The sequence below is a fragment of the Panthera pardus genome, unplaced genomic scaffold, assembly GCF_024362965.1.
Source record: "Panthera pardus isolate Hobbes unplaced genomic scaffold, ASM2436296v1 HiC_scaffold_21, whole genome shotgun sequence".
Lineage (NCBI taxonomy): Eukaryota > Metazoa > Chordata > Mammalia > Carnivora > Felidae > Panthera > Panthera pardus.
The window spans coordinates 12,110,098-12,215,858 of record NW_026526777.1 but is presented as its reverse complement, the minus strand read 5'-3'; the positions used below and the strand labels follow the sequence as shown (position 1 = coordinate 12,215,858).

Here is a 105,761-nt window from a genome sequence, read left to right as displayed (position 1 = left end):
GGCAAAGGGACAGAGACAGAGATGGGAAATGGCGCATTGTTCACAAGAAACCCCAAATGGTTAGGTTGCAAAGGACTTTGCTGGATTGGTTGAAGAGGAGAGACTGGTCAGATAGGCTGAACCAGACTTGGCTATAGCATTAATATTTTATTCTGTTACTGATGGTGAGCCCTGAAAAGCCTTTTAAGGGGAAGAGAGACATCTTGGTACGTTGTACATTAAGGAAGAAAACACCTGTGGCAATGTGGGGCCCGCCTGAGACAAAACTCCGGAGGCCAGTGTAAGTAACTGATGTCAGAGGTTAACAGACATGAGGCAGTAGAGGCATCTGCGAAAGGGGAGACCCAGGAGACACGAGTGGGAATGGCGGGATGTTGTGCTGGCCAAATGAACACAGCAGACGGTGTGTTGGAGAGGCTAAGATGACTCCGGTTCTGGTTTAGGTTACCAGGTACATTTTGGAAATGTGAAGCCCTTTAGCAGGAAATACTATAGGAAGAGCAGGTCTGGGAGTGGACGGTGAAACGAGGGTTTTGGGACAAATAGCCTGAAAATATGATGGGAACATTCGAGAGGCCTGAGGATGCAGTTGGAATAAGGTCTAGAGCTCAGACCTAGAGAACGAATGTTGGCTGGAGTCATCCTGTTCGTGTTCTCTGAAACCATGGGATTAGAGGAGGTAGACTAGGCAGCACCAGAAAAGGTCCAGGTACAGAAGTTTAGCCTAGGAATGCCTAGGGAAGAACGAAGAAGAAGAATCAGAGTGGGAGGCCAAGTCATAGGAGTAATTTAGTAAAAAAAAGAAATGTTTTATAGCAGCAGAAACGCAGCAGAGTGATATGGGAAGACAAGAAACTGAGACGTTAGCTTGGGTCAGAAGTGGCATTAGGGGTCGCAGGGAAAATGGCGGTGGGGCGGAGGCAGGGCGGGCGCAGACAGGTGCAAAACAAACAGCGGAAGTGAGGGGGTTATGCCTCCTTCAGAAACCATGGCCTGTTGGTGAAGACCCCACAGAAACCAGCAGTAACGAGAGGGAGGAAGAAGCTCACGGGAAAGGTATGGGGTTTCTTTGGTTTTCGGTCCATTTGTGGTTTTGTTTTGTCTTCTAAACAGAAAGATTTAGGACAATTTTAGATTCAGGAGAAGGAGTGTAGGAAGAGAAGGACTTCAACATACAAGAAACGAGAGGACTGCTCGTTCGAGGTCTGAAACATGAGGGAGACTGGGTTCCCAATTTTCTTCATCTCTTTGTAAGGACGTCCTGTGGTACATAAATCATGTATTTCAGAAATAAATGAATACATAAAACAGTATTAATTCATGATATTTATTACTGGGGTTGTTTACAGAAAAGCCTTTTTCCCACTGTTAATTTAGGCCTAAGAAGAAGGGGTCTGTGTCTCATGTGACCTCCTATTAGAACTTTTATTTTAAAAAATCATAAAACTGTCTATATCTGGGAAGATATTAATATCAATTTTTTTAAAAAGTAGGGAGGGTTGGAGATAGGAGTTTTGCTTTATCCCTTAGTAACTACGACCAAACAAGGTATAGAACTTGGCAGGGTTCTTGCCACAGACGCATCTGGCTCCCGGCTGCAGCTCACAGAGCGGTGTGAAGGGGATGCAAAGGCTTTTAGCTCCCATGGATGGAGCCCCAGGTTCAAGATCTTGATCTCTGAAATTAAAAACAAATTAAGAATTCCACTCATTTATGCTCTAAATTCCCATTCTTTTTCACTGCAATGCTCACAAGTTCTGTTAACTACATTTACCTAGCAGTGGTCTTTTTGATCCAGTCTTCACAGTCAATTTCCCCACAGAATGGAATCTGAGCAATCTAATAGAAAAGAAAAAATATTCTGGGTTTAGAATTCCCTTCCGTAAAAGGAATACCTGAGTTGAAGCAAAAAGGACACGTCTCCCATGGTAGCTGTTTCAGGCCACGGTACCTTTCCAAACCTGCAAGAAACTCTGCTCAGAGGTGTAAGGGATGGGAAAATGTTTTTGTCCCTCTATCCAAAACCCATACACCGTAAAGCAACACGACAAAACATCTTTGCCATACACGTCAGTGTCCAAATAAACTGGCTACAACACAGTGCCTGAAGAGAGGAAAGGAAGGATCGGTAGATCTGAGCCCAGCCTCTCACTGTACTGCTCTCATTTCACATCCGGACACTACCCGCTCTGCCTAGGTGACCAGCTGCAAGTAGGACAGAGGAGAGATGACGAATAATAAACTGATTTTTAAACTGCCGTTAACGATAACAATGAACAATCAGGTAAACCTCGCTTTATGCCATAATGCGATAGGCAAGTGAATCACTTTTAAAGTCCAAGGGTACTCAAAGTCAAAAATAATTTGTATCAGAAAAAAATAACTTCTCAAATTTTCTTTTCTAGATCATACAGAATAACGGGCAGAATCAAGAGAGCTGGGATTTTACCCTAATTTTGAAATTCATTGCATATTTGAAACTCTCTAGCTCTGAATCTTCTTTTGTAAAATGCGTGTTGGACTAGACAAGAATTAAGAGTTCTCTCAGCTGTAAACCCTAAACTTTTCATAGCATGTCTACTTCAAAGTGAGGTTTGTATGCAAGAACAATTATGTAACAATCCTACAGAAAGTTCCTGGAGATCAAGATTAGCAGCGGGGAGATCAAAGATGGGGACAATCCCCAGACATTAGTTTAAAAACAGAAAGTTATCCAGCTCCCTCATCAACTTTTTTTTTAATGTTTATTTTTGAGACAGAGACAGAGACAGAGACAGAGAGAGAGACAGAGGGAGCGTGTGTGTGTGTGACCAGGGGAGGGGCAGAGAGAGAGTAGGGGACAGAGGATCTGAAGAGGGCTCTGCAATAACAGCAATGAGCCCAAGCTCAATGCAGGGCTTGAACTCACGAACCGCGAGATTATGACCTGAGCCAAAGTCGGACACTCAACCAACTGAGCCACCGAGGCGCACCCCCTCATCAATTTCTGATCAACTACTTTGAGCCACACATTCCATACTCAAATCATGACCCTCTTGCAAACCCCTTATAAGGCACTGGGAATTTAGTTAAACATACTTTAAAAGGTTTCTCTAAGAAGTAAAGTGAAAGTAACAGTAGGAAATTATAAAAAGAACAAGTAATTCATCAGGTGAACATTCTGCAGGATAAGGAATAGTTAGTTATCTGTCTCTTATTCAACAAAATGTGTTAGCCTAATTCCCAAAATTGATCAACTGTTATTTTGATAATCTGCCTTAAGACAATAAAGAAGTGATAACTTGCTAGGAAAATCCCGGCAGGGTAGTGGGGGGGTGGGAGGGAATGAGTGGGTGAAGAGAAGGTGTAAGGAATGGTATTAGTAAGAATTTTGAAACATTTTAATAAAAATTGTTTATGCGATGAAAGTGGAAGCAAAATAAACTTAGATATATAAGGGCTGAAATAACCCAAAGTTACCCCCCTGTATTGAAATTTGGTAAATCATTAGCATTTGTACAAACAGAAAGCATGAAAAGAATGTACATTCATAAAAGTATTGTTTAAAATTCATTACAAAAAACAGAATGGGAGGAAAACTTGGAACCACTGTCACTGTGCAATGATAAAAATATTAAGACTTAATTACAAAGAGGGTCTTTGGATTATAAATTTAAATTTGGTCTCTTAGAAAATTTTGCTTTTATTTTTAACCCACAACACAACTATATTTTCATTACTTTAACAAATTCTACAGTAAGTGGTCTTATTTTCTTTTTCCCTAAGAAAAAATTACTGAGCCTTGAGAAGGGATTTCTAAAATAATTTTTAAAATTTAAAAATGCCATAGTATGGAAAAATTCAACTGAAGTTATTTAAACCCATAAATGGTAATTTTGTAAAAATGCATGTTTTAATTCTTTGTAGCTTCAAAGTAAAGTGTAGGTGGTAAGACGTGAAATTTCTATTTATGCATATAATTCATTAATATGAAAGGAAAATATATATTTTTAGCCTATTTGTTCAACCACAGAAAAGTTTTTAACTTTTATTTTTTATTATTTCTATATGCTTTAAAAAGATACAATTTTCCACAATGTATAATATCTTGAATTCTGAAGCAGAAAATGTTAATGACAAGAAATAGCAATACTCAAAAATCATAGTGATCAACAGATTAGTAACATACATCAAGACTAAAAAAATTATACATAAATAACATTTGTTTTTCATTTAATTATACTTTTGAAAAAATTTACTGAAGTTCTATAAATCAGATCTAATTTTTTTTTCATTTATACCAACAAAGAGTAGAAAATCAAACTTTCACCTACATGCAAGTTCCAAAGATCCCTTTCTCCTTCTCCCCACCTAGTAAATACAGTTTTATTTACAAGAGCCTCAAAGGTTGCTTGACGGTCAGTCAACACACAGAAGGTGACCAACATGAGGGGAGGTGGGGGACAGAACTGGCTACTGATACAAGAAACAAAATCTAATCTCCACGTGCTCTTTGGACATACAACTGACATCCCACTTTGTGCTTTAGAATAGATGTTGAAATCTCTAATCTGATATTAGAATAAAAGATATGACTCTACTGATATCTGCTGAGATTCCTTTCTTTGAAAGCAATGGATTAACTGATAAGTTACTCTATTGATTTATTAACTCTTACATAATGTCTTTACCAGACTGGACTGCAAAAGTGACTACTATATTTCCATAATAAATGAAACATTATTATTATTTTTTTAAGTTTATTTTAAGAGAAACAGAGAGAGAGAGAGAAAGCAAGCAGGAGAGGGACAGAGAGAATCCCAAGCAGGTCCTGTACTCTCAGAGCAGAGCCCGACGCTGGGCTCAATCTCACAAACTGTAAGATCATGACCTGAGCTGAAACCAAGAGTCAGATGCTTAACCAACTGAGCCACCCACCCATGCACCCCAATAAAGGCAATTTTAAAAATTCAGTAATTAATGGAATAAAAATAAAATCATAAATAAATTACAGTGAAAGAAAAAATAAACATTGAATCTTTAGCCTTCTATCGGAAGTATGTAGTCTGAGGGGCTCCTGGGTGGCTCAGTTGGTTAAGCGTCCGACTTCGGCTCAGGTCATGATCTCACAGCTTATGAGTTCGAGCCCCGCATTGGGCTCTGTGCTGGCAGCTCAGAGCCTAGAGCCTGCTTTGGATTCTGTGTTTCCCTCTCTCTGCCCTTTCCCCAGCTCTCTTTCTCTCAAAAATAAACAAACATTAAAAAAAAATTTTTTTTTAATTAAAAAAAAGAAGTACATAATCTGAACCAAGTGACAACTTCCAGAAACCAGAAAGGTGGAAGATCACAAAGGCAATAAACCAAGAATAATAGAAACCTACTGAAGAATTATGGATCTGAAGGGGATTTTAAGATTATCTATCTTGTACTCATTTACAGATTAGTAAACTGAGAGCCAGAGAGATTAACACATTGTCCCAGCTCATGCAATAAAAGACATATTAAGAGGTTATGACCTGGGGCGCCTGGGTGACTCAGTTGGTTAAGTGTCCCACTCGATTTTGGCTCAGGGCATGACCTCACCATTTGTGAGTTCGAGCCCTGCATCAGGGTCTGCGCTGACAGCGCAAAGACTGCTTGGGTTTCTCTCTCACCCTGTCTCTCTGTCCCTCCCCTGCTCTTGCTCTCTCTAAAAATAAATAAACTTAAAAAAAATAATACATAAGAACAAAAATATACAGAAGAAAGTGCATTAAACTTAGTCAAAATGACATCTAAATTTTAGGAACAAGTTTGCCTCTGTAGAGCTCGGGGTAATTCATTTAGACTCTGGCCCATGGTTTTCTCATTTATAACCTGAGAACACAGGATTGGTTGTAAAATCAAGCATGAATACCAGAATATTAAAGTTCACAAGTGATTCATTGCAATAATTAATAATTGTGCGAATCAGGACACCTCTTTTCTTTGAAAATTAGAGAAGTTTCAGCTAGGAACATCTGCATACTCACAACACATAAAACTGATAAAATTCGAAAGAACCACTATGTACCCACCTGATTAGAAAGACCTATGTTTTATAAAGGAGCGTGAAGTACCCATTCATTTTGAAAAATAGGCTTAGACATGAGCAATATTTTCCCCCTTATTATTCAGAAAAGCTCAATCAATTAAGATCAGGGAATTGAAAATTTTGACATGGATTTTTAACCTTATTTTAGGAATATGCACATTATATTTCAATATTACATTATGTTAACGCTTACTTCAGGAACTTAATTCAAGATGAAAAACACCTTCAGCAATTAAAACATTAAGGGTCATACAGAATGAATGCTGTTTAGCCAGTATTTAAAGTGAGAGAAAAAGTTTTTACATAATCAGTTCACAGTGTTATCCAGAAATGATATAATGCTGTAATGCTTTAGGAAAGCCAATGGAAAACAGGATAAAATGTGGAGGAATATATAATCCTGTTGCGTGACTGGCCTTATAAAAGGGATTAATATCATGCATAAATTCAGTGAGTCTTAAAATACCATTACTGAAATATTTTATATTCAAAACTTTCCAGAAGTCTCTTACCTTCCCAGAATCTAGCATCTTCTGAAAGTCTTCCATTGTATTAGCCACGACCATATGAGTCTTAAGGTCTTCAGAAGCCCTATCAAAACATAATTGAAAAAGAATATATTTTTTCTTACTAATATGACAAAGTTTTCTTTAAAAAATAAGCATAATCTAACAAAAGAGCAATTACCTGGAAGTGAGAACATCTCAATTTGAATCTCCACTTTGTCACTAACAGCAACACGCAGTAAGTCTCAGTCAACTCATCATTGTATTACCATTAACACTAAATGAAAGGGGAATTTCCCAAGCATACAACAGGTAATACTTTTTTTTTTTTTTAAGTTTGATTTATTTAAGTCACTTCAACATGGGGCTTGAACTCATGACCCTGAGATCAAGTCACAGGCTCTCCCACTGAGCCAGCCAGGTGCTCTAATTACTTTTGTTACTGCCATTAAATCTCTACTAACCAACATTCTATTCCTGTCTATACCACTACCATCTATGAGAGTCTGTATCATTTTTTAAACCTCTTTGGTCTTTGTTTTCCCTTCCACAAAACTGGAAAAACACTCAAGTAATCTAACTACCATATAGGATTATTGTAAGAATCGAACACAAAGGCATGAGCATGTTTTAAAAAAGGAAAAACAATAAATACACAATATTCGAGCAGTTATCGTATACTACGTAACTCCCTTATAAGAACTTCTAAACTACATTTAGAAATGGAAATAAGTATTTATTCTCTTCCACATTCAAAGCCACACAATACATGAGGACCACTCATGGGTGGTGACAAAGAAAGAGAAAGCATATGCTTCTTTTCTGACTCTCAGGTCTAAGACCATGTGAATTCTGTGCCAGTGCCTGCTAGCTCTCCACCAAATCCCCTCCTGTGGACTTCTTCATATTGAGATAAGCTTATGTGAGTAAGTTACAGCCAATGAGATCGAGAAAAACGAATACACGCTTCCCAGGCTTCAGACTTAGGTGGGAAAAAAGTGCACCTTTATGCAACCTACATTGTTAACAAATTTACTGAATAAAAATGCCAATGAAAAAAACTGCTTTTTACCCACTAAAGCAGTTTTCCAACCACTCGTGTGCATCTGAAATCACACAGAGAACACTTTAATACTACAGACAACCAGAATCTATCTTAAAACCTGTGAGGCTCAGGTATCTTTCTGTTCCCAAAGTTCCCAGGTGACTCTGAAGAGAATCCCTAGAAAAGAACCACTGTCCTAAATACATTACTTTCTTACTTACTTTTTAATGTTTTATTTATTTTTGAGTGAGAGAGTGCATGTGCTCAAGTGGACGGGCAGAGAGAGACTGGGACAGAGGATCTGAGGCGGGCTCTGCACCGACATCAGAGTCCTATGCGGGGCTCGAACTCACAAACCGTGAGATCATAACCCAAGTCAAAGTCAGACACTTAACCAACTGAGTCCCCCAGGCACCCCCAAATGCACAGCAGCATTAAATGGCAGCAACAGAGACGGGCAGCCTTCTGATCTTTCACCTCTGACAGTATTACCTGTTCTGAGTTCAGATGGACTTCAAATGCACTATTCATTAGCTGGTTAAGTAAATCCTTGAAGTCAAGAGACTCATTATCATTCCATTTTAGGGCAAGCAAGCCCAGAGGAATGAAACCACTTGCCCAAAAACGTAAGCAAGCACCAATGCCACAGCTAAAATTAGTTCTTTCCTTAAATGCATGATTTATGGGAGCCTAATGAGTCCGGCACAAGGCATCAGAAGATACAGGAATAAACACGATGCAGGCACTACCTTCCCCCAAACTGAACCTCCATCCCCAGGGGCAGTGGGCCTTTCTCTCTGCCTCGGGTGGGTAGGAGAGAAAATATGGTGCCACACACACACACCAATCTTCTAGTGCCTCTGACTTGAAACCCCTGATTCTAGAAGACCCCTCTCCACAGGTCAGGGCAGCCCTGAAGCTTCCTCTCATCCCGGACCTACAATCTCAACTGAAAGGTTCTTAGCCTTGGCCACAGGTCATCACCACGTGGGGAGCTTTTAATACTACAGCTGCCAGGCTCACTCTAGACCTACTAAATTAATATTTCTAGGGAGGGTTCTAGGCACTGGTATTTTTTAAAGCTCCCTGGCTGCTGCTAATGTCTACCCACACAGGTGACAATCAGTGCCTTAATCCCCCAAATTCATATGTCATAAAAGCCTGCATCTAAAGTTAACCCCAATTAGTCCATGGGACAGAGAGGCCACTGCTGCAAACCTATTAAGCAGAAAGCTCTTGGAAAAATCGTCATGCTACCAGTCAAAAACACAAAGAGAAACGTAAATGAAGAACCATGGGAGCTCAGAGGGAAAGATGGCTTCCAGTTGGGGCGCTCAAAAAATCCCTCAGTAAGTTCTCAAAAGCTGAACAGGATTTCAAGATCAGAGACAAAAGCAATTCTAAGGACTAACTTTGTAAAAAGGTTCACATGGATGTCTTCCAAAACAGCTTGAAGTTTAGTCTCAGCCTCATTATCAGCAAATGTCAGCTTTTCTCCAGTATCTCGTCTGACAGCTACAAACTGACGGCTCTTCATATCACGTGGCCCAACTTCAAGTCTGATCGGAACTCCCTAGAAAACAAAAAAGACAGTTAAAATGATACATGCATGTCTCCACTCGAAGATAAAGAATTATTTCATGGCTTTATCTACCATAAATCATAAAAACCCCGAAATCAAAGGCATTAACAAATAAAGGCAGCAGGCAATATTCCTAAGATACTAAGGTGATCTCCAATAAGAACGTATGAACCTAAGAAAAGATGTAGTGCCCAAGTGGTTTTGAGCTAATAAAGTGTTTAATGGAGAAACAGGAGGGTAGTGCTGTCTAGATCAGTATTCTTGACTCTTCTCAAATGACAGCACGCACAGAAAGTTACATTTGTGTGGCACGAGCTGGTAAACAGAGGCGGCTTCTTGAACCTAAGGCCACCAAACCATTGATTAGCATACCTTGGCACATCTGCGACTCTTATGGGGCACGATGGTGTACTCTGGTTGGTCTCAGGTCTGGACACTCTACTGTGCAGCAGAATCTCTGAAGGCTTGTTAAAGCAGAGACTGCAAATTCTCTGCCCCCCAGAATTTCTTATTACACTAGGCCCAGGAATGGGGCCTAAAGATTCATATTTCTCACAAGTTCTCAAGTGATGCTGGCACTGCTGGTCCTGGGGCTACACTCTGGGAACTACTCCCCTATTCAATACCTTTGGATTTTACAAAGACGCTGAAGGACTAAATGCAACTTTAAGCCTGTGAATGTTCAACCCTCATGAATGCTCCAGGAGGGGATTAAGGCTCAGGGAAACCTTATTTTTAGGGTAGAGTACCTTACCTGATAAACAGTAGGGGTTTTTTTCAAACTGTTGTTTTTTTGTTTTTTTGTTTTTTTTGAGTAAATGAGCTCTAAAACTAATTTGGGGTTTTCAAATTTAAGTTAGGCAACCTCTACATATACAGTTTTGCTGACAGTAGTCCTCCAAATCAAAGCCACAGGAAAATTTTAAATGTTATTCTAGAAAAAATGATTTACCTTTAGAGAAGCCTTGTTTTATAAAATAATGAACACCATCAAATTGTTGTATACTAAGTATGACATTATTTCATTGTATTCCTTTATTTACCCAATGTACATGCATGTGTAACAGTGTTGAGTGTAATGAGATTTACAAGAGGGATAAAAAACAGATCCTGTCCTCCAGGAGCTTCCCATTTGCCAGGCAAATAAGGCACGCATACAGACAGTAAGTACAGAAAATCAGAAGTGGGAGACCACCCTCAGCTGGAAGAGAGAAGAACGTTACTACAGAAGGCAAAAATTAATGAGGGATTTCATCAAAACTGAGGAACATTCTATGAAATAACTGACCTATATTTACAAAAATGCCCATTTCATGAATGGCAAAGAAAGGCTGATGAACTACTCCTGATGAAAGGAAACTAAAATGACACTGACAACTAACAGCAATAGATGGATCCTATACTGGACAAGGAGAGCCGTGGCAGCCCAGGGCAGGGCGTCAGAGCCTGAGTGGGGCGAGAGGGCCTGAGAAGAGCCTGGCATGGAGTGACACCACCCTTGTGGGATGGGAAGGGCATTCACGTGGGGAGTGGGTGGCAAAGGCAGAGAGAGACTGGTTGCATACAGAGGGGCTGATCAAATAAATCAAGGTATTAAGGATAACTGGAGCTAGGTGTTTCACTGTCAGAGAAGGGAGTGAAAACCTGGAATGGGAGAAAACTAGAATGAGTCCTGTTTTTTTACTGGAATTGAAAGTATTAATGTGAACTCCCAGTTATCAAATTACATAGATATAGAAACACAGACGTAAATTTGTGTGTGTGTGTGTGTGCGTGTGAGCGTGCACATCCCCAGTCTGCAGCCCCGTCTACTGAGCAGGTCTGGAAAGAGGGACAGCTCAAAAGTGATGAGTGCGTCCAGCACGAAATACCATCTCTGCTCAGAGAACCAGGGCTTCTGTGAGATACGACTAATTCTAGTACCAGACAGCAAGGAAATGCTCAAAAGTCAGCTTTAAGGGATTTTATGAGTCGTATCAAAGATACTTTGAGCCTCAAAATAATGACTGTACTAGATTATAATCCACTGAATGACATGAGAAACCATGGCTCCACAAAAATATTTTTTTAAAAACAAAAATATGTATTATTTGATTAAAAGGTGAATGTGGAATGTGCTGTGTCAAGATCGTGATAATCAAAGAAAAGCCTAAGGCATTATTCCAGAGTAAAAAAGACTAACAAGATGTGATAACTACATGTAGCTCAGTTTTGAACCAGATCCTTCTGCTATGAAAGATACTAGGGGACAACTCAGAAAATTCGATGGGGTTCAAAAACTCACTGGTAATGGATCAATGTTAACTCTCCAATTTTGTGTTCATAGAGTGAAGAGGCATCAGGCTAGAATCTTACTTTCAACTGGTTCAGGAAGGAAAAATTAATTTTTTGTACTATACATGCTTGCCACAAAATTGAGGCTGTCTGGGGTGCCTGGGTGGCTCAGTTGGTTAAGCGTCTGACTTCGGCTCAGGGCATGATCTCACGGTTCGTAGGTTCGAGCCCCGCGGCGTCGAGCTCTGTGCTGACAGCTCAGAACCTAGAGCCTGCTTCGGATTCTGTGTCTCCCTCTCTCTCTGGCCCTCCCCTGCCCGTGCTCTGTTGTTCTCTCTCTCTCTCTCAAAAATAAATTAAAACATTACAAAACACATTAAAAAAATTTATGATTGTTTCATGATAGCAAATTTTACAACCGAGGTGGAAGAAATAGCACAAGCAAAGACATAAAGGTGGAAAAGAGACTGTCTGAGAACAGAGACAAGGATGTATGAAAGGAGGTTAACAAGAAATAACAGCTAGAAAGATAATCTGAGGCCAAACCATAGCAGAGGCATAGGTTTTGTTGATAGTTTTTTCTAAGTAACAAGTTACGAATTTACTCATAAAAGGCTGTTTGCTTGTTTTTCTTTTCAATAGCAACACAACATGATCCAACACAGTAAAAGGAAAAGTACTGAATTCACTCACATTATTTTCCCCCTTTCTATTTTCCTACTACAGGAAGAGGTATTAAGGAAGTTGTGGGGGGTCGCAGGGTCTGGTCTCACCACCAAACCGTACCCCCAGTTATTCAACTGAGTCTCACAGTACATATCCCGCACCACCCCCACCGCCTCTCTATATAAAATTAATTACTACCAAATGAGTATGAATCTAGATCTTTCAAAATACTTTCTTTTCTCAGGAATCCTAGGACTAAATGGAGATTAAAATGGCATTAAAAAGTGCCATCAATACTTTTCACTAACTGGAGAACTCTCTTGGTGTGCCTTAGTTTTCGGAATCATGTTTGGAACACAGGGGCTTTGTTTTCTTTCCTGAGAACTGTAGACAAGGAAGCTGTGGGGGAGCCAACTCCTACTAAGAGGTCCCCTTCACGGTACAGGTTCAGCAGGATATGAAAAAGAAGAGTGACGGGGACAAAGTCAAGTCGGTTCTAAGAGAAGAAGGGAGAACAAAGGGGAACAACACAGAAGGGAGAAGGGAATACGGATGCCTTTTTTTCCCCTTTCAATCCAGCCAGCAGCAGAGTAAGTTTCTCCTGTAAGTACTCATGGGCTCAGACGAGCTGCCACCAGAATCACACAACAGTTACTTCTAAGTAAGCAAAAAACACTGCAGGTAAAGGCAAGTCATGCAGAGAAAACATTTATCTTTAAAGTCTTCATTAAACGTAGGAGAGTAAGTAAAGGAAAAAGCATTTTACACAGAAGGGAAGCAGAATGAATATAACTACTAAGTTTTAGCACAGAAGATTTACCTTAGGGGCCAGTTAAAATAAAGTGGGCCGTTAATAGCAATTTGGGGAACCCTATGTGTGTTCACACCGAATAATCCCCCTCCTGCTGAGCTTCCACACTTGGGACCAGCTTGCAGCTGCAGTGTCACTACTCTTCTTGCATGTTTCCTGGATTGTAAGTTTATAAATTCTTGACTCCTCACTGCTAAATCTAATATGATTCCCTTGTTAAATAAAGCATATGAAATCAAGTTAAATCCCAGAAGTTTACAAACTGGAATTAACAGTATAGATTATTCTACTAATGACAATGTGCAATAAATGAAATTCATCTTAAAACATTAAGCCAGAATTTAGCCTTGAATATACAAAATAAAAACCAACAAATTGGTGTTGAAAAACAATGTGGTGTGAAAAACCAAATACGATGATAATCTCTCATGTTTTACAATGTCAGCTAGGTGATAACCATGCACCGTTATTCTGACAGTCTTACTGTTTAAATAGCTTAAATATTTAAATAGCTTATTATTATATGAATTCTTGGTGTAAACATTTTTGTATAACAGTCTTAAGTTTATTAATCATATAGAAGGTCTTTAAGATCATTTTTATTCTAACGATAAAAATAAGCTTCCACAGAAAAAATTTTAAATTTAGAAAATATGTAAGCTTTAGGTATCCCTCGCTGTAACAAAGATCTGGACTTTGTCTAAGTGAAGTTTAAGTGAAGAAGAAAAAAAACAACTATCCAAACAGAGAAATGTAATGAGAAGCCTTATGTCTCACAAAAGCATATGCATAAAGAAGCTCTAACTCCAAACTGGGAGTGTGGAAGGGAAAGATACAACTGAAGAATTTACCTTGAGCTCCCAGTGGTTGAACTTCCAACCTGGAGAATAGTTATCTCGCAAATCAACTCTAACTCGAATATTAACACTCAGTAACCGCCTTCGATAATCATTGCATTTCGCAAGCAGAGCATCTCGGTCTTCTTCAGAAAGTGCATTTGTAATGCCACAAGGAATAACCACCACCTAGAACCAGCACAATGTCACAAATTTATACAAAGAAACAGTGTACAAAGGTAATGAAGTCTTACCGCTGCGGGACACCCAGATGTCAAAACCAACTAGGGACTATAAATTTTAACACGGATCAACTTATGTGATTTCTCATCTCCACTGAACGTGTAGCACTCAGCTGCATTACTTTTCTATGCTAAATGCATTTTTACTTGACCTACTACATTTCATTAAACCTATTGTAAGTCATTTCAAAAAATGATTTCTAAAAGAGTTTTACGTAAAAAGCAGCTAAAAATTATGAGCAAAAAAAACAATAACAGAAATGATACACGTAGTTACACAATACTAACAGATCATACTCTATGTTGTTTCTATATTAGCAAAATCTACCTGAATGATACTCAGAAAATCACCCTTTCAAATTTCCTTTAGTAAACAGGGCTTGTATTTTATAAAAGGAATGATAAGCAGAAATATTTTCCTTACCTGAACACAAGCTACACGGGGTGGTAATACTAAGCCCATGTTGTCCCCATGAACCATGGTCATAACACCAATAGTGCGAGTTGTCAGGCCCCAGGAGTTCTGATAGGCAAACTGCTTCTCTCCTGGTGTCTTTGGATCTTCAAAAATAATTTCAAACATTTTGGAAAAATTCTGCCCTAAATGATGTGATGTTGCTCCCTAAAAATAGAAATATAAGCTTTAATTTTAATAACCCCAATCATGCCTCTGAAAATGATTTCTATAAGATCACACACTCAAAATGACACTAGATATATAAACTTAGCTTCTTTGATTTTTTTATATTAAGTAAATTCTTAAAGCATAAATGATACAACAAAGAGACTAGGATTAGTCAAAAAAACACTACAGAAGTGTATTTGCTGGGAGCAGTCCCTTTCATAGGATTAATTTCAACTACAAAGGCTAAAAAAGAATCCGTGCTTTGGTAATTCAGGATACAAGCCTTTGCTTAACTAAGTGACCTCAGAGATTTAGAGAAGAATGGGACAGAGAAGCCTGAAATTATATGGTCTAGGAGGCACACGAAATGTACTGATTTGTTTGAAAATGGTCTACTTCTCTGACGACCTGCAGTCTGTTGGATGTGCCCAGAGGCTATGCTCATAGTCCCTATGAACCGTTTGTGCACTTTGCTGATACCTGGATGGCTCTTCCACTAGCAGATATAAATGCTTCTACGGTAGTTGTATAGTCTCCTCCTGCAAATTTTTCTTTTTCAGTCTTTCTGCCTTTTACAACAGGAATTGCCAGGAGCTCTTCATACACCTGAGCATATAAGTCAAGTATCTGCAAGACCTGTAACAACATTTTAAATGTGAAAGCGATCAAAATTCATGGTGTATTTATCTCTTAAAGGTCTATAAAACTGTACTATTTAAAACTAAATGTGGTGGAACAAGCATCTCAAACAATAAATACCTTTTTTTTTTATGGGAAGGCTAAAGCAGCTAGTGTGTATTTATTATGGGAAAACATTCAACCAAGTAGGGTAAAAGAAACTGAATAATTTTTTTAAATGTTCATAAGTTTAGAATACAAGAAAAATAGGGGCACTGGGTGGCTTAAGCTTCCAACTTCAGCTCAGGTCATGATCTCACAGTTCGTGGGTTCGAGCCCCGCGTCGGGCTCTGTGCTGACAGCTCAGACCCTGGAGCCTGCTTCAGATTTGGGTCTCTGTCTCTCTCTCTGACCCTCTCCTGTTCATGCTCTGTCTGTCTGTCTGTCTGTCTCTCTCTCAAAAATAAACATAAATTTTTAAAAATTAAAAAAAAATAAAAAGAAACATTTATGAAAGATATAAAAATATATAGTAACCAGGGTGAAAATCTTCTGAAGAATAATTAATTTCACCCCTGGGATTATAATTTCCTCTATACATGGAAGTCCGAAAAAACTTTCATTTGAAAATATAAGGGCTGCCTGAGTGGCTAGCCGGTCAAGCATCTGACTCTGGATTTCCACTGAGGTCATGATCTTGCACATCGTGAGATCAAGCCCCACGTTGGGCTCCATGTGACAGCACCGACCCTCCTTGGGATTCTCTCTCTCTCCCTCTCTCTTTGGCGCTCCCCCACTCGTGTTCTCTAAATAAATAAGTAAATAACTTGCTTTTTTTTTTCTTTTAACAAGTAATACATAAATTTTAAGTAACAAAACAATTATACCAGTAAATTATCTTTTAAAGTTATTTTGAGATCAGATTATATTTCAACTTGTATTTATTTGTTGAATGATTTCTATACAAATAGACAGCACTGTATTACTTACAGCTGGGGGAAAAAAAAAGCACAGCCTGGACAAAGAAATGGAACATAATTAATATGGAAGATAACTTTTTATACCTCTTCTGCTGCTTCTTCAAATGTAGCAAATGCACTGTGCCCTTCCTGCCAAAGGAATTCGCGAGTACGTAGGAAAGGTTGAGGATGTTTGAACTCCCAACGCTGGAAGAGGCAGGAATATAATTTCACCATTATGGAGAGCATTTCAATTTTTATTAACAATTTCATGTGGTAAGTAATCAGAAATCATAATTGTAATCCATAACTGTAATAAAAAAATACTTCCATTCTCCCAATCCCTTGAATATAAAAATCAGGAGAAACAAAATGTGCTTTAAAAAAAAATGAGTAAGAATAAGAATGAAAGAACAGAAGAAGAAAGAGTGTGTACCTACCACGACATTACACCACTGATTGAGCCTGATGGGCAGGTCTCTGTGTGACTGCACCCATTTTGCATACGCAGGATACATTACTGAAAAGATACAGGCAAATACAGGCAGAGTTAATCACTGAAGATTTTGTTTCTCTTTGAAGGCTGCTAACAGTTACACCAACAACATAATTACCAGAAATTAAAATGATGTTTGTGTAAATGTGTATCTGACGTATGTAATGGTAAGTAAAAGGTATTGTTATATTTTGCATAAAGCGGATTAGTCAAGAAAATCTATCTAAACTTGACCTTATTTTATGTTCTTTTTACATTGGGATTTACATTTGACATTAAATTTGACTGCTTTTCAGCTGTTTTATTTTCAAAAACACTAAGCGAAGATCTTAGAGTATATATCATGTTCTATGTCATGTTCTTTGCATCATTATACTGTTCAATTCTCATTCAATCCACAAAGTAGATACTTGAATCTCATCATTAAAGATGCAGAATCTGAGCATAGAGAAGTTAAATAACTTGCTGAATCCTGCAAGTTAGATTTTATCTATTTAGAGTAAACCTATTCAATGCATCTATCCAAAGTATGGAAGCTCTTATCATGAACTGCTAATTTAAGGGAAGGTGTCGGTCTTATTATAGGTACTCACGACTACCTATAATTACTAAAATAAAACTCTGCCTATCTGAAAACAGTTGGGGTCATAATTTCAATAATGCATCCTTATATTATACAAGAGTTATCCCTAGAAGTATGAAATAAAGAGCAAACAATCCCTCATTCTAAAGATGGATAATCACTTCGCAAAACACTGACGAGCCCCAAAACTCAAAACCTCCAAGTGGCACTCCTACTCACTACATGTAACTTTAGAAAAACCACTCAACCTCAGAGACCTCTTTTTACCTCCACAACTGAGACAACAGCTGCCTCCACCTCTCCCACTCACTACTTTAAGAATAACACACCATGGAAATGAAGTCACTTAGGAACCTATAAAAACCTATACAAATATGAATGTCGTGTTAAAATGACTAAAAATTCCTAAGAAAATATGGCATAAAACATTAGTGCTTGCAAATTTATTATCAATTCCAAGAGAGGCGCATGGGTGACTCAGTCGGTTAAGTGTCGGACTCTTGATTTTGGCTCAGGTCATGACCTCATGGTTCGTGGGTTCAGGTCCCATGTTGGGCTCCGGACTGACAGTGAGGACCCTGCTTGGGATTCTCTCTCCCTCTCTCTCTGCCCCTCCCCTGCTCGTACTCTCTCTCAAAATAAATAAATAAACATTAAAAAAATATTCCAAGAATCAAATTCTTGGCAAGTTCTGAAAAGTTACAGCATCAAATAAAAAATGATTAGTGTTTTTTATTTTAAAAAAACCACCTTCGTCCTAATGACTATTGCACACAGAATAAAATTCTACGCAACTTCAGTATACATTCACCTTTATCAACATTCGTTCAACTCTGTACCGTCAACAAGAATTCTAAATATCACAGAACAGACACGAAGACTCGACTCTAGAAGCCACCTCTAGTGTCCCAGTGAGTGCCCTCCTGCTCCAAGGCCCGTCCTCACCTGTTTCGCTAGTAGGACGAACGGCAATTGGTTCTGCCAACTCTGTTTTGCCAGATCGTGTAACCCAAGCAACCTAAGAAGAGAAAATCATTTTCCACACATTTTTTAAACAGCAGTTTAGCTCTACTTCAATTATTGCAGGCAAATCTCTACTTCAATTTTTGCTAGAGAAATTAAGGCAAGTTAAAATAATTGCCGCTGTTCATGGTAAGAAAAGTAGACACTTACTGTCCTTATAAATGTTTAGCAAAAAGTAAGAGCCAGTTAATGTAACAAACAGAACTGTAACTTGCCCTGAAGACAGAAATATATATATATATATATATATATATATATACACTTTTAAAAATGGCTGTGTATTTATCTAAACTGGTTGTTGTAACTTGTCATTTAAATTACCATTCAAGTGTGAACTGAAAATACACTTTCGAGTTGATGAGAAAACTGTAAAAATAAATAAAGCAAGCTGACTTACCTCAGGGGCAAAGTCAGCAACATGAGTCTTCTCTTTCTCTAATGCACCTTGAGACACAAACATGGGGAAATAGCAGTTTTCAACACCAAGTTTCTTGATCTCAGCATCAAAAAAGTCCTTGATGGATTCCCAAATGGAATATGCCCAGGGACGGAGAATATAGCAGCCACTTACATCATAGTATTCAATCATTTCTGACTTTGTGATGACCTTTTTAAAAGAAAAATACAGTCTGTGAAGCCTAAATTAAACCAAAATTACACTACAAGTGCCAAGTGAATGATAACCAAGCTTCAAATCTGAAGGCTTCCACTGTTACTGTGCCCGTAAAATGGACTTTCCTCGGCTGAGAAACACCAAGCCCTAAACTCTTAAGATCTGAATTCCAATCTTGCTTCTCCTGTTTACTGTCTTTGTGACTTTGGATTAATCCCTTTACCTCACCATTAAAAAATAACAACAGGGGCGCCTGGGTGGCTCCGTCGGTTAGGCATCCCACTTCGGTTCGGGTCATAATCTCGCAGTTCGTGAGTTCGAGCCCCGCGTCGGGTCCTGTGCTGACGGATCGGAGCCTGGAGCCTGCTTCTGCTTCTGTGTCTCCCTCTCTCTCTCTGCCCCTAACCCACTCGCATTCTGTCTCTGTCTCTCTCAAAAATAAATAACATTAAAAAAATTTTTTTTTTAAAGCCTAAGTGCCCCATGGGGCACCTGGGTGGCTCAGTCAGTTAAGCATCCAACCTCAGCTTAGGTCATGATCTCACAGTTTGTGAGTTCAAGCCCTGCCTCGGGCTCTGTGCTGACAGCTCAGAGTCTAGAGCCTGCTTCGGAATCTGTGTCTCCCTCTCTCTCTGTTCCTCCCCCACTCACACTCTGTCTCTCAAAAATGAATAAACGTTAAAAAAAAATGAACAACCTTGAATAATGACTATCTCATAGGGCTACTTCTCAATTCAATGCTTTATGTGAACATGCTTTGAAAACTGGGACACGTTAAAGGACTATACTATATATTACTAACAACATTACACATTATTACTTTGAACGTTAGAACCTAAATACAACGTAGTCTTTGAGAAACTGAAAACATAAAAATCAACTGAATAAAATACTCACTTGAGAATACCAATCTGCAAGATTTTCTTCTTTTTTTGCCTCAAGGCCCAACCTGCAGGCATGAAAAATAAAATATGAATCCCTTCGTTCATCAATTGCTTGTAGGTTGAATGAAAATAAGCCTCAAAACAGATTAGTTTCTCTTCAGTATGAGTTATTTCCATATTTATCTCTCTTGTACATTCATTCCCAAAATAAAGTTTTTAACCTAGAAAACAATTTCACCATCTCTTAAAGGTGGTAAGGTACTGTCCACAAAGAACTAGGAAAGTCAAGCCCAAGAACAGCTATGATTTTAATGCAGACATCTCTTTTACAAAGTCCTTTATAATTTATAAGGCAATGTATCTGTAATAAAGAATCTACTTACATGGGATTCTCTCACTAAAAAGAAGAATCTTTGACCAACCTCAATCCAGAAAAAAAATTATAATTAGCAAGATCAGTGTCCCACTGAAAGTAACATACAAAAAGTATAAAACCAATAGCTGCCTGTGTATAAATAAGCTTTACATGGTCTACAATTTTTTTTTTTTTTTTTTTTTAAGAGACAGAGCACATGAGTGGGGGAGAGAGGCAGAGGGAGACAGACTCTTAAGCAGGCTCCCAGCTCAGCATGGAGCCTGACACGAGGCTCAATCCCAAGGCCCTGGGATCATGACGTAGCAGAAATCAAAGAGTCGGACACTCAATGGACAGAGCCACCCAGGTGTCCCTACAAATTTTTTTTAATTGCAGTAAATAAAAGTTGCAGGGGTGTCTGGGTGGCTCAGTTGGTTAAGCATCTGACTTCAGCTCAGGTCATGATCTCGCAGTTTATGGGTTTGAGCCCCGAGTCAGGCTCTGTGCTGACAGCTCAGAGCCTGGAGCCTGCTTTGGATTCTGTGTCTGCCTCTCTCTCTACCCCTCCCCTGCTCATGCTGTCTCTGTCTCTCAAAAATAAATCAATGTTTAAAAAAAAAAAAAACAAGTTGCACAGACAGATGCTTCTAAAATAAGTTAGATCTGCGATTAAAAAAAAAACAAAAAAACAAAAAAAAAAACTATTCCAGATGAGAATCCTTTTCTTGGAACATCAGTAATTATTCAAGCACTGTGGCTTATGATCCACATAGGAAAATTCACCCATTAGTTACGTTTTAGAGTTACCAACAAAGCATACTGGTTAAAATCTTAATGTATTTATATCTGACTTCTCCTGCTATTTCACTTTTGACACAGCTCAACAAGATGCCTACATGAAACCTGACCCTTTCACAAAGAGGTAAAAGGTGAGAGATTCTGTTCTCTCTTCTATTATTTTATAATCTATAAATCTGACCACCCAGTCAAAAGGCAAGAAAAACCACCGTTATATTCTGTTTAAGGAGATACTGCATGTATGATGTGAGAACTAAGAGGCAGAATTTTAAAATCAGCTAAACAAATCTAAAACCAAAAGACCTCACAATAGCAGTTGCTAATGGCAGCTTTCTCCTCTTATTAAGCCATGAAAGGAAGCTGGCACAAAGTTCACTCTAATTTTGCCATGGGGATTACAGACAGGGGCATCACATTATTCCTACGAACTGGAACGTACTGAAACACCACCTATGCCACTGTTTTGTCTTTAAAACACCTTCGTTTCGTATTTAACCAACCAAATTTAAAATCCTATTGAGAATGATGTTGTCATTCCATAAAAGATTTTCATTCAAAAAATTTGCTTAAGGTAAAAAGCAATGACTACTGTCAGGCTACCAATTGTGTTAAAAGGGAGGAAAAAAGGATTGTTTACATATATTTGTTTTTACTGTGTGACCAAACGAACACCTGTCAGTGGTTACAGAAGAGACCAGCTGTGGTTACCAACTCGTTATGGCCGTAGGAGAAACCGGGAAGAAAGGACAAAAAGTGTAAGAGTGAGACTTCACTGAGCTTTTTACATTCTGAGATTCCTGAACCAAGCAAACGAATCTGTTGCCTATTGAAATAAACAGAAGATCGACAACAGCTGTCTGCCGGCACTATACTTCCAGCGTTCTCCAACCTCATGGGACAGTTAAACGAAGCAAAATTTGGTTTTTAAAAAAGCCATTTAAGAGCTGAATTCATTCAGAGCCTTGCTTCGCTCCTACTGAAGCTGCCACGCTTTGTTACCTGGTCTGTCTCTTGGGCCCTTGCCCTTCTCCTGCTCCACTTGATGACAGTCCACTTCCTCGGTTTTTTAAGGAGTCTTTCTTTGGGCCATCACTTTGTTTCTGAGGTTTATTCTGCTTTTCAGATTTATTTTCTTTTTCTTTCTTTCTCTTATCTTTGTCCTCAGCCCCAGTGGCAGAGACAGGCTTATACTCCACTCCTGTCAGAGATCTGTACTGTGCCTTCAGCCGAAGGAGTTCTTGGACAGCCGTATCTACCTGCTCCTTCAGTTTAACAAAAGAGGAAGAGAGAAGATAATATTTAATTCAAATCACTGACTAAGCACCCATCTCCGAAGCTTCAAAAGCAGATTTGAAAACACAAGTAAAGGTAGAGGGGAATAGGGTAGGGGTGGCGAACATTAAATATGCTAACTACTGAGAACAAAAAAATATGATAAACAGGAACAGAATTATGCAAAAGAGGGACTGAAAAACAGTATTATAACTGCACTATCCGAACGGCAGTCACCAGCCACACGCGGCTATTTAAATGTGAAGTAAATAAAATTTGAAACTCAGTTCTTCAGTCACAACAGCCGTATTTCAAGTCTTCAATGGCGACACACGGCCAGCGACTGCTGTACTGGACAGAGCTGCTACACAACACGCCCGCCATCAGAGAAAGTTCTGTAAGAAAGCACTAGTATGTAACAAGCACTCCACTGCAATTTAAGTCAGGAGCCATTAAACTATACATGTTGAGCATTTCACAATCATAAAAATAACAGTAATCAAGTTTCTGTACTACTGGTTAAACTTCAAAACCTGTAATGACTTACTGTTTCCCACTCACAAATCTGTACCCAAAAAATCCTACTCCTAGGAAGTGAATATAATTAGCACAAATTACACCAGAGCTCAAAATAAATAAAACCTGCCATTTGAGACTGATTCAGCTTTAGGAGATGGAGTAAAACAAAGAGCAGACATCAAGGGCCTACAATGAGCCAGGCACTGCTAGAGTCTAGGGCCCCATTCTCCAGGATCTCACAACCTAGAGAGAAACGGACAATTGAACCAACAGCTAAAATACACAGGGTTTAAATACTATGCCAGAGAAAGGCAGAGTCTTATATAAGAGACTGTCCAGTCAAATCTAGTTGGGGAGAGAAATGGTCAGCGAAGGCTTCTCAACTACACAGAATTGAGAACTGAAATACGTGAGCAGAACTTAGATTTGATGGGCCAGAAAGTGTTTTGGGCAAAGAAAATAGCCTGTAATGTAAAAAACAAAAATACAAACTAAATATCCCACGAACCTTAGAAGCTTTTTCAGCTTTAAGTTTTCGAACTACTTCTCCTTGAAAAGCTACTTTGTCAAAAAGAACTTTGGCTTCTGGTGTTTCTGGACCCCTAGGCTCGGAGCTGTTGGTCGCACTTGAGTCTGAACTTTGAGATAATGGGGGCTGACCAGGAATGTACTCCTTCCCAGTTTTTTCCTTGTACTGAGCTTTCAGGGAGAGTAAGCATTCTACAGCTTCATTTACTTTAGCCTGAAATGAAAGACAAAAAACAATTATTTGAAACTTTGTGAAATATCTGAAAATTTCAATGATTATTAAAAATCTTTTGTTCTGTCAAAGTATTCCTATAAATAATCACGGAGAAACCCAAGCAACAAAGGAGCTCAATCATAAAATAACAGATCAAAGCTAAAAAAAAATGTTGAAAACATAAATCAAATTATAATCCTCTATACAAGTCATAAAAGTAAACACACATACACATATAGTACCATAATTTCTCATTTTACACATGTAAACAGACAAATAAATAATAGAATATCCAAGCAAACTGGCAGTGTCCAAGCCCTGGGTCTATAAGTAGTGGAGTCAGCATTTACAAAATCAGAACAAAGATCAGCTCAACGGCTTTGCTATACAAACCTTATTTTCATTAGCCTAGTAAACAAACACTAAATACAGCATTAAAACAAACAAACCAGCTCGGGCCCAAGTAAAGAACAGTTACATTATTCTTTTAAAAATTTATAATACAATGGGAAGGTGTGCTGAGGTTTTAATTAGACATTAACCTATATACATCATCCTCTGATACTTCAACATAATCAGAATGAAAAAGAATGAAACACTCAGCCCAACTGAGACACTTGTGATGACGGCAGAGGACAACACAGGCAAAGGGCCCAAGCTGGACGCCTTACCTGAACGGTAGTACTGTCTAAACACAGACCAAGATACCACTGAAAAGGCAAGGCATCAATCAATCAGAGAGAAAAAGGGCCTCTAAATTACCCTATCCAGGGGCGCCTGGGTGGCTCAGTCGGTTGAGCGGCCGACTTTGGCTCAGGTCACGATCTCGCGGTCCGTCAGTTCGAGCCCCGCGTCGGGCTCTGTGCTGACAGCTCGGAGCCTGGAGCCTGTTTCGGATTCTGTGTCTCCCTCTCTCTGACCCTCCCCACTTCATGCTCTGTCTCTCTCTGTCTCAAAAATAAATAAACGTTAAAAAAAAAAAAAAAAAATTACCCTATCCAAGCTTCACGGCTACATTATGACAATGCTCCAGACAGCTAAAAGCAACACAACAGAAACCAGGAAGACTACCACAACTGGGGTCAAAAGCGTACAGGAAGCACCGGGACACCTTTAAAGAATTTGCATCTATGAATCAACAAGTGACATTTCCTCGTCACTTATGATACAACGTTTTGGTACTGAAGTAGAGTCTGTCACACCAGGTACCACACAGAAGGAGTAAACAGAAGAGGAGAAATCACACAAAGAGAAGCCGGCAGCTTGCCTGATTTGTACCCCTGACCTGTCTCTTGCTTACATTCTGTCTTTAGAATTAAAAGCATTTTGGGGGCACCTGGGTGGCTCGGTCAGTTAAGCGTCTGACTTTTGGTTTGGGCTCAGGTCATGATCTGACAGTTCACGAGTTTGTGCCCCATGTTGGGCTCCACACTGGTGATGGAGAGCCCGCTTGGGATTCTCCTTCTTTCCCTCTCTCTCTGCTCATGATCTCTCTCAAAATAAATAAATAAACTTAAAACTAAAAAAAAAAGAGTTAAAAGCATTTTCACAGCAGAATCTACCTGTCCATAAGAAGTAAGACACACTTAGTGATAAAAGAAGCAAGAAAAAGAAACTTCCATCAGCTAAAAGAAAGAAAATGGGAAAAAAGTTAAGGGACTTTCCTGCAACCACTTCTACAAAAAGAGGCCTTTGAAAGAAGTTCCAATCTACACCATAAGCAAGTACTGACCAGAGTCTGAAGTCAAATGGCACACACTTCATGAAGAAAAAAAAAAAACCTTGTTGGGCAAGATTACAATTCAAAATATTATAAAGAAGAAAATTCTAACGTGTCCATCACTTCATTATTATAGGATATTCTAAAAATAGACTAAATTATATATACTTATATCCCCTCCAACTGAGAAATGGAATACTGTGGGTAACCAAGTTTTCTATTCAGGTTATTTTTCAAAACAACGAAATTATACCACTCCCTATGCAGTTTTATCTGATGACTTAGAAGGTATCTAAAGATTCTTGAATTAGAATTATCAATATAAAAAAATTAGCACTATCATTTGATGGCCTATTTATTTACTGCGTACTAGACGTTATGCTTAGTGCTTTACGTGGATCATTTTATTTCTCGAAATAACCCTGACTCATTTTATACAAGTAGTAAAGCTTAGAAAGACTAAGCACCTTACCCAAAGTTACACACTAAGTGGCAGTGGAGCCAGGATTTCATCTAGGGTTTATTCTAGAGTCTGTGATCTTGACCCTCACAGTTTGCCAAGCATCACAGAAGGTATGAAACGATGATCTAAGTGTCCCGTTCACTCCTGCCATGCCACGAAAACGGCATTTTCAAAAGATATCTTTGATTCTACTTAATGATGACTCCTACAATGAGGAAAAAATATCTTTTAATATTCTAGTTTTCTGGAATAAGAGGCATTTACAAAGGGAAATTGGATGGTATTACTCCATACAAGAGTAAACAACAGAACCCTACTAAGCGTATGCTGATAAATTTTAAGTTCCTAGTAGACAAAGATCATTTAAAACTTTTTTTTTTTTAACGTTTATTTTTGAGAGAGAGAGAGACAGAGCATGAACAGGGGAGGGGCAGAGAGAGAGGGAGACACAGAATCGGAAGCAGGCTCCAGACTCCGAGCCATCAGCCCAGAGCCCGATGCAGGGCTCGAACTCACGGACCGCGAGATCGTGACCTGAGCTGAAGTCGGACGCCTAACCGACTGAGCCACCCAGGCGCCCCGACAAAGATCATTTTAAACTTATCTAACGTGTGCCAAATCAAACACGAAAAGTTTTCAGTAAATAATTGTTGATGCAGATGAATGAGAAAGGAACAGCCTACACACGAACACTTCTGTGGAAAGTTTAAGATGGGAATTGGAGGAAGTAAACATGATCTGCAGATGAGAGCTGACTCATAGGGCTGTGTGCAGATTGAGAAGTACCCAAACAGCCATGTGGGCAGCAGCTACTAGATGGAAACTTTCTAGAAAGTTCTAGAAAGAACTTTAGTAAGAAAAACCTAGAACTTTACCAATTTAAAATTTTAAGAACAGAACCTTTCGAAAGGGCCTGAGCACTTTAATTATCAGCGAAAACAGTTTTTTAAAAAAATGTTTTCCAATTCTATAATAAACATTCTCCCACTTTTTGTTCCTTTCTAACATAATTTGAGAGAACTACACCTGCACACATCAGTGATAATGACTCCGGAAGCAGATTCTCACTTGGTGGGGGGGGGACGGATGACAATCCAAAGCAGGAATCCTCCCAAGTTGAGGAGAGAAAGAAATGAAGCCGGTCTCATACAAAAAAGTCTGCTAGGAGATTTAGCGAACTAAAAGTTCACAGGTTTTCAAAGAAGGGTCTTTTTTTTCCTAAGTCAACTAATTAGAAACCTGTATTTAGCTTAAATAAATTTTATTTAAATCTACTTAAATTTATTTAAATCCCAACCTTGTAAGGAAATCCCAACCAGCCCAATTATGGAACCCCAATCCCAGGAGCCAGTCCAGCACAACAGAGGACCCAGACTAGAGTCAGGTTGGAACACCTGTTCTGCTGTTTCTCAGCTAATAGTTCATTTACCTAAATCACAATGTATCTGCTACTTTTCTCTGACACAAATCAGTCAATACAAACTCCTCAGATTTTCCTAGAAGATCCCTAAGCTGTAGCCAGTCTTGTGAAGTGTCTGGTCTCACAGACAAGATGGATAGGTTTTATACTTGTTTAGAGCAAAAGCAAGTTTGCATCAAGTACCAAATACAGATATAGCAGAAACCCACCACATACAAATCCTAAACAAGAAGCTCAAACTCTGTCAAGGAAAAGGATGGGTTTGTTTCTTCTTATATTCTCCCCCTTCAATCTTTATTTTTTGGCCTTAGAATTCTTAAGGCTATTTGGGGTAGGGGTGAGGGGCAGTGGTTTCCTAGAATAGCCTGTTTACCAGACAAAGGGGTAGAATGATGGGGTTTCCTTTCCTTAAGCTAAATACAGATAAGCTATGATTTGGGTTTTAAAACCACAAACACTGGTGTAAAATATAAAAGAGCACAGATGGGTGGGATATTGAAGATGAATTACTGGGGGCATAAATAACATGCCATGAACTGAAATGCTGTAAGTGCAGAAGTAAAAGATGATCAACATCTGTCCACTGGGACGGGATCGGACAAAAAGAGGCTGTCAATGACAAGATGCAACAACTGTGAATTGTTTTTGTTTTTTTAAGTTTTTCTTTTATTTTTGAGAGAGAGAGCATGGGCAGGGGAGGGGTAGAGAGAGAGGAGGACAAAGGATCCAAGACAGGTCTGTGCTGACAGCAGCCAGCCCAATGTGGGCTTGAACCCACAAACTGTGAGATCATAACCTGAGATAAAGTCGGACATTTAACCAACTGAGTCACCCAGGTGCCCCTAAATTGTTTTTATTTAACATGATAATCATTTGATTTTGCTGCCATTTATTATTTCAATTAAAAAAGTCATTACCATAAAGCTTCTCAAAACTCTGTCCTCTAAAGAGATGGGTCAGCTGACTTTCCAGTAAAGGGCCAGGTCAATAAAAAATACTGTAGGTTTTTGAGAGTCTGTTATAACCACTCAACTCTGCAATTATAGCCCATAAACAGTCTTAGACAATATGTAAACTAAAACGCATGGTTGTGTCCCAGTAAAATTTCACTTACAAAACACAGGTGCAGACTACAGTTTGCCAAACCCGGTCCCAGAGTTTAAAGTGTTGTTAAGTATTCCATAAAGCCCTTAATTTTCTGACTCTCATTTCAAGCAACACTGTAATTTCATGTTCAAACTGCATTCATTTAGATTTCAAATTAGAGAAATGTGTTTTATTATTTATCAAAGTTTTATTTTTTGAAGCTATAACTTTAGAGCTTTAAAAGTTAGTATTTCAAATCTGAAAAGTGACTTCCATTTTTAAATAACTCAGCATGCAGAATTATTTTATCTTTGGTGTATTCTCAGACATGCAACTCGCACTGTATCTGCCTGACCCGCTGTTTTGTAACAACCTACTGAGCAGGAGAAAAAGGAAAAGAGGAGCAGAAGGTGGACTTGAAGGAGAAACTGAAGGTAGGTTCTTCCAGGTTTTCATTCCTTGCCTACCCGTTGCTTATACTCTGCCTTTATGCTTACAAGTTCCTACACAGAATCACGTATCTGATCCTCAAGTGGGGGGAGGGAGGCAGGGGAGGAGAACAGATGGACGGACAAACAGAAAAAGAAAAGTCTAATTGAAGCTTGTAACTATCGCTTACTTAGCCACTGAACATGACTTAACAGAAGCTACTTTTGTAGGAAATGGAAATAAGAGGCTTAGACAAGTTATTAATGTAAAATGTGTACGGACTTGCTTAATAAATTAATAAACTGGTAAAACCAGAACTCTCTAGTGTTCCTAATGCAATACACCACTCCCATCACCTCTGAAGGGAAATAACTTGGAATTTGACTGCAAAATTAGAAGCCAGGCTTTGTAAACTTCAGGAAGTTACTCTCAGATCCAGTTTCTTACTGGTTACTAAAACAAGCCAATAAAAAGGGGAGCATTATCTGGACACTCTTGAACAAAGCTGTGGGGAGGAGTCAATGCAAGAACAGCACCAGTGTGTAGTCCACAGTGCCAGATGTGGTCTAAATAACACCGTCCGTTCCTAGCAATTGGGCTGATTCTCTGGAACAGGAAAGAGCACTATGTGCCACTGTTAGCATTTAGAGAAGAAAAAATACAAGCAGTATTTTAAAACACTGCTATGGTGCATTTTAAGCATTCAATTAAAACAAGGTTAAACTAAAGTCAGCTTAATTTCAGTATCCCATTCACCATGATCAAAAAGCACCTAGTAAAAGTATCTGACTAATTACCAAAGACACAGATTTTTTTACCCATAGGTGGACTTTTCATAAGCTTGACAATGCTGTGTCAGGAAAATATGCCATAATCCATTACTCAACGAGATGGGAGGTGTAGCTGGCTGTTGCCCTACATATAACGGTTACTGCTGTTACTACCCCACACATAATTAGCTGTCCAATAATCAGCACAGAATCTCAATATACTCTACTCAGAATGAAGGAATTTAATTTTTTTTTTAACGTTTATTTATTATTGAGGGACACAGCATGAGCAGGGGAGGGGCAAAGAGGGGGGAGACACAGAATCGGAAGCGGGCTCCAGGCTCTGAGCTGTCAGCACAGAGCCCGATGCGGGCCTTGAACTCACAAACCGTGAGATCATGACCTGAGCCGAAGTCAGACACTTAACTGACCGAGCCGCCCAGGAGCCCCTCAGAATGAAGGAATTTAAAGACCAACGCTCTTCCCCTCAAATGACATCTAGAGAGGGGTCCATAGCTTGTGTGTGATCTATAGAGTGGATCATGTACAGAGTGGAAATACTCCTAACCTTGCCAGAGGGTGGGAGAGATCAAGGATTTATGTCCTAAGCTCCAGGATTTATTCCTAGGAGCAGAGCTATTTTAAGATCGTCATGGCTCTGCAGGACTTCCAACAGGCTCACTAAAGAGAAAAAAGATTTATCACACTTCACAATAGAGAGAAAAACATTAACTTCTGGACCAAAACCTTAAGACTTCCCTAAAGCATTTTCTCTCTTCAGCAGAGGTCAAATGTCCATGAAAGAAAGAATCTTAGGGGGACAGTTTCCAGTCAGAGGCCTAGCAACTGTTAATGAGGTGAGGAACCTCCTATTCCATTCTTCTCCAACCAAAGCCCAGGACACTGATGGGACAACATATCCCCTCCAGTACCAGAAGTCAAGTCCGAGAGTTCCCCATACCTCTCTGTGTTCTTGTCACAGCCCAGAGTCTATAATTTTGGAAGTTTAAGAGGGACTGAATTATATCCAGTTACAGCACTACTCGTTGGGTCATGTTTTAGAACTACACTACTGTTTGAACAGAACTGTACATCTTGATTATTAAATATGGCCCTTTTCTACCACAGATGCCATTCCTTTCATCTCTCACAGCAAACAATCCTGTTCCATACTCAGTGCTACCATCCATTTGGCTAAATGTTTTGCCTAAAGATATCATTAAAACAAGAATAATATGTATACTTTAGTCAAAACTTAGTATCACTTTAGGGTTCCCCTGAGAAGAATGAGAAATAGTCACTGGTCCAAAACCTCTTGACAACCCATTACTCCCTGAATACACCTTGAACCTTCATACCTCTCTGCCTCTGCCAGTGTGTGTCTTCCACACCCGGCCCCAGGCCAGCAGCACAAGCATCCCCTGGACAACTGTTTACAAGTGCACACTCTCTGCATACTGTGAACTTACTGAGGAGAAGTTCAAGAGGTGGGACCCTGCAATCGGTGTTTTAGCAAGCTCCCTAGTAATTCTGATGTACAATGAAGCTTGAGAAGCACGGATCTATGCTTAAAGAGTACCTTCCCTGAACTTTATTCATCCATAAAGGGCTTCCTCTACCTCAGGACTATTTTAAATATCCTTTATGAACTGCTTCCTCCTTCCCTGCCACTTAACAACCACAAACACTTGGGAGAACAGTTTACACGTCATACAGGACTACAGTCGCGTCACATGGGATACGGCGTGTATGTTTCTTCCCTGACACCTCTCCCAACTAGATGGTGAGCTGCTGCTTGCTAGTATCTCGAGCTTGGCACACAGCAGGCATCAGTAGGTGTTAACTGTTCTGCCAAAATATTCAAGCAGTCTATACACAGTATGTCTTTACAGAAGATGAGACGCGACCATCCTAGACCATCTGAATTCATGAGCTTCCTCACAATGCTGTCTCGACTCATTCCAGCATACTGACCTTGGGGGCTTTTTCAGCTTTCAGTTTACGAACCACCTCTCCTTGGGCAGCAACTTCATCATACAGAGATTTACTCTCCAGAGGACGTGCTACTGATACAGAAGAAACATTCTGTACCAGTGCGGCAGGATTTCCAGGCTTGTACTCCTGGCCAGTTTTCTCCTTATATTCAGCTTTCAAGGCCAAAAGTTGTTTTACAGCCGCATCTATATCTTCCTTGGCTGCTTTCTTGGCTTTTAATTCACGAACCACATCCCCTTGAGCAGCCACTCTGTTGTAAAGGACCAAGGAATCCTCAAATGTAGCACAAGTATTATCCAAAGAAGGACCTGGTCTTTCCTTAAAAGGAATAGTTGGCTACAGAGACAGAAAACCAAAAGTGAAATAGTTAATTCATGTTAAATGTCTTCCCACAAAATTATACACACTGTCTTATAACATTCCATGCTAAAAAATTTTTAAGTTTTAATCCCTTAAAAAGTTTAAGTAAATAACCTCACTCCTAACAATTTATCTTAATGAAAAATGACAGAAATAAAAACAGACGTAGGTAGATATTTCACTGGAGCATTTTTATCACAGTAAAAAACTGAAAATAACCTAAATCTTAACCATTAGAGGATTAAAGAAATTATGACACATCCAATATATCTGAGAATAAATCATTGTTCCACCACATACTGCGACCCTGAATTACTTACAAAAGCTGTTTCTGGTTTTAACTAAAAGACAGGAATAACTGTATTGAACCCAACAGTGTGATGGGAAAATAAAGGTAATAAATATGTGTAAAGCTTTTAGTTACAAAGCCTGAGAAAAAGTATCACGGAGTTTTAGGTATTATTAATTTTGTAAAAGAGGAGACAATATCTCGATTACTGACAAGGAAGACTTCCACGAAACACTGATACAAATTTAACTCAGTACTGTGGAACAACTCCATTTGTATAAAATTACATACTTATGGGCAAATGGTTATATAAAGGTGTATGCAATAAACCTAGAGATATGTTCTGGATAGTGAATAACTGTGCTATTTTTATTCTCAATGTCATACTTTCCTTCTGCCTAGGATGCTTTCTACCCTACTGAAACCCTTCCAAATTTAAAACCCAGCTCACATCATACCTTCCCCATGACTTTTTTCTTCAATGGTCTTCCACTTAACTTTTCAAAATCTCATCCATATTCATGAGTCACATGCATTACCTCTAAAATGTTTCATCTCTAGGCCAGGACTCTGTCCGGACCCCAGACCCAGCATTCTGAATGGTCTTTAAGACATCTTTACCTGGATAGCTAAGAAGCACCTTAAGCTACATCAGAGTTGCATTTTACATGGGGGCTAAGTTCTGAAGTTAGCATGTAAGTCAAAAACCACATACACGTGGAGCACCTGGCTGGCTCAATGGGTACAGCATGTGACTCTTAATCTCGGGGTCACACATTGGGTGCAGAAGTTACTTAAAAAAATAATAAAATCTTAAAAAAAAAACCTACATACACTCAAAACTACTCCTTCAAAATACACAACCATGAATGTTAATATACACATATAAATGCCTATTATACAGTAAAGGAAAATACACAAAGGGAGCCACTCTGTGCCAAAAATGCATACATTCTGTTCTGTTATACTTATTTTTGATAACGTGAACGGACTCAATCATGCCTGGTAAAGAACGAAATAATATTAGGGTAACACTGAAAAATCACACCACCTGGTGGTGATTTCTCCCAGTGTGTTCGTTCATGTACATGAGACAAAGAAGCATTCAGGGAAAAGCTTTCTCACTATTAAAAGAGAAAGCTTTAGAAGTGGCTTGAGTGCAGGTGGTACTTTAAAAACACTGTTTACCATAACATTAAGCCATCAAATGAAGGTGCAAGTGTAAATGAAGAAATTTCAAAAAACTATCCTCCTGGGCTTTAAAAAAAAAAAAAGAAAAGAACAGAAAAGATGAAGCAGGGTCCATGATGAGTCAGACTTTATTTTTGATGACACTGATCTCTACTAGAGGCAAATACCCTCAAACCTACATATCAAAGGACAGGGCATTAGCCTTAAGATTTAAGGCTGCAAACAATGGCTGACTGCAGTGTTGGACACCAATGCCAGTCAACTGTTCTTGAGTTTCTAGGAGGGTCTGTGCAGGTTCCAAAGCATATCCACAAACGTTCTGACACTCCTTCCATCAAGAGGTGGAGTCTATGTCCCCTCCCCTCGAAATGTGGGCAAGCTTATGAGTGCTCGGTACAACAGACAACAGCAGAAATGACACTGTGTGAGATTTTCAAAGTTAAATCATAAAAGGCAATGGTGTTCCCACCGTGTCTACTGGACATTCACTTCTGAAGCCTCAAGCTGTCATATACAAAGTCTCACTACCCGGACGCTACCAGACTAAAGAGGTTTCTTGCAGCTGTTCCATTCGATACTTTCTGAGTGAGCCACTGTGATGTCCAGCCTAGCTGAGCCTTCCATGACTGCTAACCAGCCACCACTTGACTGAAACTACATGAGATGTACAGGTTCTTATTCTTAGTGTTTTGCCCCAACTCTATTTTCCCTAATAAAGCAGCCCTGTTATTTTTAGTATGCCATTTTGCAAAACATAAAGTTTTTCAGGAATACACAAATTTCTGAAACCAATATTACACTATATGCTAGTTAACTAAAATGTATATAAAATTTTGAAAATAAAAAAGGAATACATAAACTTATAGCATAACACTAGCATCGTTATAGGATACGTAAAAGGTGAGAGGTACAGGTGGAAACTGGGACCAATGAGGGAATGGGTAGCCACATCTCCCAGTTCATGTTTATTTCATTACAAATACTAGTGGTTCTCAAAGTGTGGTCTACAGAACCCAGAGGATTTCTTCCTTTCTTTTTTTTTTTTTTTTTAATGTTTACTTTTGAGAGATTGAGCACGAGCTGGGAAGGAGCAGAGAGAGAGGGAGAGATAGAATCCCAAACAGGCTCCACACTGTCAGCGTGGAGCATCGCGGGGCTTGAACCCACAAACCATGAGATCATGGCCTGAGCCAAAGTTGAAGACTTAATTGACTGAGCCACCCAGGCACCCTGAACCCAGAAGAGTTCTGAGATCCTTTTGAAGGAGGGCTGCGAGCCCACAGTTATTTAATAATAATACTAACACGTAGTCTGTCATTTTGAGTCAGTCCTTCATGAGGGTACAATGCAATGTCTTGGAGGCTGTTAAGTCAGACACTAAAGAGAGATTTAAAAGTGCTGGAGCGCCTGGGTGGTTCAGTGGGTTAAGCACCTGACACTTGACTTTTAGCTCAGGTCATGATCTCACGGTCATGGGATTGAGCCCTGCATCAGGCTCTGTGCTGACAGCGCGGAGCCTGCTTAAGATTCTCCCTCTCCCTCTATCTCTGCCCCTCCCCCGCATGTGTGCACTCTCTCTCAAAAATAAACAAACATTTAAAAACAAGTAAGTAAAATAAAAGTGCAAAAACCACACCATTCTAATTCACAAATCTGTTTTGGAAAACATATTTTTCATAAAAAGTGTTATTTATATAAACATATAATTGGGTTTATAATTGTCATTTTAAAATGAATATGTTCTTTAAAAACTTGTCAATTTTATTTTTAGTGTAGCCAATACTAATAAACATAACTCACATAAAACAAAAGGGGTCCAGTTTTAAGAATGTAAGGGTCTTGAGACTAAATAGTTTGAGAGCTGCTGGTATATACTTATAAAAAACAGAACGCAGATACTGCCCCATTAAAATTCTTATTTTTCGGGGTGCCTGGGTGGCTCAGTCCATTAAGTGCCTGACTTCGGCTCAAGTCACGATCTCAGGTTCCTGAGCTCGGGCCCCGCGTCGGGCTCTGTGCTGACAGCTCAGAGCCTGGAGCCTGCTTTGGATTCTCTGTCTCCCTCTCTCTGCCCCTCCCCCGCTTGCACTCTGTCTCTCTTTCTCAAAAATAAATAAACGTTAAAAAATTTTTTTTAAAAACCTCTTGTTTTTCTTCAATTTTCTTTTGGCTGAGATCCCACAATATTTGTGTAAATTAAAAGCTCAAGCCACGACATCATCACTGTAAACAGTTCCAAACTCACATCTAATAAACTTACGTGTCTCTGTCTTCCCTAGCTCAGGTTATTTATCTTTATTTACCTAGTCAACCCAACAGAATTAGAAATTACTGTCTCAACAATTCTACTTCCCAAATTCATGTCTTCCTTTACATCCTCCATGCTCTCACGCTCTGGCTTCCTCACCACTCATAACATCTTCTAGTCCTACTTCCAGTCCACCCTCCAAAGTATCTTCTACGCTGATACCAAATCATCAGTGTTTACCCAATTGCCAACATCTGTGGATCCCAAACCAGGTATCAAGGTGCTCCAGGGTGCCACAAAATATTTTATGTATTTGAGGTAAACAGAGCAATATACCCAGCATCTCTCAAACATTACATGTTTGTAGTTTGCATGTACTACAAGCTCAAAGTGGTTCAGTCTTAACATTACAGTATGCTACATTTCTTTCAATGATGTCATATCTTTGCAAAACTAAATTTTCCACAACTGCTGTGTTAAAATCAAGTACAGGAAAATCATTGTGGAACAGTAAATTAGCATGGCAGTGTCCAATCTGAGTCCAAGATTCAAGAAAGAAACCTATCGCCCACAACATGGCAACTCCTATCCATGTTCTCTTTTCTGAACCTCGGTCTATCAGGAGCTCTTCTCTCAGAGGCACTGGAGTCTGACAGAAAAGTACAGATAGGGAACCATAAAACCGCTTCAATGTCCTAACTCTGTCAATAACAACTTTTGTTATCTTGGGCAAGGGATTTTTCCTTTTCTTTCCATGTGTAAATGAGTAGCTAAGAACAGGTGGTCCTCTAAGTACTCTTTAGCTCTACACAACGATCCTAAAGTAGACAGGTTATTAAAAAAAAAAAACAAAGGGGGGGGCCTGGGTGGCTCAGCTGGTTGAGTGTCCAACTCTTGATTTCAGCTCAGGTCGTGATCTCATGGTTATGAGATAGAGCCCCATGTCAGGCTCCAAGCTGGGGGTGGGCCCTACGCGATTCTCTTTCTGCCCCTTCCCAACTGGTATGTGAGCTCTCTCCAAAAAAAGAAAGAAGAAGAAAAGAAAAGGATTTGGGGCACCTGGCTGGCTCAATTGGTGGAGCATGTTCTGGATCCTGGGGTTGTGAGTTCGAGCCCCACATTGAATGCAGAGATTACTGAAGGTAAAGAAAGAGTGTAAACCCTGGGGCAAAAATATCATCGACTAGAGCCATATCCATAAAAGTCAACATTTACCTCATTTTTTGTTGTTTCTACCTTGGTCTTTTCCTTTGACCCAGATGTTGGCATTTCCTTAGTATGTCCATCTGGAATGTATATCAAAACACATGGGGCTTCTTTGCAGCTATAGGGGCTAAAGAGAAAATAGAGGGTCAAAAAAAGTTTATTCGAACAAAATTATCTGACATCAATTAAAACCGAATTCCTAGATTAATTCAATGGTACCGTCTACGTTAATGTTTTTCAAAGTATAAACAGTCCATTCTCTTATTATTCAAATCAGAAGCTCTTCAGAGTAGTTTAAAACCAATAAATACACAAATAAAAATTTGCAGTTCTAAGTGCATGCTTCCAATTTAAGAACTTTTTATAGATATAAACATGCTAACTCCTGGACAAAAGCTACTCTGTCACCAGAAATGGCACTAGTGGCTGCTAATGGTCTCATTCTTGATTTAGAGCAAGTGCGTCTACATACCACACCTAATCTGCTTATAAACAGAAGAATTTCTGTAAAACATGTATAAGAATTTCTCAATTCTAAAAGTAATTAGCAAGATCCACTGTCCCGGAGACTATTCATAAGCAAATGATTTCTTCAAATTTTGTAGGAAAAACAAAAAGAATTCAGTGACAATAGGGTCCTGTATCTCTGCAATGTTTTTAAATAGTCTTATTGAGATATTATTATAAATCAGCCTTCGAAAGTACACAATTCAATGGTTATATGAAACTGTGCAACATCACCACCCTCTAACTTTAAAACATCTACATCACCCCAAAAAGAAATTCTGGGCCCTTTATCTACCACTTCCTGGTCCCCCATGCCTCTAGCATCTGGCAGCGACTAATTTGTTTCTATGGATTTGTCTATTCTTGTATTTTGTTTAAATGGAGTCACACAATACGTGGTCGGCTGTGACCAGCTTCTTTCACTTAGCGTATGTTTAAAGGTTCGTGCACGCTACTGCATGAAGGGTACCTCACTATTTAGGACTGAATAATGCTCCCTTGTATGAACATACCACATTTTGTTTATCCATTCATCAGCTGAGGAACATCTGGGTTATTTGTAACTTAGCTATTACAAATGAGGCTACTCAGCGTTCCTGTCAAAGTTTCTTATGAACACGTTATTATTTTTCTGGAGTACACAGGTAGGAGGAAATTGCTGGCTCAAACGCTAACTCTATGTTTAACTTTTTGAGGAATTGCCACAGTTTCCAAAGTGGCCAGATCATCTTAAAATTCATAATCCTATCAGCAGTGTATGAGGGTTCCAATTTTTCCACATCCTCCACCACTTGTTATTGTCGGTCTTTTTGACTATAGTCATCCCAGTGGGTGTGGAGTGACGCTTCATTATGGTATTGATTTGCATTTACCTAATGACTAACGATACTGAGCATCTTTTTGTATGCTGACTGATCATTTGTATATCCACTTTGGAGAAATATCTATTCAAATCCTTTGCCCATTTTTAATCTGTTTTTATGAGTTGTGAGAATTCTTCATTTATTCTGTACACAAGTCCCTTATCAGACACACGTGTAAACATTTTTCTCCCATTCTGTGGGTTTTTTCACTTCCTTGGTGGTATCCCTCGAAGCACAAAATTTTTTAATTTTGATGTAGTCCAATTTATGTATATTTTCTTCGGTTGCTTGTGCTTTGTTTAAGAAAGCAATGCTAAGGTACAAAGACTTACACTTAATGTTTCTCCTAAGTGGTTTATAGTTTTAGCTCTGATATTTAGTTCTTCGATTCATACTTAATTTTTGTAGATGGAGTGAGGTCCAACTTCACTCTTTTGCATGTGACCATCCAACTGATCCGGCACATTTGTTTAAACTCGACAATTTTTTAGACTAAGTTAAGAACCTACTCTGTTCGGGGCATTACTCTAATTGTGGTACCGTCACCACCCACACCACTACCACCATCATCACTAAATGTGTGACAAGGGTTACTAGGTACCAGGCACTGTACCACACTGTTTACATGTATGATGTTATTATGACTGAATGCAATGTGGCATTAAGGGAAAAAAAAAAAAGTATCTGTCCCTGATGAATGAATTCCAGTAGCGGAAACAAGACAGATTCAATAGCATTCAAGACACATTCAATAGAGTGTGATAAACACTCTAAAGAGGAAAAGTGCCAGATACTATGGACATACATAGGTTGGGTACCTATCCAGACCAGAGCTCTGGGAGAAGTAACATCTGAAAGGTTACCCAGCTGAAGAAAAAGCAGGGCCATTCCAGCAAAAGGCAGGACAGGAGGTTCAAAAGCATTTGATGCCTTTGGAAAGCTCCAAGCTATCCAGTATCTTGAACAGGACGGATACGTGAGAGGGTAATTACAAAAGATATGGCTCAGCGGGGTGGAGAGGCCACAACATAAAAAAATCCTACAAGTCACACTAAGAAGTTTAGATTTTACCCTGAAATCAAGAAGAGGTTTTAAGCAGGGGGGGAAATGTGATAAAATTGTTATTTTGAAATTTTTAGAGTTGGGCCCATGTGAAAAGTGGATTAGAAATGGACAGAACTGGAGGCAGGGACGCTACTTTAGAAGCTGTTTTGGTAATCAAGAAGAAATGCCAGGGGAGGGGCGGGCAGGGGCGGAGGGGCTAACACAGCAGAGCAGGGGCCACACAGAGATAGCCTAGACTGGCAGTTAAAGCACTAGAGTTTACCAACTGGAATGAGGGGATGAAGGAGCAAAGCAGAGATGGTACTAAGGATCTCGGGATTTTGAAGATACTGGGTTTGACATATCTATTCAAGGATGTCTAAAAGGCATCAGATTCCCAAGTGTAGCGCTCAAGAGAAAGGTCTGATCACGCAAGAGATGACAATGAAAAAACAGCAGAGACAAAAAAGAAAACCAAAAGGAACACGGACAAAAATTTAGAAACTAAAAGTTTTCCTAATAATCCCATTAGCTCACAGTTTAAAAAGCAACAGAGGGAGGGGCACCTGGGTGGCTCAGTGGGTTGAGCATCATACTTCTGTGCTCACTGCTCAGAGCCTGGAGCCTGCTTCGGATTCTGTGTCTCTCTCTCTCTCTGCCCTTCCCCCACTTGCGCTCTGTGTCTCTCTCAAAAATAAATAAACATCAAAAAAAATTTTTTAATAAAAAAATAAAATAAAGAGAAACACAGGGGTGCCTGGGTGGCTCAGTCGGTTAAGCATCTGACTCTTGATTTCAGCTCAGGTCATGATCTCATGTTTTGTGAGTTCAAGCCTGGATGGGGCTTCACTCTAACAGCACAGAGCCTGCTTGGGCCTCTCTCTCTCTCTCTGCCCCTTCCTCAGTTCATGCTTTTTCTCTCAAAATAAATATTTTTTTAAAAAATTTAAAAAAAGAAAATACACTATGAAAAAAGAGGTAAGAGTGATAATTTTCACCCAAAGGTAAGATATGATGAAACTTTTTTGTTTATACTTGGACTCCATGAAGATGAATTATAAGATGGTTTAATTTTAGAAATGAATAATTTGTTATTAGTAATTACTGTTTCAAAGTTACCCCTTATTACTATAAAGCCTGAAATACTAAATATAAAACAAACAAATCGGACCGAATAGAGAATTATCAGGGACGGTACTTAAGTAGAAACTTAATTTTTAAAATATTATTTACTGTAAGAACTTTAAGCATTTTCATTTAAACGCTCAAAGACAGGCATGCCTAGGTAGCTCAGTCAGTTGAGCATCTGACTCTTGATTTTGGCTCAGGTCATGATCCCAGGGTTGTGGGATTGAGCCCACCATTGGGCTCCATGCTGAGCAGGTAGCCTGCTTAAGATTCTCTTTCTCTCTGCCTCTACCCCTTTTCCCTGCTCACATGCTCTAAAATAAAAAAATTTACAAAAAATTTTTTAATTAAAAATTAAAAAAATAAATGAACGCTTAACTACATTTACTTACCTAACAGGTTCATATGGTTGATCACAAATAAAGAACCCTCTTCTCTGGAGTTGTATAATGTCTCCTTTTTTCAAATCCTTCAGGCAGGGATCGCCCAGCATTAGTTCCTCATGCTGTAAAGAGGACAGAAGATGAAAATACACCTTCTCAGAAATCAGAGCACTCAAGAGAACTCTACAGCACAAGCTGTTTTTCCAGAGGCTATTTTCAACAAATATGTTAAAAGCTTTACTACTTAAGCAGACACTGTGAAACAGTGAAGAATTAAACAATTACATTTATTGTATTTTCAAAAGTCAAAATCTATAAATTGACGAATTTCAGAAAACCTCTCAACTAACTTGATTGGTGTCCCTGAAGATATATAAATAAGTTTCCCACCACAGGTAGGAGCCACAGTGCAAAAAGCACACTCAGACCTGGCTGAAACTCACGGCAGCCCTCAGCACTTAGGCACAAGGGCTCTGCCTGTCCTCAGGCAACTTACTCACCTTCAGCGTGCTTCAGCTTCTATCTTCCGTAAAATGGAAACATCACCCTTTTACATCTTTTCATTTTAATAAAATTTTACAGATCTTTTCTCCATTTTGTTTGAAAACCAAGTACTTAAAAGTAATTTTTAAAAATTCTTAAAAAAAAAAAAAGGCTTATATGACAGGGAAAAAAGAAATACGATTTCTTTCAGGGGTCTACCTTACTGTTCTTGTTGACATACTGCTTAAAGTCTTCATCTTTTCCTAGCACGGGCTTTGTGATCAAGTGCTCATAAGTGACACAGACTGCCGGGATGGGAAGAGCTTGCGCGGTCTCTGCAAGCCAAGTGATCTTAGTGGTTTTCTTGTAGTCTTTGTTCTCCAAATTCAATTTTGCATCAAGAGACACAATTTTTCCATCTGCATTTCTAGATATAAGATTGAAAAGTGTTTAGAGAAAACAAACCATAATTGCTATGAATGCATTATTTTGTTCTGTGATCTGTAATAAATGGCTAGAAATTTTCTTTGGAAGAGTGTCAAACGTGTATTTGAATGTCTAATATTTGATGAAAAACAAGAATATATTTACAGATTTTAAAGTCACCAGCACGAAGTATTAAAAAATGTAAAGAATTTTAAAGCATGTAACAATTACTTGAAATCATATGCAATGACTGGACAATTAAGATTTCTGAGTTCACATAAACTAATTTTACTAGCATGCTATGTTCCATTTACATAATCTTAAGAACTGACAAGTGTAGCACACTATAATAACTGGACAGTAGCATACTCATCACAAAATAATTTTAAAGCAGATTTTAGGATAAAGATTATGTTACATATACAAATTCTGTCCAAAGGGTCCCTCCCGCAAACTGTATAATGAGAATTAATGACAAAAAGGGATCCCATAAGCATTAGAACTTTTTTTATATTCAGATGTAGTAATTTTCAACATCACAAGCAAAACATATCCCAATATCCAATTAATAAATTGGAACACCTATGGAAAAGAAATTTGTTATGTGTCCAGAATTGAGAGTTTCTACACCTGAGCAAGTTAACCAGTTGGGAAAATGAATGAGTCTAAATTAGGTTATTTTTAATAATGAATAAACTTAAGAATTTCCTTTCACACTTATTAGAAAATAGATGAAAAGTTCTTACTTGTTTATTTTAATAATGTTGATGTTGCCCCAATTTATGAAGGTAACCATCTCACCCTCTGATAATGTCTCTGCATCAGCACCTTCAATGAAAACTTTAGGACTATACCACACTGGCTTTAAGCCAACATCAGGATTCTGATTTAAAAAAAAAAAAAAGAGTGTTGATTGAAACAACTTATTGAACCCAGCATGCAGATTTATATATTCGTTCATTTTATTCTTTAACCGAATGTATTACCTGTGTTGGTCTGAATCCCAGCTCTATGACAATGAGTAAGCCATCTGACCAATAACGCTAACGGGAGTCAGAGGAAGTGACCTGTCCCTCTAAACTTACTTCCAGCCTAAAATTCTTTGTTTTTCAGAGCTAAGCCCATATTATTTGTCCTTGGTGTCCCTCCAAACAGAATCTGCTTTGCTATCCTCAGAATCTCACTAAAGGTTTTTCAGCAAAGGAGAAAATAAAGTCAGTCCTGATCAGTGACTACAGAATATTACAGGACAACAGATGTCCCCACAGCAGGAAATTGTGGACCTTTCATATTTTAAAAAACAAATTTTAACAAGTATTATATTTGCATACAGATAAATTTTCTGCCTTGTCAGAAAATGTGTTATATAAAGAAGAAAAAAGACCTAAGGAATAAAAAGAATGCTGTGTTAACTTTCAGTTGTTTCACTTCAAGAGAAAAGAGTATAAGAAGATCCTTTGAAATAAATCTTACATAGCATGTATTTAATAACTGTTCAATGAAAGTACCAATACATCTGAGAAAAATTAGTATATTGTATCAAGCTATATTCTGCTGGGCTCAGAACAGAATGCTAACAGGCTAAATCTGTTAACACTTTGTGAGGGTAATAATAATGAAAATTCCACATATCAAATTGAGTAATCCAGTCATCATCTAAAGTGTATTTCCAAATCAATTAGTTCCTAACTTATTACTTTCCTTTATCACTTACTCTATTAACTAAGCTATCTGAATACATTTAACCATCATTTTAAAAGCAGCAGCACCCTTAAAAAGTTTTATCCTCACCATTCAAATTTCAAAACATTCAGTTAGCTTCACAATTAAACTAACAGTAGTAGGTGATAGATCAGATACTACCACTCACCAGGCTGAACCAATCAGATGTAAGATAAAGGCAAAGCCAAATCAATAGCAGACACACACACACTTTCCACATCTTATCAGGAATCTCCTTAAAATAACTCAAATCTTTAAAGTTAAAAATAGCCAATGTCATATAGAAAGGCAATCATATTAAGGCTGCATCTTAGAAAATCCATAGCTCTTCGTGATGCATGTTGTTATACGTGAGTTAGTCTGTGAACGTAACGTAATTATGAGTAAGGCTATGAGGGTAGTGAATCGGTCTACGAATCTCCATCACACAATGAAGGTATTTATAGACAACCCCCAAAGCTGGAATACATGGACCTATTTTTGCTTCATGACTGTCAACCAAGCAGTCATAACTATCTAAGACGACAACCATGCTTTAACTTAAGAGGAATTCGCCACTATCTACATTTAAGATTTATGTTCTCACTTTGCTGATACTTTCTACAACACAGTAAATGATACTGCGATAGATCCTGGACTAAAATCGTGATTCAAAGGGCGCTTGGCTGACTCAGTTGGTAAAGCATGTGACTCTTCATCTCAGGGTCATGGTTGAAGCCCCTCGTTGGGTGTGGAGTCACTGGGTGTAGAGACTACTTTTAAAAAAAATGTGATTAATATTACTAGGTCTAATGTTTGGCTTCAGGACAAAGAAAGGTAATGATGAATAACCTCATTAACAGCGAATGCACCTCATCTTCCCTATAAAGATAAGAGCATGAATTGTAATACCTCATCTTTCAAAATGACTCCAGAAAGATAAATCTTATTTATATACTTCCACACTATCTCCACAGAATAAGAAAAAGAGGCACAGAGGGTAGTAGTTCCCTGAGACGTGTTGTGGATTATTACTAGAATAATTTTCTTCAGCAGGAAACCCACAAAAATATTTACTTCAATTAGTATCAACCCCTAACAAATAAGGTTGAATAGAAAATGATCCCCAAACCACACTATTACCACTAAACCACACTGTCCCCTCTTTAATCCTGCTCCTTCTGAGAATAACATTGGTGGAAGTGAAGGTGACCTTTGGGTGTTTGGCTACTTCCTTCATCTCCTCCTGAGCCTCAGGGACATTCACCGGAATCACTTCTTTCTTCAGTAATGCAACATATCGCGGAGCCACCGGGTCAATAACCTGCAACAAATGCACCCTCGTTTTAAAACATTCAGACATTTTAAAAACTTCATAAATAAATAATAGCACAGGAATACTAACTGGCTTTCTTTGTTACTGCATTTACTAATTTTTTGGTTTACCTGCTAAGTCTTCTACTTCTAATATTTAACTGTCAAGTAGAAAGAAAGAAAAAAAACAATCATGAAATTTAGAGTTCCTTTCCAAGAATTAACTACTAACAGGTAAAAAGAAACCAATTAGTTAAAGCAAAATACTTCTTTTGAAAGTCATGTTTTACTCTGGTATAAGAAGGTGAGGAAAAATTATCCTGTGGGGTTATGTATCAATCCTACAGGTAAATGTGTTACGTAATTTTGTATTGTTGGAAAGTCCATTTTGAAAGAATATAGATATATGTGTTTTAGTACCGTTTTTAGCGTTTGGCAACACAACACCATCAAAAGCAAAATAGCATTAGGTCACTATAATAAGGCAATTCTACAAATCTTAGTATAAACAAGACATTTCTACTGGTCTGCAAGCCATATATACAGGGAACGCTGTGTTCCCAGTACTCAGCAAGGGCCTGGCACACACAGGTAATGAACAAGCATTTGCAGGCTAACTGAACAAATGGTCGTGCTCCCGAGGCTCTAAACTAACTCCACCTCCAAAACATGAGTAGGCTGCCCTTCTAGGTCTGATGTCTTTTCTTCACTTCACTGTTCAAAATTTAAAATGATCCATGATGACCACATATAACAGCAGTGTTTAGACACTAAATAAAGCGTATGGAAGAAAATGTAGATAGAGGCATGTGTAGAGTCAAACAGCTAAGTAGAAGGATGCAGGAAATAGTGGTATGGCTAATTAAACTTGGCTGTTTGGTTTGTTTTGTATTAACTTTGTCGTTGCCACTGTTGGGTTGGTTTTTGTTTGTTTGCTTTGAGACTATTTTTCGGCTTCTGAAAATTACGAGTGACTCGAAACCTCCTTAGAGAGTCCCTCAAAGAAACTAGAAAAGCTACTGAACTTCCCCATGTCTGCTACTCCTAATGGCTTATATTCCACGTCGGTAGTAGATCAACACCAGCCTCTCTGTTTATTATTTCATTCTTTGCTCCCCTGAGTTAGCTTACAGGTCATTCTTACTCGTTTGGGATTTCTTCATTCAGCTACAACTGGGCTAGAATGATCCAAGATTTAATTAGTGACTACTCAGTTCAGTATTTAAGCCAGGAAGACAGATGAAATTTCTTTAAAGTTACAACCAGACAAGCCAACCTGACAAGTCAGTTTCCTCAACTGATGAAAGGAGTAGAAGACGGCCTCCCACAGCTGACTACCTGAGACGCTCACTCAGGGCACTGGCCGGCACTGTACTCGGGCCACTCGACACTAAAAGATTATCAAGGTAATGGTCTGAAGTAAAGTCTAGGAATCTATATATTTTTTAAGTTTATTTATTTTGAGAGAGAGCGTGAGCAGGGGAGGGACAGAGAGAATCCCAAGCAGGCTCTGCACCATCAGCACAGAGCCTGACACAGGACTCGAACTCACGAGCCGTGAGACCATGACCTGAGCCGAAGTCAAGAGTCAGACACTCGACCGACTGAGCCACCCAGGCACCTCTAGAAATCTATTTTTAATAAGCATTCCATAGATGGTCAGGATCAGACAAGTTTGGGAAATCTTGGATTAAAAGATTTAAGTCTTTTACAGCTCTAAAATTATACTTTTATTTATCTAAAGGTTTGTAATTCTAAAACTTTCTGGATCAAATTACTCTAAAGGGTCCCCGGAATTTCAAGGAGTTGCTCTAGCAGACACCACCGAGTGGGGGAAGGACAGGCCTCGTACTGGGCAGAAGAGGACTCCAGAACCCTTGACACACTTCAACCAGGACACCCTTTCACTGACTGGGGTTTACTTGAAAGTTGTTCATTTCAAGGAAGACTTTGCTTGTTTGGGGTTGAAGAGGGAAGTCTCTACATAAATTTTCTAGCTAGGAGCGCACATGAGGGTAAAGATGAGATTTGGGGAAAAAACTATTGTATTATCATACCACTGAAATACTAACACAGACTGTAAAATTAAAGCACTAAATAAAATTTGATGGAAGTAAATACTATTCTGAAATGAACACCTTAATAAAGCTTGTGACTCTTCTGCCTTGACTGAAGACTTCAAATCTTAACATGTAAAACCAAGAAGGAAGTTAGAGAGGAGCTGGTGAAATGTCTATCAGTAATAAGGTAGATCATTTAATGGAAATGGATTCTATTTAGTTATTCTGTATTAGTTTCCTTCTGAGATGAAAAGTCAGGCTAAGAAAATACAGACTATAGTAGTTGCAGAGGGATACTAAGATTATTACCACCCCACATGTCACTGTCTCCTTCATCCATTTGTCCCCTCTTCTCTTTACTATATATACCACACTCTGTAAATAAAGCTCTTTCCCCAAAGGAGAATGTATTTAAAGAGTTCCAGCTAATCCAGAGTTAATCCACTTGTCTTTTAGCAGGAGATGCTTTAACAGAAATGCTAAGTTACCAAGAGTGGGAGAGTGTCCAAAGAATGACATTTTCTCTGTCCTTAATAACTGCTTCACAATGCCAGAGCATTAAATTTAGTTCACTGATGCTTCACTTACATTTTATTTGCAGAACTTGGAAAAAAAGAACAAGCCACAAAAAAACAAAGCAGTGATCAGACTGAATGTGACATGAGCCCTAAATAAGAGATCTGTACCGCAAGGGTCAGAGAGAATGGCAAAGTGAAGGACATGTGGGAAGATGTCAGGAAGGCCAGCAGTAGAAACAAAAAGGTACATATCAGAACAACTTCATTTTTACTACCAATGAAAAATTTTAGCCGTGCTATGTGTTTAACATGGTGCTTGATGATTAGGGATCCCACAGATGTATGGATAAACAAAGTAGACTGAAAAATACTCACCTACCTTCGCTTCCTCCCACATCCCCACTAAAAAGACATAAAGGATTTTTTTTGTTTGTTTAAAGGTACAAACCCAGAAAAATTAGTGTAAGTGGAGAGGAGATAACAACAACAAAATGCTGGAATCTGGAGACCATGTGGAAACAGCCCCTCTCTGCAACTGCCTCTCCCCCAGCCCCACTGAAGAACGGAAGATTACTCTAGGAGGAGCGTGTCCAGATCCTTCTCGATACCAGATACCAGAAAGAGCTGAAGGGGAGGGTTCTGCACGAGGGGATTAAGCGAACGTATGACACCACACAGGCCGCACCAGGCTGCTCAGTTCAGCTCCAAAGCCGAGAGCAGCCAAGCCTTCACACTTCGGGCACGTAACTGAAAGAAACCCTCTGGAAAAACTGCCTAATCCAAGAAGTGAGATATAAAGTTACTGACACAGAAGCTGTGCAACTGACTGACTCAGCCAGGTCATCCTACAGTGAGTCTCAGCTGAATGTCCAGCTCTTCCCTTCAGGGCTTCTTTTTTTTTTTTTTTTTTTTTTTCAAAATTTTTTTTAACGTTTATTTATTTTTGAGACAGAGAGAGACAGAGCATGAATGGGGGAGGGTCAGAGAGAGGGAGACACAGAATCCGAAACAGGCTCCAGGCTCTGAGCTGTCAGCACAGAGCCCGACGTGGGGCTCGAACTCACGGACCGCGAGATCATGACCTGAGCCGAAGTCGGACGCTTAACCGACTGAGCCACCCAGGTGCCCCTTCCCTTCAGGGCTTCTAACTGCTCCCTTAGCCCATGTTACATGTGCAGATGACCAAGACTAACCAGACGTCAGAGATGCCTCTGATACGCCTTTCACAGGAAAGAATAAGCCTAAAGAAACAATCTGCAGGAAAGAGATGTCATGAGAAAAATACTCCTAGTGATGTTAGCGTTCTAAGCAGGAACAGAACAAGAAGCAGAGAATAAAAAAGAAATCTTAGAAATAAGATACATAAATGAAAACCTCAACAGAAGGGTAGGAAGACAGAGTCAAGTAGATCTAGCGGAAAGCAAAGGCAAAAGAGAGAAAATAAAATTAGAGGACCAGTCCATGAGGCCCAACATTTGCTCAAGAAGAGTTCCAGAGAGAAGAAAACATAGTAGAGAAAAAATAAAGCGTTCAAGAAAATTTCCCAGAACTGAAGGAATGAGTTTCCAAACTAGGAGCCACATGTTCTTCTGATGGATAGGGATGAAAACAGACCCCCAGCACAGCACATAATCATGAAATTTTTTAAGTGAAAAAAAAGTCAGGGGGCGCCTGGGTGGCTTGGTCGGTTAAGCGTCTGACTTCGGCTCAGGTCATGGTCTCACGGTCCGTGAGTTCGAGCCCCGCGTCGGGCTCTGTGTTGACAGCTCAGAGCCTGGAGCCTGTTTCAGATTCTGTGCCTCCCTCTCTGTCTGCTCCTCCCCTGTTCATGCTCTGTCTCTCTCTGTCTCAAAAATAAATAAACGTTATAAAAAAAAAAAAAAAAAAGTCAGGCGCCTGGATGGTTCAGCGGGTTAAGCATCCAACTTCAGCTCCGTTGATGATCTCACAGTTCATGGGTTCAAGCCCTGCACCGGGGCTAAGAACACAGAGCCTGCTTCAGATACTCTTTCTCCCTCTCTCTCTGCCCCTCCCTCACTTGCACTCTCTCTCTCTCTCACTCTCAAAAATAAACAAACATTAGAAAAATAATAATTAAAAAAAAAGGCCATATACAAGGTCTCAAAAATCTTCATCCCTTGCCCCCTTCTCAGGGAGCTACCAAAGGACAGAGTACAGCAAAGCAAGAGAGTAATAAAAAGAGAAGGGAGATCCAAGAACCAGAGGATCCATCATAGAACAAACACAAAGGGGATTCCGGGACGATGATGACTGACCTCAGAAGACTGCTTGCTGTGCTTCAGAAGCTAACGGGCCCTAATCTAGATCAGAAGGGAGTAGCGCAGAAGGCTCTGGAAGAGATGTCTCCACAATGAAACTGAAAGTATACTGAGGCATAAGAACATCTTGTTAGGAAATTTAGATAACTTGCAGAAAGCTGCAGACAGATTTAGAAAACTAAACAAATGAGGGGGAAAACAAAACAATCAGCTACAAGAAAGCCAACAAGATATAAGAAAAAGTAAGAGACCCACATCCCTGCTTTCCACTGTAGGAAGTCAAATAAGGATGCCTGAAACCAAAAAAAAAAAAAAAAAAAATCAAGAAGAACACACATCTTATTTAGAGATACAGGCAAGAAAAATACCAAAAGAATTACCCAAAAGAGCTGAAAGTGATTTCTCTAGAGGGAGAAAATGTAAGAACAGAAGACAGGAAAATCTGCTGTTCACTTTAACAGACCCTACAGAACTCTCTAACCATAATGAAATATATAGTTCATACAATTGAACTAAGTGCACATGTATGATTTTATTAGAACTGAAAACCTGTAAAATTTGGTTTATTAATGAAAAGTACTCCAAATTAACTTTACCTATAAATTCTACTTGTACTTATTATTAGTAACTGCAGCAACAGAAAGAACCAATTAGTTCCGTTATGTATCAAAAAACACACAAGACTAAATAAAACAAATTCAAGACACATGCGAGACAAGCAAGTATTTCTTGAGGCAAGGCATCAGCACAATCAAGCAGCAATAAGAAAAAAAAAATTACAGAACACAATCACAGAGACTATAGTTCAAAACATGGCATTTTAATGATTTGCCTTATTATAGTGTCTAAGCATCTGCTTCCAATTAGAAATTAATAATGTCCATATGCAGTATTCCTTGACTTTCATTTAAGAAATAGTTAAAAAAAATAAAAGCTACATTCAGTTAAGACACAGTGAACCTTCAATACAACTCAATGAAACATACAACTTTAAAACTCTGTCCTCTCAGTACACAAGGGAACAGGAGAATGGAGTTAGCCCAATCTTCCCTTTGCCACTAAGAAAACTAGAGGACATGTGTTTTTGAAACTAGGAATAATGCATTTTCAATGGATTTGTATAAGCAAGTCTTTTATATAAATGTGATTGTGCTTCAAGGCTGTATAACATCTCAGGTTATAACATGTATGCTAAAAGCTATGTGCTAAGTAAGGCAGATAAAAGCATTAGGTAATACCTTCTTACAGAGAGCTCGCAGCTTGAAAGCAGAAAAATGAAATGCAGTGTTCATAAAAGATTGAACGAAAAAACTGTTACCGTTCCCCACTAACTCCAAGTTTGTTTTAATCATGGTTACCTGCTTGGTATAGCTAATAGGCTTAATGCTCTTTTTATGTTTAAGAAAGGAAAACATTCCATTTTCCTGAAGGTCTGCAAAATGACAACATCCTTCACAAAATTTTCTCTACAATGAACACATTAATGAATTCCACACATATTACATTATTCAGGAGTTAGGCATGAGAAAGGAGGACCAAGAGTCAAAACATGTACCTTTTTATTAAATGCCCAAATTTTGTCCCATTCCATGTTCACAACTGAACGTGAAGAGCCCTAGAAAAACAATAAATAAAACGATTTAAAGGTCAAGAAGTGTCCATTAGAATATTTAATTAATTACTTTATTAATTAAATTAATATTATATTTATTATAAATTAAATTAATTAATTTAATTAATTATTTAAATTAATTAATTTAATTAATTTTCTACACATGTTAGAAAAGAATACACCCAATAAATACTGTTGACTTCCACTGGGATATAAAACTGAGTGTGCACGAACCAATCCAGTTGCCCTGAACAGCCACAGTCAAGAGCACATATTTCAACAGGTAAGCATACCATGGCTGCCTCTGTCCCACTCCAGCTTAAGGGCTTAGGACATTCTCAATTTTCCACTATTAGAAACATACTCCTTAAAAAAAAAAAAAAAAAAAAAAAATCCTACCCTTACATTAGAAGGAACAAATAAGGAACAGAATGGACAGAAATAACAGAGACTAAAGGGGTATTAATGAGACACGTAAAAACACCGAGAAGCCGGAAAACAAAGTGTAGGTCACCTGAGCCGCAATAAACTGTTTCAGCCCTTCGACAGTCATCCCTCTTCTGAGCACACCACGAACTGTGGGAAATCGGGGGTCATCCCTGGGAAAGAAGGAAATGTTCAGTTACCAAGGAGAACTCTTTAATGTATAATCACAAAGAGTACAAAATGCCTTAATGAATAATAAACTATAAACAGCTTGTGAAAAGACTTGTGACTAACAGTTGCTTATAAGAACTGGGTTCCCGTGAGCCCTCGTTCATGGAAGAGCAAAACTGCTCTCTGGTCAAATACTGCTCAGTAAAATAAATGTACTAGAAAGAGTAAAGTACATTTCAAAAAGACACAAAGGTGACATCTTCAAATACAGAAAATCCATGCATTAAGACATTCTTATTTGCTTTTTATTTTACAATATTCATGGTCTCTATTCTATACATGACCATGAAAATCAGAGAAGAGATGGTCTCATGTCATCCACGTATGAATGTACTTCACAAAGCCCTTTGGGTTATAAAAAAATATACACATTTGGGTTATAAAAAATATACGCACTGCTTATTAATATTCTGCAGAAATTTGCACACTTTAGTAAGTTTGCAATAAAACCCTTTGCCTGGAGCCCAACATTTGCCTTTTGTCAAATATAGCTTCACAATAAACCAGTATAAAATACATCTTATTCAACATATAATACTTAATACATACTGTCACTATTATGTGATGCCAACAGAAACTACTGTATACATTCTTATTTAGATAAAAAATATTCTTGACTTATCAGCATGGTAACCCATCTGAACAGGTTTTGTTTACACAGATACATGGCTACAAGGTGACTTTAATTTTCATACTCTTCTTCCTCATAGAAATCCCATATAGGTTATTAATATGCTACCGAGATTTGCAAACTTTTCCTAGGTGCTGAATCCTCTGGGCAACCGACTGCTCCACAAGGTGGATCTTCACCACCAAGGCAGAGACCATTTATGTCTTTGCTTCAACTCAGGGCATCCTGGTCTTCATGGGACCCAGCTGAAAAGAAAAGCCTCAGAGCCTCAGCAGTGTGGAGAGTGGTAACTAGGTCTACAAAGGACCAGAGTCACAACTATTTTTCTAAACAATGCTGAGATTTGCAGAGGCTGTGCCCTTGTGTGTTTCATTCCCATGCACCAGGGTCCACAATGGGCACTCCGTGTTTGTAGCATTAAAATAAAGGGGAGGGGAAGGGGACCTGATGCACTGGATGAAATAAAGACAAGGACCAAAAACCCTGGAGACCCACCCATTCCACCTCTTCCCATTCATCCTCCCCACCACTCAAAAGTTTTAAAATCACTGATATACCACGTTCTTACTTCCTCTCAATTCTAAGTAACAGTAAACATACCATCCGTCTACCAATCCTTCATTGACAAACCATGTGAGTTTTCTCTTGGATAGCACTGTGTTGTTGAGATTTAATCGACTATATTCCCAAATATATGGCTTTCTTATGCCTAAGGCTTCAATAATCCAATAAAACTGTTCATCTCTGTCATGGTATTCTGTTGTTCTCAGGGCATGTGTAACACCTTCAATACTGTCTACTATGGGGCAGGCAAAATCGTATGTCGGATACACACTGGAAAAAAAAGAATATTTTTAAAAGCAAAATAAAGCATTTTACCCTTTCCATATTAGATCGTGCATTATAAGCAGCAACAGTAATTTGAAATAATTCCTTACAAGTTAGGAATTTCTTAAAAATAATAGGTTTTGCAACCCATAATATTATCAAAGCATATCAAAACATCAGTCTTTGAGGAAAATAAATCAGTTAACCCACTCAATATTCAAACCAATTCACAGCAAATTCCACAATCACATTTCTGTAATGGCCAATGTATACCATGGTAGAAAACAAAAGCAATATACATACAGTTGACCTTGAACAACACAAATTGGAACTATATGGGTCCACTTACGCATGAATTTTTATAAATACAATACAGCACTATAAATGTATTCTCTCTTCCTTACAATTTTCTTAACATTTTCTTTTCTCTGGCTTATTTAAGAGCACAATATATATTACATATAACAAACAAAATATGTGTTAATTGTGTTATCGGTAAGGCTTCTGGTCAATAGGAGGCTATTAATAGTCAAGTTTTTGGGGAATCCAAAGTTATATACAGATTTTTGACTGCACAACCCCCTGCATTGCTCAAGAGTCAACTGTACTTAATAATTCAAGGGAAATTTTAGCTTTCCATTATCTTAATTAATCCCACACTCAAGTAAATCCCTATGCTTAATCTCCTGTAATTAAATGAATTCAAGAACAAAGCATTTCCTTCTCTGACAAGTAAAAGGGAAGAAAACTAGGTTAATTAAAATTCTATTTAAGATGGAATAGTCTTAAAAACAATTCCTGATTAATATAATGTACATAATGCACAAGTACTTTTAATTTGAATTTTAAAAATATGCCGTATTATGCCTTCTAATTTTTAGGCTACAACTTCATTAAACTTCTACTTCATTATGCTTAGCAATTATTTCATACTGAAAATGCACATCCAAATTAACTTTTCCAATGTATTCAAAGTATTTGCCTAGTAAAATGAGTAAGCACCCTGTTAAAAATGAGAGACTTATTAAAAAAAAAACAACAACGAAAGATTTGTGTATACATGTGTAACCACACCCATAATGTGTTTGTCTACATACGGACACACAGATCTATACCCACAAGTTTAAAGTCACGTTAGCTAAACAGGTTATCATTTACATTCACTAATCTCTTCAGAAGTTATGATTCAGCATTTATCTATAGTGGGTTTCTTCAAAGTATAAAAAAATACATTCTATGGTTGCCTTATATGGTAAATTAATGGAGAAGGGGAACCCATTTAAAGAAAAAGAATCTTTTAACTGAAAACCCACTTAGAAAACTAATCGAAACTAGAAAAAAAGAACCCACATATTTTCTTATAATGCTCACATTTCTGTAAAGTTTCAAGTCTATCACTTTTTTTTTTTTTTTTTGTGAATCAACTTATGCCCAGCAGAATCCAAGTTTATAAGAGGAAGAAAAAGATCTTCTAAAGATACACACCACAATACACCTAATCAATATGTAAAAAGCAACTTTAGGCAAACTGAAGGACCTTAAGGAAGTACCTTAGAAACAACCTAGTATAACCTTAATCAATAGGTGAGTAAACAGCCCAAGAGATTAGGTTACATGCTTTCCCAAAAGCAGTTATTAATCTATGAGTGAACAAAGATCCAGGTCTCTTGACTATTCTGCATCTACTCTTGTGTGTAGAGGCAATCAAAGTGAAATCACAGTAGGCTGCCTAGCATAATGAAAGAGATACACCTACTTGTATTTATTTCCAGTTCTTGGATGTGGTTGAATTTTACAGCGATAAAGCGTTGGGTCTCTCATACATCCATTGTTACTACTCATGTCGATTTTTGCTCTCAGACAACAGGACTGACCAAACTGGCTCCCTTTTTTCATTTCTTCCCACATTTGTAGATTCTTCTCAATAGCTGTAAGATTAATTATATTACAGTTTATCTAATATATTACTAACCTAGTTGAACTGAAATTATTTTAATAGTTTACTTTTATATTATAAGCACACTCCCCTAGTTTAAAAATACCATCATAACTGTATGTATGTAGAGAATAAGTTGTCAATAGAAACGAACGTGGCCTCTTAAAAATAAATAAATATACAAATTAAAAAAAATAAAATAAAAAATAAATTAAAATACCATCATAGTTCCAATACCTGGTACGAAGAGTAAATGCATCATTTTTTATGAAGAAGTCTCACAAAAAACACTTAGGAAAAGTACTCTATGAATATGTTTTTAGAAGTCAAAGCAATACATTTCACTGATATAGTACTCATTAAGGGTTAAGAGACCTGGGGCACCTGGGTGGCTCAGTCAGTTAATTATCCTACTTCAGCTCAGGTCATGACTCTTGGTTCACGAGTTTGAGCCCCGCATCGGGCTCTGTGCTAAGAGAGTCTGGAGCCTGCTTCAGAGTTTGTGTCTCCCTCTGCCTCTGCCCCTCCCCTGCTCGTACTCTGTCTCTCTTTCAAAACTAAATAAAAATTTTTTTTCACTGAGATAAATAAATAAAAGGGTAAGAGACGAAACATGAGACTTGAAGGTTTTTCTCGCCCTGTGTTTCCCACTTGCCGATCAAGGCACAGCTAGCCAGCCCCTGAGCGTCTCAAATTTAATTCTGCTTTTGAAGCAGAAGCATTCTGTTCCTCTGCTTCCTCATGCTCAGGAGACAGACCAGACTGGCCTGATCCACAGGGCCCACAGGCATCAGTGCTACAGCCTGTGCCCATGTAAAGAACATGACTTGGGCTGTGAGCCTGAGTCCATGGGCTACCAGAAAACCCTGTCAGTCATTCCAGTGGAAAACAGGACTGTCTTGGATCAAAAAAAAAAAAAAAAAAAAGAGAGAGATCACAGAAAACAGTGATACAAATTTCATCCCAGAAAATTCTGTCCCAAGTAGCTATGGTTCTATCTTGTGAAAATACTGAAAACCTGCCCCATGCAGGTAAGAAAGAACTATTAAACAATGACTCTCTGTGGAACCTCCTGAAGATATGATGGACACTTTGTCCTCAAAAAAAATCAAATGAGTCTAAAACTACAGTTGTTAACTATTTTTGAAAATGTTAGGGAAACCTCAAAAAGAGGGGAAAAAAAGACTTTTTAACAATTTGACAACAATTCACTATACACTTCCCAAATGTGACATCATGGCAACATAAATGCAGAATAAAAACAGCCCCAATCAGTAGCTCAGGAGACAAGTAATGAATAAGAAATACGCTTTTTCGTTAAGTGATATCTCAGAGGTATAGAGTTGTACTAACTAAGCTTACATATTACACTCACATGCTGAAAAGAAGATTCGGGTACTAATAACATGATCACTGAACCTCTTAGAAAGGCTAAGTATTTAAATTGGGAGAACTACAAAGAATTGCAGAAGTACTCACTGCAGTGGAATGAACGCAATGCAAAGGACCAAGTGCAGTGAGACACTATGGGCACAACTACGGGCACACACACTTCGCATGTAGTTGTGACACCAACAAAGTAGTAACGATGTAAAGATGATAACGAAAGAAAAAAAGAAACCTGTGATGAACGTATGGGTCACATTCCCAAATGGGTCTCAAACCAGCATCTTTCACAGAAATCTTGTTCTACTAAAGAAGTAGAACACAAGACCGCCAATTAAAATATAAGACATTAAATGAGCCTTACAGTTTTCTCTATGCTTGGATTCTATCCTCTGTTCACGTTCTGCTTTCATCTGCTCAGCAGGAGTATCATCCACATAAGCCTTCCCTTCCTGAATTAGCTTCTCTGCGTATTTCATTATAGTTTCAAAATGATCTGAGGTATAAGTAAATTGATCCGGTTTGATATGCAACATTGCAACATCCTCCAAGATAACCTGCAAAGAGAATCCAAAATAACCATCAACTTATCTTTTGCATTTTCTTGTGTATTTTCAATCCTTGATACTGCATTTGGGCAAATGTAATAATACACCATCAGTCAAAAAAAGAAAAAAAGCCTGAAAATGGTTGTACAAGTTGTATATTAGGTCAGAAAAGAAAAAAAAAAAAAAGATAATCATTATACTAGTCTCCAAATTTTCAGCTGAGAAAGCTGATTTCATGATGGAGCTTTCCATTTACTCTGGAAAACTGGTTATTATTGGTCATACCGACAATCATTTGCCCTCTCTTTGAACATATTGCAGTGCTTCTGAACAAAGAGGATAGAAGAGGCCAAGAAACCTCCCCATTTTCCGATACCTACTTGGTGTTTGTTTCATTCACACACTTACAATTATATGACAGAAAGGAAACCTGTCTCTAGTGACCAATTCATTTAAGAAATTGGTACTTATAGGAAAACATAGCACTTTGGTAAAATTGTACAACTGAGGAAGAAAACAGTAAGTGGAAGTTTTTTGCTATAGGAGCTCAATATTGCTTGCCTTAGGTCTCAGACACAGAATAGACAGATGAGGGAAAAAGGCAGCTATGAGAACAAACTTCATTTATTTTCTTACCATGAAGGTATCCAGTCACCCTCTAATTTTAATTAACTTTTCTGACAAAGGGTCATCACTACACCTTTAATTACCTTCTCAAAATCTTCCTTTTCTTTTTCGGGATTTGTGTCATCAAATCTCATGATCAGTTTCCCTTTAAAGTTAACCTGGTAGTGCTGGTTCAGAAGAGCAGCTTTTGCATGCCCAATGTGTAAGTAACTAAAACAAAAACATTTCACAAAGAAACTCATTAACATGTTTTACCTAAATACTTGAACTTAACCTTCCTGAGGAGATGAGAACTAAACAAAAATCCTTCTAGTTGGTACTCCCGTCATAGTTTATTTTCTAACAAGAAAGTACTCTGATAGAAAAGCTGACCCTCACAGGAAGAAAAAGACACTACAACATTTATAAAGTCATCACAAGAAACAATTTCACATGGAACATCTCACAAAGAGACAAGTGATTTAGTCACGTTACCACCTTAAGGAGAATCTTTTTCTTTTTTACAGAGGAAATGAGTGGTCGTTTCGTTAGGGGAAACCTGCTTCCTGGACAACGGTGTCCAGGGCTACACGGGAGGCTACACGGTGTCCAGGGCTACTCTGCACAGAGACCTGACTCTGCGGTGGACGGAGCACCCACCTCGTGCACGCCAGCGAGAGGCGCCTCTGAGATCGCCACTGCCACGTGCTAACTCGTGGACGGACACGCGGGAATCGGGAAGCTGCAGAAGAGCCACTTATTCTCAAGGCTTCGATTCTCTCAAAAGCCAAAATACAAGGATTTCAACTAAAGGACTTGACAGGTCTCATCCAGGACCAACGCTCCATGAATCGCAATCTGTGAAAATACTATTCTATTCCTATGGGCAGTTGGCAATTACAAGTAAAATACATCAGAGGCCCTGTTGATATAATATGTCACCATTTCCCTTGATCAGTGAAGTGGGTAAAAAGCAGTATCTTGTACCACTAACAATGAAAATACACTTTCCTGGGCAGCAAACAGGGCATGAAGTGAGGAAGTTTAATAATCCGCTCTCACGAACTTTTATTAGTTGCCACTGACGATGGTAGCCACCGTTCCCCTGTGCTAGTCTCCTAGTTTCTCGCCCACCTCTGATCTCAGCTGGGGTCAACAGGGGAGAGGGAAATACAACTCCTTGCATGTCTTCACACCAGTTTTTAAATCAATCCATGTTTTAGAAATTCACGCAGCATTCTAGATCAATGATTCAATGTTAAGAAGGATTTATATGCACCAGTTAATGCAGACAAGTACAAAGCAATGCATTTACGGCTATTCAAAACTTTCTATATAAAATAAAAGGCTGTCACTGGTATCCCAGATGAGATTCTAAAACAGGAAAAGGACATTAGTCAAAAACTAATGAAATCAAAAAAAGGTATGGAGTTTAGGTGTTAATAGTAATATACTGATATTGGTTCACCACTTGTGACAATGGTACCTTAGAGTAGCGTTAAGATGTTAAGATCATGGACAACTGGGTACGGTATATGTGGGAACTTTCTGTACTATCTTTGCTACATTTCTGTAAATCTAAAACTATGCTAAAATAAAAGGTTTACCGAAAGTAAAATAAAACAAAGGACCGTGAGTTCCAAGAAAGAAACAGAAACACCTACTGCAGTTTTCATGGAAAGTGTTATACTTGTATCATGTTATACCTATCATTAAAAACAGGAAAAAAAAGACAACTACTCATCACTGACTACCCATACTATATGATAGTTAATGTGCTAGGCTTTACACAAAAGAATTAATTTAAGAGGAATGAGGAAATCAAACCATTATCTTACACTTAAAGATATTATTTCTGGGGGCACCTCGGTGGCTCAGTAGGTTAAGCGTCCGACTTCGGCTCAGGTCACGATCTCACGGTTCGTGAGTTTCAGCCCTGTGTCAGGCTTTGTGCTGATTCAGATTCTGTGTTTCCCTCTGTCTCTGCCCCTCCCCCACTCGCACTCTGTCTCTCTCTCTCTCTCTCTCTCTCTCTCTCAAAAATAAAGATTAAAAAAACAAAAAAAATTTTAAAGATATTATTCTGAACCTGAAATAATGTGTGCAGTTCTAACAAGTGTAAATGTCAAGAAAGCTAACAAGACTATGAAATATTCACAAGGTAACTAAAATAGTAATCAGCTCAAGAAACAACCTAATTGGAATAGCTAAAAAAGTGAGATTCGCGCTATGTCACAGTTAGCACTTATGCTGAATAGGGCTTCTGCCACCCATAACAAACATAGGCAATAGAACTTTAAGTCAAATGGATTCTAGAACCAGATAGCACAGGTTTGAGTTTGGCAAATTACTAAAATGTTGAATGAATCAGTTTCCGAAACCATCTGTAAAATGGAGATGTTAACAGTGCTTTCTTCACAGGGCTGTGAGGATTAAAACGCTGTGTGTATAGTGTTTGATAGTACCTGTACATAACAGCTTCTATATATGTTAGCTAGGAATAAGAAAAAGGGCTGGGGTGCCTGGGTGGCTCAGGTGGTTAAGTGTCCAATTCTCAATTTCGGCTAAGGTCACGATCTTACAATTTGTGAGTTTGAGCCCTGCATGGGGCTCTGTGCTGACAGTGCGGAGCCTGGATTTTCTCTCTCCGTCCACCCCTCCCCAGCTTGTGCCCTCTCTCTCTCTCTCTCAAAAATAAACCTTAAAAAAAAAAAAAAAAAAACAGAAAGAAACAGGGCTGAAGCCGTGCCTTCTGGCCCTTCATGAAAGACACAGAAAAAGAAAAAAGAAAAATTAAAGAATTCTTTAGCAGTATACGGGGATAGGACAAAAATTATGAATAAGAAAACAAAACAAAAACCCACCAAACAAAAAAGAAGATTCCCAAAATACCTGAACATTAATTTATATTCCAAATCCCAAAATTGTATTTGGCCAACACTATGGTCTCTGAAATTGACATGACTTATGGCAGACAAATGTGTTTTACAGAGTAAATTATAAATGTGAGGCACTCACTATTCCAAGAAATGATGGTGACAAAAATATAAGAAGATTCTAAAAGGACAAATGTCCAAATGCCGCAGCTATAAACAGCCACTGCTTAGAAAGTGGCTTTTTATCAAACCATTAAAGTCACTCACTCCCAACAGGAAAGCATGACCTGTCGCAGTAAGCACACAGGAACAGAACACAGGGCCGCATGGACCCAAGATGTCAGTAGGAATAAAGTGTGTATGAGAAGTCTTATCTATGAGATTCCACTTAGTCAACTACCCATCGATCACTTAATGATTTAGTCTGTGAATTTTCCAAAATCCTTATTTCTCTTTCATCCCCTTCCATCAATCCTTTATTTCGACACTTAGAAAAGCAGAGAGAAAACTTAGAGAAAACTTAGAAAAGCAGAGAGAAAATGTAGAATTCTAAAACAGATTTTCTTGTCAGTGGTGCTTCTGAAAACTTTGTGGAGAACTCTTAAGAACAGCTAAAATAAAATGGATTTTTCCTTATCTGCCACTTTCTGTTATCTACACATTCCACTTACCACAAATGGGTAAGAAAATCTGAAACTAAGCAAAATTCTGGCATTAATAAGAGGTATTTTACTGTATTACTCACTATCACGGGAAAGGGGCTATCACAAAGCTTGTCCGGTATGCTCACAGAGGCTGGTGCAAAGGTGGACTCCCCCTGGCCTTGGGTAATGCTGGGCAAGGCCTGAGACAGCCCCAGGCTGGTGACCACCAGCCAGAACAGTCTTCTTCTCTATTGCACCCTTCAAATATTATTTTCTATTGGTGCCAAAAGTGAAAGGGGTTGGGAAACATGCTAACAACAGAAAGAATTCAGTAAGAACAGGCTTCTCAGGATGCCATTTTCTTTATTTCGGAAAAAAGTAACTTAAAAATAATTCTACCATAACTTCTGCTCACCAAACGGACTGCTCAGGATACAAAACAAATCCCTATTAAATAAGAGCCTAAAAATCTCAAAATGTAAATAAAACTTAAGGGTTTCTATTTATGGAAAGTTTCCTATTTATAATTAAAATTCCATCTGGGGTAAAATAACAATGTTGTCTAATTGCTTTAAAAAGCTAAAACTACAAATTCAATACATTAACATTAATAGACTTAAATGTTCAGAAATTTGACACCCCCCACAATTAAAACCTTACTTATTTTCTTCCATATTAGTAATCTAGTAATATTAAAAGCATTTAATGGTCTTTAAGCTTTTCCATTAAATATATTTCATTGTAATTACAAGTTACATTTTCTTACCCACTAGCCTCTGGAGGAAATCTGACAGTAACCTTTCCCATCTCAGCACCTGGAAGCTCAACAAATTTCCCAACATCTTGCTTTTTCTCAGATGTCTGAAAAGCAGAAGAAAAACAACATATAAAAATAGTTACATCGTTAAATGTTTAAGAATACACTCATTCAACAAATACTCAATACCCACTATGTGCCAGGCACGGTTACAAGACAAATGATGACTAGAACGTCATCCTTGCACTTAAGGACCCCAAATCTTGTGAAGGACATAAATAAAACCAAACACTGGCAACAGACCATACATATGTATGTATAGAATGCGTTACAGCAGTGAGTTGAAGTTAACCAACAGCATCTAGGGTCATCAGGAAAAGCTTAAAAGGAGGTAAGAACCAAGCTGGACCTTAAAAAGTACGTGGAGATACATCAGATGCAGTATTCATTCTAAGAAAAGGGGGAACAGCACACAAAGGTAAGGTAAGACACAAAGACAATGCAATGTCTATGAAAAGTTAGAAATACATGGGGTGGGTGAATGAGCAAAGAAGCTGAAGCTGTTGACAAGGTCCAAAACATGAAGCCTCTTATGAACTTGCTTTTAGGTTTTAGGCAATGAGGAAATCTCAGGGGGTAATGGGACCATTTATTTGTACTTTCTAAAATGATACCCAGCCCAGTGCAGAAGCTGAACTAGAAAAGAGAGAGACCTTTGATGAGATTATGGTATTAAATCAACAGGGGGTAATGAGGCCTCAATAAAAATCAAAAGCAGTGGAGACAGAAAACAGATATGAGAACACAACTTGTTGATTGATTTCATGGGAAAAAAATGGTGAAGGATGAATGAAGATTTTTAGCCAAAACAGCTGAGTGGACTGTGGTGTCTTTACCCAAGCAGACAGTAGTTTTCAAATTTTACTGTGCCAGAAAATCTTTAAACTTTACTATACATGCCTAATATGTTAAACAGATCACAGTACAGAGACCTTGGGAAGAGAATCTTTTCTACTGTACTCTACGTCACACGTCCTACAGAATCAACAAAAAGGCTCTGCAGAAGCCTAGGACTCAATGGTTAAAAATCAACAAACAGGAGAGAGTCAGGAGGAAGAAAACACGGTACAGCTATAAAAAGGAGGTTTTAGTTACTTGGAGTTTGGATTTCCTAAGGGACATACACCGGATGACCATAATATTTTAGACATATAATTACAAAGATTAGGCTTTATGTAGTTAAATAATTAAAGGTAAGTCAAAACTTTATAATAGCCTTGGCAGATTTTTCCAAGAAGATCCTTTTTCATGGATGGAAAGGGGAAAAAAAAACCAAACTATTAGTAGGAATAATTTTCTTTTCAGATCTACAGTCTCAGCATTAAAAATGGCTCACCACTTTAGCTTTGGTCGTTGAAACGTTCCACTTGGTACCTACGGACTGGAAGGCCTGGTGGGCTTCAAGGAAGCCAAACCAGCGTTTGACATGCACTGGAGTTTTGCTCTGTTTCAACTGTTCCTGCCACGCCGGATTTCCTGTTAGCAAACATAATTTTAAAACCATTCAATAAATCTGCGACTTTGAAAGCAAAGTTCTAGATGTAGTTAATTTAAATAAACAAGATGGCTCAAAGTTGTTCTTCTATAGGGGCGCCTGGCTGGCTCAGTCGGTGGAGCATGTGACTCTTAACCTCAGGGTCTTGAGTTCAAGCACCCTGTTGAGTGTGGAGTCTACTTACCAAAAAAAAAAAAAAAAAGGTACACTTCCAAAATGAAACATTTTAAATCTAGACACACATTGCAATGTTTTCATGTAATTCTTTAACATACTTTACAGAATTCACAAAAGGTAATTAAAACTATTTCTGCAGTTCAACTCAATGAAATGAATACTAAATCCTGCTCCCCACCACCACACACCCACTGTAAGGCCAATGCCACACTTTTTTTTTTTTTTTTTTTATAAAAGTTTATTTGAGGGGAGGGAGAGAGAAAATCCCAAGCAGGCTCTGCCTTCTCAGGGCACAGCCTGACGACACAGGGCTCAATCTCAAGAACTGTGAGATCATGACCACAGCCCAAACCAAGAGTGGGTCACTTAACTGACTGAGCCACCCAGGCACCCCAACCAATGCTACATTTCGTAGATAAGGAAAAACTTTAAGTAGATCCACTAGAAAACAAAATAGAAATCAAGATCAAGAAGTAGCTCATTTCTTCAGATGTAACATCAAAAGTAGGCACTGAAGGAAAATTTAATTAACATCACAAAGCTACATCCTTAAGATATTATCTTCCTTTTCACACATATTAAGTCAGAAATAAAAAAAAGACAACAATGTCAAACCTATACATGAAAACATTTAATTAGAAAAGGACTTCATTTTATGTTGGTTATTTTAATAACAATTTAATTGAATTTGGAGGAAAGTTTTAGCCACAAAAATATTACACATAATGTAAAAAATGCCACATAATGCAGAATTAAAGAATGATAAAACCTTCTGGCGTATTTGCTTCTATTTTTTTTTTTTAAAGAAAATAACAAAATTCAAGTCCCCTTTATACCTCTCATCAATCCCATAATCTTACCCTGTTACAAACTAGTCACAGAAGAGCAGATCAGTGACCCCCAAGAGAAACAACTCCAGATTACCCCCCAAACACATATACACCCATAATCAGAGACAACAATGCCTGGAGTAAAGGAATGGCTGAGACAGGAGAGGTGCTGACATAAATGGGATGAGGGCTTCTTTAGCAGGGCCAAGGTCAGCTTCATAGGCAGCAGGGAGATGGATTAGTGAGAAAGATGACCTCTAGGGACAGCAAAGGATAGGGAATCCCTGTGACTTGACCGGCATAAAATAGCAGGTGGTCAATCCTTTGCAAGGAAGTCCTAAGTGACTCTTTCTATGTGGATATGTTTCTGTGTATGCACATGTATATGTATGTATATATTCACATATGCAGAAATGTGTACACTTCTTACCCATCAAAATATCAATTAAAATAGAACAAACTTCAGGAAGAATAATTGATACCTTTTAGGGTAGCCCAAACACATAAATCTGCTAAGCTCAAGGAATTTCCAACTAAGTATGTTCTCAGAGACAGGCAATGATTGAGCTCGTTGATTGCAGAAGTAAACAAATTACATGAAGACAATTTTGTGGCACTAAACTCCAGCCAGTGATCAATCTGTGAACATAAAAGATGGAAAATAAATGCACACCACGGTTTAAATTTAAACAAACAAATGGCCTTAGTTAGAAACATGCCTATCTTATCTCCAATTACAGAATCTGCCATTATGTGGATTTAATTCTGGTTGCCCGGGATCTAAATTGGCATTAAAATAAACACATTTCATTCATTCATTTTTCATTTTAATTTCATTCATTTTTCTGTTTTTTCTTTTTGCAGGGGTGTGGAGGGGCACTTCAAGGAAGAAAAAGATTTGAAAACTGGCAGCAGCAGGAAGGAATAACCAACTTGATCAAAACCGGCAGGTGATTATCCACCTGCAAAATTTAAAAGTAAATTCTTAGGAAACTATTCTTTGTATTTCAAATTTTGCAAATTTAGGAAAATTAGAGCTGACTACAAACAAAGAGAAAAGCATCTAAACAACTGTACAGGAAGTTAATCTACTGTTGCTATAATTAATCAAAGTATACACCTAGAAAGGAAAAGAGAATCCAAGCTATGTGTGTGACCCTGGGAAAACCTCATAATTTTCTAGGCCTGCTGCCTCATCTGTAACGTTAAGGGAGGTGCAGGAGATGATCTATACAGTTACATCCAGGTATGAAATTTTAGGACTCTATGAAGAAGACAGCACTCACTGACCCAACAGGACTGCTGGTGGGGATTAAAAGTTGAAATTTAGGAGCTAGGAAGTTTTTTCCTGAAAATAAAAATAAGATGAGAATTCCTTAGCTAGGTCTGTAACTAAAACTCCATCAATAACCTTAAATAGAATAATCATACATAAGTCAACAATAAAATGAAGTTCTCAAAAGAATAGAAGTATAAATCAAAACAAAAGAAAACAAACCCAAGGAAGTGTTCCTTCCTTACCTCAGTATGTTCCAGCAGGTTCGAGCCATAGAGCCTAGCTGTAGTTGCAACTCGAGCCAAGTAGCGAAGTATGGAATTTATGTCTGTGAATACCACATTTCTAGAATACAAGCAGGAGATAAAATATTACCATAGCTCTAGCGAATCAGTAGGAGTCATGAGACTTACGAAGAACTGTAAAAATAGAACCCTTACATTTACCATGTATTTTCTACTACAGTTTAAAAAAAATCTGCCTAAAAAAAAACAATCTGCCTAATTCATTCTTTACTGTTTCTATCAAATTCCAATATGTTCTGAATGTTCAGTTAAATCTGACAATTCAGTTAAGAGTGGACTATCTACACTGCTTTGTCCTTCTAACTATTGTCTATTCAGTGGTGAAAATATGAAAATATAATTGGGGTATCAAGAGTAACTGATGTAAAATAAATCAAGGCAGAGAAGTCAAGGATATACAGTCATAAAGATGCTAGTTGTATCAACTTCCAAGTAAAGATGACAGATCAAACCATATAAAAACTGTTCTGTAAAAATTATTTTTTAAAAAGACACACACCCATAGGAAAAAGAGACTAAGGAAAAGAAAGAATAACAATAAAAATTCAGAAGCTAGAGAGATGAATTTAACAGGTCTGAAAAAACCGAATCTTAAGCAGACAGTGGACAAAGCTGAAAACCAACCTAACTTCAATTTTAGAATCCACAAAAGACTTAGGAATGGAAATAAGAATGAACTGGGGCTAAAATTAGGAGGGCTGGTAAAAAGTCTATTTAAGAATCACTTGGAGGACACACGGGTGGCTCAGTTAAGTGTCCAATTCTTGATTTTGGCTCAGGTCATGATCTCATGGTTCATGGGGTCAAGCTCCAATTCAGGCCCTGCACAGACAGCCCAGAGCCTGCTTGGGATTCTCTCTCTCCCTCTGCCCCTCCCCCACTTGCGCGCGCGCACACTCTCTCTCTCTCACAATAAATAAATAAACATTAAAAAAAAAAGAGAATCAGCTGGAAATAGATACCATCAAACCCTATTCTGCACAGCTGGGCTGCTTCTCTTATTCAATCTTGGCAAAAACTGGAGGTTTATTCTCTAAGCACTAAAACAGAGGGTCTCTCAACTGGCGGAAATTGGTCACTGCTGAGTTGGTTTATGCAAGTAACTGGGTAAATGAATATACATATACTAGATGCTGAGATCTTTAGCCTTCTTCCCTCTCTCAGCTCCCAAAATATTCTGGTATGAACTCTTTACCTTCTAAACAAGAGACTGAAAGTCTTCATTGAATAATCTGATCAGCTTAAGAAGAAATAACTAAGGATACTAACATCAGAAGTTCCCACTAAATAAACTGCTCAATCAGACCAAAGTATGCTCAGAGCTGACAAGCCCACCCTTGAGGTCAGAATTTGCAAACAGCTTTAAATTCCTACCAAAATCTAAGAAGGTCATCAGGAATTACCAAATATTTGAAGAAATAAGCACACAGTAAAATGCAACCTGGACAAATTAGGAAAAAGAAAACGAAACAATATATTGCAATCATAAAATAACAAGATACTGTTACAAGAAGTACCCAAAAAATAAAAAACAGCTCTTAGATACTAAAAATATAGTAGCAAAAATAGAAAAAACTCAATAGAAAAAATGGGATGATAAAGTTGAAGAACACTCCAGAAAGTAAAAAGAAAAAAATAGATGGAAAGTGAAGGTGATACTTAATCCTAATATCCATATAAAGAACAGAAAATGGAGGAGAAAATCATCAAAAATTTTTAAACATTTTCCAAAACAGAAGGATTTCCATTCCACATTTAAAAGAGACCAAGCACCCAGTGGAAGAGATTTTTTAAAAGGCCCACACGGGGCACGTGGCTGGCTCAGTGGGTAGAACATGTGACTTAATCTCATGGTTGTGAGTTCGAGCCCCAGGTTGGGGGTAGTGATTACTTTAACATCTTAACAAAAAAAACCAGACCCACACTAAAGCATATCATTGTGAAATTTCAGAATACTGAATCACCAGAAAATATTCCTGCAAATTCCTAAAGTCACACAGAACAGATCAGGAATCAGACAGGCTTCAAAAGGGAACAAAGCAAACAATTATTCCATAGAAAAGTAAAAGTTGTACACAAAAAGTAATCATAGTATGTGGCTCAGCAGTAAATAAAACTTACTAGGTCATTACAGTGTAAACACTGAAAGGTGACCTAATCAAAATTACAATACAACTACACTGGGAGGAAGGACGAGAGGGGAGTGGAAGAGTGTGTTTGAGTATGTGTTTTTGTGTATCTTGCCCCTTTCCCAAAATAAGTCTTTCTGTCAGTTTATTATGAACCTTTCAACACTTTTCAAATCTGCACCTTGCTGGAGAATATCCTGGAAATTTTCTTTCAATTTGGTCTAGATTCTACTATCTGGTGAAATACTGTTAAAAGAATCTGAAACCAGGTTGTGTCCATTTCTTAGTTTCATTAAACAAAAATTAAAGAGAATAATATCTCCCTTTCCAGTTCTTTTTATTCTTTCCAGTGGGTTCCAAAAGAAAGATGTTTAATCTTCCATATATCCCAGGATGCAAATGATTCACTTTAATCAAGAACATACAGTATATGCTCATTGTAGAAAACTTGGAAAACAGAGAAGGAAAAAAAAAACCCAAACACCCATCATTCCATCACCCAGAAACAGACACCATTAAAAGTGCTGCACACTTCTCAAACATATTTTTCTATGCAAATATGTGATTTTATCTTTACGTTCTGTTGTTTTAATTAACATTATATTGTAAATATAACCCATCACTAAAAGTTTTTCATAAGCTTTTTCACAGATGCCTAACATTCCATGCTGTGGATTTACCATATTTATTTATTTGCTATTACTACTAATTTTGAATATTTCCAATTTTCTACCAGAATAAATCACAGAATTAAAAACCCTTATGTATAGGGGCACCTGGGTGGCTCAGTCAGTTGAGCATCTGACTTTGGCTCAGGTCGTGATCTCACAGCTCATGGGTTCAATCCCTGGATTGTCATGTCAGCTGTGCTGACAGCTCAGAGCCTGGAGCCTGCTTCAAATTCTCTCTGCCCCTCCCCCACTCCCCCACTCTGTCTCTCAAAAATAGACAATCATTAAAAATTCTTCACTCTTAAAAAAAAAACCTCATGTATAAATCTTTCTGTACATTTCTACTTTCTTTTAGATTATAAGTGGGATCAGATACCTTACTGACAAATATGTGTCTCTGGATATACTTCTTTTAAGAATGAAGAATAGCAGACTTCTTTCTAGGGACAATCTACCAACTAGCAAGTAAAACAAGCACACAACACTGAATTCTGAATATTTCAAAAAATGCTGTTCAGTACTGAAAACAGAGATATAAAAGTACTTACTCAGATACATGAAGAATATTCTCCTTCCCTTCTTCAACAGAAATGCTGACATTGTCTTTCACATGTTCTACAGCCAACAAAGCTCCTAAAAATAATGACATGAAAAGATTTTTCTTTATAAACTTGAATCATAAAGCAGTAAGAATGACTCAACAAACCAGTGTTAAGTCCTACAAGGAGTAAACTTTTTTCCTAATGGTCTATAAACAGAAAGTATGGTCTTCTGGTCTTGGGGAAATATTACATCAGAAATTATTCATTGGCACAGTCCAACTGCTTTTGAATATGTTCAGCTTCCAGTTAAGGACACTGAAATTAATCTTTTCCTCCCTCAGAAGACAAGAAGAAACGAGAATAGCGCCTTCTATAAAAACTATTGTTAATAACATTTCAGTGATTACTATGTGGTGGACACTGCGCTAAATGCTTTACAGTCATCGGAATTTTCAATCTTTATGGTAACCTTAAGAGGTGGTCACCTTTATCTCCATTTTACAGAGGAGGAAACTGGGCTCGGAAGGATTAAATAATGAACCCAAGTTCTTGACTAAATATGTGCCACTCGGGAATTGAATGCAGGTCTAAGGCAGTCCAGAATTCAAACTCTAAAACACGGTGTAATCTGCCTCTCAATACCCATTAAATATCCTAAATTGACTCATTTAGTCCTATAAGTTTGGATAACATGGGCCACCAACACCCAGATATTGATTTCTAAATATCATGCTCTACTGGAAACAGGGCTGCGGCAGGGAAGGTACGAGATAACCCTGGAAAATCTTGTGCTAGAAAGCAAGTACACAAATAGATATGCCAAAAGGACACAGAGGCCAGCTTGGAGGGGCTCCCACTGGCAAACAGTAGCAATGTAACCACTAAAGTAAATAATACAAGTTTTACTGTATTCATACAATGAAATCCTAAATGGCAAATAAAAAGCATGAAGTACTGTTACAGGCGGCAGGATAGATGAATCCCAAAGCATTATCCTATGTACAAAAGAATATATATGATATAATTCAGTGTATATGTAATTCTAGAAAAAGACAACAGTGACAGAAAACAGATCAGTGACTATCAGGGACAAGAGATGGGGAAGGGAAACTCACTGCAAAGGGGCATAAAGGTACTTTCCAAAATCAGAGAAATATTCTCTATCATTATTGTGGTGGTTACTGTATGTTACTTGTCAATTTTAAATTGGCAAAGTTTAGTATATGCATGTTGTAAGTCAATAAAATGGATTTCAAAAAATAAAAATTTTAAAAGAATAAAAGTAAATAATACAGATTATAACTTTTGAGTACATTTTGTTATGAATTTTTTTTAATGGGAAAGAAAAATATCTTCTGACACAAAAATGCCAACTAATACATGTAGAAAGAACAGCAGAATTGGAAGGTCACCTTTGGCACCTTCTTAATCATAATCAAGTTGGGAAGGAAGCATCAATGGATGATGAAACCAGTAAGTGAAGGTTTGAGCAGGATGTTTACATGGTCCCAAAGCATTCAAAATGCCTTTTAAACGCAAAGGGAAAACTTTCCAGTGCGAAAAGCTGGCTGACACCATCTTAAGTAACTGAGATCAGATCACCGGTAATGGGAAAAATCAACTTCATGCGCCAATTAATGGGTGGAAATGAAGAACACTGAATCACTTCTGTGCTACTCTTGCCAAAGATGTGTAGCTGAATCTAGCCACAAGGAAACATCAAACAACCTGATCAGGGGACATTCTTCAAGTAATTGGTCTTCAGCCTTCACAGAGGTCAAATCTATGAAAGTCAAGGAAAGACTAAGACTATATATTCCAGATTGAAAGAAACCGCAGAGACATGACAACTAGGTGCAAAGCATGATTCTGGATTTTGATTCCTGCACTATGGAGAGTACTGCTGGAACAACTGGTGTTGGAATATGAATGAACAGGGTCTGTGCATTAAATGGAAGAATGATACCAATGTGTACTTCCTGATTTTGATGTTCCTGTCAGGTCACAAAGTTTTTCCTCACTTGAGAGAGCACTACACTGGCATATTCTGGATGCTGAAGCATCATTATCTGCAGTGTGCTCTCCAGTGGTACAAGGGGAAAAGCATTTTGTTCTATTCTTGTACCTTGAAGTTTGAAGTTATCTTAACATTAAAACTTCACATGCTGAACGCATATAAAATAGGGAAATAACAATAATGCAATCTGTTTTCTAAATGTTTCATCTAATTTTACTGATTTAAAGGTAAGATGTATTTTAATTAAGCAATGTGAAGAATTAAAAACAAAAAAGGAGAGAAGCAAATATATATTCGATAACTGGTCTACCGTTCAAAATGACAATAATTTTTTTTAAGATTCTCTTCCAGAATTAAGTCAGAATGTGATTCTGAGTTCTACAATTCACTAAGGAAACAGGTCTATCACCTTCAAGGTGATTTTCTAAGTAACATTAGTAAAAACTACAGCTAGAAAATACATAAATTGTGTTAGGAATTTTACCTACAGTCTCATGTAATTCTGGCAACCAACCCTATGTGGAAGATACTATTCCTCTTAATCAAGGAAACTGTAGGAGAAGCCAAACAAGGAACTTGCCAATGTTCCACAACTAGTAAGTGGCAGCCAGGATTGGACCTAAGTCTCCAGGAAGCAAATGTCTTTGCTCTTAACCATGAGACCACACTGTCTAGTGCTTTCCAGCCCAAAAAGCAAAACCCATTTCTTCCGGAGTTCATGGATTAGGGTGAGGTTAGCCCATAATTACTGGAACCAATAGGTTCAAACACCAGCATTTTTAAAGTACTTAAAATGGCTATTGTGGGTTTTGTTCCAAAAGACTCAGAATGCCACCAAAGCTGAAAATGTACTGAATAATTCTGTCAACCGTATGTGGTCAACTGCATCTAAAGATCGGCACTTCTCCCACATTAGTAAAGTATCTGTGAGTCTAGACTATGTAAACACATTACCAAATAGGAGATTAATAAACTACTTAAATTCTTTTGTGTAATTTTCCAAAGTAATAAAAAAGCAGAAATTCCAAGCTGTCTATCTACAATAACCTCAGCCACAAAAAAAAAAGCAATTCCAAATAGAACTTAAGATGTATTAGGTGTATGGAAACCAATATGACAATAAATTTCATATAGTGAGAAAAAAATCCCTCTCTAAAATAAGTGCCTATGAATAAGAAAAGTATTTACAACTGAATTCAAATAATATACTTCCTTTGATAATATTTAAAATGACTTCACAATATATCACATACTATGTAAAATGCAAAAAATAATTCTGTAAATAAAACTCTAGGCAGTTAAAAAAAAAAAAAAAAAGATGTATTAGGAAGGTGACAGATCCGATGTTTATTCTGGCCTTGACTACATCCATAAGGATGTGTGTGGTAAAGCAACCCGATCAGTCCGCAGTATACTTGAGTGTTCCAGCAATTACCGTGCCACCATTAATTAAAAACAAGTGCAACCTCAGTTTTAATACAACCTCAGCTACTACGATCGTCTGCCTGGTTCCCTTTGAATCCAATAAAACATAAAGTACTGAAGTGGCCTGAAGATCTTTTCTGAGACGAGGGAGGAAGGGAGACGGAAGGGGGATATGCTACAAGAGAGGCGAAGATAATGGGATTTTAACTTTCAAAATGATATTTCTATGAGCAGTTCTAGGTCTCTAGGGAAAGCCACTTCAAAAAGGGAGAGGGGAGCTGGCTGAGAGTCATCCCTCTTAGAGAAAAGGACCGAGGCTGAGCGACGTGTCGCCCTGCCCGGGCTCACACCACGCCTCCCTCCACGCCCGAGTAAACCGTCTCCGGGAGCAGATCCACACGCCAAGGACGGAAGATGAGGGCCGCGCTGCTTACTCCGTGTACAGTTTCGGGGAGACGGCAGGCCTAATCCCACACCGCGACCGCCACTGCGCAACGCCGGGCGCGGCGACCTTCCCTGCCCCGCACCCTCCCCGGCTGATGCAACCCACTTAGGTCGGCGGCCTCGGTCCCTTACCCAGCGGAGGGTCTCCTGCATTTACGGTCAGACAGAGCGTCGCCATCCCCGCCGGTCCGCGGCTCTACCTGTCAGTGCGCCTGCCTGGCCGTCAGAACCACCCCGAACCCGCCGAAAGCGAGAAGCTGCAACGTGTGCACGCGCCTGACGCTGCCGCAGCCTTCGCCCCTCCCCTGCGTCGTGGCTGCCGCCGTCTCCGCGCACACCGTGATGCGTCATCGCCGTGCGCCGTCTCCGCCCCGCCGCGGGCCCCGTGGTCTTCGACCCCGCCCCTCCGCTTCAGAGGGAAGGAGGGCCTAGAGGCGTTTCGCGCGGCCAACGGAGGGTGCTGAGGCGAACGAGTCTTTACGACCCTTCGCAAAGCGAGGAGAGCAGGCGTGAGAGCGTTTCCGAGGTGTGAGGGCTTGCACGTGAGCCACAAAACGGAACACGCCAGGGGAGCGGTGTGTTGTTGATGGGCACTGTGTGTTTAGAAACACAGAGAAGTCGTGGAAGCACCCTGCACATCAAACCATGGTTACACTGGGGATGGGGGGAGCTTTTCTGATTTTCCGCATTTTTCAAAAGAAGAATGCATTTCCAAGAGTTATTTTCATATTTGAAAATAATGCTTAAAAAGAAAGGATTTATTTGTAAAAGGCGTTACTAAAAGCCAGTGCCCGCGTTTGTCTTGGCTTTGTTTGCCTGGACGCGGATTTCTCCTCTACACCCCGTGGGAAGGGGTGGGGGTAGAGGTAGGGGCATGTGTGTGCGTGTGTGTACTCCAAGGGCTGGTATTCGAGCCAAGGGGTCAAGAATTGATTCCAAAAAAATATCTCAACCTCATCACCCCACCAGTACCACCACCAATACATGCCCCACGTGGCCTCAAGTGGGGGTGGCATTAAGTGGGGCCACTTGGTGCTATTCAACTGGAGCCTGGGGTGGTCAAAGGTGCAGAAGGGCTTCACTCACCTGATGCCTGAGGTGGGAAGTCTGGAAGCCTAGGCTCAGCTGGACCCCACCCGTCTCCATAGGTCCTCTCCATGTGAAGCCTCCAGCAGGGGAGTAAGACTTCTAACAGGGTATCTCAGTATCAGGAAAGTGAAGGTTCCAAAAGACCAAGATGAAAACTGCTAGGGTCCTCCTGATCTAGCTTTGGAAGTCACATAGCGTCACTTTTGGGCCACTTGATTGGTGACCAGTGAATCACAGGGCCCACCTGGATACAAAAGAAGGGACTACACAAAAGCATCAATACGAGGAGGTATGGTTCACTGGGGTCTGTAGTATATATCTTGTGTCTCCCAAGAAAAGTCCAAGTCCTGGCCCTCAGTCCCTCTAAATGTGACTATTTGGAAACAGAGTCTTTGCGTATGTAATGAAGTTAAGGACATTAAGATGACATCATCTTAGAAGGAGAGGGAAATTTGACACACTTTAATGAAGTCACAGAGACACAAAAGGAAGGGCTCCAATGGGTCAGGTTGAAAGTCAGGATGTCTGCATCACCAATTTCAAAATCTTCTTACTGAATCAGAGAAACCCACTGATGCATAATGAACTGAACATCACCACCAATAGGCTCTATGGAAAAATGATGCATCAATTTCTTCAGGACTTGGATAAAGTTAACAAACTGTACCTAGCCAGTGTGGGTTCTGCTGATTAGGTAAATGCTGCTGAAGAACGTAAAGAAGGTTCATTCCTCAGTGAAAAGCCAAACAAATGAAGAACATCAAGGACTGTTTCCCAGTGGCTCTCTTAGCAAATCTGTTGTGCTAATCTTAGCAAATCTGGTTCTGGTGGACACAGTCTATTTCAAAGAGCAGTGGGACCAGGAATTTGATAAAGAACATACTGAAGAGGGAGAATTTGGACTGAACAAGAATATGAGCAGAGCTGAGCAAGGTCTTTAATTCTGCCTTCCTTAAGGATGTGCAAGCCAAGATTCTGAAATGCCATAAAAAGGCAAGCATGGCTTTGCTGATCTAAGCACGATTGATCATGCGGATCTAAGGAGGATTTTGCTGCTGCCAAATGAAGTAAATGGTCGGCAGAAGCTTGAAGATAAACTCACTCCTGAAAAATTGATAGCCTGGGCAACTTAGAGAATGCGAGCAAGAGTGATGTAGATTTGTACTTATATCAGTTCAAAGCGGAAGAGAGCTCTGGTATCAAGGCCATGCTGGGAGCCATGGGAATAGTGGATGCTTTCAGTCAACAGAGCATGATCAGGAGCCAGGGTGTTGAGGTGTCTAAAGTCCTACACAAGTCCCTTGTGGAGGTGGCTGAGCAAGGCACAGAATCTGCAGCTGCCACTGGCATCGAAACTTCCGACGTCATTGCCCTTTTATGAAAATTTCCATTGCGATCACCCTTTTCTGTTCTTTGAGCACATTAAAACCAACAGCATCTTTTTCTTTGGCAGAGCCTCCCCTCCCTAGATGCTGTCAGCCGGTCACTACTTTTGGTAAAAGCTCACAGAGTTGTTCCGGGAAATTGACTGCTAGAAATAACAGGTTCTATTTGTTTTCCTTTCTAGTATCAGTCACAACCAAGAATTTAATAGTTGGAATATCATGTCTGCCTATCTCTCTCGCTCCACAAATGTGTAAACCTACATTTTTCCCACTAAAGTTCCCTTTGGACATTAAAATAACACTCCCTTTGGACAAAATGTTCAGCTTCAAGATTCGACAAAGGGATATTTCAATACTGCATCTTCTAAAGTTGAAATATTGTTTCTGAACTGTTTACATGAATCAAACCAAATTATGCCTGCTCTTCAAACTTATTAACTCAGACTCCTCCATTTCTTTGAATTTAGCTAATATCTGGGACCCTTACATGTCTATTTTATTTTATTTTATAAAATACATTATCAGTAAACCAATGACTAAAAAAAAAAAAAAAAAAGTAGTACATCTTTTATCTTTGCACCACTTTCCTTTTGCCTGAAATTATTTTCCCCCAGATTTTCATGACTGACTTCTTATTCAAATTTCAGATCTGAATGTACCTTCACACGTCCCTTTTGATATCTTTAGCTTTTAATTTTTGCTAATATTGCATTTCTTATCTATAGCCTTTCAGATATAATATTTACAGATTAAGGTCTTTTTAACTTGCAAACACAAAAGTGAGAAGTGGAATTGTTACCTGTTTAGCCTTGTAAAGATGGTTCCATAACATGTTTAACCTCGTATTCTCCATGGATGGTCCCTCTCAGCTAGTAAATCAGACAGAATGTTCTATTTGAAGTCAGTGTAGTCTTAGATCGTCTTTTGTTACTTCTTCTGTTTTATATTTATCCTTTTAAAATCGCTTAGCAGAGAGCTCCTTATGCTGCCACTTCAAGCTTCTATGTTTTGGCCCTTTTATTATATATCTGCTTTTTTTATGATTATAGACTCATAATTTCATTCAAACAAAACAATGGAAGAGGCTTTCATTTTTCCTGGTCACAATATCATAAATGGCCAAGGGACAATATGTATCTTTTTCTAAATGTGTGGAAACACTTAAATGAGATAATGGTTAGAGGGGGTAGGAAAAAGAGAATTATAAAGTGCGATGTGATGCCATTAAGATAAGGAAACTTGTATTGTCATGCTCGGCATTTATTTTATGACTATTAAGAACTCCAAGGCGAAAGTCACATTCCCCCCTAGTTATGGGCCCCTCCACTTCATCAACCAATACCTCACGTAACTTTCGGGGAGCTGTTTCAGATTTGGTCACAGCTTCCATCTAGGTAGTAAGCAATGTGTTCACAGAGTGCTAATACTGTGATAGATTACACTGATACTTTGAAGCTGCCCTCTTCTAAATATACTCCTCTTGGTCAAAGTGATTTTTAAGATTTTTTTGATATTATTAAGTTTCACAAAGGGTCCAATAGACTTTCCTGCACGTCGCCGATGTACACTCACTAAATATTATGCAGTGATTGAATCGTACATGAGATATAGGGAAAAGATCAGTGTTTATTTGCTGAGGAATTCTTGGGTCTCTCTTAAAAATTCTTTTCATATTGAGTGTCTTTTTCCATATGACGTACTAGGGATACAGAGAATCTTGAAATCACTTCCTCAACAGATGAATAACCAAATAACCTGTTTTTGAACACCTTCAGTGATGAGGAACTTAATACTGCTCAAGACAGCCCCCTCTGTTTTTAAACACCTATTACTACTAGAGGCATCTAAATCTGCTTTTCTGTACATCTGCCCACTACCCTCAGAGGCTGTTCAGAACAGGTCTGGGATCCTCTACATGGCAACTTTTCATACACTGGAAGTTGTCATGATGCCTCCCATGTCTTTGTTCTCTAGGCCAGATGTCTCCAGACCTTTCAACAATCCTTCAAATGATAGTTTTAATCTATCCCACCTTCCCTCTTCCAAACATGCTTCTGTTACTCAATGTGTCTTTTAAAATGTGATACTCAGAACTGAACAAAAGGTTCTGGGTGTGGTGTGATCAGGGCAGAGTGCAGGCAGAAGCACTGTCTTTTGTTTTGCCCATCACCATGCTATTAACGTACGCCACGTTAGCTCTTTACAGCCACAAGAAACTGTTGACTCATATTAATATTGTAAACAACTCCAGGACAGAGAGCCCAGAAATAAACCCATACTTATAAGGTCAATTAACTATGAGAAAGGAGGCAAGAATATACAATTCTTGAATATACAAGTGTTTTAAATAAATGGTATTGGGAATACTGGACAGCTACATGTAAAAGAATGACCACTTTCTCACACCATACACAAAAATAAACTCAAAATGTATTAAAGACCTAATGTGAGACCTGAAACCATAAAAACCCTAGAAGAGAACATAGGCAGTAATTTCTCTGACATCGGCCCTAGCAATATTTTTCTAGATATGTCTCCTAAGGCAAAGGAAACAAAAGCAAAAATAAACTGTTGGGACTACATCGAAATAAAAAGTTTCTGCACAGCAAAAGAAACAATCAACGAAACAAAAGGCAACCTACAGAATGGAAGAAGATATTTGCAAATGATATATCTGATAAGGGGTTAATATCCCAAATATATAAAGCACTTATACAACTCAAAACCAAAAAAACCCACAAATAATCCAATTAAAAATGGACAGAAGACATGAATATACATTTCTCCAAAGAAAACATGCAGATGGCCAACACACACATGAAAAGATGTTCAACATCACTAATCATCACAGAAATGTAAATTAAAACCACAATGAGATACCACCGGTCAGAATGGCTAGTTGCAAAAAAAACAAGAAACAGCAAGTGTTGGCAAGGATGTGGGGAAAAGGAAACCCTTGTGCACTTTTGTTGGGAATGTAAATTGGTACAAGCATTGTGGAAAAAAATATGGAGTTTCTTCAAATACTAAAAAGAAATATACCATATGACCCACTAATTCTACTACTGGGTATCTGCCACCAAAAAACCAAAAATACCAATTTAAAAATATATATGCACCCCTACGTTTACTGCAGCATTATTCACAATAGCCAAGATATGGAGACAACCCAAGTGTCCATCCATAGATGAGTGGATAAAGATATGGTATACACACACACACACACACACACACACACACACACACACGAATATTACTCAGGCATGAAAAAGAATGAAATCTTACCATTAGTAACAACATGGATGGACCCAGAGGGTATTATGCTAAGTGAGATAAGTCAGACAAAGAAAGACAAATACATATGATTTCACTCATATGTGGAATCTAAAAAACAAAATAAATGAACAAATAAGAAACCAGACTCTTAAATACAGGGAACAAACCGGTAGTTGCCAGAAGGGAGGTGGGGGAGGGGACAGATGAAATAGGTGAAGGGGATTAAGAGGTAGAAACTTCCATTTGTAAAATAAATAAGTCATGGAGACAAGAAAAGTACAGCATAGGGATTTTAGTTAAAAAAAAGAAAGATTGTAAACAACTAAAATCCCTCAAGTTCCCCATTCTCTGCTTAACTAATGTAAGACGTTGCATGCACTAACTTAGCCTAGTCTTGATCCATAGAAGATTTGATAGAGCTAACATTTTCATTTTAAATATCATTGCTAACTTTTAACTTTTGAGATTTAGTTCCATCTATGTCATTCAACACATTGACTACTGTCAAAGTAATACAGACAGTTCTGAAAAGACTTAGGTACAAACATTCCAAGTGCCCAATGACTGGATGAGTCCAGAAATGCCTTAACAATTCAGAAGAGAGTGGGATTGTTTACAGAGTAGGAAAGAGATTAGTGCTAAGAAGTAATGATAACTATTCTATTTGTTTATAGAGTTCTGCAATCGTATTATTCTTCCCAGTCGAAACCGTATCATTCTTGATTTTGAGAAGCATGGAATCATCAAGAAAATTGATGTCATCAATAGAAATGACAAAAAGAGTGCACAACTGTGGTACACAAATAGAAACCTGCTTTCGGGAAAGTAGGACTACAGCAGTAAGAGTCTCAGGTCTTAGGACCATTATCTTGTTGGATGATTTTATTAGTTCCAATCGTTTTCTTAGACATTTTGAATTTTCTAGGTACTTTTTTTCTTTCTAGCCAATATTTCTACCTCCTATTTCTTTCATTGTCAAAGGGGCAATGTTTATGTTGAGCAAAAACATATTTCTCTTACTCCTGACTTTGTGGGAATGTAGCTGTTTCACTATCAAGAATAGTGTTTCCTTCTGGTATCTCACTATCCAATTAAGGAAAATTGCTTCTGTTCTTAGGTTAGCAGTATTTTTTCTTAAAAAAAAATTAAAATGGGCATTTTCAGCATCTACTGAGATTCAAACAACACATTAAACCCTTCTTACAATGTAAATTAACAGGCAATACAGATCTGCCCTTCATAAAGGGACCTAGTCTTATACATGAAAGAGACAAATAAAATTTGCTATACAATGGGATACATGCAGCAACAGAAATACATTCATCTTTTTTTTTAAACATTTATTTATTTTCAAGAGATGCAGAGTGCAAGTGGGGGAAGGGCAGAGAGAGAGAGGGAGACACAGAATCTGAAGCAGGCTCCAGGCTCTGAGCTGTCAGCACAGAGTCCGACATGGGGCTCAAACTCACGAACCGTGAGATCATGACCTGAGCCGACATTGGCCACTTAACTGACCGAGCCACCCAGGTGCCCCAGAAATACCTTCACCTTAAAAACATTTTGGAGGGGGCACCTGGGTGGCTCAATCAGTTAAGAGGCCACTTTTGGTTTCCGCTCAGGTCATGATTTCACCGTTTCTGAGTTCCAGCCCTGCAGCAGGCTCTGTGCTGACAGTGCGGAGCCTACTTGGGATTCTCTCTCTCTCTGTGTCTCTGTCCACCCCTCCCCGGCTCATGCTCACTCTCTCACAAAATAAATAAATAAACTAAAAAATAAAAATAAAAAAAACATTTTGGAAATAAGAGTAATAACAATAAATGCATGAGTAAAAGCTTACACAAGGTACAAAGTAGCTCAGAAGATGGAAAATGATTATTCACGGTGAGTAGGGGAGGGAAGAGAGAATAGTAAAGGAAAGCTTCCAGTAAGAGATGGCATATCTAAGGGATGGAAAAAAAGAGGTCAAAGAAAGAACATGAGCTAAAGCCTGGAGTTGTGAAGCTGTGTGTATTTGGAAAACTGGCCAGTTCGTTACTGCCAGAATGTAAAATGTTTTGCAATGAGAGATTAAAAAGCTGGAATGTCAGCAGATACTAAATTATAAAGAGTTCTGAGGAACTAGAGTTCATCCCGTGATAGGAAGTCAGTAAAGAGTTTTAAGCAGCAGCAAGAGATATGATTAGGATTGCATTTTACAAGGACCGTTTCGACAACAGTATGGCAGGTGGATTGCTGTGTGCAGAAACGGTGGCAGAGAGACCAGTTAAAATGTCATTACAGCAATCTATCAGAGAGGAGGTAAAAGATGAAGGCCTAAACTAAGGCAATAAAAATCAGAATTGAGAACAGAGAGGAAGTTCCAGACATATTTGAGAGGTCGACTCAGTGGTGATTGGTGAGATGCTGAGGAAGGGGGTGGTGGGAGGGAAGCAGGTGTGCCTGCGTTTATAGACAGGCTTCAGGTGGGATGATTGGGTGGATGGTTGTCATTGTCTAAGAAGCAAGACAGGAGGGAAAACAGGTTGGCCAAGTATTTGGCCCCAAACTGATTGAGATGCTTCCATCTAGACAAAGGGGTGCCTGGCTGGCTCAGGCGGTAGAACACGCGACTCTTGATCTTTGGGTCGTGAGTTCAGGCCCCATGGTGGGCATGGAGACTACTTAAAAAAAAAAAAAGGTATCTAGATGAAAATATCCCATAGCAACTGCATAATATAATTCTGAGGCTTAGTTCAAGCATCTTGCTGGAGTTGAGTGGTTGTCGAAATTGTGGTGATAAACCAGGAAGAGGATATGGAGCTGTCCTATGTAATATGATGGGCACTAGCCACGCAGGGCTATTTAATTTTTTTTCTAACAGTTTCATTAAAATATAGTTCATACACCGTACAATTTACTGATTTAAAGTGTACAACTCAATGGCCTTTAGTGTATTCAGAGTTGTCCAATCATTAACACGATTTTAAACCATCACTCCAGAAAGAAACCCTGTATCTCTTAATAGTCATTTTCATTTCTCCTAAATACTTAAAACTAAACAAAAAAAAATTTTAAGACTGTACATGTCCTGGCTCCTGCCTCCCCAACCTCATTTTATAACGTTCTTCACTCCTTGTTCACTTTATTTCAGCCTATCCTGGCTCCCTTCCTGCTTTGTTTTTCTTTCTTTCCTCAGAGACACTGTGCTCATTATTCCTACTGGAAATCTCAGCTTGGACATCACCTCCACAGAGAAGATATCCACTTTATGTAAAAGAGATCATCTTCCAGCCCCCCATCCTGCCCCAGTTGCTTTCTAGCTAATCTTCCTACTTGATTTCCTCTGCAGCATTTACCACAATCAAAATAATTTCATTTACTTGCTCATTATCTGATTTGCTTTACAAGAACATGAGCTCAACAGAGGAAAAGATTAGAGGTCAGCGTTATGTCCACTGTCGCATGTACCTAGAGCAGTGACTCACATATGTACTCAAAACATACTTGTTGGGCCACCTGGGTGGCTCAGTTGGTTAAGTGTCTGACTTTGGCTCAGGCCATGATCTCATAGTTCAGGAGTTTGAGCCCCACATCAGGCTGTGCACTGACGGTGCAGGGCCTGCCTGTGATTCTCTCGCTCTCCCTCTCTGCCCTTTCCCACTTGAGCACGCTCTTTCTCTCTCAAAAGTAAATAAGCTTTATGTTTATTTACTTTTGAGAGAGAGAGAGAAAGAGACACAGAGCATGAGCAGGGGAGGGGCAGAGAGAGAGGGAGACACAGAATCCGAAGGAGGCTCCAGGCTCTGAGCTGTCAGCACAGAGCCTGACGCGGTCTCAAACTCGTGAACCGTGAGATCATGACCTGGGTCAAAGCTAGACATTTAACTGACTGAGCTACCCAGGTGTCCCAAGGTCCCAAAATAAATAAACTTTAAACACCCCCCCCCCCACACACACACACACTTGTTGAATGAATGAATGGAAGCCAAGGTGAGAGAAAGCATGGTATTTGGGGAGACCTCTAAATGGTTGAGCACAGCTGGATATAAGCTAGTGATCAGAGTTGATGCTGGAGAAGGAAGGCATCAGAGTTTACATGCTATGATAAGAAACTAGTATTTCATCTTGAAGGCAATAAGAAGCTCTAAAAGATTTTAAGTAAGGGAGTGGCACTACTAGATTTGACTTTGTAAAAAATCACCCTAGAGAATATGATAAGTGGAGTGAAGAAGAACTACAGCACAGGCAGGCAGATTCGTCAGGAAGATATCACAGTGATCCATGGAAGAAATAAAGGTGTATGAGGGTATAAATTAATGTATAAGCAATGGGATTGAAGAGAGAATGTAGACTTTCAAATATGTCTCTTGGATAACTCATTTTTTAAATTTTAATTTAATTTTTTATTTTTTAAAATTTACATCCAAGTTAGTTAGCATATAGTGAAGCAGTGATTTCAGGAGTATTGGATAACTCATTTTTAAATAGGAGCCTATAGGGGTGCCTGGTGGCTCAGTCGGTTAAGCATCTGACTTCAGCTCAGGTCATGATCTCATGGCTCATGAGTTTGAGCCCCACGTCAGGCTCTGTGCTGACAGCTCAGAGCCTGGAGCCTGCTTCAGATTCTGTGTCTCCCTCTCTCTCTGCCCCTCCCCTGCTCGTGCTCTGTCTCTGTCTCTCTTTCTCAAAAATAAATAAACATTAAAAAAAATTTAAATAGGAGCCTGTAGAAAATGGCTTCAGAAGTTATTCTCACATTGCACTTGGGCTTTTTTTTTAAATTAGGTTTAACTGAGAATAAACTGAGGGTTGATGGAGGGTGGGAGGGAGGGGAAAGTGGGCGATGGGCATTGAGGAGGGCACCTGTTGGGATGAGCAATGGGTGTTGTATGGAAACCAATTTCACAATAAATTTCATATTAAGAAAATTAGGTTTAGTCTCCTCTTTATAGATAGAGAACTCTACTCTTAGAGGGAAGTAAATGGATTTAGGAAGCGATTTCCAAATTTGTTCAATTACTAGAATCACCTTGAGGACTGGTAAAATAAGGAGGGATGGGAAAGAATGAAGAGCTTTGTAGACATAGTAATTCACAGATACCTGAGAGACACCAAAACAGGCTTTTGGGCATGGCAATTTAAAATTTGAGAGGATTGTTGTTGTTGTTTTAAAGTAAGCTCTACACCCAAAGTGGGGCTTGCACTTCACAACTCCCAGATCAAGAATCATATGCTCTACTGACTGAGCCAGTCAGGTGCCCCTGAGAATTCTAAACTAGACAAAGATTTTGGAATTAAGGGTAAACAGGTGAAGCCATATGTGTGGATCAGATCATCTAGTGAAAAGGTAGAACCCAGAGCAGAATCTTGGTGAACCCACTGACATTGAAATGAAGAGAGACAAAGAGAAACCAAGAAAGGAGACTAGGTGGGCATGGCTGGAGAAGGAAGAAGAAAATCACTGAGAAGAGAGTTATAAGAGACTGGAGTGGTCAAAGGTGTCAATGTCAAGACGCCACACTTCAGGCTACGTTACAGATGCTGTGAAGTTATTATCTAAACTTCAATGATTATCAAAGTCCACAGAATAGCTTTCTAAAAATATATAGAATCAAAACTGCTGGGATGAAGCCTATGAACGTATTTTTGAAAAGCTTCCTAGGTGATGTAGTTGGGTTTGAGGACCATTAATTTAAACCACTTTTCTCTAATCCAATAACAGAGAAATGTATTTAAAAGCACTGCAAAGAGACCTAAAAAAGAAAAATCTGGGCAGAACGTCAGAATGATTTTGATAGCTTATGTTATAATCTCCCCTTGGAAAAAACTAAGGTAATTACCTAAATTTCCATAGTCATTACAATGATGCCATAAGAATAATGTGCACAGTAGAGAATATGTAATTTTCAAATACTACTCAAAATTTTTAAAAGATGGTAAAGAACATAAAGAACTAGAATTAAATGATTTCATTTATTATAAAGAATCTTCCCATAAATCTGTTTCATCCACATACATGACATTTTAGTGTATTCATCCCTGAAGTATTAGTGTATTCATCACTGGAATAAGGACAACTTTTAAAACTACTGTGAAAAACAAGAATGAGATTCAGGTAATAACTTGTCGTTTTGTGCCCTAAAGAAATCTTGTTCACAATAACAGGAATGTTGATTATACAACTGACCAGAATAGGGAGTTGAAATTAAACCTTCCTTTCATTTATCCAAATACAAGGAGGAAAAGAACCATCAACACACTTACTTGATAAACCCTTCAGTTGTCACAACTGGTCTGGGTGAATAATTAATCAAGAAATTCTTTAATTCCTTTTTCTACTCCTAAGTAAATATAAATCACTGATCAACAATGAATAAAGTGGAACTCTAATTCCATCTAATTAAAGTACAGTATTTTGAGAATCAAGTTCTTCTCCTAGCTAAGTCCATGAGATTTTCCTTTAAGGAACAAGAGCACTTTTAACGGATTCTGGAACTCGACTTGCATAGTAGTTGTGATTGCGCAGTGTGGCCAGGACGCCTGCGGAGTTCATATGCTTCACTTCCTTGTTATACTGAAGGGCATTTCCATGGATATCGGTTAACTTGCCTACAGCAAAAAAACATCAATACGACATTAGTGGCTGACCACATGGTTATGTTTCTAGCTATTTTTAAGTTCCTTTTACTTCCCTGTACAATAATATCAATTCATTCTGGATAAGATAAATTAGTGACTAGAAAGGTTAAGTTTTCATTCACTTGAATTTAAAACTATAGAGCAATTTTGACTAACTGAAAGATAACAAACTATTTTTCTCCCTGATTAAAACTAATTTCACTTAGCATTTTTAATTTATATTTCTCAGTATCAATTAATTTCTCTTATCCTGAGGTGATTACATTTCTTGTCGGTTCTACTCCAACACAACGATTCCCATTTTCAGAAGTGTTTTCTTTATTCTTCCATTGAATATTAATACTTTATTTAATAAGAGTTTAAGTGAAGTATGTTCATCAAATATAATTGTGTTACAATACAGTTTAATTATATACTTTAAAGAGATGGGATTGTGATGAATCTAACTTCCTTGTCATGTAATATACTAATGAGATATTGATAATATATTAGGAGAAATTATAGAAAAAAATCAAGTGTTTCAAGAGTACAAGTGAACTGATGTCTATTAGAAATTGAAAAATCATCTTACTATGTATATATCTGTAGTATATTTTCAGTCAGATTAAAAAAAATTCTAACTCTATGATCTTAAGCACTAGTACTAAGATATTTACCAATATTTGCTTAAATGAAACTGCAGTGAAGACAATGGTGATGAATATTTTACTTTTCAAGGAAAAAAAAAAAAACAAAACCCTAGTAGCATTAAAGCCATAAATCATTAAGGGCTTAAATGAAGCAACTGTATGTGGGGCACCTGGGTGGCTCTGTTGGTTAAGTGGCCCACTTCGGCTCAGGTGATGATCTCGTGGTTTGCAATTCGAGCCCCGCGTCCAGCTCTGTGCTGACAGCTCAGAGCCTGGAGCCTCCTCGGATTCTGTGTGTCTCTCTCTCTTTGCCCCTCCCCTGTTCACGCTCTGTCTCTCTCTCAAAAATAAATAAAAAAAAAAAAAACATTAAAAAAATAAATCAACTGTATGTAGGGGTGCCTGGTTGGCACAATTGGTGAGTGTCTGACTCTTGATTTTGGCTCAGATCATGATCCCAGGGTTGTGGGATCGAACCCTGAATCAGCGTGGAGACTGCTCAAGATTCTCTCTCTCTCTCTCTCTCTCTCTCTCTCTCTCTCTCTCAGTCTGTCTCTCTCTCTCTCCCCCTCTGCCCCCTCTCCTGTTCTCACTCTCCCTCTAAAATAAAAAAAAAATCAAATCAAATCAAATCAAATCAACTGTATGTAGATCAAAGTCCAAAAGGTAAACAATAACTAAAGAAAGAGGAATTTACTGAAAATCTATTTTCTATCTCTATGAAATACAGGAGTTGCACTGGCTAATCTCTAGGATTCCTTGTAGCTTTTATATCCTCACAGTCTAGGTAAAATAACATACTGAAAAATTATATCTTAGCATAACATAAAAACTATAAAAACTGTAATTCCCCAAAATAAAAGGGACTGACCTCCCACAGCATGTAAAATAACTTCTGGAGCACAAGTATCCCATTTCTTACATCCAGGACTTGCAAATACATAGGCAGAGGCTTTGCCTTCAATCAGCTGAATAATCTGTAAGGTTAGAGATAATAATTATCCTTGGACCATGAAATAATTGAAAAACAAATCAGAGAAATTGCTTTTTATCAAGTATATTTCAATTCCTCTGTCCAACTCAACTTAGGTTAAAGCTTTTAGCAGGTTTAAATGATATGAGTATTAGGGAGAAACATATAGAATACTATAGAATATAGAATAATATAGTGACCTGAGGGGGGAAAGTGGTTTAATAAGCTACGAGTCTATCGGAACAGTCTTCATAGTCCTAGTCAGATAGATTTAATTTTCTTTTTATTATGTTGTTTTTCTCTTACTGTAAAATCAACATATTGCATATTATAGAAAAATGAAAGTTTTCAATCTCGTAAGGAAGTGACCATTGTTAGATAAAGGATAGAAGAATATCAAGTAGTGCGCTAATGTATAAACTATAGTAAGTCCTAACAGATATGCAGCGCGGACTAGTCTAACAAGTAGCTTCTGAAGTCTTGGGAATCCTACGCATTGCGGTTTCTAATGCCAAAATATGAATTTTTAAATTGTCATCTTAGTAACTCTTACAACTCTCAAACAAAACTGAGGTCACTGATAGAAACTGCATGACTCTATAAAGAGCAATTATATCAAGCTTTCATTAGTTATTTACTTATTTTTTGGTTATGCTGTAAAATAATCAGTACTATAAAATTCAGATTTCAAATATTCAGATGAGGAGGCCACACTGACAGAATGAGGAAAATCTCAGTGAATTCTTTAAGGAAAGGAATTGGTCACATTCAATTGTTTTTCTTGATGCTCAAGAACGCCAGCAAACTTGATTAAACCTTCCTGGAGACTTTTAAGTAAACGGTTTTCCTTTCATTTAGCAACTGTGTGTCAAGTCTTATTATGGGCCAAGAACTATTTCAGGTATATTTTTTGAGGGAGGAAGGGCTGTAGCCTTCATTAGATCCTTAAATAAGTCCTTGATATATATAAAAAAAGTGAATAACTGCCTAACAAGGCCTTTTTATAGGAGAAAAGGTGGGGAATGTGCAGGATGGGGACTTAGTTCCTAAGGAGAATGGTGCTCCTTGGGAATAAAAGATGTAATGGGATTTTTGTGGTTATAAAAGTAAGGGCAAAGAGAAATCACACCTGTCACTATTTATATTTGGTGAATACCAAGAATATATTTTTACTTTGAAATGTTTTAGGTTTTTTTCCAAAATATTATTATTTTTAAACTCCTATTTTCATCCTCATACCAGTAAGTGCTTTTGAAAAATCTAAAAATGGTTGATTATTGCTTCCAAAGGGTAGGTGAAGAAAAATTAAATCCACTCAGTTCGGTAAGTATTTATTCTTTGCCTTCCTGTGCCAGGCACACAAGTGTGCAATGCACATGCATCCAGAACCACGGGCAGTATCACTAGCTTCTGAGCTGGCGGATGTCGTGAGATAAGGCTTGGGTGTGTCCAAGGAACAAGATATAGAGGAATTTACATTCCATTCTTATAGGCTTGGATTTTCAATTGTGGTGCAGGGAGGTGTCCAAGGGTCTGGGGCAAGGGAGTGGCAGATGGTAAGTTTTGCATGTTTAACGGCTCTATGTTAATGTGAGGGCTGGGACTGAACAGAGAGACCACTGCAAGCTGTAAAGTCTGGGTGAAGGATGATAATAGGATTCAAGTAGGGTGGGGGCAGTTAAGATGGACAAGAGGAGACATTAGGGAGGAATTAAGAAGATACAGAGATAGGCTGTGAGGAATGAAGGAGTGTAGGAAGACTTTCAGGTGTCTGCCTGGAGCAGTTAGGAAAATGGTGGTGCCATTTAGCAGACAGGAAATAGGAGGAACGCACATGGAGCAGGAAGAAAAAGGAAGAGCTCCAACTAGACATGTTGACTTTGAGATACCTGAAGGATGTCAGGATGATGATATCCAGGGGGCAATCAGAGGAGAAGAGATCAGGGCTGGGAAGGATGAAGATCAAATTGTGTTCCATTTCACAATTTTTTCAGGAGGATGGAAGCCTAGATGAAAGAATGGGGGAAGCATCCAGGAAAGGCAGGCAGGCCCATCCTTGGAGTCCGCAGAATAAAAGATCTAGAAGTAACCCCGGAGAGTCCTCGAGAACAGGAGGGCTGGCAAGAGGCACAGGATCTTATCCTGGTGACTTCTATTAGCACTGAACACTCTTAGGTAAAAAAGACTTGAACCATAACATTTTTTAAAAATTCAAATGTTGCTGAAATGTGCCTTTGATGGTCAGTTACAATCTCTAATTCTTTCTCCCCAACCCTGATTTCACTTTTTTTTTTTTTTTTTTTAAAGCTTGGGATTTCTGTCAAAGACTCAATTGCATTTCAGTGGAACGGCAGACGCTTTCGTACCTTATTTCCTGCTCCTCCCACTCGTAGCACATCGTCCGGGTTCATAGCCGCCACACAGTCCATCACCAACTTGCTGCCATGGGACCGGGTGGTTGTGATGATGTGTTTTCCAGCAGGCGCCTCTTTCAGCTGAAACCCAAAGGCACCTAAACCTAAAACTCCCCAGATTGTCCTCCCCAACACAGCATCCGGTCCTGCCTATATAAATGAGTGAAACAGAAAAGCTTGTAATAGTCTGGAGAAAAATGTCAGCCATAAATAGAATGCTGAGTTATGTTAGCATCATGATTTTTTTGAAATAAAAATATGATAATGTTATAAAGAACCAGAACAATATCATCGACAATGAAATTTTCCTGAGATAATCAGAGGATTATTCTCTTGTTGTTTTGGCTAATAATTGGGTTTAAGAGGCACTGAAGGGAACTTATGGTTATTCCTTGAAGTCCTCAGGCAAGGAAAAATCATATACCGATTCGTGTCTCTCTCTGAATCAGCCAATGATATCGTTGTTGTATCTGAAAATGGTTGTTTGCAAAAGGTACTGAAGTACCCAGGAAATGAAACACCATATACTGATTACTACTTTTCAACATCTAAGGAACAGCAAGGGTCTTGTTACTATGGGAATAAGTAACAGTGATAATGTATTTTGCAGCTATGGAGACACGGCAACTGAATAGGCTGATACTGAAGAGTAGCCACGGATAATGGGGTCAGGGTTAACATTTTTACTGACAATTGTGGTGGTAAAATGGCAATGATAATGCAATCTTAGCACCTGCATTTTCCTTTGCAGAGCTCAAAGAACTTTGTTTTAGCTATATACTTTATACAGAAAAACAAAACTTGTATTTCATGGAAAGTAAAACTGATGCATAAAATCATTAGCACAGAGTCATCAAAACACCATTATGTTAATATACTAAACATATACCAGAGACATACAGACATATATGTTACTGAATTCTAAGCAAGTACCATACCAGGCACTATACTAAGTGCCTTACATGTATTATTTCATTTAACCCCCCAAGCAACTCCATGAAGCAAGTATTACCATCCTTGTTTTACAGATGAGAAATATGAGATGTGGAATCATTAAGTAACCTGACCAAGGACTCTGGGAAGACCATAACCAAACTCAGGCTCATCTGTATTCAAAGCTGATATCCTTCATTGCTAAATTATACTGCATTTTACTTATCAAAATGCTTTGAAACACATCATCTTATTTGTCCACTGGCGGCATCCTGGGTGCTGTTATAGTGAAATATGCTTATGTTGCAGGTTGCATTCCGTGGGAAGCAGACTCTGAATTAGGGAGGGTGTTCATTAGGGAGGACCCTTGGGATTAACACCTGTGCAAGGGAGGGAAGGAAACATGAGTGGGCAGAGGGAGAAACCGAGCTGTGATGCAGATCCAACAACAGCCTCAGCTGATTAGCTCTGAAGCTAGAATGGCCCTCAGGGTGGTAAAAATTGGAAGGAAATACCAGGCATTTATACTCATGCAATAATCAGTCATTGGAAATGGACTGCCTTGAAAAAGGGCACGTCACTGGGTGAGGCAGCTCTTTTCAGGTGAGACAATGCTTGAAGAGGCTGCCTGCTGAAGGCGGTCTGTGCATAGCTCTGCCTGCATATGGGGCAACAAAGGAACCAAAGAATAAGCACTTGGTGTTCAGTATATGTTCATGCGCTTCCTCTGTTCTGTAGATTCTTGAATCTACACCCCAGGAGAGTCTTAGAACCTGAAAAGTACCGATGGGCTCTGGTGCTCATTGGGCCTCAGTTTGATTGCTGAGATAAATCTCATGCTCTCAAGAAACTTATTTATCAATTCATCTCCATTTATTCTGAAAAAGAATGGAAATCATACTAAAAGAGCAGACATGGGTATTCTGGTTCCTAAAATGTCACATTCACTCCATAAATGAGTATGTAGGCAAAGAGGATGTGACCAAGGAATCTGGCACCTGGGTGCGATAATGCAATCCCATGAGGCAGCCAGCTAGCCTTCCTCTGTGCTCCTGATCTCTCCATCTCCTTCAAAAGCACCACACCAACTTTCTGGGCATAACAAAGGCTTCATGATGGTTAATTACAGTTCATAATGGTTAAGAGGCTATCTCTAACATAAAGACCAATTAGGTTTCTTTGCACTAAGCCACTCTGCTTCCTTTAAGTGCTTACCAGGCTCAGTATCTGTTAGAAGTAATACTAAAGTTCAAATTGTTAGAAGTCTTCTATCTGGCTCAAGAAGGCAATATAGAGTAATGGTAAGAGCTGGACCTCGGTTTCAGTCTCCAGATCTTGTCCATGACAGGCAAGTTACTTGCCTGAGTTTCGTCTTCTTTAAAACAAGGATAAAGGTTTCCTTATAGGACTGTGGTATTACATGAGATAAAGCCTGTGAATCTCTTGAGTCTGGCAGCACACAGTAAGCTCTTGATAAACTTTAGCAATTATTCTTATACTGATGACTATTTGAAGCTGAATATCCATCCTTGAATACCATCAACAGAGCTGGGCAACTTTTCCACTTGTTGCAACAAATTTTAAGGCATATGCAAGCGTGAAGGATGAGAGGAAAAAGACAGTACAGAAGGGACTGTAGAGGAGAGAGAGGTAGCAGTGGGAGAAGCAGGACAGGAGGAATTGAACAGACACACGAGAGGGACAATGGCCACCTGGGTACCACAAGTAGCCTGCCTTGTTTTCTACCTACTAGTGGAGCCAAAACCCTACCTATTTTTTCTCACCTTTGCTTCATTCCCGTGTTCCCTTAACTTCTGCTTTTCATTGTTCTGTGGAAAATGAATACAAGTTTTCTAATCTCAGAAAGAAGTGATGGAAACTATCAACAACCCCTAAGCACTGAGATCGTCTTTGGATGAAAGGTGCCATGCATTACAACATCATCTGTGAACTAAACACCCCTCTTTTGAGTAATGGTATTAACTTACTTTAAAGTTTACATAAAAACCACAAACTTGTGTCTGCGTATAGTACTGTATAAACGTTAAAGTCATATTAAAAAAATTAAGAGACACTTAAAGTAGTACGAGAGAGTTGTTCAGTAATGCAGAACTATTTTTGCTAAATAATTTTAAGAGGCACATAATTATAAATAAAAAGTTATGATCATACACATGAAAAAAATATCTTAGAAGCAAAGATTAATCCTGCTCTTAAACTCAAGCTAGCAATTCAAAAGTAATAGTCCCCACTCTGGTTACTTCGATTCTCCAAGTTCTATCAAGATCACAGTAATGCAAATACCTCAACTGTTTCATTTCAACAATTTCCTTCAACATTTAATGTGATTTCACAGTATATTTATGCCTTGGAATTACATTATTCTCTTGTTTCTAAGGAAAGCAATTTCTTGGGAGCATAATAGAAAGTCAAAGCAGATTAGAGAGACAAAATAGAAGAAATGAGTGCAAGAGCATAGCTAGTTCTATTATCAATGCTGACTGTAATTTAGGGATTATATAGCTTTACCTGGAAAACAACATGGCTAGCATCTTTTCTTGGTTGAAATGGCTCATTTCTTCAATATGCTTCAAGAACCACCTGTAAACCAGGTGTCTCAATAACCAAGCTAATCAAGAACCATGTCAGTAATTCCCAAACTTTGGCATTCAAATAAGGCATACATAAAAAAGTATATGTAGTATACATAGTGTCCCTCTGTACACACAAATACATACGTATACATTCCTCGTATCAGTGCCCTGAGGGGTTCTGATTCAACAGGTCTGGGGTATGACCTGGGAATCTGTATTTTGTTGACTTCCCTAATAACTGCATGGGCAATGAAGTTAGAAATCACTGGATTAGATAACATCAGGAATCATATAACACTGTATCTAATAAAATATTTTTATATCATTTATAGTAATACCTGGTAGTTGTAATACGGCTGATTAATAACTCCTGCTATGGCTCTTCCTTCATAAGCAATTCCAATAAGAACTGTCACGTTGTCAAGAAGACCTATGAGGAAGAAATGAATATCAATTATATAACTTTCTCATATTACATATAATGCATCATCAGCACATCAACTGCTCCAAGTTATTTTTGGAATAAAGGTAAGAAATTTGTAATGATTCATCCACGATCAATCCCTCTGCTGGCAAAATGCACAAATTATAAGAGATAGCTGGCCAGAGACAGAAGAAGGATCTATGGCCACTTAACTGAATCAATAGTCATGGTCTCATTAGTACAATTTGTAAACCAATTGAATAAACCAGCCATAACTCCACAGCCATTATTGTCAAACTGCTGTGACCTTCTGCCACCATCCATGTCACTCCTGCCTGCTGGATCACTCCCTGTTCCAGGATTGCTGTCTAGACCTCCATTTCAAGTCTCTAAGGTAACATTTCTCCAAGTGGGGTCTGTGCGTTGTCAAGCAGCATCAGAATTAACTGGCATGCTTTTTCTTGTTTGTTTTTTAAAGTCGGCTTGATGCCCAACGTAGGGTTCAAATTTACGACCCTGAAATCAAGAGTCTCATGCTCTACTGACTGAGCCAGCCAGTGCCCCTTAACTGGCATAATTTTTAACACTGATTCTCAGGGTTCTTCCCAGAGCCAGTGAATCAAATTCTCTGGAGGTGGGGGTCAAGATCTAAACAATCTATCTGGGTGTTCTTATATGTACTAAGCTATCTAGAGCTTCCCTATTTCTCAACGGATCATTGAGAAGTTGTACTGCGTGTGCATATGTACATTTGCATATACACTGTGCAACAGACTCATTACAGGTATGTCTCATCCAAAGACAGAGAAAGTTTTTCTAATAATGATGTGAAATCTTCTTTTTCTTAAGCTATAAAGCTGAGAGCCAGTATCAGAAAACCTATGTAGATCTCTGTTTCAAAAATAAAACTCTAAGCGTATGTACGCTATGCTCCTAAAACCTAAGACTCGGAGCATGGTCTTTTTACTTTAATGCTGTCCATTTTATTTTAATCTGCTGCTTTCTGAGTTTTCTCATTGTAGACAATTTCACAAAGAAATATTGTACTGTGTTTCCAAACTCATCTTTATTTTTTTCCTAATTTTTTTAAGTTCATTTATTTATTTTGAGAGAGAGACAGCAAGTGGGGGAAGGGCAGAGAGAGGGAGACAGAGGGTCCAAAGCAGGCTCCTCGCTGTCAGCGCAGAGTCCGATGTGAGGCTTGAACCCAGGAACCATGATATCATGACCTCAGCCAAGGTTGGACGCTTAGCCGACTGAGCCTCCCAGGCGCCCCTCCAAACTCATCTTTAAAGGTGAGGCTGTGAGTGAGAAGGCAGCTCACAGTTGAGGGGAGGGTGAGTGGAAGCGGTGTGGGAGGGCAGAGGCGGCACAGCCCAGCAGTGCAGCTGGGCTTTACATTGTTTTCTACCCCAACAGAGCTGGGGGTTCAGTGCTGTCACTGTTGACACTGGCTTAGTGCCAGCTATCCTCACCTGGGGGACATTAGAATTGTGCAGCTGTTAGACGGTCGGGGGGGGGGTGGTATTTGAAGGAGATGAATTTTCTCCCTCGCTGTCTTGACACTCACTGATATACAACAAGTTAGCGAGGATGAGCACAAATATAGCTTCAGGCCATGGACGTGAGATAGGATACCAGGTTTTCATGCAGCAGACGAAATATTAAGTGTTGCCAACCAAATATCATACACTAGACCTATTGCTGTTGGAAACAAATACCAAAGAGATACCAACCTTCAGTGTATTCCTTGGTCCCATCCAGAGGATCAACCCAGACCACAAGCTAAATAAGAGAAATATCCAAAGTAAGTATACAACATTTAAAAAATAGGTTTAAGTAGATTAAAAATACTTTTTTCATTTTTAAAATTATACTATGAATTGCTTAAGCTAATGTCATCAGTTTCGTGATAGTAAAAAACCTTATATTTTGTAATCATGGAAAACGTCCATTTAAATTGGAGAAAAGTCTGATTTAAGAATTTTAATTTTTTTTTTTAACATTTATTTACCTTTGAGAGACAAAGACAGAACACGAACAGGGGAGGGGCAGAGAGAGAAGGAGACACAGACTCTGAAGCAGGCTCCAGGCTCCGAGCTGTCAGCACAGAGCCCAAGGGGGTGCTCAAACCCACGAACTGTGAGATCGTGACCTGAGCCAAAGTCGGATGCTTAACCTACTGAGCCACGCAGGCACCCCTGACCTAAAAATTTTAAATATGTGGGGCGCCTGGGTGGCTCAGTCGGTTGAGCGTCCAACTCGTGATTTCAGCTCACATCATAATCCCACGGTTGTGGGATCAAGCTCTGCGTGGGCTCTATGCCAAATGTGGAGCTTGCTTAAGGTTATCTCTCTCTCTCTCCCTCTGCCCCTCTCCCCAACTCGCACTCTCTCAAAGACTTTTAAATACAAAATGCTTAACTAATAAATTTGCTGTCACCTGAACACTAAACACAATGCTATGAACACACTGAGCTCTATGTGGTAATACAGGGAAAACTAAAGTGGCACCCAAAATGTTTTGAACAACATGTGGCTGGTACTCACTTTGGCATATAATGCTGATTTAAAAAAATAATGACAGTCTGACTTGAACTTAAGGATACCAATAATATACAGCAAAGAAAAATGAATGTTTTATGAACGGATGGTACATTAAAAAGAAATCCCTTCTCCTTAGGATTTTAACGTGATTCACGATATGTAGCCATTACCCACTAGAGCTATAATGCTTGATGTGAATTTGTAAATGAGGCATATTTCGGATGGAAGACACCATGTTTCATTTTCTTTCTGTCCTCCAAATCACAGAGCAAAGTGCCTTACTCATAGTAGGTATTTGACGAATGTATGTTAAACAAATCAAAATAAGTAAGTAAGGTGATTTTTATGGCCTTCAAAACATATAACGTAGGGATCTATTTCATCTCCTTCTAGCAATGGAATGTTTTACCCAAATCTAACAAATTAGATGTTCTTCCTTCAGGTATTTTTAATAATAGTTTTAGAGAAGAAGCCAAGAGGATAAGAAACTAAACCCTAACTTAACAGATCATACATTCCATGTGGTTGCCTGGTACTTCTATGCTGGCCCTGAAAGATTTCAAGCTCCTGGTTGGCCCTATTTTATATCTACCAACTTCTCAACATTACTGGCAAATTTTATCTACTAGAGCAACAACATGAAGGCTGACAAAGAACGAAATAATGATCTGGATCATACGTCCTCCTCTTTAATAGCACTGTACTGTGATGGGCACGGTTGCTTCAGTATCTCCTCCCACTGACCATCTTCAATCAGTTCTTGATCTACTTCTTCAGAAGGCAGATCCTAGGGCAGAGAACACTGATGGTCACTGAAGCTATTTGGTGTTTACAGAGCAGCCTTTGTCTTCGTAACAGAACAACTGCAGCACCGTGGGTCACGAGGGCTTCCTGTTTGCCCTTTATGTTTAGAGTTTAACCGAGTAGAAAGTAAAGCAAATCAAATCAAATTGCAAAAATGACCACATATGGCTGAGCAAAGTTGACTACAAAAAACCCCATCCTTCTTATCCTGAACAATTAAAAAAAATATATCTCAGTGCTATAAATGTATTTAAGTAAAGTTGTTCTGACATCTGATACCTCCCTCTCAAACACAGGACAGGCAAACTCCACCACTTCCAGTGTTCTAGTCTTTGGGTAAGTGCACAAATACGCCTAATTTTAAACAAAAAACGCAACGAGAAATAACAAAATCCATTTTTATTCCAAAGTTCTAGAACTCATCCCATCTTATAGTTTGTCTGCTGATTATTACAACAGGAACTATCTTTTACGGTCTAGAAGTGAGATACCTGCCTAAAAATGGACCAAAATATTTTATTATCAGACATTTCCTTCAAGTCCAAGGAATATGACAAATCATTTTGGTGTTAAAACACCAGATACAACACTTTGAAATAGGAATAGTGGTATATAAATCTTTAAGGGGCAATTGTAAATCCATATGGGGAACAGTCATTAAAAACGTATTGCATCACACATATTGTATCACAACATTGAATTCACAGATTCACACAAGTCTTACCTCTTCCCCTATAATTGTTAGTTTGGGGAATTTCCGTGCCAGTGAAGAGCATACACTCATTTGTGCCAACCGGTCAGCTTTGGTCTGCAGGTCTGTGGGACAGGTCTGCAACAAAGAATGCAAATTTCAGCAGAACTAGTATGAAATAAGTTGTCCTCTGACCCCTAACGCATGAGTGTCCATATCATTTAAACCACACTGTCTACTTTTAGATTCATGGAACTTAACACCAAAGGAGTCAACTAGTTTCCCAGTTTGGTTTTTCTCATGGGATTTATAGTGGTTAAAGTTTGGAAAGGAGTTTTTAGATTATTAGACCATTTTATCCCCCAGTTGAGAAATCCTCTTCATAAGATCTCTACATCAATCTTTTTTTTTTTTTAATGTTTATTTATTTTTGAAACAGACAGAGACAGAGCATGAACGGGGGAGGGTCAGAGAGAGAGGGAAACACAGCAGGTTTCAGGCTCTGAGCCGTCAGCACAGAGCTCGACGCGGGGCTCGAACTCACAGACTGCGAGATCATGACCGGAGCTGAAGTCAGACGCTTAACCAACTGAGCCACCCAGGCGCCCCTCTACGTCAATATTTTACTTAAAAAGGATGAAGAGAGAGGAAATTGATAATTTTCCAAGGCAATCGGAGCTAAAAACTTTATCTTTAGCTATTTGAAAGGTATTCCTTACACGGATCCTTCTACAACGTCTACTCACTAATCTTCTACTAGTCTACTCATCTACTTCCCTAATAATTCAATAGGTCCTCAGGATGATACAAAGAATTTCTATTTCTCAAATATAAAAAATATGAAAATGAACAGCAATAATATTCGACATGTATAGCTCACCTACAATATTCTCACTCAAGCCGTATGTCAGATAGTCATTCTAGTGCAAGACAGTGGAAAATCTGGTAATTGACAGCTACAACCTCTTTTGTTAGTTTGCTTTCACAGAATTATGAAATGTTGCAATTTACATATGCCTGGTTAGGTGGGTTTACGGATTATGTTATTTCAAATAGTAGAAATTTTATAATACTTCTGAGTGAGAGTGAGACAAGGGAACGATCATGAAAATCAAAGACTCTTATGCCACACTGAAGTCTGCTCGTCATCTCAATGCAAAGTAACTATAATATAGGGCCACAGAGACAAAGATCTTTGTTTTATTTCCTAAAGAATTGTGTCTGGCACATGGTAGCTGCTCTAGAAATATCTGCTGAAACTTTGAAAAGATTTGTTAAATTTGGAGATAACATACAGCAATCAAGTCTAGACATTGCTCTCTAGAGAAAAGACACTGACGGCCATGAAGTATACGAGGAAAGCTATCCCAATTCTTTTCTTCTCCAGGATAATACTTCCTGCGCTTTCTACTGACATAGTGCCAGACCTCATCTGGCACTCAATACTTTGTGTGACAAATTTAATTCTGCCCTTCCTCTTTTAAAATGAGCTGTCAACAAGTAGATATAAAGTACTCGAAGCGTCTGACCGGTAAAGAGGACAGGGCGATTATTACCTTTTTCCTAACTTGAATACTGTTTTTCCATTACTTCTGAGCTACAGGCTACAATGTGGTACATCTAACACAATGACAATATAAAATCAATGTAAAAATAAGCGATGCCGTAAGGAAACTATCTGAAAAGAAATGATCATAAGTATTGGCAGTGGTGGTGTGATAGATAACTTTTCTTTATTTTTGCTATTTTTCTTTATTTCCTATTTTTCATAACAGTAAAAACACTTTATAAAAAAGGCAGTGAGGTTAGTAGCCTTCTGAAAGTTGCCGAATTACATTGCTGATTTATCACTCAGTATGTTTTCAACTAAAACCTCTTTTTCAAACAATTATAAATCAGATTTACTTCTTATTTCTTGAACATTAATACTTTGGGACCTTATAATTATTCCCAATATAATATCCTGTTGGACTTGGCCCTCTTTTCTCAGTGTTTGTAACTTTTTGAATACTTATTCTGTGATCCAATATACTAACTAACCAATATATTAACTACTCTTACCAGGTTCATTTTTTGATAAATTTGGTAAGTATGATTTCTTTTTTTTTAATGTTTATTTATTTTTGAAACAGCACACATGCACACCAGCGGGAGAGGGGTAGAGAGAGAGGAAGACAGGAAATCCCAAGCAGGCTCCCTGCTGTCAGTGCAGAGCCCGACGTGGGGCTCGAACTCACGAACTGTGAGATCATGACCTGAGCCAAAATCAAGAGTCCAACACTTAACCAACTGAGCCACCCATGGGCCCCAGATAAGTATGATTTCATGTCCTCCTCTTCCACAACATTTTTGAGAAGATGCGTTCAATGAATTAAAACTGTATTAAGTTAATCATTAGAGAAAAAGAGAAGCAGAGTCTTATGATCTATCAGCAATGATCTTTTCTTGGTTGACATTAAACATGAATTAAAGTGAAATGTTTGGGGCCACCTGTGTGGCTCCGTCGGTTAGGCGTCCAACTTTGGCTCAGGTCATGGTCTCATGGTTCATGGGTTCGAGCCCCGTGAGCCCCACATGGGCCTATTTGCTGTCAGCACAGAGCCCGCTGCGGATTCTCTGACCCTCTCTCTCTGCCCCTCCCCTGCTCGCACTCTCTCTCTCAAAAATATAAATAAATTAAATTTCAAGGAACAAAAATAAAGTTGGTATGAAATGAGATGAGACTTTCAGTACCTTCTCCACGATACCCAGGTCTCCTTCAGCAAGAACACGTCTGATTATGGTTCCTGCCTTTTGAGCAACAGAATACGCCGAGGCCACCAGCCGCATCAACACAGTGTGACTGGAAGCCATGATAAGCCCTGGGGGGAAATGAAGAGAAAGTTGTGTTACTTTCTACTGGTTTTATTTACTTGAATTCAACTCAATACATATTTATTGAGTGCCTAACTGTGCAGATTCCTTAATAAATATTTACTAAAAGAGACTTGGAAAAACTTCCATTTCAGCATTGATTCTTTCAATAAATTTTATAGCACTCTCTCTCTGCAGATGGTACATTTTGAAGCATAGGGTAAGCTGGCCCAGGCCTATGAGCATGTGAAAAAGTTGGATGTATGAGATATATGAATGTATGTGCAAAGGCCATGGAAGGTGCTGCAGAGACTAATAAGATAAAACATCTGCCACCGAGGAGCTAATATTTTGGTGGATTGGCGATAAAATATTATAACCTAAAGCCTGTAACATAAAAGTAGTAAGTGCCAAGAGAGGTATATGGACAGCGTAAGGGATGTAGATGGATGTGTGCAGTAATTAAAAAGAGGAGGGACTGCACGTGATGATAATTAGTTCCTAAAAAACACAGAATAGTCCATTACAGATTAAATAAAATTTAACCTGCTGGTTATTTATTACTACCATCGTCAGTTACCAGATAAAGAGAACAAGTGACATAATTAATTGGGGTAAAGACCAATCATGTGGAAAAGTAAGGAGTGTCAGAATAGCCCCTGGCCCAATGAAAAATGAGGAAAAAAACAGCCTTTAGGATAAAGTAAATTCCTCTTTGAAAATACAAATACAAATCCTGCAATTTTAGTGACTGTTGTGAGGCTGCAATGTACCATTCAGATTCCCTTCAGGGCTGAAGGACATTTCCCCAGCTGCTGAGAGTGCCACGAACAGATGGCCCTTACCTGCCACCTTTCTCTGGGAATTTATCTGCTAAGATGAGTCACTTCACCTGAAACTGGTCAACAGAGGGGATGGATTTAAAGGTCACTCCACACTCCAGCTGGGTGCCACCCTAACTCTGATGGCTCATCCGAGCTTCTGAATGCCCAGCACGGTTGGTTGACCGAGACCTTGGCTGGGACTCTGTCCTGGCCCAACTCCCAACCCCCCACAAGGCATCACTGCTTACTTTCCACTTCCCACAAGTGATCCCAAGAACACTCCCTAATAAACCTCTTGGGCTTTATCTCTGTCTCAGAATGCTTACAGGGAACTGCCCGATGATCCCCTCCCCCCTCCCCCAATCAAATCAGGTCAACATTATTTTAATGCATTAAAGGAACACAAAACAGAACAGAAAAGACATTATAAACCTCAATTCGGCAACAGCCATCATCCTACCACCAATTTCTGACTGCGTGTTTGATCTGATGAGGCTTTCCAGCTCTTTTTTACATCTTTTTCCTATCATCCACATTTTATTCACAGGCATTATGAACATAATTGAGACAAAAAACAAGTGAAGCATTTGAAACCCTTCAGAAGGAGAACAGAATTGAATTTGATGTAAGGTAATGAACACCATCCTGTGGCCAGTAGCTGTCAGGAATTAAGATGAAAATAAAACAAATTCCTATGTATTTAAATCCTGTTTATCTTATTATATCATCAGGCTACAGTCATTTTCTTGGCATGCTAGGTACTACATGTGGAAAAACTGCTCATGAAAATTACTCATGCAGGAACACCTCAAATTGAAAACAGGAGAAATAATTCAGCAAATACTTTGTAGACTTTACCTCTACTCCCTTAGTATCCATGACTGGCTACCTATCTGATTTATTCTACTCTGGAAAAGGTAGTCTTCAGGCAACTAATTACGTACTGCCCAAATGTCTTAACCGCTGTTGTAGCACTATGTGTTAGCATGCTTGTTCAGTCCCCATCTTCTATAAAATGACATTTATGAAAAGCAGATCCTTTTCCCTCACTGTGTGGTAGTATTCTAACTTTTCAAGATATCATTTACCTTTGAGCTAATTAAGCAATCATTCCAGACTTATCAGGCTTCATATCTAAATAAACCACTTCCCTTTATGTTTGCCAAGTTCACAGTATTTTTTCATAAAGACAAGCTTTCGGGCTTTGTCTTTGTACTACATTCCTCATAAAATGCATACTACATGAACTGCCATTTAAAGCTAACATCAGTTTCATAAGAATGGTTTGGTTTTTAATTTTGTTTATGTTTATTTTTGAGAGAGAGAGAGAGAGAGAATGAGCAGGGGGAGGCGCAGAGGGGGGGGGCAGAGGATCCAAAGCGGGCTCTGCACTGACAGCAGCGAGCCCCATGTGGGGCTCCAACTCCCGAACCCTGAGATCAAGACCTGCGCCGAAGTCTGACGCTTAACCAACTGAGTCACCCAGGAGCCCCTAGGTTTGATTTTTAAAGAGATCCTGCAAATCACTTCTAGTTGGCAAGTAAGAAAATATGCCAACCAATTTCTCTGAAATACTTTGATCCAAACATAATTAATAAAATTATTATCCCTGTCTAATATTCTTACATATTTCTTGAACAAATGAATACAATTTTGGCCCTTAATATAAAGAAAATTAATCTAATCACAGTATCAAAACACATCTGTGAAAGAGGTTCCTGTTAGCCTTTTTAATTGCGTTCCCTCCCAGAACCCAAACGAGAATCACCTGTTGGAGAATCACTCGTTGACGGTATTGGAGCGCCAGAGCAAGTCTGAAAAGCTACCTGCAAGTTGCTAACTTCCTTATAGCAGGTCAAATTACACGCACTGTACTTCCTTCTCTACCAGTTTTATACCTTCTGGGTCCTAAAACACCGCCTTTTGTGAACACGTCTTTCTGAAAGCTTACTCAAAACACCATGAGGTAGCTAAAGGCACAGGCACTGGATTTCACTGCCAGTCTTCAAATCCTGGCTCTGGCATATGTTAGCTGTCTGATCTTTGGAAAGCCACTTAATTTTCTGTGCCTCCAGCTGTAAAACGGAGCTAACAATATCATCTATAGCATAGGGTTGCTGTAATTATTAAATGAGGATTGCATGCAAAGCACTTGTAACAGTTCCTGGCACAAAGTAAGCACTAAATGATACTGGCTAACCATTATTGTAATAATTGTCCTCATTACTGGCTCTCCTGCAGAGACATCAGGGCAGTGTTAAGGGTGAAACAATTCCTATAACTTCTGCAACATTATTTTGACCCTGGGGTCAATGTAATATGTAGTATGATAATATGTAATCATTGTAATATGATAACCAATACGACCCTGAATCACAGTACAGATTCTTTTTCATAACATTTGGAGGTTGAGGTTTAGAGTATGTATGAAAAAGGTTGCATGCCAGTTAAGGCTATCAACCCGACATCACACTCTTTAAGAAATCTTTACAGTTGCCAATAGGGCTAACTTGGAAGGATAAACACAACAGGAATCAAATGATCCATTTCCTCTGATAGCCTGGGAAATGTACCTTGAATCGATATAAAGGTGGTGAGCACATGAGGATTAGGATCCAAAAACGAATGATGACGGGGCGCCTGGCTGGCAGTCGGTTAAACATCCCACTTTGGCTCAAGTCATGATCTCATAGTCCATGAGTTCGAGCCCCATGTTGGGCTCTGTAACGACAGCCCAGAGCCTGGAGCCTGGTTTGGATTCTGTGTCTCCCGCTCTCCCTGCCCAAACATTAAAAAAAATTTTTAAATGAATGATGAGTTCCCAATCAAAATACAAAGATTATATATCTTTTGAAACCTGATCAAATGATGCTAGGTGCAAAGGCATCTGGAAAAATAAAAATATGAGCACGACAGAGCAAATTCTGAAAAAAGAACAACAAGCAGAGATACACTCTTTACCAGTTATCAAAATACGATATAAAACTATAGTAATTAAAGAGTTTAGTCCTGGGCAGAATTAAATTCCAGAAACAGATACTACAGGTGGTATTTCAAATCACAAGGGAAAGTTAATTGTGCAAAAAAAATGACAAGAACAATTACTAATCTTTTTAAAAGTTAAAACTTTCTGCATTCTTTGTATCAAATATATACTCCAGATCAATGAATGATTTTAGAAGAATGAACCATAAAAGTATGAAAATAAAACTATATTAAATATTTTATAAATTTGGTAAAGGACTTTTAAACATGAGAAAAACTAACAATCTATAAAAGAACATTGACAAATTTGACTGCATAAAAACTAAAATATCTATGTAGCCAGTTTACCACAAAGCAGATGAGTGACAAAATGAGAAAAAAAAAAAATTGTATCACAGCCTAGACATCTGAGTTAACTTTGGTTATGTAGAGGGCTTTTTACATCATCATGTTAAAGATAAATAATCCAGTAGAAAAATGAGCAAAGGACACAGTCTATTCCTAGAAAACGAAAAGCAATGGCCATTAGTTAATTACATGAAATGCTCAACCTCACTAATTATGAAAGAAATGCAAATTAAAACAGCAAAAGATGATTGTTCATGTGTAAGACTGGCATGGATAAATATGACCAATGTGGGCTAGCCTGTGAGGGAACATCCTCCAGAGCACTGTTAGCAAGGATGCATTCAAGCAAGTCTATAAGTATGCAGCAAAGACAGTAGGAAGAATGTGTGCTATTTTAACGAAATTTAATTTTAGGCGTAAGGCAGTCTCTAACGAACCCACTGTCTAGGTTTGCCTTGCTATTTCTACAATATATTGCCATGAAAAGATCCCAGAGCACAAAAACAAATCAAACAATCAAATTGTTGACACTCAAGAATCCAGGTCCGAAATTGGAATGTCTGGAGAGGCAATCTGATTCCCGCAATCTTTTCTTTTCTTTTTTTAACATAAATCCCTGAAATCTCCTTTTATCTCTGCAAAGGGGTGGAGTTAGGGGACCAATAAATGACTCAGATCTGCCCAAGGCCCTTGCTCTGACCCGCAGGGGAGAAACTTACAGTGACAAGCCTGGAACAAAGCTAGACGAAAGACACTTGGAAGGTTGGCAACAACAACTAAAAGCTATCAAGCAACAGGTCCCTGGTAGCTTCCAGTACCTGGCCTTCTCCCCGGCAATAGGTCGTACGTTGGCCGATGCAGGACAACCTACTGCAGCTACTGAGCATGCGGGAAATTCGGCGCAGGCGCAGAACAGCTGCTCCCACGACCGCGGGAGACTCCGGACCTGCAGGGTAACTCCGTTTCTCCGTGTTTTCCCTGAACTTTCCGGCGGCCCATGTCGCCTCGGGTCACAGCGAGGGGTGTGTCTACTTTTAAAGGTTCATTCTGATTTCAGGGGTCTTCCAGTCCTCTTTGTATGTATGTTTCACTCTTAAAATGTTAGTAGTAATGTTAGATAGTAATATCGCCCTGCGGC

At 38.7% G+C, this 105,761-nt stretch overlaps 2 protein-coding genes across 9 annotated transcripts; both read right to left on the bottom strand.

Annotated features, from left to right (window-relative positions):
* Nucleotides 1–1,313: 1,313 nt before the first annotated feature.
* Nucleotides 1,314–73,551, bottom strand: EPRS1 (glutamyl-prolyl-tRNA synthetase 1). Of its 3 annotated transcripts, XM_019465650.2 has the most exons (33): nt 73,369–73,551; nt 69,357–69,441; nt 65,949–66,048; nt 64,910–65,066; nt 63,262–63,401; nt 61,875–61,969; nt 57,693–57,819; nt 56,799–56,991; nt 54,869–55,040; nt 52,885–53,118; nt 51,511–51,595; nt 50,940–50,999; nt 50,623–50,643; nt 44,427–44,537; nt 42,259–42,395; nt 41,306–41,513; nt 40,613–40,725; nt 36,688–36,805; nt 31,364–31,720; nt 23,268–23,501; nt 21,968–22,230; nt 19,829–19,880; nt 18,716–18,925; nt 18,241–18,313; nt 16,657–16,736; nt 16,322–16,423; nt 15,120–15,275; nt 14,439–14,636; nt 13,788–13,961; nt 9,016–9,176; nt 6,565–6,643; nt 1,775–1,839; nt 1,314–1,677 (listed from the first exon to the last, which is right to left on the bottom strand). In XM_019465650.2, exons 1-33 carry the CDS (start codon nt 73,412–73,414, stop codon nt 1,527–1,529), a joined length of 4,557 nt encoding a protein of 1,518 aa, XP_019321195.2. In that variant the 5' UTR covers nt 73,415–73,551; the 3' UTR covers nt 1,314–1,526. The 3 variants fall into 3 exon arrangements, with proteins under 3 accessions (XP_019321195.2, XP_019321196.2, XP_019321197.2); XM_019465651.2 differs by lacking the exon at nt 50,623–50,643; XM_019465652.2 differs by lacking the exons at nt 57,693–57,819; nt 63,262–63,401; nt 64,910–65,066; ... (1 more) ...; nt 69,357–69,441; nt 73,369–73,551.
* Nucleotides 73,552–84,919: 11,368 nt separating this feature from the next.
* Nucleotides 84,920–105,556, bottom strand: BPNT1 (3'(2'), 5'-bisphosphate nucleotidase 1). 6 transcript variants are annotated; one of them, XM_019465658.2, is made up of 10 exons: nt 105,442–105,556; nt 100,347–100,474; nt 97,647–97,751; nt 96,798–96,905; nt 95,308–95,356; nt 93,486–93,577; nt 92,338–92,382; nt 89,573–89,770; nt 87,105–87,210; nt 84,920–85,574 (listed from the first exon to the last, which is right to left on the bottom strand). In XM_019465658.2, the coding sequence occupies exons 2-10, from the start codon at nt 100,464–100,466 to the stop codon at nt 85,426–85,428; spliced, it is 972 nt and encodes a 323-aa protein (XP_019321203.2). In that variant the 5' UTR covers nt 100,467–100,474; nt 105,442–105,556; the 3' UTR covers nt 84,920–85,425. The 6 variants fall into 6 exon arrangements, with proteins under 6 accessions (XP_019321203.2, XP_019321201.2, XP_019321204.2 ...); XM_019465656.2 differs by having other exon boundaries at nt 105,343–105,456; XM_019465659.2 differs by lacking the exon at nt 105,442–105,556 and adding an exon at nt 103,864–104,068.
* Between the last annotated feature and the right edge of the window lie 205 nt (nt 105,557–105,761).

Coding starts and splice junctions, on each gene's coding strand:
- EPRS1 (XM_019465650.2), bottom strand. CDS start 73,414: ATGGCGACGCTCTGTCTGACCGTAAATGCAGGAGACCCTCCGCTGG. Junction 31,721..36,687: donor TAGAAACAACAAAAAATGAG/GTAAATGTTGAC, acceptor CTGTCTCTGTAG/CCAACTATTCCTTTTAAGGA. Junction 23,502..31,363: donor AAGCTGAAAAAGCCCCCAAG/GTCAGTATGCTG, acceptor CTTTCATTTCAG/GCTAAAGTAAATGAAGCTGT.
- BPNT1 (XM_019465658.2), bottom strand. CDS start 100,466: ATGGCTTCCAGTCACACTGTGTTGATGCGGCTGGTGGCCTCGGCGTAT. Junction 96,906..97,646: donor TAACAATTATAGGGGAAGAG/GTAAGACTTGTG, acceptor TCTCTGCCCTAG/GATCTGCCTTCTGAAGAAGT. Junction 92,383..93,485: donor AGCCGTATTACAACTACCAG/GTATTACTATAA, acceptor CATTTTCCACAG/AACAATGAAAAGCAGAAGTT.